Genomic DNA, 144,179 nt, shown 5'->3' on the forward strand with positions numbered 1-144,179 from the left:
CAGAAATATTAAGCAACCACTAACGTGTGTCAAAATCGCTTATAAATAGTAGTCCAACGTCACAAAAACATGGCTTGATTAGTATTTACAAGATTAGAATTAATTAGAAAAAGTATAAAGGTATAAAAGGCTGCTGGGAAGATCAATTCGCTGAAGAAAGGAAATTATTGTATGGAGCACGACATCAATGTCATATCAAATAAGTTAAGTAGTAGTAGTATAATCTAAGGATCATCTTGCTGCTATCATAACTGTTAATGAAAATGCTGACAAACCACTCACGATGATTCCATAAATTGATCATCGCCGGACTTAAGATAGAGAGTTTGCTTGGATCATCTGTTAATTATCGTTTTTCAAGTAAGGAACATCAATCTATGTATGCTTAGTTTCTGACAGTTTTTAAAAGCAAGGCATTTAAACGGATAACTGATTTAATGGTCATAAAAGAATGCTCGGAGACGGAGAAAACTTGTCGATGGAATTCAATGAAGATTTAATGAATATTACAAGCGAAATTTGTTATTTGGGTAGACATCGAACTACACCAAACTTTATTATAAATGGATATTTGTTTCCAAGCTTAGCATGTGTTACTGTGGTAATAAATTGCACAATACTGGTGGTATTTTGGAGAGCTAAATTTTTTACTCCGCATCATGCTTTACTAGCTGCATTAGCAATTGTGGACATGCTGACAGTATTTATACCATCCCCGTTATTTATGTACGTTTTTGGATGCGGATTCTATATGATATTTCCGTCGTGTAAACTATGTCAGGCATATGACATTACTACAATGGAAATACCTATTATTTTACACAGTATATCAATGTGGCTTACTCTAGGGCTAGCGATTCAACGCCATGTTTGTGTTTCGAATCCATTTAAAGCAAAGTACATCTGTACAATGAAAAACACAATTATTTACATGATTCTAATGAGTTGCTGCTTCTTTGCTTTTCTGTTGCCATTCACTTTTAGATTAAAATACGAAGAGGTCTTAGTGAATTTGGATATGGACGGATTTTTGGCACATCCAGCATGCCGGAAGTCGCCCCAAAACTGGCTGAATGACAATAAAAATTTATTTTACGGTATGTACGGTTTATTACGAGTTTTGGTGATTAAACTTTTACCGTGTGTCATCTTACTGATTTTGGAAATTAAGCTTATCCGAAACTTAAAAATGGCTTCACTTGTAAGAATTCATACAAATAAGGTCCACCAAAGAAAAGATGTTCCGATGCGCCTTTCAGCACAAACTGCTTGGATAGTTGGGATATTTTTAGTTACGGAAATACCAGTGACAGTCGGCGTTATCCATGAGGTAATAGCTTGGTGGTTTAAAGTTAAGTTTATGAAAGATGATGTTAAATTTCTTTTAAGTGATATTTTAAATTTCATATTGCTATTTGGATGCATGGCAAATTTTGTAATTTATATTTTTCTCAGTGAGAAATTTAGAAGATATATTATAAAATTAGTAACTTTCCAGTCGAGCCGAAAAAGACAATACAGACAATACAAACACTGTGCGAGTTTAAGAAATTTACCGTCAACCAGGACAGAATTAGAAGAATTGTCTGTTTTAAAATAAATATTTTCCATCAGAAATCTTGGTTATTATTTGAAGAATGTCTTATATAACTAAAAATTATTGAGATACTGAAAAACAAATATGAATAAACCATTTCAGAGATATTGCAATTTTCAAGATGAGATGTTCTAATGTATTGTTGTATCGACTGCAACTATATTACTTTCATTGTTTCTAGCAGCATAGAATGTACAACTAAAACATATCTTGACTTCTTTCCAGTATTGACTACATGAATGAATTTCTTCCATGTGTTTACATGAAATACTAATGACACAGAAAAGTAATTAAACAACGATACGAATAATAATCCTAGAATGTAAGCTTCTGGACTAGCATTTGCGGATAATACTAACTTCAAATGTACATTTCCTCGCTCAAAGGCTTGTGGAATTTTATTGCCTGTTGTTTTCGTTAATATTCTTCATAAGCGTGATGATGTCCATAATGTTTCAAGTATTTTCTTCCAAAATTTTATAATTGGAGCGTACCTGATATATGTATTTCAAAATGCTACTTTTTCATACATTTAAATATGTTCAAAAGTTGGACACATGGTAATATTCATACAAAAATAATTATGATAGGTGAGACGAATTTTTCTTTTTTATTGATTAGGTTCATCGTGAAAATTTGACAAAAATGCTGTGTTTACACCAAACGGAAAATTTAATGGTCTCAAAACACCTAGATACAAAAAGTTAAATGTATTTTGTGATTCAGAAAAAAATAATTCTTTTTCAGTTATTGTAAATTTGTAAAGTTGGTGCGGATATTTTGTAAAATTTCAGGATTTCAATGAACGTTATATTTTCATTACTAAAAAGCTTTTATAGGAGGGTTGTAAATTGGACAAAACGTTCACTAAATTTTATCACAAATATAAATATTTATTGTGGAAGTATGATACAACGTGCATGAAATTAATAATACAAGTGTTATTACACGTCCTGATTTTTACTTTAATATTGCTTAAAATGCTGTTTAATAAATTTTACTTCAAATCTGTCTCATATGCATAATAGACTTGTTGGTAAAGAATTGTTAAATCACTTGTCTCTTATTCTTTAAGGATATATATCAATAAATCGCTTCATTATATACTGAAAGGTTTCTTTTGTGTTTCGGTATTATTTGCATTGACATTGTACAAGCTGATATAGTCCTTTACTGTGTGTGATGGTACTATATGACATCTTGTATGAAATACATCAGCCGAAAATTAGTGTAGGATGGCAAGATTTCTGTACTCTGAGCTTGCCTTCGGTAACTGCGGGCTTTTTTAAAAATATGGTATAATTTGTTATTCATTTTGTGTTTGTGTTATCAATGATCATTCAGTTTTATTTTAGAGATTAGTGATTTTACTGTATTGTTTTTTATAATATGAGATCGAGACAAAAAAAGAGACAAGGTTGACTAAAAACAAGTTTAATCCCGCCACAATTTCATGTGCATGTTCCACGCAGGAACCTCGTCAGTAAATGTTGAATGTCATATCTTAATGTTTTGTTATTTTGGAGATTTAACTCTTATAGAATCGGGATGATTGTGAGATTCATATTGTAAGGACACCTGTTTGTTGTTGAAGACTGTACTTTGTCCTCTTGATTTCGCTCGGTTGTGTTTTTCCATTGGGTTACTGTCTTATTGACATTTACTCCATATTTCCTTTTAATCGTATTAATGTTAGAAAGGCATTTTTAACTTTTTAAATTTGTATTTGCGAGTTTAAGGTGTTTGACATTCGAATCATTCATAACCACAAGCCAAACCCTAAAGTAAGATAACAAAAGATGTTCCTAATCCGGACCGTTCAGATTCCCCTTTCCAAAAGGGTCAATATAATTGCTATTGCTTTTTTGGTGCCTATCGTTATTTAGTCATTCAATAAAATCTTTTCTGATACTACCTGGCCAATCGGAACTATCCATATAGTATCTAGTTAAAGATATTGGAGTAAAAATCGTCATTGAAGGGAATTAATGGCCGATATCGTCCGCCGACTTCTTTAAGAAATTTTCCCCTTTAATTAATAACGATGTTTACCCGCTTTTGTGTCTTTCCCTAGGAGTATAGTAGACAACCAGAAACCTTAAACGGGAAAATGATCAGCATAATAAGATCTACAAATAGCTCAAATGACCGAAATCGTAAAACAAATTTTTGTAGGAGTTGTGCCCTTTAATGACGATTTTTAACCCAATAATCTTAAAAGATATAATAGATAGACAAAATCTTTTAACAGCAATAATGATCTATACAAGATCTGCAAATATTGGTATTGCCCTACAATGACGAATTTTATACTTTTCCCGTTTATAAAGTAGGTTCACGAATCGGGTTAAAATTGACCTTAAGATTTTAGTTTTCTTTTTAATTCGGCCAAAATACTATAAATTTCATTGGTTTTGATATAATTGGCAATACAAAATCCTTTCAATTATGCATTAGTTTGTAACGATCAGGTTTGGTCCAATTTTACACCTTTTTCTAAAAATTCTTTATATCAAATTTTAATCACAATATTATCCAGATTTTTTGTGTCTAGGTATTCAATATACACCTTAGCACATTTTGGTCAAGAACATTTTTGATCGTATGTCTCAGCCAATTTGTTCCTTGCTTTTATTTCCGAAAGTGCTTACAATGGTTGTGTTTTGACAACTTCTACAAACTGTGCTTACTTTGGAACCGATAATGTACTCTTGTAAAGTTATTTGTTTTTTTCTTAGCATTAGGCATTCGAAACATTCATTTAAAAACCAAATTGTGACCTTTTTAATATTTCATGATTGATGTGAAATTCAAGGCCATATTTTGGCAACCTGATCCTAAAGTAGATAGAAAGAAACTGAAAACAGCAAATATGATCACGAGACAAGATCTTTAAAATAAGATTGTATCGATATTATGTAAAAAGTGACATGTTCTTTGAAGCCTCTAGTATATTAATAGTGAAACAGAGCGTTCCAAAACGGGGAATCGGATTTAGCTCCACTTCGACCAGACGTGGATATGTATTTATACATCCTGCACACACAAACGGATATCCCTGTCGGCAAAAGTCTTATGACTAAACGAGTGAGGCTAGAGAGAGGGATCAATAGTAACATTGAACGGTACCGGTACATCTTTAGTGCTCCATAGGCACATTTTGCTAATGTATGTCTCTTCAGTGATGCTCAAGGCCTAACTTCCGATGAAGAGTTGTCTCATTGGCAATCATACCACTTCTTATTTAATATTAAACAACGAGTGGTAATGCATTATATTTCAGAAATACAGACCTGTGATGAAATATCCATTGAATAAAAGAAAACATATCCTCAACTGTAGTTTTAAGGTATGTGACACAAAGTGAAACTTGTTGTTATGTGACAAAAAGTTAGAACTTGTAGTTATGTGACACAAAGTGAGAACTTGTAGTTATGTGACACAAAGTGAGAACTTGTAGTTATGTGACACAAAGTGAGAACTTGTAGTTATGTGCCACAAAGTGAGAACTTGTAGTTATTTGACACAAAGTGAGAACTTGTAGTTATGTGACACAAAATGAGAACTTGTAGTTATGTGACACAAGTGTGAACTTGTAGTTATGTGACACAAAGTGAGAACATGTTGTTATGTGACATAAAGTGAGAACTTGTAGCTATGTGACACAAGATGTATTATCATCAAATACAACATATATATTAAGACTGAACACAACTGCGGCCACTTCCATTTAAGACAAAAACCGTCTAGAAATTAGCGCAAATGTAAAATTATGAAGACTTCAGAAATTTTGCATGCATTAATGATGCTAGTACCTGATGCATGTACATTGTATCGTCATAAACGGTCCATATTTATATAACAGAAGTATTTTACTTTCCAATAAATAGCTAAAAGTTTACATTTTTCACAAAATTTTAAAATGCTATATTTTAGGGGTCAAAAGGACAGGGCCTACTCCTTTGTTTTTGTACTCATATGAAGCTGAAATCATACAGAACCTTCCCAAAGACAAACAAAAAATGCATCTTGTAAAGTTCTTTAATTTCACTTTCAGATATATTGATTCTGTTCTTTCACTCAATTACCCACATTTCAATGAGTGTTTACATCTCATATATCCCAGTGAACTTGTGATTAAGCATTACCGAAAGTAGAAGGTCTGCTTACTATCTTAATCTTTACTTAGATATTGACACAGATGGACGACTCCAAACTAGAGTCTATGACAAAAGTGACGATTTCAATTTTCCAATTGTCAACTTCCCATTTCTCAGCAATAACATTCCCCTTATTCCATAGTTTGACGTTTACATCGTTACGCTTGGGCATGTTCACACTATACGTTCTTCATTAACAGGGGTTTGCTTCTTACACAAAAACTGATCCAACAAAGTTATAAGGAAGAACGATTTAATTGACATTTCACAAATTTTGCGTTCACCATCACAAATTAGTTGACCGATACGATGTGTCGGTGTCTCAACTGAGTCAACTCACTAGTGTGATCTGTAATTTTGCCGATTGTGTCCTATTTTAGATTATGACATATTGACTGAGTGTGATTTCGAAAAGCGGGTGATGAATGCATAGCAGGAGACGCTTACCCTGAGGAAGCACCCAGTCTCGTACCTTTCGGAGTTCAGGCGTTTATCTCAGTTTCTGTTTTTTACGTTGAATTGTCTCGTTCTAATGAGATTTAAACATCGGTAAATTACTGTTTCCTTAATTTATTTATTTTCCTCTGATTAAACGAAATTGGTCAACATGAAATGTAAATGAAAATCTTAAGATTTTACTATGACTATCTTTATTTCATGATGATCTCTAATTAGAATTAACGATATTTGTTTGAAAAACAAGTGTCTATTTTTTAAATGAACACAATTATAAAAATGAGAAAAAAGAAACCAAGGTAAAACATTTAACTGCATGAACGAAATATATATCGACTTCTTAAAATACTTTTACATGTATAAATTAATTGTCCGTGTTATTGAAATAGCTGATAAAAAAGGAAAAGCACGAACATAATTGAAGTTAATGTCATCTTTTCTAGCTGTATGTTTAAAGTAAATGGCATGTTAAAGTCTCATTTAAGTGCCCCACATGGGAAGATAACATGCAGCGTGTTATTAACTGATCAATACAGTTTGTCAACGATGAATAATATTTGTTTTCTTCACAACCGAATAATATAGATTCTTCGAATAATGATATTTGATTCTTATAACAAGCGAAGAATTTACAATATGAATAAACATGTGGGGTAAACGTCAATAGGACAACAAAACAACAACACAAACTCCAAGACGTCTAAAGGTCAAGCTACAGTCTTCAACAATATGTCGTGCTCTTAATCGCATTGAGAATTGAAAAAAATTAACGGAGACTATCACCGATCAAATTCCCTAGAATGATAAACGTCATACTGACACGTGACAAAAGACAACCAATACCCAGGTTCCTGACTCGTCCAGGCTTATGAACATGTTGTTGGGCTAAACCTTTTTCAGATGTTTGTTTGAATGACCATGCTTGAGGGAATAATGGATGCGGGGTTCCTTCATTTCTGTTTTCTTTAATTTTTTAGGTAATTATTCTCTATTCATTATATTTTAGCACCTCATTATTCTCTATTCTTTATATTTTACCACCCCATTATTCTATATTCTTTATATTTTAGCACCCCATTATTCTCTATTTTTTTTATTTGCCATATTTTTCTCTATTCTGTACTTTTTTGCCTCTTTTACCTATCATTCTCTATTCTGTAAACCTCATCCACATCCTCATACTTGTAGCCATTTTACTGTACATGATTGCTTGAACTCAGATTTCAATCAAGATCTTCTCTACTTTATGAACAATGAATATACCGCATAAACTATACCTGATGAATACAACAAAACAATTCTTCTGTCAGTTGTGTTTAAAACATTGTCTTACTTCTTTCTTATTACTTAATAAGTCCCAACAAGATGATTTGTTAATCTCAGCGGAAGAATTTAACTTTTCTCTACGAAATTAATATACATAATGGCGAAAACTTAACCTCTATAGAGTTATATTTACATTGTGAGAGAAAAAAAAACAAAGAAAATAAATACATTATAAAAACAACATTATTAATATGTTGTTTTACTATGATGAATTTAAATTCCAAAACCATAGAAAAAAGTACCCACATTGCAGGTATATGCCGTTTCCAGATTGTTTTATATTACCATGACTCTGGGATAAAATTCTTGGGGAAAAACAGATACATCAATACTTAACCAAGAACAGCCAAAATCTGTAAGGTCTAACCCGAGTTTGAGTGTTACAACCCTCATTTATAAATGTTTTAAAATTAAACAGATGAGAATTTATCAAAATATACGTAATGAATTATAATTGCCAAAGCTGAAACTCACTTTTTTGATTCGAGCGTCACTGATAAGTCTTCTGTAGACAAAACACGCGTCTGGCGTACAAAACTTGAACCTTGGTATCTATGATGAGTTTATTTACAACCTCTGGGTCGATGCCACTTTCACTGCTGGTGGAGGTTTCCTTTCCGAGGATATCACCAGCCCAGTAGTCAGCACTTTTGTGTTGACATGAATTCTAATTGATAGGGTTATAACTTTAACTTGACTATTTACAAAACTTAGAACTTTTATTTATAATCTAAACGGAGTTTGTATCATTCTAACTGCTCTCTAGCTATTAGAGGCTTACATCATACATGTCTATCTTGTATAATATGAAGAATTATTCGTTTACTAAATTCCATAGATTGCAAAGAAGATTTAAAACAAACAAAATATGCTCACAGTTCTGTATAACGGAAACTTTAAAGTATATAGACTTTAAAGTTTAATCAAAATAAATGTTTCACAGAAAGGAGGATAAATCTTCTTCAAAATCAATATCTAAAAAATCTTTTGAACAAACAGACGTACGGAAGAACACTATCATTACACTTCAAAAGTTTCACTGAAGAACTGCTGGGATTAAGAAACCTTTAAAAAAATTGTGATATTTCACCTGTTATGTTAATACTTACTAAAACATTAAAGTTGTCAGGATGCACGATACTAATGCATACACATACTGATAATGATTGCATGAAAATAATGATGCTATAACTGTACACGTCAATAGTTATCAAAGGTACCATGCTTATAATATAATACGCCAGACGCGCGTTTCGTCTATACAAGACTCATCAGTGACGCTCAGATCAAAATAGTTATAAAGCCAAACAAGTACAAAGTACTAACTTAAAAGATTGATCTAGCTTTCCCTATTCTTGCATGGAGTAGTATTTTAACAATGTATCTATTATTTGTAATTTTAGTTTGACAGTTTAGTACTTGCAAATGCTATTTTAAGCAGTTTATAGGCATGATTTGACTAAAATATTCATTTATATTACTCCTATACCGTGCAAAACTATAATAAATAGTTAAATTCGATAAACATCCCCGTTGTAGTAGAATTATATCCATTGCGAAGGAGGTTGCTAAAATCAATTATGTTTTTAAGTATAACAAAACTTGCCTCACAGATTTCATTGTTATATCAGAATTTGTTTGAAAAAAAATTTGTTACAGATTTCATGGTTTACAATTGTTTTGTTACCCTTACATTGCACTTTGTCGCACTTACCTCTTTAACTCGAATGCTCTAACAATTAAGACTTATCACCGGGTTTGTACTTACATGAGCAACACGATGGATGCCACATGTGGAGCAGGAATTGCTTATTTTTCCGGAGCACCTGAGATGACCCACGGTTTTTGATGGGTTCGATCGCTCATTCTTTATTTTTCAATGTTATTTTTTTGCAAACTGTAGTTTGTCGTGTTTCGTTTTTTTTGCCATGGCATTGTCAGGTTGTTTTCGACTTATGACTTTGAATATTCCTTTGGTATCTTTCGCCTCTCTTTCACCATTTATGGACTACGTTTATAATGTCAGTGGCAGTCTTAAATTTGAATTATTGCACCTTATTAATAAATGATGAAGATATTATCTGGTTAAAATTATTATGACACATTAGAGGAAGACGAAAATAAGAATTATCTCACTTTAAGGTATAAATAATATGATGTTCTGAATTGCCATATGAATCCCAAGGGATAAGAACTGTCCTTTAATAAACTACGTTTCTATAACATCGGTAAGTTTCTCACATTTTATGCTTGATATGAAAAATTTTGGAAGGTAGATGAAAGTTTATAAAAATATATAATCATAGACTGGTACGCCTGGTCTTTATCTGTTTTATAAGAACTTATAAACGAACAGGAAATCAGCAAACAAAATCTTTCCTTCCCATTACATTACATAAAGATTTGGTGGTATTGTGCTAAACTGATGTACGGGAGGTCATGAGTTCGATCTCCAGCAGGGTCAAACCTTAATAATTGAAAATTGGTATCTGTTGCTTCTCGGCTAAGCATTTACGGATATGATCAAAGAGGCTCAAATTATGTGTTCGGTTAGGTTGACATGTCTTCCAGTAGATTGTTAACTTGTGAACTAGCACACTTAAAATCTGCGGCAGCGTGTAAAGAGTCATACTTATATCACATTAACATGCTTTGTCCTGATATGCATGTCATTTTTGCAACCGAACATCAAAACCAATCCATCCATCTTTCCATTAATCATCATGGAAAACATAACTTGTTTTCCAGGAAAATTCAGAGGTGGTTCTATTAAATCTTCATATAGTTGTTATTTTATTTAATATCAGATCCAAAAGACATTTACTGGGAATGCTTACGCACAATGTATGCCGGCACTATTTCTGTGATTTCGAAAAAAACTTGACTACTGTAAACAGAACATTTGCATCTTGTCTAGTTAAACTAATGACGTAATGTCAAAGAAAAGAACTAGACTACAAACAAATTGGGAATTTATTATATAAGAAGATAGCTAGAGGACTGATGAACAAATGACCCGAAATTATACAGATTTCCTTAGGATGTTCATGAGCAAGCTTTACAATTTATTTTAGTTACAAGTCATAGGAAAAGTCGACTTGATATTTCAACAGACAGTCGGTATTTCAATGGGTAATAATTGTGCACCACTACTGGCAAATTTGTTTTTGAAATCATATAAAGCTGAAATCATACAGAACTTTCCCACAGACACAATGCAAGCATCTTGTAAAGTTCTTTAATCACTCTCAGATATATTGATGCTCTTTTTTCACTCAATAACACACATTCATTTCAATGAGTGCTTAAATCTCATATATCCCAGTGAACTTGTGATTAAGAATACTAACAAAAGTAGAAGGTATGCTTAATATCGTAATCTTTACCTCGATATTGACACAGGTGGACGACTTCAAACTAGAATCTATGACAAACGTGATGATTTCAGTTTTCCAATTGTCAACTTCCCATTTCTCAGCAATAACATACCCCTTATTCCATCATATGACGCTTACATATCTCAGTAAATACATTACGCTTGGGCATGTTCACACTATACATACTTCTTTAACAGGAGTTTGCTTCTTACACAAATACTGTTCCAACAAAGTTATAAGGAAGAACGATTTAATCGACATTTAACAAATTTTACGGTCACCATCACAAATTAGTTGACCAATACGATGTGTCGGTGTCTCAACTGAGTCAACTCACTAGTGTGATCTGTAATTTTGCCGATTGTGTCCTTTTTTAGATTGTGACATATTGACTCAGTGGGATTTCGCAAAGCGGGTGATGAATGCATAGCAGGAGACGCTTACCCTGAAGAAGCACCCGGTCTCGTACCTTTCGGAGTTCAGGCGTTTATCTCAGTTTCTGTTTGAACATCGGTAAATTACTGTTTCCTTAATTTATTTGTTTTCCTCTGATTAAACGAAATTGGTCAACATGAAATGTAAATGAAAATCTGATGACTATCTATATTTCATGATGATCTCTAACTAGTATTAACGATATTTGTTTGAAACACAAGTCTATTTTTTAAATGAACACAATTATAAAAATGAGAAAAAAGAAACCAAGGTAAAATATATAACAACTGCAAATATATCTTGACTTCTTAAAATACTTTTACATGTATAAATTAATTATCTGTGTAATTGAAATAGCTGGAAAAAAAAGGAAAAGCACGAACATATTTGAAGGAAATGTCTTCTTTTCTAGCTGTATGTTTAAAGTAAAAGGCATGTTAAAGTCTCATTTAAGTGCCCCACATGGGAAGATAACATGCAGCGTGTTATTAACTGATCAATACAGTTTGTCAACGATGAATAATATTTGTTTTCTTCACAACCGATTCTTCGAATAGAGATTGAAAGAGAAGAATTTAGAATATGAATAAAGAAAAAACGTCAATAGGACAACAAAACAACAACACAAACACCAAGAAGTCTAAATGTCAAGCTAAAATCTTCAACAATAGACAGATGTCTAAACAATATGTCGTGCTCTTAATGGCAATACCGCCTCATTGGTTTCGTGGTAAGGTGTCATGATTCCCAGAGGTCGTGGGTTCGAATCCCGGCCGGGTCAATCCAAAGACTTTAAAATTGGTATTTGCTGCTTCTCCGCTGAGCACGCGGCATTAATGAGTAAAAGCAAAGACTGGTCGGCTCGGAGTCAGAATAATGTGTCCGGGTAATGTGATATGTCTTCCTGCGGACTGTTTCCTTTAAACTAGCACGTTAAAAATCCGGCTCAGCGATCTAGTACAAAACATGGTTAGCAGTCATCACGTGACAAAAGACAACCAATACCCAGGTTCCTGAATCGTCCAGGCTTATGACAATGTTGTGGGGTTAAACCTTCTTCAGATGTTTGTATGAATGAATATACTTGTAGCCATTTTACTGTACATGATTGCTTTAACTCAGATTTCAATCATCAGGGTAATTTTCTCTACTTTATGAACAATGAATATATCGCATTAGGTATACCTGATGAATACAACAAAACAATTCTTCTGTCGGGTGTGTTAAACACATTGTCTTACTCCTTTCTTATCACTTAATAAGTCCCAACAAGATGATTTGTTAATCCCAGCGGAAGAACTTAACCTTTCTCTTCGAAATTAATATACATAATGTTGAAAATTTAACCTCTATAGAGTTATAACATTGTGGGAGAAAAAAAACAAAAAATAAATTTTGCGATTATAAAAACAACATTATTTATATGTTGTTTTTACTACGACGTATATAACTTCCCAAGCCATAGAAAAAAGTTACCACATTGCCGGTATATGCCGTTTCCAGATTATTTTTATTACCATAACTCTGGGATAAAAAACTTGGGGAAAACAGATACATCAATACTTAACCAAGAGCAGCCAAAATGTGTAAGGTCTAACCCGCATTGGAGTGTTACAACCCTAATTGATAAAAGTTTAAAATTCAACAGCTGAGAATATAAGTAATGAAATATAATTGCCAAAGCCGAAACTTATATTTTGTAGACAAAACACGTATCTGGCGTACAACACTATGATGAGTTTATTTAAACCACTGGATCGATGCCACGCGCACTGCAGGCGGAGGTTTCCTCCCCAAGTAATCACCAGCCCAGTAGTCAGCACTTCTGTGTTGACATGAATTTTCAATGAAAGGGTCATAATTATGAATTGACTGTTTACAAAAATTAGAATTTTTCGAAACACTAAGGATTTTGTACTACAGGAAGAGATTACCTTAGCTGCATTTGGCAAAATCTTCCGGAATTTAGGGTCCTCAATGCTCTTCAACTTCGTACTTTATTTTAGGCAAAACGCGCGTCTGACATACAAAATTTGAATCCTGGTATTTATGGTGGGTTTATTTACTAGTCTTTTGTAGACGAAATGTGCGGCTGGCGTACACATTTTTCTACGTTCTGATGAGGGTTTTTTACTACTTTTTGCATGGATGATATCTTTTTGGACCAACATACAATCAGCCATTGTATCAAAACAAAGGCAATTAATCAAATAAATCGATTTTGTTGCCTTGTATGCGTATTGCTAACCTTTTCTGTCAGCACGCTCATAGCAAAATAATTGGAAGAACAAAAGATATACATACACAGAGGAGCTATATAAAGGCAACAGTAGTATACCGCTATTCGAAATCCATAAATCGATTGAGAAAAAAACAAATTCGGGTTACAAACTAAAACTGAGGGAAACACATCAAGTATAAGAGGAGAACAACGACACAACAGAAACTCAACACTAAAATGCAACACACACAGAAACGAACTACAATAAAGCAATGGCCATTTTCCTGACTTGGTACAGGACAGTTTAAGAAAAAATGGTGGGTTAAACCCTGGTTTTAAAGCTAGCTAAACCTCTCACTTGTATGACAGTCGCATCAAATTCTTGCATGGATATACCATTTGGAGATCAATTCATATAATGGTTTGATCCACCAGTGCATATAGATAGATGTGAAAATTTGAAAAACAACGGATGAAAAGGGAACACAAAAATTAAACACTCACAACTTTTAAAAAAAATTTGTATCCTGATATGACCGTGCCCTAAATATGTAAACGAATGCTAAGTGGCTGTTTGCAAAAGAAAACAAATCTTTAGTATACAAATATATTTTATCAAAAAAGAACTGAAGTGGTGGTTTTTCTTTAATCACTGATTTCTTGACTGAAACTGCATGTTTAGTTTGGGTATCCAATGGTATGTAGAAAACACCGTATCGATGTTATTACATATTTGCTTCTCATCAATATCATAAAATAATGATAATATTATATACAAGAAAATTCAGCAATATTATTCATTCGAAGCGTTTTTCTGGATTTACCTTCTCCACCAACGTTCAAAGACACATTTTTGAAAGCCAAGGATGCGTTGGTACAGAGACACGTTATGAGCTATGTGATCCAAAATAAAAAGACCTAACATAATAACCAGATACAGTAGCAGTTGGTGAATAGTTTGGAACACATGAATTGCTATGGTTCTCCTTTAAAACCCTGTTAAACTTCAAGGCAAACTTTGCCTGAATGATCATTACGTCATTATAGGTTTTTATGTTTCATATGGTTTTATTGGAATAACTCAGTCAAAATTTTCTTTATAATAAAAACGGAGTTTGTATTGTTCGAACTGCTCTCTAGCTATTAGAGGCTTACATGTCTTTCTTATATAATATGAAGAATTATTCGTTTACTAAATTCCATAGAGTGTAAAGAAGATTTAAAACAAATAAAATATGCTCACGATTCTGTATAACGGAAACCTCAAAGTATATAGACTTTAAAGTTTAATCAAAATGAATGCTTCACAGAAAGGAATAGGATAAATCTTCTACACAATCAATATCTACTAAATCATTTGAATAAACAGACGTAAGGAAGATTACTATCATTACACTTCAAAAGTTCCACTGAAGAACTGCTGGGATTGTTAAGAAACCTTTAAAAAAATGTGATATTTCACCTGTTATGTTAGTACTAACTATTAGCCTTTAAGTTGTAATATTTCACCTGTTATGTTAATACCTACTAGTAGTGATTTACAATAACTGTCAGACTTGGAGTCCGAGTACAAGTACGACTACAAATCATACAGGTAAGCTATAGGGGTGATCTCAAAAATAATGTGTTCGCTAATTAATTAGGTCTCTCCTCTTTTCTGTTTTGTGGATAGACCTATTGTATTTGTTCTGATTATTATCATTATTTTTTTCTTCCGCCAAACTTTGTTCTTGCGATAAATTTTTGTTTCGCAATATGTCGCTTAGATATTTCTTATGTTGTATGTTGTTTGACCAAAATGTTAGTCGCGACATGATATATAACTGGAACGTTTTTGTCGAACTGGCACGTGTCATTGTCTTAGGGGTTCCATGCAACTGAAACGATAAAAATGAACAAAATTAACTAATTATAGCCTCATACTTTGCAGCTATCATGAGGTATACATGCATCTTATCTTAATTAATCAACCAAGGTCCACCATCCTCCACACAGCCCCCCCTTTTTTGGAGGAATCTCATTTCGCCTTGAAGTTCAGTCCTGTACATTTTACTGTAAAAATGCAATCCTTCTTATGTGCGAACTTCTTAAATAGAAATTCATCCCTTCAAAAATCTGCCCCAAATCATGTATTTTCTGAAATTAATCGATAAACTTTTGGTTAAAATAATATAACAACAGCATTATTTTTGCCGTTAGGCGCGGTCCGCTTGATTGGGAAATTAAATTCAATGACGTAGAAATCACTCCCAAGTTCGAAAATATTAGTGAAATCCTACAATCAAATTTCTTAACAAGGTTTAAAATACAAATTTGAATATGAACCATTGAACGAGTCTCCAATGAAAATGTTATTGGCTAATTGAAATGCTATAAAGTCATTGGAACTCGTTGGAGGCTTCAACGTCATGGTCGAAGTTTGTGGTAGTCATTTTGTTGTCAATGGAAGAAAACAACTTTTCAATTGATACTATAATGATTAAATCACAATGTTTACCATATTTTTATCATTTTGAGATCGCCCCCGTCATTTACACTGTCTTACTCTGAATCGTTTTCGGACTCGGGTCGGAGTCAGACACTTATTGTAAATCTCTAGTAACCTTTAGGTTGTAATATTGCACCTGTTATGTTAATACTTACTATAAACCTTTTTATAAAAGTTGTCGGGATGTACGATACTAATACATGCACATACTGATAATGATTGCCTGAAAATAATGTTGCTGTAACTGTACACGTCAATACTAACTTAAAAGATAGATTAAGCTTTTCCCTATTCTTGCATGGAATGATATTTTAACAATATATCTATTATTTGCAGTTTTAGTTTGACAGTTTAGTACTTGCAAGTGCTATTTTAAGCAGTTTATAGGCTAGTCATAATTTTGACTAAAATATTCACTTAGATTACTCCTAGACCGTGCGAGATTATAATAAATAGTTAAAAGTCGTTAAACACCCCCGTAGTAATAGTATTTAGTTCTATTGCGAAGGAGTTTGCTCAAATCAATTATTGGTTTCAGTTTAATAGAATTTGCCTCACAGATTTCATTGTAATTCGAATTTGTTTAAAAAATCTATTTTCTAAAATGTAGTTCGTCTCACAGATTTCATGGTTTACAGTATTGTTTATATTAGAATTTGTTTAGAAAATCAATTTTGTAATATGTAGTTTTTCTAACAGATTTCATGGTTTACAGTTGAATTGTTTTGTTACCCTTCCATAATCTATTGCACTTTGTCGCACTTAACCCTTTTTCTCGAATGTGACCCACCAATTTAGACTTATCACCAGGTTTTTACTTACATGAGCAACACGATGTGTGCTACATGTAGAGCAGAATATGCTTACACATTCGGAGCACCTGAGATGAACGCCAGTTTTTGATAGGGTTCGTATTGCTCATTCTTTAGTTTTCTATGTTGTTTTTTTGTATACTGTTGTTTGTTGTTGGTCTTTTTTTTCTGTTTTTTTTTCCCATGGCTTTGAATATCCCTTTGGTATCTTCCGCCTCTCTTTTACCATTGCTGGACTAAGTGTATGATGTCAGTGGTTGTTTTTTCTGTGCATGAATACATTTAGTAACGATTTTATGAAGTGTTTATTACTTCGAAGTAGTTTTCAATTCTATGATGATGAAATCAACACATGTAAGTCCTCATTGTCAAAGGAAATTTAAATTTGAATTATTGCACCTTAATAATGTTTTTCGTTCGTTATTTTGTACATAAATCAGGCTGATAGTTTTCTCGTTTAAATTGTTTTACATTTGTCAATTCGGGGCCTTTTATAGCTGACTATACGGTAATGGTTTTGCTCATTGTTGAAGGCCGTACGATGACCTATAATTGTTAATTTCTGTGCCATCTGGTCTCTTGTGTAGAGTTGTCTCATTGGCAATCATACCACATTTTTTTATTTTTATATAAACACCAATCCATCCATCTATCCATCAATCATCGTGGAAAACATAACTTGTTTTGCAGGAAAATTCAGAGGTGGTTCTATTAAATCTTCATATAGTTGTTCTTTTATTTCATATCAGGTCCAAAAGACATTTACTGGGAATCCTTGTGCATAATGTATGCAGGAGCTATTTCTGTAATTTCGAAACAAAACATGACTACTGTAAAAAGAACATTTGCATCATGCCTAGTAAAACTAATGCCACAATGTCAAGGAAAAGAACAGGACTAAAACAAATAAGGAATTTATCATACTAGGAGATAGCTAGAGGACTGATGAACGGATGACCCAAAATTATATAGATTTCCTTAGGATATTCATGAGCCAGCTACTTTAGTAACAAGTCATAGGAAAAGTAGATTTGTATCACGTCATTAAAAAAATACTTTTATTGGTTCCTTGGAAAATAAACGGTATACTGTCAACAGGGAAACCAGACGGTTAATTTCATTCGTTACTTTTAAAGTCAAAACAATAGCTTTAATAGTAATTGCAATCTAGTTTAATATATCAGGGTAATAGTTAAACTAAAATATACCAGACTATTCTGACATTTAAATAACAATTATGTTTGCGTTTTTTTTCTTCACTGTATAATTACATTTTAAAATAATTTGAAAAATCTGTGGATCGACTGTGAAGTATTTGGAAGTTGAAAAAAAGCACAACATATTAATGTATTTGTACAGCTTGGGCTTCAATTGTTTGGGTTTGAGCATTCACGATGACGGTAAATCCAGTGAAGTGATTTGGACCCACTGAATTTAAAGAGTGTTATTGATGTTTTCGTATTCGATATATCAGCAACTTTCCTAAATAGTCTAAAAATTTAAATATAAAAGTTTACTAAAATTTTAAAGTTGTGAGTTCTCAAATGCAAGACAACATTAAATACTCTTTGTTTTGACTTCAAATTGAAAAATAAGCTGGTGACGGAGCACTTGTTACAATGTTAAAATGGGAATACATTATATAAAGGAATAAACCTGATGTACCAGTAACGTGAAAGTTGGAATGGCACATACAAGATTATCGATCAAATTAGGATTGAAGTGTCGACTCCAGTAGGGGCAATATTTTCCAAACACTCAAATCATCCCTTGAGAGAAAAGTTGTCTTCAGACATAAATGTCATCCTTTTAGAATAAATTTGTTTACATTCCTTTAATATCCGTAACAGTAGGATATTGTACATTGATTTCCCTATCCTGAGGGAGATATGAAGATTTGAAGTCTTCTCCCTAAGGCAAGGGAAATAAATGCTTTATTATACTAATTGTACTTCTTTGATTTCCTGAAAACAGAAATTCAAGAAAATGCAATTTTTCATTTCCCCTTTATTTTATGATTACATTGCATACAATCGTATCTTCTTAATTGAGTATTGATTATGTGACATGCTTTTTGTGTTTTAGGTATACGACTAAATGAACTCATCATAGATACCAGTATTTAAAATTTTGTACTCCAGAACTGTGTGTCGTCTACAAAAGACTCATCAGTGACGCTCGAATCAAATAAGCTAAAATAACATTAACCATATATTAACAATGATTTAGGTGTGCATCAAGCGTTGAAACTTACATAAATTATATAAACGCTTATTTCAGGGATATATTGTGTACCAATATCGGTTTAAATATCATAGATCTAAAAATACTTGAAAAAACGATACAAACTGTCGGAACACCATTAAACTGTTGTATATTAGCATTTCTTTCGATGCTAGTTATATCTAGCCAAATTAATAAATATTAGGTAGAGGAAATTGACACCATCAGTTCTATGTACAGATTGTCAGGTTTTATGCATACTGCGTACTGCTCTCTAGCAATTAGAGTATATATATTTCTATCTTATTTAATATGAAGAATGATTCGTTTACTAAATTCCATAGATTGCAAAGAAGATTTAAAACAAATAAAACATGCTCACGATTCTGTATAACGGAAACTTCAAAGTATATAGACTTTAAAGTTTAATCAAAATGAATGTTTTACAGAAAGGAGTAGGGTAAATCTTCTTCACAATCAATATCTACTAAATCGTTTGAACAAACAGACGTAAGGAAGAACACTATCATTACACTTCAAAAGTTTCACTGAAGAACTGCTGAGATTGTTAAGAAACCTTTATAAATTGTAATATTTCACCTGTTATGTTAATACTTACTATTAACCTTTAAGTTGTCGGGATGAACGATACTAATGCATACACATACTGATAATGATTGGATGAAAATAATGATGCTATAACTGTACACGCCAATACTAACTTAAAAGATTGATTCAGCTTTCCCCTTTTCTTGCATGGAGTAATATATTAACAATATATCTTTTATTTGCAATTTTAGTTTGACAGTTTAGTACTTGCAAGTGCTATTTTAAGCAGTTTATAGGATAGTCATGATTTTGACTAACATATTCACTTAGATTACTCCTAGACCGTGCGAGACTATAATAAATAGTTAAAAGTCGTTAAACACCCCCGTAGTAATAGTATTTAGTTCTTTTGCGAAGGGGTTTGCTAAAATCAATTATGTTTTTAAGTATAACAGAACTTGCCTCACAGATTTCATTGTTTATATTGGAATTTGTTTGAAAATCAATTTTGTAATATGTAATATGTCACAGATTTCATGGTTTACAGTTGAATTGTTTTGTTACCCTTCCATTGCACTTTGCCGCACTTACCTCTTCATTTGGAATGGCCTATCAATTAAGTGTTATCACCGGTTTTGTACTTACATGAGCAACACGATGGATGCCACATATGGAACAGTATCTGCTTGTCCTTCCGGAGCACCTGAGATGACCCCCGTTTTTTTGATGGGTTTCATATTGCTCATTCTTTAGTTTGTATATTGTGTTTTGTTTACTGTTGTTTGTCGTTGGTCGTTTTTTGTTTTTTTGCCATGGCATTGTCAGGTCGTTTTCGACTTATGACTTTGAATATTCCTTTGGTATCTTTCGCCTCTCTTTTACCATTGGTTGAATACGTGTATGATGTCAGTGGTTGTCTTTCTGTGCCTGAATAGTAATGATTTTATGAAGTGTTTATTACATCGAAGTAATTTTCAATTCTATGAAAATGAAATCTACACACGTAAGTCCTCGTTGTCAAGGAAAACTTAAATTTGAATTAATGCACCTTAATAATAAATAATGAAGATATTATCTGGTTAAAATTATTATGACACATTAGAGGAAGACTGAAATAGGAATTATATCACTTTAAGGTATAAATAATATGATATTTGAATTGCCATATGAATCCCAAAGGCTAGATTCTGTCCTTAAATGAACTACGTTTCTTGAACATCGGAAAGTTTCTCACATTTTATGAAAGTTTGAAAGATAGATATAAAGATATAATCATAGTCTGAAACGCCTGGTCTTTATTTGTTTGATTTGAACTTATATAAGAACAGGAAATCAGCAAACAAATTCTTTTCCCATTACATTACATAAAGACTTGGTGGTATTGTGATAAACTGGTGTACAGGAGGTCATGAGTTCGATATCCAGCAAGGTCAAAGCAAATAATTTAAAATTGGTATTTGTTGCTTCTCGGCTAACCATTTACGGATATGATCAAAGAGGCTCGAATTGTGTGTTCGGTTAGGTTGACATGTCTTCCAGCGGACTGTTACCTTGTGAACTAGCACACTTAAAATCTGCCTCAGCGTGTTTGTATAGTACAAATCAGAGTCATATTTATATCACATTAACATGTTTTGTTCTGATATGCATGTCAGTTTTGCAACTGAACATTAACACCAATCCATTCATCCATATATTCATTCATCATCGTGGAAAATATAACGTGTTTTGCAAGAAAATTCAGAGAGTGGGGGGGGGGTGGGGGGGGGGGGGGGGGGGGGTTCTATTAAATCTTCATATAGTTGTTCTTTTATTTCATATCAGGTCCAAAAGACATTTACTTGGAATCTTTGCGCACAATGTATGCCGGAACTATTTCTGTAATTTCGAAACAAAACATGACTACTGTAAACAGAACATTTGCATCATGCCTAGTAAAACTAATGCCACAATGTCAAAAAAAAAAACCAGGACTACAAACAAATTAGGAATTTTATTATATAAGAAGACAGCTAAAGGACTGATGAACAGATGACCCGAAATTATATAGATTTCCTTAGGATGTTCATGAGCAAGCTTTACCATATACTTTAGTTACAAGTCATAGGAAAATTCGATTTGTATCGCGTAATTCAAGAAAACACTTTTATTGGTTCCTTGGAAAATAAACGGTATACTCACAACAAGGAAAGCAGACGGTTAATTTCATTCGTTACTTTTAAAGTCAACGGTAATTACAGCCTAGTTTAATATATTAGGGTAATACTTTAAACCAAACTATAGTAGAGTCTGGCATTAAAACAACAATGATGTTTACCGTTTTTCTACACTGTATGATTACATTTTAGTCAATTTGAAAAATCTGTGGATCGACTGTGAAGTATTTGGAAGTTGAAAAAAAGTACAACATATTAATGTATTTGTACAGCTGGGTCTTCAATTGTTTGGATTTCAGCATATACGATGAAGGAAATTCCGAAAAAAATGATTTAGACGCACCAAATTTAAAGAGTTGTATACACGTTTTCTTATTCGATATACCAGCAACTTTACTCAATTGTCATGATTCATATTAAAGTTGTGAGTTCTCAAATGCGAGGCAACATTTCTGTTAAATACTCTTTGTTTTGACTTCACATATAAGTATTTAACACTTTTCAATTTAAACTATCTTCTGTAAAAACCCAAAAATATCAGTTTCATTCAGTAAGATATAATGATTGTTATTGAAAAATTAGCTGGTGACGGAGCACTTGTTACAGTGTTCAAATGGGAGTACATTATATAAAGGAATAAACCTGATGTACCAGTAACGTGAAGGTTGGAATGGCACATACAAGATTATCGATCAAATTAGGATTGAAGTGTCGACTCCAGTAGGGGAAATATTTTCCAAACACTTAAATCATCCCTTGAGAGAAAGTTGTCTTCAGACATAAAAATCATCCCTTTAGAATAAATTTGTTTACTTTCCTTTAATATCCGTTACAGTAGATATCCCTGAGGGAGATATGAAGATTTGAAGTCTTCTCCCTGAGGCAAGGGAAATTAATGCTTTATTATACTATTTTTTTGATTTCCTGAAAACAGAATATTCATGAAAATGCGATGAATCATTTCCTTTTTATTTTATAACTACATTGCATAAAATCGCACCTTCTTAATTAGGTATTGATTATGTGACATGCTTTTTGTGTTTTAGGTATACGACACAATAAACTCATCATAGATACCAGGATTCAAATTTTGTACGCCAGAACCACGTTTTGTCTTCAAAAGATTCACCAGTGACGCTCGAATCAAATAAGCCAAAATAACATTAACCAAATATTAACAATGATTTAGCTGTGCATCAAGCGTTGCAACTTACATAAATTATATAACCGCTCATTTCAGGGATGTTTTGTTCTATGTAAATTGGGATAGTCTCAACAAAAAACCAAATTTGTATAGATACATTCAAGAGGTAAATATGACGGTTGTCTACCAATATCGGTTTAAATATCTCAGATCTATAAATCCTTGAAAAAAACATACAAACTGTCTGGGCTGCATTAATCCGTTCTATATAAGCATGTCATGCTATGCTAGTTATATCGAGCCAGATTAATAAATGTTAGGAAATGGAAATCAACAGCATAGGTTATAAGTACAGATTGTCAGGTTTTCTGCATACTGCAATTATATGGTCGTAAAATGTCATGTGCTAGCAACATTACGAAGATTTGTGGGTGGTGAAAGCTACATCAAACGTTTCTCATTGCAGTTGATATTTTACAATGTCTTTGTAAATATAATCCGATCATGAAAAGAATAGACGCTTGACGTCATTAATCCGTGATATGGAATTTTGTGTAGACAGCAAATCGAAACTGACAAAGGTAATACCGTCAACATCACATTGATTATAGTATATAAATCATAAATCTGGTTAAAAAGGAAGAAGATATCATTAAGACAATCAAAAGCCGTAAGTTGAATAAAGACAGACAACGACATTACAAATAAGTAAAAAATAACAACAACGAAAAACCAGACAAATACACACACACACATACAACATAAAACCGGTTGTGAAATCGTAGAAGTAGTTCCTGTTCAACCGTCACATAGTATTTTGAAATAATTAACAATGGCAAACACAAATCATTTCGTGATGATGACCATACAAATTTTGTAGTAAATTATTTGGGTAATTTTGGTATGAAATGAAAGATGAAGGACCTGAAATCACTGTTGAACACTTGTTAAATGTTTATTTTAGATAATAAACAAGTTGTAAGAATTTGAAATAGAAGTTCTCAGAAGTAAATGTTCTTGTACTTCCGGATTGACTTGAACCAGTGCATTCTCTATGTTATTTAAAGTATGATTAAATTTACAGCACAAGCAAAGCTTAGGCAAAGCAAAGGTATTGTTTAGACATGAAATCACTTTCACTTTATTTAAACTTAATAGAAAATGGCATTGAATGCGGGAAGTTGCTGACTTTAAATACAAAATCAATGGAGCCATCGTGAATAAGTGGTTTTAAAACTAAGGCAGATTTTCTACCTATGTAGTATCCATATTGTCAAATTCATTGGAAAATTTAAGCGGAGTTTCTTAAAGAATAAAGAAATAATAACTCAAGCGACGCAATAATTGAATTTAAAAATGTTATCGAAATGTTATTGATACTGTAAAATATCAGCTGCGAGTCTAAGTATGAAGCTTTTTCTCGAGTAAGCGAATCTAACGCGCTCACAAGGCTTCGTATTCTGTTGAACACTTGATTAATTGATTGATTGGTGGTTCTAGTCTATTGGGAAATGGAATCGAACGCACCTGTCACGTACCACCTCAGTGCTGACAGGCTGGTGAAACTGCAGATGAACTACTAATGACCGAGGCCCCTCTTTGAGTAGTTGATATGATATACTATCCATATGATGAAAGTCTGATTATCGATTTATCGGATTGTATTTGTGTATGTTTAGTGTCATTTATTCCAAATTTGTCGTGAATTGAGACTCCTTGTTCAGAAATAGGGAGACAAATATATCTGGTTCGGGATTGTACATTTTAGCTAAAGCTTGGAATAATGCCATGTAAAACAAACCAGGTTGACTTCTTCATTTAAAGATAAGACCTACAGGAAAATACAATAACAATGAAGGAAATCATGATGAAATTTTGCTCATATACCTGCTACCACTGCAAGGTAGAGCAAGATATGTTGACCTCTACGTACAATTTGGACCAAAATGCATATGAAAATAAAACAAATAGCTAATAAGAGCCATTGAAAAATGTTCTCATTATATTCTAAAATATGAAACAACCAAACTTTCACAAAACATATATGTATGGAATGAAACACAAATGTAGAGCAAACCATGTTGACATCTACACAAATATACTTAAATATACAAAAAATGTAGAGCAAGCCATGTTGGCCTCTACCAGCGAGTCTGAAAACTACATAAAAAACAAATATAAGCTACCCACGAAAGAGCACTGAATGTTGTTTATTTTTCACACACAAATTATATCAAGTCTTATGTAATGTCGAAAGGCAATAGACTTCAATCTACCTATGTTTTGAATCATATTTTTCATGTCGGGGCCTTTTATAGCCGACTATACGGTATTGGTGTTTCTCACTGTCGAAGGCAGTACGGTTGCCTATAATTGCTTACATCCATTTCATTTGAACTTTTGGGGGATAGTTGTCTCATTGGCAATCATTCCACATCTCCTTATTTTTATATTGTAGCAACTGGAATATGCATAGACTGTATCCAGCTCCCATGACCAGATTGGGCAAATGCAGTTTTGCAGTATGTTTGAAATCTCACTAGTTGGCATCACAAAATGTATTTTACTAGCTGAATGCCAGAATTGGATAACTTTGCAAACAATGTCATTTGAGAATGGACTGATTTGAAGATTGTTATTTGAAGAACAATCAGCCTGTTGTGGTTGTGTCCTTGTACTCCTTCGTTTCTCTGCCAAAGGCCTGTTCAGCTAAGAAAAAAATGTTTTTATTTCCAATCAATGTGTATGTGCCAGCCACCACAACTTTGTAATCCACCAGTAATATTATCAGACATCACGTATATCTAGCCCTTTATCACACATTCTAACCTAGAAAAAAGGTCGATGATCTCCTGGGTTATTAAGAAATAAGAATCCGGAACAAAGAAAAAACAATAATTACGTTTACAATAATATGCGTATAAAAACCTAAATGATATGTTATTGTTGATTTAGAGCCTCGAATCAATGACTCACTGTAAAACATCAGTGACTTTTTTTATTTTATTAATCACAGTTCAGTTCAAATAAATTTTACAGCTCAGTATGTATCAATTAAAGCTATCAAACTTATTAAAAGTTGAACAACTGGAAGTATTTTTGCACAAAACGTTAAGTGGGTTGTATATTCCCTTTGAAATAAGGAATTATTGTGTTTCTTCTTTAAACCATTTTTCTCCTGTGTAATATGTATTTAAAGTGTATGATACCTATGGTGGTTTTCTTTTCTGTAATGGCTTCAGGTTTCTCGAGTAAAATATTTTTTTTTTATTATGCTTTAATTTAAATCTCAAATAATCTCTTTTGGAACATGCAATGAACATTTCATGTTCGTACTGCTCAATCTTAAGTACAATATTTTAAAGGCTGTTGTTTGTCTTTTCGTAGATGCTCCTTTTGACCTTTGATTTTGTCCTATGATTTTTTTTGTATCTTCTGTCTCGTTTCTAAACGTCATTATTCATCTCCAGTTATATGGAAGAGCTATCAATTCTGAGTTGCGAGTTGAAAATAATTTTAATTGTATTCATTTTCACTTTCAAAATAACTCGAATCTCCGTTATTCAAAATACATTCTCATTTTCTTTTTAATATTCCGCTGAAAATCTTATATTCATTTGTAAATATCCAGCAAATTATATGTTGAACGCACATATTCCATCGAACTTGAGATACAGAATCAACAAATAGTAAAGTCTGTCTCATATCTTGACTTACTTCTAGAAATTGACAATGATGGTTGGTTGAAAATTAAACTTTACGACAAAAGAGATAATTTCAGCTTCCCAATTGTGAACTTTGCATTTCTATGAAGCAACATTCTTGCAGCGCCTGCATACGGAGTATATATCTCCCAGTTGATACGATATTCCAGGGCTTGTATTTTCTATCATGATTTCCTCGATAGAGTGTTGCTGCTCACAAGGAAGCCATTAAACCAAGAGTTCCAAGTGGTGAAGTTGAAATCGTCCCTTCGTAAATTTTACGGACGCCATCACGAGCTGGTTAACCGTTATGGAATATCCGTTTCACAGATGACAACGGATATGTTCCAATTGTCGTTACTACAATCCCGTCCCCTTTTCCCCGAATGTGACCTACCGAATTAGACTTATCACCGGGTTTTGACTAACATGAGCAACACGACGGGTGCCACATGTGGAGCAGGATCTGCTTACCCTTCCGGAGCACCTGAGATCACCCCCAGTTTTTGGTGGAGTTCGTGTTGCTCAGTCTTCGGTTTTCTAATGTTGTGTTTTGTATACTGTTGTTATTCTGTTTTTCTCTTTCTTTTTTAGCCATGGTATTGTCAGTTTATTTTCGACTTTTGAACGAGTTTGAACGTCCATTTGGTATCCTTCGCCTCTCTTTTATAAGCCACTGATTAAATCATATTAAAATGCATGCTTTTCGAAATATGACATTGTTGCAGGAAAATGCGGTCATTGCACTTATATCGCAATCAAAATCATTTCAAATACTAGGTTAATAATTTTGTACGCTTTCGGGATGATATAAACTAATATTTTGTGCAATAACCCTTTTATTGAGCGACAAAAAAAAATTAAAAATGACAAGAACGTAATATTTACACGCCGATACCTCGCCATTCGCTAGGAATATTACAAATATTACTTACATGAGGAACATGACGGGTGCCACATGTGGAGCAGGATCTGCTTACCCTACCGGTTTTTGGTAGGGTTCCCCACTCATTACGAAGAAAGCAGAAAGTTATTGAACCAGGGTTATGTAAAAGAACGTCTCGTCCATTTTCTTAAAAAGTTCATCAGGAGATACCAAGACCTTGTTGATAAATATTCCGTATCAACTTCACAAAATAATACATGATGGTGTTGAAGTATAGATTCTAGGTACTGACGTTGTTTATTATCTTAATTACGTGTTATCGTGTTTTTGTATTTGTCTTTGTATATTATTAACCTTTACTGTTTAGTCCTTTTTAGTAATATCCTTTTGGCGTGGCTCGGTACTAATACATCCCACCGTTGTGTTATTGTGCTGTGGTCATTTTTTGTATTCTTGTCTTTCAGTTTTGCTTATGTGCTTGGTCTATAAATTGTCTTTAAGCTATTTTGTTTTTCTTTGTTTACATAGTTAAAATTGAGAATGGAAATAGGGAATGTGTCAAAGAGACAACAACCCGACCATAGAACAGACAACAGCAGAAGGTCACCAACAGGTCTTCAATGTAGTGAGAAATTCCCGCACCCGGAGGCGTCCTTCAGCTGGCCCCTAAACAAATATATATACTAGTTCAGTGATTACTACTTTTTGATAAATATTCCTAAAGTAATGAACTAGAGAAGTTCTCGCTCGGACACACACTCCATAATCTAGTATATTATAAGAGCATAAACCTGTTGTTTGTTTTTATAGTGATTAAGATTGTAACACAATGTTGAGTGCTGTACACCACAATTTTTGACAATTTTACCTATTATGTCTGTTTGTTTTGTTAACACATTGTTGTGAATATAATGGAATTGTATGCGACTGTCATACAAGTTAGAGGTTCAGCTAGCTATAAAACCAGGTTTAATCCACCATTTTGTACATAAGGACATGCCTTTACCAAGTCAGGAATATGACAGTTGTTTTCCATTCGTTTGATGTGTTTGAGCTTTTGATTTTGCTATTTGTTAAGGGACTTTCCGTTTTGAATTTTCCTTGGAGTTCTGAATTTTTATTATTTTACTTTTTTTGGGTTATCTTTTGTCTCTCATTTTGATATGTAGCCTTTTGATTAAGTTCTACAGGTACGACACAGTACATGTCGTTGTGTAATAATATTTCATATGTGCATGTACGGAAAACGATAATACTGAAACTATATTTTATCCTCAAAGGGTTTATGTTATCTTCAGAGGATTACAATATGCAATTACTGTGATCTAAAGAACTCAGTTTAATTTATAGTTGTAGCTTCCGTTCTTCTTGTTAAGTTATTCGTTTCTATTCCAATATCAACTACTCTGACTGTAACTCTGACTATATGCAATATGTATTCTCTCTTTTATTCTATTTTTAAATCTAAATAAAAATATAACATTTCGATGTACTATTTGATAATGGTTTTAACGATAAAATGACGAAAACATGTTAAAGTCTTTTTTGCTTTGCAATTATCATATTGAATTTCTAGTAGAATGTGGCATTCAAATATGATTAATCAACTAGTCTTTATTGAAAATGGGGAATTTAATTGGGGAAGTGGTGTTTTTTCGTTATTTGCCTCAAACTTAATCACTTCTACAACCCTTTCCATTTTTATATTAAAATTCTTGACTAAAGTCGATTGATTATCCATTTCGAACTGTTAAGAACTGAAACTGATGCAAACCACATAAAAGCAGACAAAATTGTATGCATTTAATATAAAACTGAGAAAGCTTTTTATAGAAGATAATTTAATAGAGACAATCATAGTTAACTGACATTCTTAACCGATATTTTACAACCAGTCACATTTGTAAATTAATTCTTAGATTTGCTTATGATCAAACATTCGATTTGAGAACCTTGCATTTTAGAAGAATCAAGTTTACAAGACTATCAACTTAAGTAACTTGCCTTGAAATGGACACGAATTGTGATTTTTCGTTGTACATAGAAATAATGCCAGAATCTTTTGTAACGGCCTTTATCTTTATCCTCGACTATTTATTGAATATTTATTCCAGCGGCCGCTGCATTTTCTAATATAATTTATAGTATTTACACTTGATCAACACTTTTTGTAGGATATTTTGAACTTGTGATTAATGTCTTTTGGTTATTTTTGTAGTTTGGTTTCTGTTTCATTGACAAATACCGCAGATCTCATTTTATTCACAATTGTCTTTTTTTCATAGTATGATATACGTCGTCCTTAGAAAAAGACATTAAAAGTTCCTGAAAAATTGTAACTTTGGACGTTTTAGCTGGAAATATCCTTTAGGGTCATTACAGAAGAAAAAAATACCTTCACTATATGCTGTAAATGTAAACACAGTCACCTTCTTATGGTGTTTATATATCTCAACTTGTACGATTCGCTCGTGTATGTAACAACGTATTAGATTTTAGCGAGAGAAATTTATATATTACTGAAAAATTATTACACCAGGGTTTTCGATATCATAAACTAGTCAAAACATTTACTTAATTTTATCATCGGTATAAGGATATCTTTCGTAAATATAACTCAACATGCAGACATCTTATACGTTCGGGTATTTCACATCCAATCTTTTATGGTAATATTCTTTACAAAGCACAAAAATGCCAGTATTCACCTCAAAAGCTAACAAAACCTTTAAACAGACTTATTAAGAAGGGATATAGTTACGATACTGTTGTCAGGTCATTAAAGATTGCATATTTTGGCTTTAATATTGATTCACTTATAGGTTCTTTGCATCGGAATTAAACATATTTATTCTAAAACCAGTTGTTGGCATGACACGGGTTGTATTCTTCTCATATATTTCATGACGGTATAATACTAAACCCCTAACAGGAGGGATTGTGCCTGATATTCATATGATGAAGACATAATCTTTCAATCAGTTTAATAGAGGTCTGGAGCTGGCATGTCAGTAACTGCTAGTAGTCTGATGTTATTTATGTATTATTGTCATTTTGTTTATTTTATTTTGTTTACTATTCTGACATCGGACTCGGACTTCTCTTAAACTGAGTTTTACTGTGCGTACTGTTGTACGTTTGTTTTTTCTACATTGGCTAGAGGTATAGGGGGAGGGTTGAGATCTCAAAAAAACATGTTTAACCCCGCCGCATTTTTGCGCCTATCCCAAGTCAGGAGCCTCTGGCCTTTGTTAGTCTTGTATCATTTTTAATTTTAGTTTCTTGTGTATAATTTGGAGTTTAGTATGACGTCCATTATCACTGAACTAGTATACATATTTGTTTAGGGGCCAGCTGAAGGACGCCTCCGGGTGCGGGAGTTTCTCGCTGCATTGAAGACCCATTGGTGGCCTTCGGCTGTTGTCTGCTCTATGGTCGGGTTGTTGTCTCTTTGACACATTCCCCATTTCCATTCTCAATTTTACAGATACATCCGTCTTTAAATAGCTAGCGTCTCATTTCCCCCGATTAGTTCGAATAGGATACGTTTGACACAACCAAGCCTGTTTCACGTCGATGTTACACCTCAATATCAATTAAATACAATACCTGTGTTCATATCTATTGCAGGCATGTACCCATTTTTTTTAGCTTGAGCAAGATCCTTTAAATTGATCAGAATATTCATGAAATGTGTCTTTATCTCTGAATGTCAAAACTATGTTAAAGCAATCAGTAGGTGTTCTACAGAGGCAACTTTATGGCCACAGATAAATGAAGGCAACAGTAGTATACCGCTGTTCAATAATCATAATTCGATTAAGCCAAAACAAATCCGGGTAACAAACTAAAACCGAGGGAAACACAACAACTGTAAGAGGAAAACAACAGAACAACAAAAACACTGAACTACAACAAAAGCAAACGCCAACATACATAGCAACGGACTGTATGATAACAACTGCCATATTCCTGACTTCAATAAACAACACTAATTGATTGAGACAGTTCTTTAGAGTTCATTCATATGCTATGAAAATATTTATAACTAGGGTCACGGTCAAAGTTCTTGTAATGTCTATGGATGGATAGAATATCATCTTATTTTCTTTAAACTTGGATGGACTTGGATTGGAATTATCCAATCACAGTGCAGTTTTTTCTATGGTTTTTGATGGAAAACTTTGATAGTGACAACAGATGACTTGGACTAAGTTTTGATCAAGTTAACTTTATTGGTGACGATACACTAGTTATAATAAAATAGCCTTGTAACAATCGAACATGTGTCTATCGATCGGCAGTTAATTACAATTAAACAGAATACAACTGTGCGAAAAATGTCATTTTTTTATTTAGCCAATAGTGAATTTCCCTTTTCAAAGTAGTAATGCGCTTACACCTCCAGTATACAGTGTTTTCATTGCGGTTATTTTTTCTATTTTAATAAATTATGCTCATTAAAGTGACTTACTAAACAGACAGAGATTGCTTTCCCAAATCAACCCAATCAGATTTACAGTCAAACTAGGCTATATAGCTAATATCTTTCTTAAATAGGTTTTATTGTCAACATGAGTTAACTTATCAAAACAACTTGAGACTCTAAGCGTATTGATAGATAACGCACAAATGGTTTATGAAATTATTGATATTTTGAATGTATGACAACATACAAATGTACCGTACGAAGGGCTGGATATCTTAACTTTTTTTGGACGTATGCTATCATTCCCAGTTTTACCAACAATTTAGTGAACATTGTGTTGCTGTTTACACGTGCGGATGTACTCAAAATCACTTATGGGTTGCCTTTCATCTTTTTTTGTGTGTCTTTTTTCATTTTTTTTGCAGTTATGATGTTTAATTTCCCTTTCAACAAACAAAAATGCATTTCTGTTTTATTCTACAGAAGTTTTATGATTTATCACCAGAGAAAGTATCTTTATTAGCAAAAAGAAAAAAAAATGTATTGCTAGAAAGCATTTTAAAACTTTATTAACAAACTATTCAAAAGATTGTAGATTATGTTGAACGAGATTTATAAACATACACTACAAGTAACTTGTAGAACTAAATTGATATAAGCGGTATCTGTTCTTTTATTTCAAATTACAATATTACATATTGTAACATGACGAATCCCCTCTACGATAGTACCGTGTCGTTGTTTTAACTATATGAATTGCCTTGATTAAATCTTGTATAATTTTACATCTTAGCACTTTTCATATAAATGTCCTTGACTATTTCTAACTCAGTAATAGCTTTAAAGTTTCTATTCGTCTGCTGTTTTCAATGGTATCAGATGAAATCCGGCATCACATCACTTGGTCTACATTTATTGAGAGGTTTGATTAATTCTCCATCTCCAAAAGCTTTACATTATATTACAAACACGTTGTTCTTTAGGAAAAACGTTGTTTATACAGTGACAAATCTGACCCATCGCTGATAAATTGAATATAAATTGTTCTGTCATTCTGTCAAGATCATCTAACAAATGACATATTTCAACCATGAATTTTCCATAGACTACATGGATTTTGATGAATATATGAACGCATTTTAATCTGAATTGTCCGATATAGAGCGTTGGATGAAGGAAATGAACAATCTTTATGTGTGTATATAAGTGTTCATACTGTAATGAACTTTAGGTTATGGAAGCTGTCGATTTAAATGATTTAAATTCAGTTTTGTGATTATACTTATGCAAAGCATTTACGTTTCCTCTAAAGCTTTGCATTGAATTTCTAGACGTTTCATGACACAGCACTGTGCTTACAATACAAAATGCATTATTTATTTGTGCGTATGGAAAACTTTATAAGACATATATTTTGATACATATACCCACAGAAATTATGAATCCGTCGAAAAAAATCTGTCTTTGTGACAAGCAAAGGTTACAAAAATGTTTTGATACCTATTCAATATTTTGTTCTTTATTTCGAATATTAAGCATTGAAACTTGAAACAATTAATCTGTTACTCACTTATATTCTTACAAAAGGTGTACTAGTATTTAATTGGTGAATATTAAAAACTCTTGATCATACTGCACCCAGTTACAAATAGTATAAGCAATAAAGTGACTTAAACAATTCCTGAGATGAAACTGTGATTACTGAAACCGGCCTCATCAACTAAACAAATGAAAATTTACAAAACTTCCACCATATTGAATACATGAAGGGTTAGAAGTAGCAATGCCTATATTATCCCGTATCAGAACTATATTTTGAGGTCATACTCTGTATAAATAAAAACAAACCTAGTTATTTGTTACCACAGTAATTGTGATATTCCGTAGCAATACGCATAGCCCCTATGAATTACTTTTAGTAATGAAAAGTTTGGTGTGACACTGCCCATAGTTTTCAATATAAATAAGAAGATGTGGTATGAGTGCCAATGAGACAACTCTCAATCCAAGTCACAATGTATAAAAAGTTAACAATTATAGGTCAAAGTACGGCCATCAACACGGAGCCTTGGCTCACACAGAACAGAAAGCTATAAAGGGCTCCAAAATGACTAGTGTAAAACAATTCAAACAGGAAAACCAACGGTCTAATCTATATAAAAAAAAAAACGAGAAACGAGAAACACTTATGAATCACTCCAAAAAACGACAACCACTGAATAAAAGGCTCCTCACTTAGGACAGGTGCATAAAAATGCAGCGGGTTTAGACGTTTCAACTCCATCAAAAAGTCATTTACTAAACAAAAACAAGTAAACATACACTGAACGAATAAGTTTCATCTATGACACAATATAAATACAATACTAATGAAAAAGACAATTCTAACCTAGGACAAAATGGCGTTAAATAAAACAACGTACACAGGTAAATTTAAGTTTAAGTATAATAATTTTGTTGTAAGGAGTACGGAAGTAAACATTTTTTACAAAATTAATAAATTTGTTGTTCACAGTACGAGTACAGAAGTAAAAATGTATCGTCATACTAAATACTTATCAAAGGTGGTACATATTAAAAATAGTGAGACGAGATATAACACAAAATAAGTAAACATTGAATTACAGAAATGCATTACGAATTGTGTCAACAGTAAAATTAACACGAAAGTACGATTTGAGAGTACTCGCAGTTACTGAAAGCTAGTTAAAAGCAGAAAAACAATTAATAATAAAAAATCATGCATCAGACACTAAAATCAATTAAAACACATCCCAGAGATTTAGTGTTTTAACGCCATGGACAGTCAAAGAAGACATGACTTGTGCAATGCCAAAATAAAAGTATCGACAGGCAGTAGGATCGTTTATTTGCTTTTGAATAATATGTTTGTTTATCGTGTTTCTTTTTCCTCTGATCTTATATTGTCCCCAGTATTTCGTTTTCTTAAGTTTTCTTCCCGGTAACTTCGGGAACTAACAGTCCATGAAATAGATTTGAAGTATTGTGTTATGTAACCGAATAAAGACAGGATGAAATGCAAGATTTCCTAGACCGTTAAAATGATACAACGAAGATATAATTGTTTTACAGACCAGGAAGTATTATAATGGATTGAAGAGTCTGATTATGTAATGTGTTTCTTTATTGACATTATGCGCCCTTTCCTTACAAGCTAATCAGAGAACAACAGCAAAACGACATAAATATAGCCATTAGACATGACGAAGCTGAATGATATTTTCGAGGAGACAATGTTCTTAAAGCATTTCATGAAACGCAAAATTTACTTATGTTTCATATTGATATAATCCGCTGATTGGAAGTATTATGTTATCCAATACCACCGCAAAATGCCCGGTTACGTTACATTTCAGAAACATTGTTTGAATGAAACCATATTTCATTTCTATGATAGACTGTTTTACAAATATACGTGTAATGTATATAATTAAATACAAATGTTTAACTGTCCAAGTTATCTATTTCATTTACTGTTTAAGAAAAAAAAAAGGAACCTAATGAATGAAAACTAGACTTGACCACTGTGACATTAAACACACCAAGAATCAAGAATATTCTCTGATTAGCTTGTAAGGAAAGGGCGCATAATGTACAAATAATCACTTTTACGAAACTAACAATTGATACTGTCCTAGGCCTTTAGTCTCTGGTTAATAGTTGTCTCATTGGCAATCATACCATATCTCCTTACTTCTTAAAAATTAATACTGTACATGATTTATTTGTTTGGAAATGGACATACGTAACTTTTAACACGTTGAAACCATTTTGAACGAATAAGTTTACCGGAACAATTGATGTATATCGCTACATTCTTAAATGCAGTTTAAAGAAGATTGGCAACTGAACCAATGAATGTATCGCTGCTGGTGAACTATAAGTTCCTTCGGACACCATCCGTCCAGTGGTCAGCGCTTAGTTACTAGCATGATATCTAATTTTACATTGTGTATGTATATTTCAAATCTATAAATTAATATATGATGCTCCCTCAGGAGTGTTGGTGTTTTTGCTCTACAGCGTTTTATATTTTTGGCTTTCAAATTTGTTTGTGTTGTGCGCTTAACAATCACATGACATTTTTATTTTACTCTCAACCTTAGTATTCACAAATATAAACTGTTTACTGTTTATTGAGCGATGATAAGGACGTCCCCTCATAACTACCAAATTGGACCTCTAGTATTTGCTGTAGTTCAGTATGACATTAACATGTTCCATTTGTTTTTGAATTTCAGATAAATGTTCGAAACTTTCCTTTCCAAGTAAATGGTCAATTCTAAACATTAAAAGGCTCAACAAATAACATTAATGCATTAATCTTCAGTATTGCCATGGAACCTCAATCTTACATCGATTCCCAGTAGTTCTTTATGATGCCATAAAGTAAAATTATCAAACTAGTTGTTAAAATAGTGATATGATAACTGTTTATTCTTTGATTAAGTATTGACTTTGTAATAAATAGAATAAATTTGATAATAAATTGTCAGTTTATATGACGTTGCATAATGTCAGTCATCACGGGAAACACATAAACAAACTGACATTAACACCGAAGGAATTTTATTAAAAGTTCCCCGGTTTGATTCTAAATCATTTATCAGTACACATGCTACGAAGCCAATACGTTAGTTTTAATTTCCTATTTCTTCTGTGCTATTCATTTTCCATTTACAATATTTAGTATGATATAAAAATAAGAAGATGTGGTATAATTGCCAATGAGACAACTCTCCACAAGAGACCAAATGACATAGAAATTAACAACTATAGGTCACCGTACGGCGTTCAACAATGAGCAAAACCCATACCGCAAAGTCAGCTATAAAAGGCCTCGAAATGACAAATGTAAAACAATTCAAACGAGAAAACTAACGGCCTAATGTATGCACCCAAACGACAACCACTGAGTTACAGGCTCCTGACTTGGGACAGGCACATACATAATGATGCACATATTCTTTATGAAATAATGTTACCTATTGTTGTTTTGTTAAACTTTGTATGTCATAGGCTATAATTAGGTCATTGTGAAAAGACATATTTACTATATATTCAGATGCCAAAATTTCGAAATACCATTACCACTATTATTGACGATCAGTCAAAAGCAAATGCCGATATCTATTTTTTTTTAATCATATTTTGATTCATCGTATTTTTTTTCCATTTACTGATTTCTAATTCATGGTGTTACATTATCAGAATGATAAGGGTCCGCCTCAATAAATTGTTTTTATCTGTCACATTGTGTTTGATTCGAGTGCCCATATTTGTTAGATTGCAGCTGTAATCAGACTTGCATTTTGCGCTGGATACTTTTAATGTCTTTCCAATGTAGTCGTTTCGATTCTTTACGAAACAATCTTGAAATTGATATACGTCAGTAGAGGATATTATTTGATATTTGAAGCTGATGCAGGACATTCACACTTGAACTTAAAAAAACACTACTCACAAAATTTTAATTATAGCTGTGAAGATGGCAATTTAACTATTTTCCGTGTTGAAATAACCGTTAATGTTTGAATTGTGTCATTTTTTTAATATCTAACATGTACTCAGCCTCAAAAGGCAACTTTATAATTGAACGACGATGTAGTATATGGATTAGGATATGCCTAGTCTTCTAGAGTTTATCCCTCTCTACTTTTATGGAAGTATTGTATGTTGTTGTTGTTTGCTGTTTATAGATGGGCATCTTTTTATATTTATATCTAAATGTTAATCTTCAATCTATTTGGGTCTCAGCGATCATTTATTGTCCTATGTTTGAAAATATTTTGGATTTTCTTATAAAAAAGTGATGCCAAAATTAACAAATCTAATATGTTTTAAATTCTCCCTCGCCCTGCTTGTCTGAATTTAAAGTATTTCTACTCTAAATTCAATTGGCTATAAACAAGAAAAACACAGAAATAGGATTAGTTGCTCGCAGTAACATATTATTTTCTCTAGCGATACAGTTTTCATTTTAGATAATTGTACAGTTTTTTACCATTCAAAACATATAAATACATGTAATTAAAGTGGCAGCAACTGTCAAAACTTTTATCTTGCCTTATGCACCTAACAGCAAACTTTATAAATAATAAGTACTGTTGCATAACTAGTTATACTAGTTCCCATCTATATATAGGTCCTACAAATAGCAAACAGGAAAACCCCAATTTTAAACGATATGAAATATATGTATCATTAGATTTGCCTATATAGTTATAGAGCTTGATTAGTGCCGATTGCTTTATATACAGCCGTTTTTATCAGAACAAGAACAAACAAACAAAAAAACAAAAAATATATGGTTTCTATATAATTTTGACTGTAATAAGGGAGATAATTTGCTACTTCCTGTTTATAAAATGTCCCGGTCTTATATGATAGCTTTATGCACACAGATTAAAAAAATATATGATTTCTATATACTTTTGCTTGAAATAAGGTAGATAAATTGCCACTTCCGGTTTAAAAAATTTCACATCCGGTACCATCTGACAGGTTACTATATACTGATTCAAAAAATATATGGTTCAAGGTACTTTTAAATCAAACCAGTGCAGGAAATGACTACTTCCAATTTACAAAAGCTCATTTCAAGGTCATATATCTCCCAACTTATACAAAAAATAAAAACAACAAATTATAAATTTCATGCGTCCGAAGCAATTTTCTGGATTTACCTTCATCAGGAACGCTCAAAGCAGAATATTTTGAAAGGATGTATAAGGACCGAAAACGTTGAAGAGCTATAGACCAAAAACGACCAAAAAAAATAGCCAAATCCATCTAAGGCCAACTTTGCCTGATGGAGTTGAAACCTTAGTTTTTTCTAATTTCAAAATTTATAAACGGGCAATTTTAGTTTTGAAACTGAAGTACTGACTACCATGATACTCTCATGGGACTGATAGACCCCACAGCTTTATCATGTATAAATATGAATTTATAACAAAGGTCAAAATATAGAACATTAAATTTTCCATTGACCTTGAACTAAATTTCAAGGTCATAAACCTCAAATCCAAAGACATTAGGTCTCTCCTATATATTGTTAATGAGTAATATCACCATACAGCTAATTTTAAATATTAAAGGGGAGAAAACTCCTATTTAATGTCAACGTACCCTTTCAACCAAAGTATATGTATTGCGACATATCGTAACTAACAATTTTGTAAAAATATTTTGTCGTTATCATTTACGATTTCTGATGAGAAGGTATAATAAGCAAAAATCAAAATTCAAAACATGACCTTGACCTTTAACCTTGACCTTTGACCTTGACATTTGACCTTTGACCTTGACCTCATTTTCTTTTTGGTGGACCCTGGACCTCAAATGAAAAGACCCGAGGTCACTATCACTTATGGTTTACCAGTTACCAATACATATCATTTATTTTTATAATAAGGGGAAATAACTCTCATATGGAGTCTCCGGATTGCTTCTGTCAAATTTTTTTTTGACAAACTGAGGATATAACGGGAAATTTGGAAAAATAAATTTGTTGGTTTCTTTTACGGCTACGAAGGAGTAGCAATAGCAAGGAAAACAGTGTTTGGGGAGATCACTCTTACAAGGAATAGTGTTCGGTTAAACGGTGTCAGTTTTAAAAGCGTATAAACTGTTCGATATCATATATCAAATATGTAAGCGACATCTTGCGAAACAAAATCTTCTCGCAAAAATTAAAAGTGGCGGAAGAAAAAAAATTAATAAAAATAATAATCAGAACAAAACCACCACGGAAAAGAGGAAAGACGTAATAAATAACGTAGGCTTTTAAAAGTGCTCTTTAATGTGCTACAACCACGTCAATTTTCCAGAAAGGGCAAACAGATTAATCTTCCCAATCTTGATAGTTTGCATAACTGTTTTGGGTTTTGCTAATGAGAAAAATATAAATGCAGCACCAAAATTAAGAAAATGTAAAAAAATAATGTATTCGCAAAAAGTTCGGTATATAAATGCAATATTACATGTATGTTATACTTAAGACCGTAACAAACATTTCAAACTATTATTGGTTAAAATTGATCAATGCAAACAAGCAAATCAAACGATTGGTTATATTTGCCGACATAAAGAAGTGATACGTTAGTCATGTTTGTTATTTACAACCGTTTTTAATAGAAGAATTGGTCAAGCTAGAAACGTCTATAATGAGCAGGAATATCTATATTTGTATTCAGGTCATTTCGACTGAGTTTCTAATCTTCAGACCTCGTGGTAAACATATTTTTGATATAGAAATAAAATGCAGGCGACGAAAATGGAAAAACAATTGTTTCTTGTTATATAGTCTTATCTGCCAAATGTAAAGGGCTTGCCTCCAGGACATAATTTAGTATGAATAAAAGGAGATGTGACGGCTACCATGAATACAACAAGTGCGGTCTACAACTATGATCAGATGATGAATATAACAAGCAAACTAAAATCACACGAGACTTGACGAGTTGTAATGGATTAAACAGACTTGAAGTTATGAAACCAACAACAAATCTTTAGATGGACCAATAACAACATTAGCGAGCGACAGATAACTAAACATGTCTAGATGTCAACATCAATTATTCAACAGTAAACAGGTATCTGTACAATATGTCAAGGTCTAAATGGTCTCAAGTCTTATGAAGTTGTGAATGTATTAGACAGATACTTCTGTCTGCCTAAACATACACTGATCCAACATTTTCAAAATTGAACAGAAGAAAGTATTGTGTATTTTGATTTTGACGAGAGACCAAAGTTTTTGTTGAAGACACCCAATTTACATTAGCTTTGCAACATTATGATTTTTAACATATTGAATTCTTTATAAAGTAATATCATAGTTTAGGTATCTATAGATATCCCCGACTGCATGTTGAAATATGAGATCATATACTAGAAACCACAGAAGTATTAACATAACTTAAGGTAACTGTTGATTACCCTGACTGTTAACCAATTGGATCATATAAATTTTGAAAATTATACCATAGCCTGAGATAGATGTAGGTAGCATCGACTGTCGAAAAATGAGATCACATAAGCGTTAAAAGTAGTATGATAGCTTGGGATAGCTGTAAAAAGCACCGACTGTTGACATGAAACAACTGTAGTTGTACTTTAGCTCATCAGTTATGTATAAGATATAAATGAAATTGAAATAGATCCATATTAGACTCGTTAAATGCCATAAATGTATTAGATTTCCATTATCAATATGGTTTTTCATCCATATATGCCCTTTTATTGGTTTTATAAAGTTTCTATATGAGACGTTTTTATTTGTTTTCTTCACACAGAAACGATAATTTTGTTATTGATCATATTTCACTATCATTTCTATATTTATATTTTAGTCCGATATAAGAAATATAAACTTCTGTTATCTAAAACCATAATACCATCAGACGGAACTAAGCTATTCACACATTTTAAAGCATTAGTTATTAATATTTGTTTTGATTTTTTATTCACTTAACCTCTTACACATTATTTTTTGTTTATCCACTACAACCTGCCTATAATTTGTTTTTAGATGGTCGAAGTGGCAAGCACACCAATATGAGGTTTTAGTGTATAGGGCCTTGTATTAAAAATAATAAATTAAATTTTACAAATTAAAAAAAAAGATACGATACTGGTTAGTAAAAGTAAATAATTCTCCGGTGATGTCAATAAAAATTACTAGCAGAAAAAGCTATATGCCAAAGCCACGACACAATAGTCTGCAATAAGTGAGGACAAAACTTATTACTTTGCATATTTAAAATTTGTTTTCGAAGAATGATTGTTGCTGATTGAAATATAAAATCCTTTATTTTGTCCTATCGACTCTCGTTAAAAAATAGAATAAAAAATTCTCATGTACGTTTCTAAAATAAACTTCATTTTTAAGGTTTAACGTCAGAAAAAACTATATGTTTGCGTGTTGGAGTTTAAAAAAAAAAAGAGTGTAAACATACAGAAAAAATTAAACAGAATAAACAAACAAATACATGAATGAATGTATATTGAAGTATACAAATCAATTGCACGAGTTATATACTGTTTTACATTATCAAGACTGAAACCGATGTACCAGATCTGACCGGAAGAGCTGCAGCCTTAATTTTAGGACAGGCACGTTATATGAAGGACAGAAAGTTGTTATTAAACAGAATCGTGTGAATTATGCTATTACTGAAACACTACCTACTGGGAGGAGGGATAGACAGCTGTATAATTGGATATTAATTATATAAACTTAAATCCGATTTCACAGTGCACTTAATTTGTTTTCAGAAAAAAAACCTCTACAAGAATTACTTTAGACCTGAATTTCAGACATAATTTGGTAGCACCAGAGCCATGCATTAAACAATGTATAATGCAACTTTCCTGGTTATATCACAATTATAGATTTTGGAATGGCGGTACTAACCCCTTGGTATGAATTAAATCTATATACGTACAATACTTGTCGATTTTTATTGCATGTATTTGATAGTTTTAGCCGTTGTACATTTTCTATTTCCTACCAAATTTTTGTTTGCACCGAAATCCCTTCAAATGATGATAAAAATAATTTGTCTCTTCATTTGTTCATCCCTGTTCTTGGAAAACAATTTTGTAGAATTGATTATATTTACATTTAGGGTATGTTCAGTCGCTTTTTTTTTACCAAGAAAACTGAAATTCCTAAACAAATAATCTGATATAATTATAAAACGACGTCAGATAAATATATTTGTAACTATCAATGATATTTTCTTTCATTTAATAGTAAATCCAAACACAGAAATGATATAATAAGTTGTGTGTTCCTTTCTTTATCTGTGTTAGAACCCATATTTAATCCTATCTTCTGTGTTGGAATACATGTTTTACTCTGTCATCTCAATTGGAACACATATTTAACTCGGACACACTTCCGTAATATATAATAGTACATTTTATAAAAGAAACATGGTGTAAATTAATTAAGAGGTTCAGGCAGTACGTGTAGTCACTTATTTTATTCATCTTTATAGTACTACACTAAGTTTATTTGTCCCTTCTCATGATAAATACACCAAAGAGTGCCACAATATTTTTACGCTGACACAATAAGCAATAAATATCTATAATATCTTATTGAATACAACAATGTAGGTTCGAATAATCAAAACACATAGCGAGTAGTGTACATCTTAATTGCTATTCTTTCAATTAAGCCAAAGAAAATGAAATCACCGAATGAACCAAAAAAATAACTGAAAGTGCACGTATATTTCAATACACGGAATCAATCAGCAGCAATTCTTTGATTTGAAGATGAAACGTCATTGTGCTGTTTTATTCTTATTGACAGAAGTTGGTTTTCTATTAAAAGAAGACAAATAACAATAAAAGCAAAGATATTTAAGTGCATATGACTCAAACTGATTACCAAAGGAAATGGTCATACACGAACAGAACCTTAGTCATGCGATGCAGATATTCTGGTAATCTTAAAAAAATAAGGAAACTTTAACAAAAAAGATATTACCTCAAGTCTAAATAGCTATGAATAAATATATATAAGCGCAGTGTGTTAAATGAATATTAGCGTTTTTCAAGAGCAGCCCGGGTTCTTTTTTCCAATCGAACTTCCAAATCGTTGATAAAGACATCTTCGTAGCTATTTATACTATGTAAATGTGAAGGGGTTTAAGAAATCACACAATTAAACATAAAACCTCATTAATCATAATAACAGAAAACATTACGAAGGCAGCAAAAAAAAAAAGATTATTTTGGACATTTTGGTATAATGCATTTAGATATCGAAAAGATACATGTATCACTTGTTTGCATTAAAGATATGCATATCACTTAGCGTCCATCTTGGGGGATACTTAGTCTTGTTTTTCGAATGTGCCATTTTTTTCCAGAGGCAGTTCAAATTTTCCGCCCTACATCCTTGTCAATCACCAACTTCATCAGCATTCTGTAGAAAGTGCAGTTTTTTTTATGATTTTGTCGGTTTTAGTTCATATCTCATTGGAGACTCTAGTTTTCCTTTGTTTTAGAACTGCTATCCCTATGGACAACACGAGCACCCCGTTGTTATGAAGGTTTTGCTTTACTATTTTTTAGTTTTCTGTGTAGTGCATATTTTGTGGACTTTATTTGCTTATTATAATTTTTACTTTTTAGGCATGGTATTATCTGTTGTTTTTTTTTAAGTAACTGGTTTTTGATTGTCCTCTGGTCATTTTCTCACCATTTTTCAAATTTTTAACAATATGTATAGAATCCGGCCTTTTGAGTCTTTAGAAATTTTAATCAAATAAGCGTGCTATTCTAGTCTATTTTTATAAAAAATTACCTCATAGTTGTACATGAAAATCCGGGAATTGTGAAACTAAAATCAAATGATATGAAGATAACACCATGGAACTTGTCAAATCTATAACATGATCTATGTGCTAAGCAATTTTAGGACGGGAAATGACATCACAGGTTAGGAAAACACGTTATTTAAACGCACAATATTTATTAATTAGACGTAAATAATCAACCTAGTTGATGATGATGCGTCTGATGACAGTTTGTCGGTATGAGAATGAATTAAATGACTCCGTGATTGCTAATAACACGAGACTAATTTCTGAATGTATTACTCTTAAGTTGTGATTTTGTCCTTTAAATAATTTTGTGTCGATAGTGGTATTTGATAGTCCTTCAGAAATTTTTTCTAACGTATTGAGGTCGAAACGATGAAGAGCTTGATACACGATATGGAGACTTGTTTCTGGTTGAAGACCATACGTTGCCCGTTAATTTCGTTCAAGATTTTTCTCAGTCTTATCTAAAAAAGATCTGTGAATTCGCTTTGCATCTAGCAGACGAGTTAGCGAGTCAAGAAAGATCTGAATTTTTATTCGATTTAGTTTTTCCTGTGTTAAGGGTTGATATATCATGTATATGGCATAATCTCTTTTCATTCATCTCTTTAAATTCATTAAAATCATCAATGATTCAGATTCCATATTGACCGCTGAAAATTTAGCCAATGAATTTCATTAACTACTTTCAATAGACGCAGACCTTTTAAACAACTTTTAACTACAACTATAGTCTCTCAATTAATCTCCTGAATTGATAATAACCTATATTTACAAGTACCCTTATATCTATTTTTGTATTATTATCAGACTTTTACGTAATTTTTTTAAGAAAATACAGGACATTTACATTAATGACTAGACATTTTTTTAATAATACATCTAAAAAAAATTTGTTAAATAAAGCTAGCTTATTGTTGCTATTTGAAATATTCGAGTCACAGTTACAATAATAGACATATACAACCAAAAATGCCTTGCTATGTAATCTGTTATCTTAACAATGTCTCCCAAAATATAACTCTCGATTCTTTTTCAGGACATCATTTCCATGGTGACAATGATATGGTTACAACTAGACAGTCAGTTGTTTGCATTGTGGCAAGAAGAAACGTTTTAAATAACGTTGCACTGTGTATTAATTTTTAAATTTTAAATATTATAATTGACCGTATAAATTTTATTTCGTTTTTGTATTACACAGGGCCGTAAAAAACTTTAATCTAAACCAGCGATGCAACAATGAACAAATCTATGTTGTATCATTGGTTTTTACTAACAGGTTTAGAGTTTGATTATTGGTAAAAGAAAAATTACAAAAATACCGAACTCCAAGGAAAATTCAAAATGGAAAGTCCCTTATCAAAAGGCAAAATCAAAAGCTTAAACACATCAAACGAATGAAAAACAATTTTATTTGTTGTAAAACAGACGTTTCTATTTAGGACGGGAATCAATTATAAAATAGATAATTTACGTGGTATTTGAAAATTGTGTGAACGAGAGGAAAGTCGGTAAAACTAGACTGCAACTAGGAGACGATGGTATATTGGATGGAGTCAAATTTTACCTCATAACTGTCAAACTACGGACTCTGTACATGTAATGAATATATTCAAAAGGGCTCTTTAACGACCTAAAGCATTTCCATTTCTTAAAAAGGATCATCATATTAATCGTCCGTATCGTGATAGTTTGCATATTTTGGGTTTTGCTAATGAGAAAAATAACAATGTATCACGCAAATTTGAAAAGGATAGCTGCTGTAATCTTTACAAAATATATTGTGAATAATGTATTCGCAATGGGTTAGGTATACAAATGCTAAATTACATGTACGTATTATTTATAAAAATAACAAAAATATCGAATTATTCAATGTTAAAACGGAACACTGTCAACAAGCAAATGAAACGATGTGTCATATTTTCCCGTCACATAGAAGTGATATGTTAGTTCTGTGTCAGCAATATTGCTGCTGTTTGTTATTTACAACCGTTTTAATAAAAGAATTAGTCCATCTGAACATGTCAATAAAGATCAGAATATCCATCTATATTCAGGTCATTTCGACATAGTTTCTAACCGTCTTGCTTTGTGGTAAATATCTGATATAGAAATAAATGCACACGACGAAAATGGAAAACCATTGAATCTTGCGATACATGATATACGGAAGGAGAAGAGAAACTCATTCGTCAAATGTAAAGGATGTCACCAGGACATGGTTTTGTATGAATGAATAGACATGTAACTATAACCATTAATACGATCTATAAATCTGATCAGGTGGTAAATGTAAAAAGGCATGCTTAAACAGGTCAGATACACTACCTTATATGGATATGCATAAATGTGCATACTAATGATCTCGGCAATATACATGTCTCTTTACCTATCACGCCAAATTTACCTTGGTTATTGACCAATCAACTGAATGTGTCGCATTGCTACTACAAATTATTTGTTCTATGCTCAGATTTACGAATAAATGTTTCTGTCCTAATAAAACAGTGTTTGAAATACCCGAAACATATAGCCACTGATGTTATGAATGAAAAATGAAACTGAATGATATCATGTATTTGTTTACTATAGTCATGGCTTAGTTCCTGTCTGATATTGTTCAGAAAATCTATGAAAACATGATTTTTTTTAACGTATATCAGTTTCATTGATTTTTTATTCTAATTCAAAATTTTTCATTTGTTCTGTTGCTAAGCCTTCAATATTTTTGTCAAGTTGTAGTTTTTTTGTTTTCGTCTTTACAAAGATCATTTTCCTCTGTTTTAGACAAAGGGATTTTAGAAACTTTTAACGAACTATGATATTTGCCGATCTTGATAAAAGCAACTAAGAGTTTCTGCATATTACAGTTCTTTGATAGAAACAATTTGCAAATTTGCCAATTTCCAAAGAGAATTAACATAACTTCAATAGTTCTGAATGATTTTTAAATTAATCAACAAATAAAAAAATATACGGCACTGCAAATTCTTTTCTTATATATTATGCCACTTATGCAAGATGTCTGGAATAAGAGGTTCGATTGTCCAAAATTTAAAGAAAAACCCTCAATGCCCTCAGCGATTATCAGAAAATTTGTCTCTATACCTATGTAAATAGTTGATGAGAATATAATTTCATTCATTCATCCTCATTTTTTGTCTTACTATTGTTGGATTTACAGTCAGAACTGTAGTGGTTCTGACCAATTGAATAGTATACAGAAGGAGAAGAGAAACTAATTCGTCAAATGTAAAGGATGCCACCAGAAAACGATTGTGTATGAATGAAAGGAGATGTGACGGTTACCATTAATACGACAAGTGTGGTCTACAACTCTGTAGATAAATTAAACTGAGATTTATGAAACAACAAACAAATCTATAGATTAACTAATAATAAAAAAATTGGGAGCTACAGATAACCAAACACGTCTAGATATCAATATCCATTATTCAACAAATGGTACCGAGTCTTATGAAGTTGTAAATGTATTAAACAGAGACAACTGTCTGTCTCAAAATACACTTACAAAATTTTAAAAAGTGCACAAAATAAAGCATTGTGTCTTTTGATTTCAACGAGAAAGTGTTTATTTAAGACACTCTATAAACATTAGCTTCTGAACATTATAACAAAGGAGAAAGTTTTAACATATCTATAGATAGCCCAGGCTGTTGGAAAAAGACATCATATAACCGTTAGAAGTATAATAATAACTTGAGGTAGATGTAGGTAGCACTAACTGTTGAAAATTAGATAATATAACCTTTAGAAGTATTTTTATAACTTGAGGTAGCTGTAGGTAGCACTGACTGTTGAAAATGAGATCATAATACCAAATATAAGTAGTATCATAACTTGAGGTAGCTGTAGATAGTACTGTCAGTTAAATGAGATCATATAACCTTAAGAAATAGTGGTATAACTTCAGGTAGCTATGGTAGCACCGACTGCTACCCAATTGGATAATATCCCTTGTAGAAATAATATTATAACTTGAGGAAGCTGTAGGTAGTACCGACTGTTACTGAATTAGATCATGTAACCTTTAGAAATAGAATCATAGCTTGAGATCGCCGTAAGGTGGCACCGACTGTTACCAAATTTGATCATATAACCTTTAGAAGTAATATCATAGCTTGAGATAGCTGTAAAATCACCGATTGTTGACATGACTATTGTACTCTAGCTCATCAGTTATGTATAAGTTGTGAATGAAATTGAAATAGATCCATATTAGACATGTTAAATGCCATAAATATATTAGTTTTCCATTATGAAAATCGCTTTTCATCCATATCTGGCCTTTTACAGATGTTTCTAAATGAGATTTTATTTGTTTTCTACACACAGAAACGATCAATCTGTAATTGATCATAATTTACTATCATTTCTATATTTACATTTTAGTCCAATATAAGAAATATAAACTTCTGCTATTTAAAACCATAATATCATCAGACGAAACTAAGCTTTTTACACATTTTAAAGCATTAGTTATTAATATATCAGAAATATAAACTTTTGTTATTTACATTCAAACTATCACCAGAAAAGACTAGGTTTTTCTCATATTTTAAAGCATTAGTTATTAATACTTTTTATTTATTTGACGAGGTAAAAAAAGATACGATATTGGTTAGCAAAAGTTATTAACGTTCCAGTAATGCCAAAAAAAAAAAAAAAAAATAAGAGCAGAAAAAATCTATATGCCAAAGCCGCGACGCAATAGATTTCAATATTTAAAGTGAGGACAAAACAAATTGCATTGCACATTTAGAATGTGTTCCTGATGGAACTATAAAATACTTAATCTTGTCCCGTCGACCCCCGAAAAAAAAATAAAAAAGATAGAAAAATAGAAAAAGCCACTCATGTAATTTTCTCAAAAAAATTAATTATAAAGTCAAACGTCTGAAAAAAAAACTGTATGTCTGCGTCTTGGAGTTTAAAAACAAAAAAGTGTAAACATACAGAAAAAAAGAAAAAAAAAAACCAACAAACAAATATATGAATGAATGTATATGAATATATAAATAAGATTTAATTGCACGAGTTATGTACTGATTTATTAAAAACTGAAGCAGATGTATTAGATCTGACCGGAAGAGCTGCAACCCTAATTTCAGGACAGTAACGTTATATGAAGGACAGAAAAGTTGTTATCAAACATAATCGTGTGAATTATGCCAGTACTGAAACACAGCCTACTGGGAGGATATGATATTCAGCTGTATACCGACTAATTGGATAATAATTATATCAACTTAATTCCGATTTTACAGTGATTTTATTTGTTTTCGGGATAAACATCTACAAGAGTTACCTTAGGTCTTTAGTTCAGACATACTTTGGGAGCATCAGAGCCATGCAGCACAGAATGTCTTATGCAACATTCTGGGGTTATATCACAGTTACAGATATTTTTGTAATAGCTATAAAAGGCCCCCTTGGTAAGAATAAAATCTATATACGTACAATACTGATCGATTTTTATTTTATGTATTTGATAGTTTTAGCAGTTGTACTTTTTCTATTTTCTACCAAATATTTGTTTGCACCTAAATTCCATCAGACGATAAAAACAAATTCTCCCTTTGCTTGCTCATCCCTTTTTTGGAAAACACTTTTCTAGAATTGAATATATTCACATTTTGGAAAGGTTAAGTTTTTTCCCAAGAAAACTGAAATTCTTAAACAAATAATCTGATATAATAATAAATCGATGTCAGATAAATATATTTGTTCCGAGCAGTGCTATTTTCGTTCGTTTCATAGTTAATCCAAAAACAGAAATGATATAATAAATTGTTTGTGCATTTTTCCTCCGTTGAAAACCATTTTTAATCTATCGTCTGCATGTGTTAGAATACATGTTTAACTCTGTCATCTGAGTTGGAACACATATTTAACTCTGTCATCTGAGTCGGAACACATATCTAACTCTGTCACACTTCCTTAACATATAATGGTACGTTGTAATAGAAATATATTGTAAATAAACGAGAGGTTCAGGCAGTACATATAGTTATTTACTTTATTCATATTTATAGTACTACACTGAATTTATTTGACCCTTCTCAAAATAAATACTCTAAAGAGTGCCACAGTATTTTTACGCTGACACATAAAGCAATAAATATTTATTATATCTCATTGAATACAACAATATGGATTCTAATAATCAAAACACACAGCGAATAGTGTACATCTTAATTACCATTCTATCAATTGAGAACAAAGAAAATGAAATCACCGCACTGAACAAAAACAATTACTGAAAGGACACGAAGTATGTATAATCGCTTGGTCTGTATATTTCAATATACGGAATTAATTATCAGTCACTGTTTAATTTGAAGATGTGTTGTCATTTTACTCTTGACAGAGAAGGTTTTCTGTTGAAAGAAGAATAATATCAATAAAAGCAAAGATATGCATATGACTCAAACTGATTACCAAATGAAGTGGTCATAAACGAACAGAATCCTAGTCATGCGGAACAGATAGTCTGTTTATATATCTCAACTTGTACGATTCACTCGTGTATGTAACAACGTATTTGATTTTAGCGAGAGAAATTTATGTATTACTGAAAAATTATTACACCAGGGTTTTCGATATCATAAACTAGTCAAACATTTACTAAATTTTATCATCGGTATAAGGACATCATTTGTAAATATAACTCAACATGCAGATATCTTATACGTTCGGGTATTTCACATCCAATCTTTTATGGTAATATTCTTTACAAAGCACAAAAATGTCAGTATTAACCTCAAAAGCTAACAAACCTTTAAACAGACTTATATAGAAGGGATATAGTTACGATACTGTTGTCAGGTCATTAAAGATTGCATATTTTGGCTTTAAAATTAATTCACTTATAGGGTCTTTGCATCGGAATTAAACACATTTATTCTAAAACCAGTTGTTGGCATGACACGGGTTATGTTCTTTTCATATATTTTATGACGGTATAATACTAAACCCCTAACAGGAGGGATTGTGCCTGATATTCATATGATGAAGACATAATCTTTTAATCAGTTTAATTGAGGTCTGGAGCTGGCATGTCAGTAACTGCTAGTAGTCTGTTGTTATTTATGTATTATTGTCATTTTGTTTATTTTCTTTTGTTTCCTATTCTGACATCGGACTCGGACTTCTCTTATACTGAGTTTTACTGCACGTACTGTTGTGCGATTGTTTTTTCTACATTGGCTAGAGGTATAGGGGGGAGGGTTGAGATCTCAAAAAACATGTTTAACCCCGCCGCATTTTTGCGCCTGTCCCAAGTCAGGAGCCTCTGGCCTTTGTTAGTCTTGTATCATTTTTAATTTTAGTTTCCTGTGTATAATTTGGAGTTTAGTATGACGTCCATTATCACTGAACTAGTATACATATTTGTTTAGGGGCCAGATGAAAGACGCCTTCGGATGCGGGAGTTTCTCGCTGCATTGAAGACCCATTGGTGGCCTTCGGCTGTTGTCTGCTCTATGGTCGGGTTGTTGTCTCTTTGACACATTTCCAATTTCCATTCTCAATTTCCCCTTCTGCAATTGATATAAGTGATATGCATTTCCAACTGGTAAAGCATAAGTAATAGAGACCTAGGGTCTTTTGATTTGAGGTCCTTGGTCCAAAAAATAGAAAATTAGGTCAAAGTCAAAGGTCAAGGTCATAAACTAAAATTTGATTTTGGCTTATTTTCACTTTTTTAAAAAAATTGTATTAGAAATAGACAAATTATTTGTACTAAATTGTTAGTTGCGACATGTCGTAACACATACATTTTCGTTGAAAGGGTACGCTAACATTAAATAGGGTTTTCTCCCCCCCCTTATATTTAAAAAAGCGTGTATGGTGATATAACTCATTAACCATATATAATTAAGACGTAGGGTCTTTTGATTTGAGGTCCTTGGTTGACGACCTTGAAATTGAGCTTAAGGTCATTGGTAAATTTGACATTCTAGATTTTGACCTTTGCTTTTATCTCATAAGTATACATGATAAAGTCATGGGACTTTTTGCATTATCATTTGAGGTTGGAAAGCCAACCGGTAGTGACTTTGTGTAAACCGGAAGTAGCTATTTTTATATATATTTAATGTAAAAGGACATAGAACCATATATTTTTGGAATCAGTGTCCAGTGAACTTTCAAATTATACCGGAAATATCATTTTTCAAACCGGAAGTCTCAAATTATCTTCCTTATTTAATTTTTTTTTGTATAGAAACAATATATTTTTGGAATAAGCGTACAATAAGCCATCATTTGACGCTTGAAATGACATTTTAAACCGAATTCTAATATTTTTATTTCAAAATAGATCTTTACTGGTGGAAAGACCTTCAATTGTTCTCTAAACAATTGGTTTATGATTATTATTTTTTTCGTCTTCCGCCACTTTCTTTCTGACGGTACTTTTTTATTTCGCAAGATGTCGCTTAGATTTTTTGCATATAATATCGAACAGTTATTGCGACTTTGAAAATGACCCTGTTTAACCGAACACTTTTTATTGTAAGAGTTATCTCCCCAACACTATTTTTCTTGTGTACGCATCTCCTTCGCAACCGTAAAAGATTATGACAAATTTATGTCACCAAATTTGTTCGTTATATCCTCAGGATCTTAAGAATAATTTTGACCGAAGCGGTCCGGAAACTCCATATGAGAGTTATTTCCCCTTCTGTATCTAAAATAAGTAAAATGTAATTGTAATTGGTAAACCATAAGTGATAGGGACCTAGGGTCTTTTGATTTGAGGTCCTTGGTCCAAAAAAAAGAAAATAAGGTCAAGGTCAAAGGTTAAGGTCATTTTTAAATTTGGGATTTTGGCTTATTTTCACCTCTTTTTTTTCCGTTAAAATTTAGCACATTTCATCAACATTCACTAGAGCGTGCACCTTCGCATGCTTTTTTCGGTTTTAGTTCAAATATCCTGTTGTCTCTATCTTATAACGTCTATATCTTATAACGATATAAGATATAGACAACATAGTTTTACTTAGTTGTTAGTTGCGACATGTCGTAACACATACATATCGGTTTAAAGGGTATGCTTAAATCAAATTAGAGTTTTCTCCCCTCTTTTATTTAAAAATATGAATATGGTGATATAACTCATGAACCAAATATAATTAAGACCTAGGGTCTTTTGATTTGAGGTCTATGGTTGATGACCTTGAAATTGAGCTCAAGGTCATAGGTTAAATTGACGTTCTAGATTTTGACCTTTGCTTTTACCTCATATGTATACATGATAAATCCATGGCACTCTTTGCATTAGGTTTCAAGCCATTTAACTTTAGAAAAGCCAATCGGAAGTGACCTTGTGTAAACCGGAAGTAGCTTTTTTTGTACTTAATTAATGTAAAAGTTTATAGAACCAGATATTTTTGGTATCAGTGTCAATTAAACGTTTGAATAATACCGGAAGTAACATTTTTCAAACCGGAAGTAACAAATTATCTCCCTTATTTAAAAATATTGCATAGAAACAATATTTTTTGGGAACCAGTGTACAATAAGCTATCACTAGACGCTGGAAATGACATTTTAAACCGAATTTTACTATTTCATATTAAAATACATGTTTGTTTGTGGAAAGACCTTCAATTGTTCTCTGAACAATTGGTTTTTAATTCTTTTAGCATTTGTCAGTCGTACTACAATGCACAGTATGTCAAAAAAAATTTTTAATATGAAGCACTATATAAACTTCCCTGCTCTGGATATTTTCGATAAATTCTGGGGTTTTTTCACAAGACATCCTTGAAATTTTACAAGCAAAATAAGAAAGACATCAGCCTATTTATAGTATTTTAAAATAATAGCAATTCAAAAACAATATAGGTGTATTACTTATTTTATTTTTTTTTTCTAAGAGAAAATTATACACAATCATAGGTATTTATAACTAAGGTGAAGAAAACGTTCTTCGGTAGCATTTTGGATTTTTATTAAATTTTGGGTACTATGTAATTAGAAATGGTATGCTGCATTAAAATATCGAAAACGATACATATAACACTTTTCTTTGCGCTCATTATGGACATATGTTGTCATTTTTTTCCGTTAAAATTAGCACATTTCATCAACATTCACTAGAGCGTGCACCTTCGCATGCTTATTTCGGTTTTAGTTCAAATATCCTGACTTTTTTTTAGTTTTTCTTAGTTTTGAAGTTCGTCGCAGCTTTCATATTTGGAACTCATAAGCACATCGTCTGTTTTAGTGTGGAGCTTGTTGCTCATTTTTCAGTTTTCTGTCTAGCATTGTTTTGTGTTGACTGTTCATTTTTGTAATTCTTCTTTTGAGCCATGGCATTGTCTGTTTGTCTTCGACTTACCGGTTTTTTTTATTGCTCCCTGATTACTTCTCCATAAATATTCGATTTCGACCATTTGAGACTTTATGTATTTGTCATCCCGTGCTATTCTAGTTTTATCAAAATGTTAACTCATTACTGTAAAATGAAAAGCTGGAAATTGTGAAACTAAAGTTATATCAAATAAAATAAGAATAACACCATTGGAATTTTCAAATGTAAAACATGATTCGTATGTTAAACAATTCTAGCGCGGCAAATGACATCACAGGTTAGGAAAACATAAAATTCGTTATTTAAACGCACGCTTATTTCTAATTAGACGTACATGATCAAGGCTGTTGACGATTGTGCGTCTGATGACAGTTCTTTTTGGTATATAATGAATTGAATGACATCATGATTGTTAATAACATGATACTAAATGTTTTATAGGAATTTTTAAATTTATTACTCTTCAGTGGTGTTCTTGTCCTTAAAACTAATATTGTGTCGATATCGGTATTTCGTCGTATTTGGCATTCCTTCTGAAATTATTTCCTAACTTATCTAGGTCGAAATGATAATAAGCTTGACATCGGATATGGAGACTTGTTTATGGTTGAAGACCGTATGTTTCCTGGTAATGTTGTTCTTGGTTTTTTCAATAAATCTAAATGAGATCTGTGATTTCGTTATGCTTATAACAGACAAGTAAGTGGGTCAAACTAATCCTGAATTTAAATGATATTTGGTTTTTTTTTGTGTTAAGGGTTGCTGTATCGTTGATTTATTGTCTAACCCCTTTTATTCTTCTCTCTTAATTCATTAAAACCATCAGTGATTCAAATTGCATATTGACCGTTGAAAATGTAGACGGCGAAATGCATTACACTAGTTTCAAAAGACGACTTTCACTATAGTCCCTCGATTAATCTTTTAAATTGAATGTGACCTATATCTCAGAGTAACGTTATATTTCTTTTTGCATTATTATCAGACATTTTCGAGAATTTATGACATTGGCATAACAGTCTAGGAGATTTTAAAATAAGACACCACATAAAAAATAAAATAAAAACAATTGCTTATTGCTGCTATCTAAAACATTCGAAAATCACAATTACAATGATACACCAATACAACCCACTTGCATTTGTAATTTTTCAATCGCATAATACATTGTCCCCGGAATGATAAACTATAGGTCAATCGAACTCTAAATTTGTTTTCAGGACACCATATCCATAGTGACAATTGCATCATATAACTTTTAAAGTTATATCATAGCTTAAAGTAGCCGTAGGTAGCATCGGCTATTAAAAAAATGACATAATATATCCGTAAGAAGTACTATCATAGCTCGAGGTATCTGTATGTGGCACCGACTGTTACCAAATTGGATCAAATAACTGTTTATGGTTCTCAATTCTCAATTTTATTATAGTTATATCATTACCTGGGAAGGTGTAGGTAGCACACACATTTAACCAATTGGATCATATAACCGTTAGAAGTATTATCATAGTTTGAAGGTAGCTGTAAATAGCACCAACTGTTACCCAATTGGATCATTCATGTCTTACTTTTAAAAGTTATATAATAGAGTGTAGCTATAGTTAGCACCGCCTGTTGTAAATAAGATCGTATGACCTTTAGAAGTAGTATCATTGCTTGAGATAGCTGTTAAAGTCACAGATTGTTGACGTGAAACAACTATTGTAAGCTTATCAGTTATGTATATGTTTTGAGTCAAATTGAAATAGATCCATAATAGACCTGTTTAATGCCATAAATATATTTCATTTCCATTATCAATATCGCTTTCCATTGTCTGCCCTTTTATTGAAGTTTTTAAATGGGACGTTTTCATTGGTTTTACACACACAGAAACGATCTTTCAGTAAATTATCATCTTTCACTTTCATTCCTAATGTCATATTTTAGTCTAATATCAGAAATATATATTTCTGAATTTGACAGCCATAATTTCACCAAAGAAAAAATAAAAAGTTAACTTCCCGGTAATACTAATAAAATTTAAGAGCAGAAAAACAATCCATATACCAAAGCCGCGGCGCAATAGACTCCAATTACAAAAGTGCGGACTGCAAATTTAAAATAGTTAACATAGAAGTGTGTTGCCGCTAGTAGAAGTGTAAATCCTATATCTGGCCCTGCCGTCCCTTAAAAATATAAAGGAAAAAAAAACTCATGCATGTCTTTCCATTATAGTTCATCTTAATTTCAAACGCTAGAAAAACAAAAAATTTGCATATTTGAGCATTAAAACAAAAAAGGGATTAAACATAGAGAAAAAAACATATAAATGAATGAATGAATGAAAAACAATTGCACCTGCTATATACTGGTTAACATCAGAGACATATATTCGGACGACTTATATTCAATTTGTCAGTTAATCGGTCAAGTAAACACATCAATAACCTTGAGAAAAAATGTGTTTAATCCAGTAATATTTGTCTCTGTTTACTGTTTACATCATTTTAAACCGAAGAAGATGTATCAGATTTGACTGGAAGAGCTGCAACCTTAATTTGAGGACAGTAAAATTATATAATGGACAACAAATTGTTATCAAACTGAATCATGAAAATTATGCCAGGACTGAAGCACTGACTACTTATAGTATATGATAGACAGTTGTATTCCGAATAAGTAATTATTAAACATACAAATTTGATTCCGAATTCACAATGCACTAGAAGTTCCGGAATAAAATCTACAAGCCTTAGGTTTGGGAGGCTATACTCACACATAATTCGGGAGCTTCAGAGTCAAAGCAACAAAAAATGTCTAATACAATGATGCCGGGGTTATATTGCAATTACTAGATATTTCATGAAATACAGTACCGACTCATTTGTATGATTAAAATATATATATACTTAAAATACTTACAGTCGATCGATTTTTATGTTATGCATTTGATAATTTTAGCCGTTGTGCGTTTTCTATTTCCTACCAAATATTTGTTTGCACCCAAATTCCTTCAGATAGAAACAACTGGTCTCTCCATTTGCTCATTCCTGTTTTGGAAAGATATTTTGTAAAATTTAATATATTTATGGAACAGATTTCACAAAAGGTTCAGTTCAACCAAGGGTGTCTTCAAATACTCTCTAAGACAGTGTGTCTTATAGACAGGAAAAACTCCAAGGTAAATTCAAAAAGGGGGAAGTCCATCAAAACTGACAAAATCAAACGTTATCAATCAATCAACAAAACAAGTGAAAAATTACTGTCATATACCTGACTTGGTACAGGCATTTTAATAATAAATGATGGGTCAAACCTGATTTAATAGCAAGGTTAACCTCCCACTTGTATGACAGTTGTTTATAGTTCCGTTATATTGACAAAATAGATATATTTAGTTTCTTTTTCAATAAGATAATTGAAAATTTAGTCCAAATAATCTGATTTAATCACAAAATGTCGTCAGATGAATAGATTTGTCCCGAGCAGTGATATTTTCTTTTATTTATAGTTGATTCAAAAACAGAATGGATATTGTTTATGCATTTTTCCTTTATTGGAACACGTGTTTGATTCTGTCATCTGTGTTTCAACACATTTAACCCAGTCGCACTTCCCTAACATATAATGGTACGTTGTAATTGAAACATGTTGTAAATTAATTGAGAGGTTTAGGCAGTACATATAGTTATTTACTTTATTCATCTTAATAGTACTACACTGAATTTATTTGTCCCTTCTCATAAAAAATACGTCAAAGAGTGCCACAATATTTTTACACTTACACATTAAACAATAAATATTTATTATATCTTATTGAAAACAACAATATAGGTTCTAATAATTAAAACAGACAACGAATAGTGTACATCTTAATTTTCTATTCTATCAATTGAGACAAAGAAAATGAAATCTGCGCACTGAATCAAAAACAATAACTGAGAGTACACGAAGTATGTATAATCGCTTGGTCTGTATATTTAATACATCGAATCAATCAGCAGCATTTTTTTAATTTGACAATGGATCGTCATTTCGCTGGTTTATTCTTGTTGACAGAAGTTGGGTTTTCTATTAGAAAAAGAATAATATCAATAAATGCAAGGATATCATATATGACTCAAACTGATTACCAGTGGAAGTGGTCATAAACGATCATAAACTGCCATTATTTTGAAACTATTATAGAAAGAGAGAAACTTTTAATAGCAAAATTATCTAAAAGGCAAAGATCCACAAATAATTCAATATGGTTAAAAACGTTGGTCAACTTTTAATAGGAGCAATTGCCATTAAATGACAATTTTACCAGTTTTGAATTTTTTACTATTATTTTGTAAACTATAATAAATAGATAGAATTTTTAAAAAGCACAAAATGATCAGAAGGAAAATATTTGCATATAGGTTATAATAGACAGTTGTCTTCTTATAGGAGTTATTGCCCTTATAAGACCATTCTTATCCTTTTCTTGTAATTGGGCAAAATCTATAGAAGAGATCGAAAAACTTTAAACAGAAAAAAAAGCAGCAATACAGGATCAACAAAAAAGAACTGAAGTCCTGAAGTATATTCTAGTTTATCTTGATTAGCTTCTTTGTCTAAATATTACGATAAATCCGGGTATTTTACAATCTCGTCTTAATTTGTTTTTCTAAAATACGTTATATACAGTTTTAGCTCATATCACTTGGGAGACTTTAGTTTGCTAGTTTGCAGATACCAGTTGGTATCGGCTTTCAATTTTGGAACTGCTTTCCCTTTGGACCACATGAGCACACACCCTGTTTCTGAGGGATTCATGTTGCTCATTCCTCAGTATTGTGTAGTGGCCTTAATTGTCTTCATAATGTTTCTTTTTAGAAATGGTATTATCTGCATTTTCTTCGAAAACAGGTTTCTGATTGTCCCTTGGTTATGTTTGTTTCCCTTTTTTATATTATAAACCATAAGTATAGAAATCTCTCAAAGGTTTGCATTATAATGCAAATATAGGAACACACATTTATTAAAAATAAGTTGTTTTGCGCAGAAACGCTGCCGCAGTATTTGGTATTCCCTCAAAATTTATTTCTTACTAACTCATCCAGGTAGAAACGATTTAGACCGTGAAATACAGTATGGAGACTTGCTTATGGTTGAAGACCGTATTTCGCCTGTCAATATCATTCTTGGTTTTTCTCAATCTAATATAAAGAAGATCTGTGATTTCTCTATGCTTAAAACAGACGAGTAAGCGGGTCAAAATAGATCCGAATTTTAATTATATTTGGTTTTCCTGTGTTAAATGTTGCTGTATAGTTGATATATGGCATAATCTCTTTTTATTCATCTCTTTAAATTCATTAAAACAATCAATGATTCGGATTCCATATTCAATGTTTAAAATGTAAAACAGTGAATTATATTAAACTAGTTTTTTTAATCGACGCAGACATCTTAAACAACTGTTAGCCACCATTATAGTATCTCGATTAAACTTCCAAATTGATAGTGACTTACATTTCCAAATACCCTTTTATTTATTCTTGTATTATTATCAGAAATTTGCGAGAATTTATAACAAAATACAAGACATTTGTATTAAATGGTTATTATTAATAAGATACCTCATAAACAATAAATTTAAAACAACTTTGAAATGTTCGAGTATAAATTACAATTATAGACCTATACAATCCAAATGCATTTTAATATCACAGAACAATATCCCTCAAAAGATAAATCGTAGATGAATCGCGCTCTCGAATTTTTTCAGCACATCATATCCATGTTGAAAAGGGTATCCTGACAAAAAGACAGGCGAAAGATACAAAATGGACATTCAAACTCATAAGTCGAAAATAAACTGACAATGCCATGGCAAAAAAGAAAAAGACTAAAAGACAAACCACAGTACACAAAACACAAAACAAAAACTACACACAACATAGATAACTAAAGGCTGAGCAACACGAACCCCACCAAAAAACCAATGGTGATTTCAGGACAATGTGACAGTTGTCATTGTAGCAATCAAGTTGCACTTTGGGATAGTTTTTATATTCTTAATATTACAATTGACCTTACACATTTTGATTTTGATTGTTTGTATCACACACGGCTTCGACAAACTTCATTCTTGTGTACTCATAAATCATAAACGCTGTGGGCTGGCAGAAATACAGCAATATACTAAATGTAATAGTATACTAATGTAAAAGTCTTTGATTTTACCTCGCCGTGGATCGAACTAACGACCCTCATGCACTAATGAAAAACTAACATCTTGACTTAATTCGTAAATACTCTTCGCACAATTTAATTAAAATTAGATCTCTCATTTGCTGTTGTTGACTGTTTTATCGCGCGCCATATCAGCAAACAAGATCATTTTTAGATTAGATTGTAAAATACAGGAAAGGACATGAAAATCGCTGTGTGTTATTTTGCCCCGTTCTAACATAAATACGTTGTTTTAATACTTCTCCAACGCAATGGGCATCACTAATGGAAAATAAACCGATAACCATCCTGGAAAAATAAAAATAAGGAGATGAGTCAAGATTGTCAACGAGAAAACTATCCATAAATATCAAATGACAAAGTTCTGAAAATTTTCAGTTTACCATACCATTGATGATGATTGTACTGTTAAAGTTTGAAAAAAAATGAGTTGTCGTGATGTTTATCTGTGTACGTCATCTGTTATGCCTAGGTCCTTGTGAAAAGATGCATGAATTTCCAAATATTAACTTTTACCACTTCATTCAAAAGCTAATGACGACATATATTTTTAACATATATTTTGATTCACGTTTCTTCTTCTTCCATTAATTGATGATCTTACAACATCAGAACGAGATAATGTTCAGCCTTAATAAATTGTTTTTATCTGTCACATTGTATTTGATTTGAGTGTTCATGTTTGTAAGATTTTAGCTGTTATCAGATTTTCATTTTGCGCCGAATGTTTTTTATGACCTTTCAATGTAGTCGCTACGATTCTTTTCGAAACAATCCTGAGATTGATCTAGGTAAGTAGAGGATATAATTTGATACTTGAAGCTGATGCATGACACTCACAATGAAACTTTAAAATACACCATTCACAAGATTTTTTGAACTTATATTTGTAAAGATTGCAATTTAAACTATTATTTGTGCTGAAATATCCGTGATTGTTTAATTTTAATGGTGTGTCTAGGTAAATTTAAAGGTTAAATGTGTCGTTTTTTAATAAATCAGTGTAAGTGCACTCCACTTCAAAAATAAATCGACGATAGGATTGAACAACGGTGTAGCATTTGGTTCAGGATATGCATACTCTTCTGGTATAAATTATATCACTCTCTGCTTTGATGGAAGTATTGTATGCCCAAATTTTGATTTTAAGTTTTGTCTGTTGTTTACAATAGGGCATTTCGTTATATTTGATTTGAATCTTCATTCTATTTTGGTTGTGGCTGTCATTTATTGTCCAATGTTTTAAGATATTTTGAATTTCCTTGTAATACAACGATGCCAAAATAATGAAATCTATGTTGTTTGATTGGTGTTGACCTATAGTCATATATAGAGTTTGTTTGTAGTTATTTACTTTATATGCAGCTGTTGTTTTAGGCGGGAACCAATTATACAATAGATACATTACATTGGCTTTGAAAAGTTTGTGATCCAGAGGAAAGTCGGTAACAGTTAGACTGCAACTAGGAGACGATGGTATATTGGACGGAGTTAAATTTCCATACAAGGTTTGGGTTTTGTTAATAGCAATGGAGCTTGCAAATAAAAAAAATGTTGTTTTAATTATTACAAAGAATATTGCGAATGATATATTCGAAACTATTACACAAATGTTATGCTGCATGTTGAAATTTTTATAAACATTACAAACTATTCTGAGTTAAAATGGAACGCTGCCTATACGCAATATAAAACGACTTGTCATATTATTCCGTCGTTAAGAAGTTATATGTTAGTCCTGTGTCCGGGATGTTAATCCTGTTTGTTATTTACAACCGTATTCATTCAAAAAATTGGTCCATCACGAGTTGGTTGACCGTTAGATCTATGTTAGACGTGTTAAATGCCATACATATATTAAATTTCCATTATCAATATCGCTTTTCATCCACATCTGCCCTTTTATCGAAATTTCTAAATGAGACATTTTTATTTGTCAGTACTACACTGAGTTTATTTGTCCCTTCTCGTAATGAATACACCAAAGAATGTCACAACATTTTTACTCTGACACATTAAGTAATAAATATTTATTCTATCCTATTGAACTTAGCAATATACTAGGTTCGAATTACCAAAACATACTTCTTCATTACTTTTCTATCAATAAATCCAAAGAAATGAAAATGACCACACTGAACTCCAAAACATTACTGAAAGTGCACGAGGTGTGTACAATCCCATGGTATGTATATTTCAATGCACAGAACCAATCAGCAGCAATTCTTTAATTTGAAGATGAAACGTCATTTTACTTTTTCATTCCTGTTAACAGAACTTTTTTTATATTGAAAAAAGAACAATATCAATAAAAGCAAAGATATCTAAGTGCATATGACTCAAACTGATAACCAAAGAAATTGGTCAGAAACGAACAGAATCCTAGTCATATGATGTAGATAGACTTATAATATGAAAACATAAGGAAACTAAACGTATTCCAAGTCTAAAAAGGCTATGAATAAATATTTTGACCAAAGCATTACTTTTCATTAGGCTATGTTTAACAATGTGATAATCATTTAGCCAGAAGGGGGATTAAGAATTATGGGCAGAACAAAGACTGTGTAATGACCAATGGAAATTTCATCACCAATAGTTTAATTGTAACACAGATGTTAGCGAATTTTTCGTTTGAGGTTGGGATGTTTAAAACAGTTTTATCCATTCATTTTATTTTGAAATTCCCATACGATAGGCTTGACAGAATCTTTTTTAAAGCGATGTTTTCCAGGAGAAGTCTGGTTTTGTTTACTATTCGATTTTGGAAATCGTTGAGACAGGCATATTTGAAGCTAAATAGACTTCGTGTAAATGTGAAGGAGTGTAAGACAAATTATTCATTTGAACTTTGAATCACATAGTTCAACCTATAAACTCAAATATCATCACAACAGAAAAGATTACGTACAGTAATTCAATTTTTTTATTATATGAAATGCTATAAGAATGTCCCTGTTCTGGGTATTTTCGATAAATCTTGTTCTTTTCACAATTCATCCTTGAGGTGTAAAAAGCAAATACAAGAAAGTTATCAACCTATCTATAACTTTAAAAAAATAACTAAGAACTCAAGATGATCAATTAATTAAAGTTGTATTATTCATTCATTTGTTTTTCTAAAGAAAATGTGATAACAGTTTTTATTTCAAGTCTCTTGGGAGGCTTTAGTTTTCTTTAGTTTTGTAAGTTTGCAGATACAAGTTGATATCAGCTTTCAGTTTATGAACTGCTTTTCCTTTAGACCACATAAGCACACACCCTGTTTTTTGGAATTCTTCAGTTGTGTAGTGTTTTGTGGCCTTAATTGTCTTTACGTAATTTTTCTTTATAGACATGGTATTGTCAGTATTTTCTTCAACTTCAAGGTTTTTGATTGTCCCGATGTCGTCTTCTCCCATTTTTCAATTATTGACCATAAGTAATGGAATCCGGCCATATGAGACTTAATACATTTTCATCCAATAAACGTGCTATTTCAGTCTTTATCAAAACATTAACTCATAACAGTAAAATGAAAAACCGGAAATTACGAAACTAAAGCTATATCACATGATTTAAAGATAACACCATGCAAATTTTCAAATCTAAAACACCATTCATGTGTTCAAAACTTTTAGTGCGGCAAATAACATCACAGGTTATGGAAACCTAAAATTCGTTATTTAAACTCAAACTTTTTTCTAATTTGTCGTCAAGGATCAATCCTGTATCTATGTAGGGTTGACGATCATGCATCTAATGACTGATTTTTTTGTACTAGAATGAATTAAACGACATCGTGATTGTTAATATTAACGAGACTAAATTGTTTATACGAATTGCAAAATTTATTACTCTTCAGTACTGATTTTGTCTTTTAAATGATTTTGTGTCGATAGAGGTATTTGGTAGTCCTGATGAAATTATTTCCTAACTTATCTTGGTCGAAACGATTGAAACCTTGACATACGGTATCGACACTTGTTTATGGTTAAAGATCGTATGTTGTCTGTCAATGTCGTTCTTGGTTTTTCTTTATATTTTCCAAATGTGATATGTGATTTCGCTATGCCTATAACAGACAAGTAAGCGAATAAAGATAGATCTGCGTTTTAATCATATTTGGTTTTCTTAAGTTAAGGGTTGCTGCATCTTTGATATACGACATAAACTCGTTTTATTCATCTATCTAAATTGGTTGATAACGTTTGATTTTGTCAGTTTTTATAGACTTCCCCCCGTTTATGAATTTACCTCGGTATATTTGTTTTACTGTATAATTGAAACTATCAATGATTCAGATTCAATATTGACCATTGTTAAAATGAAGACAGTGGGTTGCATTACACAGTTTCAATATACGCAAACCTCTTAAACAACAATCAAATACCACTTTAGTCTCTCGATTGACCTTCCAACTTGATATTGATATTAGTCTTTATTAATTTAGGTAATTTTATCAGACTTTAACGAGGGTTTAGACAAAAATATAGGACATTTTTGACTCAGACTTTATAAAACGTCACCAGCGTCTGAGCAGAAAGTTGATGAACCAGGGTTATGTCAAAGAATGTCTCGTCCTGTTTTATCGGAAGATATCAAGACCCTGTTGATAAATATTCTGTTTAAATTTTACAAATAATACATGATGGTCTTGAAGTATAGATTCTAGGTACTGACGTTGTTTATCTTTTTAATAACGTGTTATAGTGTTCTTTTTATTTGTCTTTGTATATTTCTAACCATTACTGTTTAGTCCTTTTTTTGGTAATATCCTTTTGGCGGGGCTTAGTATTTTTACTTCCCGCCATTGTGTTATTGTGCTATGCTAATTTGTTTGTATTCTTGTCTTTCATTTTTGCTCATGTGCTTTGTCTATATGCCATTTTGTTTTCCTTTGTTGACTTAGTTGTTTGTTTTTATAGTGATTAAGATATAACACGATGTTGACTACTCCCCCATTTTTGACATTTTTACCTATATAGATATAAGAAGATATAGTAAAATCACAAAAATACTGAACTCTGAGGAAAATTCAAAATGGAAAGTCCCCAATCAAATGGCAAAATAAAAAAAAAAAACAAAACAAACACATCAAACGAATGGATAACAACTGTCATATTCCTGACTTGGTACAGGCATTTTTTGTACCCATATTTTGTACCCATATTTTGACTATTTTATTTATTATGTCTGTTTTGTTCACGCATCGTTGTAAACATAACGGAATTTGATGAGACTGTCGTACAAGTGAGAGGTTTGGCGCTATAAAACCAGGTTCAATCCACCATTTTCTACATTTGAAAATGCCTGTACCAAGTCAGGAATATGACAGTTGTTGTCCATTCGTTTGATGTGTTTTGTCATTTGATTTTGCCATGTGATAAGGGACTTTCCGATTGAATTTTCCTCGGAGTTCAGTATTTTTGTTATTTTACTTTTTTCTTATGTAGAAAATGGTGGATTGAACCTGGTTTTATAGCTAGCTAAACCTCTCACTTGTATGACAGTCGCATCAAATTCCATTATATTGACAACGATGCGTGAACAAAACAAACAGACACAATAGGTAAAAATGTCAAAAATAGGTTACAGCAGTCAACATTGTGTTATCATCTTAATCACTATAAAAACAAACAAATGTAACGAAGAAGCACAAAAGGGCATACATCAAATTTAACATCCTCATTTTGCTTATATTATACGATTTTATTTATCTATGTAAAATCCACCCATAAAGGATGGAAGGTTTTAAGTACTGGCGTAAAATCGCACGTTTGAAATTCGCACAGGTAGACATAAAATAATTTTGTCGTTCAAAGTATGACAGGATACATAAATACAGAGTCACGTAAAATGGATATAACAAAAAACAGACTTAACAGTAAAATTAATATTAATAAATAAAATAAAATAATTGTGTGGTACAAAGTATGACGATATACATAAGTACAGGGTCACGTCAAATGTAAATCACAAAAAACAGACTCAACAGTAAAAGTAATATTAATAAATAAAATAATTTTGTCGTTCAAAGTATGACGGGATACATAAGCACAGAGTGACGTCAAATGGATATCTCAAAAAACAGACTTAACAGTAAAAGTAATATTAATAAAGATAAATATAAAAGAATACTATAACACGTTATTAAGATGATAAACAACGTCAGTACGCAAATCTATATTTCAAGACCATCGTGTATTATATGTCTGTTTTGCTTGTTCACACATTGTTGTCAATATAATGGAATTCTATGCGATTGTCTTACAAGTGAGACATGAGCAACACGACGAGTGCCACATGTGGAGCAGGATCTGCTTACCCTTCCGAAGCACCTGAGGTCACCCCCAGTTTTTGTTGGGGTTTGTGTTGCTCAGTCTTTGGTTTACTATGCTGTGTTTTGTGTTAGCTAGGGTTGTCAGATTATTTTCGACTTGTGAGTTTGAATGTCCATTTGGTATCATTTGTCTCTCTTTTAGCTAGCCGTAAAACCAGATTTAATCCACCATTTTCTTCATAAGGAAATTTCTGTACGAAGTCAGAAATATGACAGTTGTATTCCAATATTTTGATGTATTTGAGCTTTTGATTTTGCCATTTGAGGGACTTTCCGTTTTGAAGTTTATTATTTTTGTTACTTTATTTTTTGCATTAAATTCTCGGAGATGTTTTAATAAATCATCATTAAAAAAAACCCCAAAACTTGCTTATTGTTGCTTTTTGAAGTATTCGAAAGTCACAATCACAATAATAATCACATACAACCCGAATGTATAGCTATGATATCTTTAATCTAATACAATGTCTCACAAAAGATAGAAAGGTAAATAGTACTCTCGAATCTTTTTTCATGACATCATATCCATGTAAACAAACATATGGTGACAATATGACAATCAGTAGTTGGCATTGCAACCGAGATTGAAATATCGTTGCGCTTTGTGATAATTTTTTGAATTCTTAATATTATGATTGGGAGTATAAATTCTGATTTTGTTACACAGGGCTTTGAAAAAATCTTAATATAGTGCACCTATAAATCATAAACGCTGTTGGTTGGCAGAGAAATAACAAAATATACAAATCTAAAAGTCTTTTGTTTGACCAAGTGGAGGATCGAACTAACGACTTCATGCACTAATGAAAATCTTTTATCTTGACAAAATTGGTAAATAGTCTTAAAAATGTACAATCTAATTAAAATAAGATCTCTCACTTGCTCTTGTTTACTGATATGTCGCGCGCCATTTCAGTAAACAAGAGCAAGTGAGAGATCTCATTTTATTAATACTGTAAAGTGCAGGAAAGGACATGAAAACCGAGTGTGTTAATTTGTCCCGTTCAGACACACATACGTTGTTGTAATACTACTCCTACGCAATGGACATCACTAATAAACCAGGAAGTGATAACCCGCCTAGAACAATAAAAATAAGGAGATGTTGTAAGATTGCCAACGAGAAAACTATCAACAAAGACAAAATGACAAAGTTCTGTTCATTTTCAGTTTAGAACCATTTTTTGATAGTGATCGTGCTGTTCAATCTTTAAGTTGTGGTTTGCGGAATGCTGTTTGTCTTTCAGTTCTTTTTATTTGGTCATTATGGTTATCCTTTTTGAGTTATGATTTAATCCCTTTCTTGATTTCTTCTTACTCTTTCACAAATCAAATTATTAAGCAAATATGCACCTGAAGTTTTAATCACTTTTTCCATAATAAAAATAACATGATGCCCGATAAAAATCGATGTTCCTGCTTGTGGAAATAGTTGCTACATTTTAGTTTCTCCCCAATCTACTTAAATTGATGTCCGAACGGGGACACAACGTCCCGTGACCACAGAAAATCCTTGAAAGACTGTCAGGCGTCCGAACAATCTCGGTCTAAAAATCAAGATACTCGATCTTATCGGTCTTTCATCGGCTTGTATCTCTTTTCTCAGCTCTATATAAAATTGCATCACAGGTTTGTGACTTCATTTATGTTGACCCTGCCACATCGTATCTCTTCCCTTTGCCAATTTTGAATACATAACTTACCTTGTTTATTTTTTATGTCATGGTGACCTAAAAATAGTAAAGATTTTAACATATTTACCTTCAAAAATAAATTTCGTTACAATTAAAAGTATGTAAAAAAAACAATGATAAAATGATATATAGCTCTTATCATCCAATGAAGTTTATTCGTCGGCATTTGACGTTGCAATTTAGAATTGAAATATTTGACATCACAAAGCACCTTGTGTTTGCTTTCTGGTATAAGTCATACGATTTGTTACTAGAAAACTTCGGCAATATGATATAAAGTTCTGATGCATTACTTTTATTACGGAATGCGTATCAAAATCAAGCCATATAAAGGTAAGCTAAGATATATGCAAATGTATAATCCCTTCGATATTGTATGACTTTCTGTTTAAAAGGTGAAAGCGGAATTGAATCAAAACAATTATATATGTAGCTTTTTTTTAAATTTAGAAAATACCCAATATTTTGCAGTGGAGCAGAATTTGTAAGCAGGTCATGCTCCACTAGGGACATCAATAAAAAATTTAAGAATTATATACTATAGATGTTTTATAACTAAAACGTAGATGTTACTAAACTAAATCCGGATAAGTTATCAGACCTTTGCATGAGAGAGAAATATTCCTTAATTTAGAATGATATTTAAAATTTTATAACAGGAAATTTCAATGAAGCAATATCCTTATTTTCATTCCAGTACGGAGTACTGGGCTGGTAATACCTTATGAATGTCTCTTCAGTGTTACTTTAGGTCGAAATATTTGAAAATATAAACCTAATACAAACTTTGACGAGCTCATCGAACCAAAAAGGACCGAAAGTATAGCCAAATCCGGATAAGTTATCACAACTTTGCATAAGAGAGATATATTCCTTAATGTAAACTGGACCATAGATGATAAACTATTGTTGTGTTGAAATGAAAGTGGTGTTTTAATTATTCTATTCAATTTCCGTTTATTACAAAAAAGTATAACAAAAATAGACAACATAGACTATATGTATACATCTTGCTTCATTCGTGGTCCATATATCCTGATTTATGTCAAGTTGCTTTATCATTTCAATCTATTAAGTATAAATAATATATAGTATGTTATCAAATATTTGCTTGCAAATGTATCAAATCATTGGAGTATCCATTTACGGAACATCGTCTATTAATGAATGTTCGTTTAAATAGGCTGTTACATGCACATTTTTCGAAATTATGTAATTGTGAAAAATGACATTTTTGCGCCACAATATAGGTTGATTAAGTTGATTTAGATACAATGTATAATGACGCTTTAGCAAGTCTTCACTCAGAAATGATTTCAAAATATACATTGCAAACCCTGCGATACCATGAAAAGCGGAAATGGAAAATAATGATTAAAGTTGTGCAAAGGATATTTAGGACAAAAGAATTTATTTCCGTTATGTTTGAAGATTGCTTCAAAAGCATTTGCAGTTGAAAACAATTTTCCTGGTTTTATCAAACGGAAATCTTTTAACATAGCAGAGAGAATATATCAGTTAATATAAGTAACCAGTAACCAAAAACTTTAAAAATTAAAAAAAGTAGGTCATTGTTAATTTGACAAGGACACTCTATGACTCACGAAAATATTATGCTTTAACTCAAACTTAATAGATCTTAAAATATTAGAGTAAAACTCTTGAAAGATAGTCATTTCAGTAGACAAATGAAATTGTGAACTTGAGTGCTATATGTTGCTCGAGAAAAGTAAAAGGTACAGTTCGCGGATGATATGGTCTTTAAATTCACCGAAAATAAAAATCATCATGCATAAAACAAATCTTGAACATGAAAAAAAAGGCTTTCAGAAAATTGAAAAATATAAGCTGACTTGTTGACAGAAATTAACTATGCCCTTAATAAATGGCGCCTTATGTAACTTTTGATATTTGTCAGCTTTTAGCAAAAACAGTTTTTTTTTCTCGGAAAAAAATATTTTTTAGAAGTCGTGATCTATAAGCTCCCTTCAAAACGGATTATATAAAGTTATCATCAGCTTAAAACTAAATGCCATCCTATCAAAAAATTCCATAAGTACATTTCAAATTGGAACGTTTGAAACGAGAAAAACAAGTAGATAAGGATCAGCATGGTGATGGGCAAAAAAGAAAAATTAAGAATAGAGAAAAATGCCCCCTAAAGAATATTGAGGGGCTGAAATATAAAGAATAGGATAAATGACCTAAGAACTACCAATGCACACCCTGATAAAAAATTTTGATAATAATCTATCAAAACTGTTTTTTCCGAAAAATACAACATGTATTATTATGTATTATTATGAGTTTTTTTTAAAGTATCACTGAGGTTAATTATACTGATTTATAAATACTAACAGTGTTCTTTCAATCATTATACGTCTAAGTGGTTTACCAATGGAAACACCATCTGCAAGATAGACGTAAATAAATTAAGAAAATATAAGAAATAAAGACTGGTATATTACTGTTGTTACTTTACTCTGTATACGTCATATCATACAATTTAGCTAAATATTTAAAAATAAAATCAAGGAAGGCAAGTTTTGATAAGTATAACAATCAGACAAGGTAAGCGTTTAAGACATATCTGCTTTTTCTTAATTAAATTTCGCTGTGTAGTAGAGGGCAAAGTCCCTTGTCCAATAAATAATGCAAAAGTTGTACAATTTACTTGGCAATATAATGTCATGTGTTGTCACAGCAGTAATTTGCATAGAAACGATAAAACGGCGTAATAAAGTTACACCCTCAACAACAACAAACACAGTTTCATAGCACTCTAATGAAGGCAAGAAAGTTCATGGGTGGAAGTATATTCTACAGACTATTGAAAGTCAGTATTAAGTCAGAAGCTTGAAATAGTAGACGCTAAATTTCATCAACAATGTTTTAACAACTTGATATAGTGCCACATTTCCTTATTTTTTATACTAGTACTTCATTTACGAACAATTTAATGTGATAACTGTCTGAAATAGAAGCATTTCAATTATTTCACAATGATGTCTCTCAAGTCTTTAAGCGTTCAAGCATGACAATTATAAATTAATTTTATGCATTTTTGCTATTAAAGAAAAGAAATAATGGAACTAAAGATATCAACACGTTTTGGGAAATTTATTTTCTTATAACTAAAACACTCTTTAACCGAATAATCATGACAAATTGTAATTTGCAAAATATCGACTAAGTATCAAGTAAAGAGTTCTTGCTAAATGAAATTATGAAATTGTCCAATGAAAAATCTGTCAATAAACATGTCTATTTGTAATTGAAAAAAAATGCGTCTTTCTTCCTGCTTTGCATCCTTGATCCCCCAACAGGGACAACAACAAAGCTTTATTTGACAAAAAAATTATATTTACCCCAACTTCAATAAGGAGATAGAGAAATATAAGACTTGAACGTCTTACTCATATAACAAATTATATTTACCCCAACTTCAATAAGGAGATAGAGAAATATAAGACTTGAACGTCTTACTCATATAACAAATTATATTTACCCCAACTTCAATAAGGAGATAGAGAAATATAAGACTTGAACGTCTTACTCATATAACAAATTAATACAATGTTAATACCACTTCAAAGGCCACATTGGAATGATTTTATCCAACCTCTAGAAATGTTTGGGATATTTGAATGAATCAGTATTCAGACCGGCTAAGGAAATGAATTTTTTACGTTTTGTCTAAGAACGAACGCATCTGTTAAAGTTACTGCCAGTGGCATGTTTCGTAATGAGTTCGATAAGAAAGATATCAATTGTATATTCAAAACTCACAACGGGACAACTCCATGGCAAAATACGAAAGACAACGAAAAGACAAACAAGTTTACAAAACACAACAAAGAAACTAAAAGAAACTAAAGACTAAGCAAGACGACCACCCCCCCCCCCCCCCCCAAGAAAAAAAAATCCGGGCGTGATCTCAGGTGCTCCGAAAGGGTAAGAAGATCCTGCTCCCCTAGTATAAAGTACAAATTCGGTGATAAGTCTCATTCGATGATGTCACAATTGTGAAAAAGAGGACGGGATTACAGTTACGACAATTGGAACATATTCATTGTCACCTGTGACACAGATATTACATAACGGTCAACCAACTCGTGACGACGTCCGTAAAACTTTCGACTTCACCTTTAACACTTGTAACACATGATTAGACACCAGACTGTAGTTTTTTAGATAAGTGACACAGTATTCCCAAATGATAGATTAGAAGGGACAATAGTTTATCGATGTTCAAATATTGCTGATGGAAATGATTTCATTCTGTTTTTATATAAATAGATGTAAACATGGGAGTTGCATGAAATTCTTACACGACAACCACTGAGACTGTTTGCCAAAAAATTCTTAGAAAACTATCAAATATCAATGTCAATACATTAATGCACATATAAAAACGTATCAATTGGATGGGTCCGACATGAAAAAATGAATTTGCATAATGAAAAAATATTTCCAGAATCCCCCCAAAAGACAGGATCCATCAATTATATTATATTGAAAGTTTGTCTATAATACAGGTATATTAAGGTAACCAGAACGTTCATCGGCAATCTCATGGATTTTTATGAAAAAAATTTCATCCAACTAGAGAACAATAAACTGCATATGAATATCGATAAAGATGATATATGCAACTGCAATACTTTCCGAGAAATAGCAATTTAAATATCCGAAAACTTGAATCACATCGAATAGATTCCGCACACGTGAATATCGCACAGAAGATCAGCAATTGTGTCTTTATATTACCATTTCTCGAAATCGTGTCCTACGAATTCTCTTAAAAATGGTGTGTTATTGCTACTGAAATTTAGGTTTGATTTTTATGAAATCATTAGGGGTCACCGAATTCATTTTTTAAAGTTTATATAGTTGAATCTTTTTCACAGTATGAAAACAGTTCTGAGAGGGTAAAAGTAAGCGTGACGTCGTGACTGCGTTGCATCGAAACCTTATTTCGACGTTTTCTGTAATTAGATAAACTTTCTTTTTTAATAAGTTTGGGGTATTCAAATAGTTTTTGCCTCGAGCAACACTGGAGAGACATTTATTGTCAAAATACGCATCTTGCGCAGGCAATTCAGCACCGTAAATGTTATTGAATGATTTATGAAACAGAAGTAAGACATTTAAGTCAAACTATTCAGTACTAATTACGAAATGTACGTGCATCATGTATATTTGTATTCTCTATACAGAATGTACAATTTGCATTACCTCCGAAAGTATAGAAGCTACTTATATTTTTTGTTCCTTGCATGCAGTTGCACATGTTGTAGTGGCATTCAAAATTTCGAAAACAAATCCTTGAGGTCGTCAAATTACTTTCTTGTTACTTTAAAGTCATTTATATAAACAGTGAAACTTCTTTAAATCGGTCCCTCTGAATACCGGTTCTCCCCTCATACCGGCCAGATCAAGAAGTCCTGGCCGATTTGTATTCAATTAAATGGTCATGTAACCTTATAAAACCGGCCACCCCTTTTAACCGGATACTGAACTATCCTAAGCAAATACACTCAATGTGACTAAGTATAGTTAGTATTGGGTGAAGATGGATAAAAACTTAGTCAAAAATGAATGTATGCTTACTACATTCTGTTGTTTTTTGTTTTTGTTTTTGTGTGTGTGTGTCGAAGTATTGATTGATTGTTGGTTGCTTAACGTCCAGTGGCAAATATTTCATGCATATTCAGGACGATCAAGTTTACCAAGTAACGTAATCATACAAAAACAAAACACACCAAGGAAATGTATAATACCAAATACAAAAGCATACCAAATAACGTGTATAGTATAAAAGCAAAGCGTGTACAAGCAAAGTCTTTAATCGCGATGTCTGCAAATTTGCATAACATGTACACCAGGAACATTTCGACATGGCCCAGATAAGTCGACAAAGTGGGCAGCTCCTGCTAAGCTATGTAACTTGCCGGTACACTGTATATGCATGTACTAAATTCGGAAAAATCCTGAATGCATTGTGAATATGCACAAAATGTTGGTATTCTGGATGACTGTTCCTCCCTATGTGGTTTTTAAAAAATAAATGCATTTCAATTCTAAGAAACGTAATTGCCAATACAAATCAGAAATAAGAAAATGTGGTATGATTGCCAATGAGACCACCCTCCATCCAAGATCAAATGTCGTTGATGTGAGCAATTTTAAGTTACGGTACAGCTTCCAACACTGAGCCTTGGCTCACTCTGCACAATAAGCTATAAAGCACACCAAAACACCTGTATCTGTATGTGTATGTTGAAGAAAACCTAGTCTGGCTTTTGTTCATCCAGTGTAAAACAATTCAGACAGGAAACTAACGGCCAGATTCATATACAAAAACAATTAACAAAAATATAAATAAATTACAGCAACAAGCGACAATCACTGAATTAGAGGCTCCCGACATTAAACATATTTGCTGAATCCAAATCATCTATATTCCAATGTAACCATACAAATACCCGTGTAACATTATCTTACAACAAGGCTTAGTTAGAATATCTGAAACGCCTTGCCTGCCGGGAACTGCGACCAGAGAACTATCCTAAGCAAATACACTCAATGTGACTAAGTATAGTTAGTATTGGGTGAAGATGGATAAAAACTTCCCACTAAACATCATGTTTGCTCTCTATCTCCCATTGAATGTCTATGACTATACGATTATAAGTTCAAATCCACCCAATACTCAACCCACAACTTATAATCATTAAAAGGAAACAACCATTAACAAAACACCAATTTATTCATGAAATACAGTAGACATCTACATGTAGATGCATAAACAAAAATGCATATGAAATATTAACATTCATGTAATAAAGATTCATATCAAAGATACATTGTAGATTTCAGTATGATATTCAGTCCCCAACACATAGTTTTCTTATTGTATCACAAAAAATAAACTAACATGTACATACTATAATCTAAGGGAGATAAATAAAATCATCAAAGTATCACACCCTAGAATGAAATATTTTATTATCAAACTTTTCCATTATACTTTTATAATAAAGATGTTTGCTGCAGAGCTTCAAGATAACCATAATAACCGAGATGCTCCGGAAAAGTAAAATATACCGGGAAAATCATGTACTATAAAAGTTCTTCAAGATGATCCAACATAAAAATAAAAAGATTATAAACATATTGAAAAAATCATATTAATGTTGCAAAATATTAACCCTTGAAATAAACATAAAAGAAAGTAGAAATTTAGTACATGAACAAAGGACCTTGAAAATATTAAGGAAACAATCACCAGCAAACATCTGTAAAAACAAACTTCTCTCAGTATATAGATAGAAAATCTTATTAGATTCTAAATGTTAAAATTTATCAAATTCTTGATGTTAAAATTTTTGAAGTTATCTCCCAAGGATTACAAAAATCGTAACACTACACATTTAAACCAAAAAACATGGTGTCTAACTCAAAAATCTTTTGTTGTACTTAGAGACTCAAATACAGATTCAACAGGATTATTATTTTGGACAATATTCCTCATCAAAGAGCCAACTGATCCTCTACCAACCATCTTTGAAATTGTGCTATATCTCTTGAAAGAGCTATTTGATGACCAACCTATATGGTCCATAGCGTCATGCGTGTTTATCCCTGATAGTGCCATTGTTATTGCACATGCCCCACGAATCCCATGGGGGGTTTCACCCTCATACAAACAAAGCTTTGTAAGATATTTTTTCAACCTATCATTCATTGTACTTGATGAAACAGGCATATCTAACACCATAGTTCTATTTAAATTCAAAGTACGAAAAAGATAACCAGTTTCAATCGTCACCCTAAGATTTTTGGCTCCCTAAATATACCTCTCCGAAGCAAAAACAGGACATATAACCTTATCCTCCATTCTAAAGACTGAAAACTCGTTAACCTTACCATTTCCCAATGTTTTCCCAACAGTATGGGAAAATATAATACCAGAACTACCCTGAAACCTTTTAACTTCCTGAATAAGGACAAGTCCAAGGTCATTAGCACGATCACCTGAAAAATACTGCAATTTAAAGAATGCCTGGTCTCTTAAAACAACATACTTCTCAGCTAAAGATAAACTTGGATTTTGCAATCTAGCATCCAAATATTCACATACCGATTTCAACTTCCCAAGAAATAATGGCTTTGCCTGTTTTTGCTGCACATGAGATTTTGCTTGTTCTAACTGAATGGCTTTCAAATAGTTTTTCACCTCCAAACTACAAGCAGGATTTCCACCTGATGTGGCATCATACCATTTATCCCCCCTTCCACTTAATTCAAAGATTGATTTCAATTGTCCTAAATATGACTTAACTGTGCCAGCAGCTAATCTACAAGGGCAGTTACAAGTGAAAGTACCAAACTTCCCCAAATTTTTACAATTCAAATCATGAATCTGGGTTTTCCCTTTTCCATCCTTGAGAACAAAATTTCGTGTAACATCCCTAGGAGTGGCTGTCAGAACGCATTTTCCCAAAGATTTTAGAAACAGTTCAAATTGTTTTTCTAAAGCAGACTTTTTTCTCATGTATTCTGAACTGGAAATCATAAGATTTAAGTAATCTAAACGCTTTTCTACAATATAGTCGTCTCCATTATCTAGTCCAGTCTGTTGTCCTAGATTGTCTCGACCACAAGATTGACAAAAATTAAAACCATAGTCGTTCACATGATTACATACACTGCAGCGTTCAGGTGGCAGCCACATTCTAGGGATGTTTGCCTAAAAGAACAAAAATACAGCTCTTAAAAACTAAGCCTTAACACAAGTAAATCCCAAATTAAACCCTTTTTGTCAGAAGCATATCCCTTTACAGTTGGGTACAGAAGAGCCTTAGAATCCCCTTTCCTTGCTAAAGTATCCCACCTTTCAACATGTAACCAAATGATTGGAAACCAAGTTGGTTTCGGCAGAATTGAAGGCACTATCATGGTACATCTTGAAACCTTACACTGTTGTAGATGTCTAAATACCGCAAATATAAGATGAAATGGCGGAAATACATATGGGTTCATCTCTTTTGATATATCCTGTGAAAAAAATATTTACCCCAGAAGAACTCTTACAGGGAAATGGCGTGAAGTGTTTAAGAGGCTGACCATTAGAATCAAGCATAACATTTGAATCAAGAGCCATTAAATCTATGGAGTGGGGACCAAACTTGTCCTCAACAAACCTCCAATATTCATCTGACAATTTTGCATCAGCTTTAGACATCCTTTTAGATTCTTTATCTGCAGGATTATCAGCAGAAGCAATAAAATGCACAAGAAGACTTATGTTAAATTCATGTGTGAAATAAAAAATGTCCTTCAATACGGCATTCAGACTAGGATCCCGACCACCTTGATTCTCCCACGCCTTAACTACTGCCATATTGTCACAGAATGCATCGACTCGATGATCCATTAACTGAGATTGAACAGACTTCAATGTATTAAGTAAAGCAAAAGCCTCTTTAACATGTATAGCTTCCTCAGAATTCTGGCCCTGAATCCAGAAATCACCAAACTCTTTAGTCTTTCCTTGGTGAACCAAAAAAGATCCCCATTTATAAGGAGTTGCATCTGACGCCAAAACAACCTGAAGATGTTTCTCATCGCGCCAGGGGGCACAACCCGTCCAATTGTCGAGAAAACGCCACATGGAAATCTCCGCCCTTAATTCTTTATAAATCTTTATCGGCCGGCTGTTTTTAAGTGCGATTCCAACTGCCCTATTTACTTCCCTAGAATACAGTCTTGATCCTGGGATTGCAAGTACAAATGATATACACTTCCCAGCAAACCTTTGTAAAGTTTTAAGGGCTACTTCATCATTTGCCAAAATTTTTTCCCTTAGTTCAGAAAAAGATATCTTTTTCTCTTTGGGCAAAATGAAAGCCATTTTCCTGGAATCACACAACATTCCTAAAAATTTTAAACACTTTGTAGGTGTTAAAACACATTTGGTCAAATTAAGGAAATAACCAAGTCTCACTAAAACTTGACAGACTATGTATAAACCTTTAAGGGCCAAATAATAAGGGTCAGCCTTATCAGTACTGTCCCCTTTCCACTCTGGTACCAATCTATCATCAATGTATAGCAACCCAGGAACACCTAAAGATCTACAATAGCTCATAGCTACCAGGCCAGTAGTATGGTATATAAAGGCACTAGCTTTAAACCCAAATGGAATACTATTATAAACCATAAACCAACCACCAAACTGTAAACCAAAATACATCTTACTGTGAGGATGTAGTAAAATGTGATCATCGCCAGACTTGTCATCTAAAGAAGATAAATAAGAATTCTCAGAAATAACTCTAGGCACATCCTTTAAAGTATCAAGAGTGAACGGATGATCTTTAATCCACAGATTTAAAAACCGCTCATCATGACACATTCTTGGCTTGGAAGGCTCTATAGTGATGGGCATCACAAGATAAGGGGGTTGGCACTGCCCAACCTTTCCTACCACAGAAATGGACCCATTAGCTATTCTACTCATTAAAGTTTCAGTTATAAATTCTACAAAATTCTTAAAATTTGAAGCATTTGGGAAATAAGAAGTTGGTGGTATATTGGAGTTATAACTTTTCCCCTTGAAATTCCCAGCAAAATGTCTAAACATACTGTGAATGTCTACCCCATCTTTAATCCAACCTAATTGCTCAGATGGGGTATCAATTTCTTCCCATGCTGCTAAATTATTACTTAAACTACCAGCTAAAAAGTTATTTGGATCTCTAAAAACCAGCTGATCAAAATCAAAACTTTCTCCTCTTGCCACTTCTTCTGCAGATGTAATGTGTGAGGAAGGCTGGGTTATCTCTCCGATAGCATTAACCCACGAAAATTCCGAAAAACCCCGACCCAGAGCTTTTTCAGGGTCAAAACCAGCAGATAATTCCCATTCTGGAATATCAGGATCAAACCTCAACTTTTTGTTTTCTTTTAGAAAAGACACCTCCTAGAAAAATAGAAAATTTAAAAAACTATCAGAGAGACAGATACCCAGCCTCCCACCCACGTGAAATAAAAAATTCCACTAAGAGATTAGCACTCTTTAGGAGGAAAGTCAGGCAATAAAAATGTACATTATCATTTCTAAAATAATTATAAGTAACCTAAATTAGAAATACTGAAACGGCATAGTTATTTCCTACTTGTCATAACTTAAAATACTTGTAAGAAAATAATCGATAGTTTTCTCCCCTGAATACCCACAAAATTCTACACATCAGTACATGTATATACACACAAGTCTTCAAGAAAATCAGGTATATAAAAAATTGTTGTTTCACTTCTATGTGACAACCTCAAGTATGTTTAAAAAACCATAATAAAGTAAACAAAACAAAGTCTACACATGCTAAATCAACAAATGAACAGTTAATACTTTTTCCAGATTGTTCAGTCACTCTTTTTTTTATCTTTGGACAGTTAGATACAAAATGTCCCGGCTCTTTGCAATAAAAACAAGCGCCTACACTTTTCTGTCTCCTACCCCTGCCACCACGAAAAAATTGCTGCCTAGGAGAAAAATCCTGAGAAGCACCTATAGGTGGCATAGGAAATGCCGGCGGGCATGGCATCTGCATGCCAAAATTTCCATAAGGATGCAGAATTCCAAAACCAGGATAGCTTGCCACCGGATATGGATTTACCGGGTTATCATTCTGCACCTTGCCCCTTGTATTTTCCTTTACTTTATCACCACTTTCATACTTTCTAGATTTTGCCCAATCAGCAACCAAAGAAGCTATTCTTTTATCCTCCTGCGACCCAAAAAGTTTTAAAACTAAACTGCAAAACTCTTCATTGTCTTCATATTTCTTACAGGTTGAGAAAGCCTTAGAAAACATAGCTGCTTCTTTGTGATTTGTCGTATGTGCAATATCCACTAAAGTCTCAATTGCGGCCAAAAGAACATGTGGCTCAGTTAATTTTGGACGACAGGCTAAAGTTCTTATATTTGCCAAAGCCTCGTCCACTTGCATATCTAATCTCTTTGTCTTAAGAGCATCTACTTCCTGCTTTAAACTACTCAAAGTTACCTGTAGATTCTGAGTATCTTTACTTCTACTGGATATATCAACATTAGCCCCAGACATGCCAGAAGCACCAGAACTCTGTGTCACTAAAATAAAAATATAACATACAAGTACACGAAGGTTAAAGTACCTCAAATGTGGACTTTTTTACACATAAAAAAGCAAAACACCAAAGGAGACAAATTCAAAATACCAATATTATAGCTTGATCCGATATCCAAAAATCGCAGTACAACAATTACATGTTCTTGTAATAAAAAGTACATTTGGGATAAAATATATTCAAGTCAAAAAGTTTACTCTTCAATTAAGACCTGCACATAGAAAAATACTAGAATATATACATGATATATGCAAAACTGTCAATTGCAAAATAAATAATATCATTTAACACTGATCCTTAAAAACTGAAATATTTAAAAAACTTGACGGGTACATCCTCAATTTACAAAAAAACATGCACGTTCAAAAACTAAAGTAATGTTTAAAAATAAAATAAAAGGTTAAATGACCAAACTGGAAGAAAAACTGTGGTATTTACATGAACACCACCTGACAAATGAAAGTACCTGTAGTTCTGGGTGCTTGTTGATTATCAGCTCCCACCTGCAAATCGTTTTGCAATGCCTGGCCCTTCGGCATACCAACCAAGTTTGCCTGAAGGATGGTGAGGTGCACCAACTGTCTAACTGATTTCAAATTTTCATCAATTCCCACAATGGCAAATATATCCTTCACCGACTCCCCCGCCAATCTCTCAAACTCTGTGCGTAGCTGCACCAGGCTATACTCCTCCAATGGGTGCCCCTTCTTGAGTCTACACAGCTCCCCAGAATTAGCATCAGGGTCCCAGGCCTTCAATTTGGCAATAACTGGTAGCAAACTCCCCCCAACATGGAATGTTTGTGCTTTAACACCTGCACTGACGTCTGTGGTGGATCAGCCATAATTAAATGCTAAAATAGAAAATTACCGAACATAAATAAATCAGCATTAAAATATAATTTCCAAAGAAAATACACCTGTTTTTAAAAAACTAAACGAACCTACAGTAGAACTATAAAAACAAAGTATTATGTGTGGAGTGAAATAGCCTCTCAACTAAAATATATGAGGTGTTATAACTTACAATTTTCCCAATCATCGACAAATATTGTAGGCAGACCATGCTGCCGACAAAATAACACACTACACACGTGTAACACTGTACACACATACGTCTAATCACAATACGCCCAAATACCATACGGGCTGCAACCTCAACGGTCGTTAAAAAATTGCTAATATTTCCCACTGTTAGAAATTAAAAATTAAAACAAGCAAACAAGCCTTTTTTTTAAAATATATATCTTTCAAAATGTCCGTCTACCTTCTCCAAAGATAAAACCACATGAATTTCAAATCTCACATTGTGCAGCAACGCACTAATTTTACCGCCAAAAAAGGTCAACTCGAATAAGTTACCAAATAACCTGAATTCAGTAAATAATAACCTTTTAATATTCTAGTCCGTTCACAAAATAGTAAAAGATACCATATTTAACATTTAAAGTCGCACGTGGCAGACCAACTATAAATTAAAAGCAACAAAAACACACCGTTCAAACGGCAAACTCCACTAAAAGGTTAAAACAAATTAAATTAACATTATCCCAAACAGTTTCCGGCTATACCTCCTAACTGTTGTACCAAAATAGAAAATTAAATTACCAACCTAAACTTAGAGTTGCCACTGCAACACTACAAAGTGGAAAACACTGGCTTCTATGAGAGAAAATAGAACACGTCCAGCTAGGCCGGTAACTGCGACCAGAATGAGGGTTCTCGTCACATCTCGTGAGATTTACTTAAGATACCGGCCGGTATTTTTGTATTTGGTTAATCAAAATCAATAAAATTTAACCTCATAAAACCGGCCTTGTCATCTGAAATCACCGATCCGTACATATAATTGTTTTGCAATAAAAGAAGATAATCCGGTCAATCAGGTCACCTGCATGCCGACTGACTACTGTTCAACTGTCAAATTATCTCATTACTTAAGCTAATTATGTGATGACAAGTAAAGATAATTTCACATGCTATTGCTAAATTACAATTCAATCATGATACACAATTTTCAATATTTACTAGAGCATTTTGATTAACTATTAAAGAAATACCATTAAGGTATGGTATATTTAATTTATTATTCCTGCAAAATAAAAAAATAAAATAAGATAAAATAGAAGTTGTAGATGTATTTTATGATACATATAATATACAAAAATAAAATTCACAGAGGAAAACATATATTTTGATTAAAATAAAATACATTTTCATATATACTCAAACACACATATTGAAGGGAACTTTTGATGAATTCAATTTTCAACAAACCGGCCACCCCCACAAACCGGTCGTTTTACGTGGTCCGACGGGCGGCCGGTTTGGAGAAGTTTCACTATAAATAAACTTGGACAAATCAAGAAAAAGAGGTTCTTTCAAAAACGTAAAAGATGCGTTTCCGTTTTCTAATGCAAGTTAAATTAAAAAACTGATTTCTCAAGTTAATTTTCTAAGTCCATGACCATAATTCTGCACAAAATCATCAGACCGGAACAAAATTAAATCTTGATCTGTAACTTGTCATGATAAAACTATGAACCAATTTTCAAATCGAATTAGTACTAGATAACTACATTAAAACACATTACATTTACAATTCGTTAAAAATTCCGACATTTTGCGACGATCCGTGTTGCTACACAGTGAAAAAAATAAAATTACCAATCAGTTAAAAATGTTTTTTCAAATAGGTAGGTATGTTGACTTGGAAAGCAGCATTGCTTTTAGTTCAAATAAGCTGTATAATATATTTTCAAAATACCTAATCAGGGATCTTCCCTGAAAATATAATGGAAATGACGCAACGTCTACATTCTCGTCTGAAAGGTAACATTAGTGTAATTTATAATCACTTTGTGATTCCATTTTAACAGCTATATTCTGTTAAGACTTTTAGAGCACATGCAATCAAATATGAAATAAGGATACCAAGGGATGGCAATGAGATAGTCCAACGACACAAATAACCAGAAATAGATATCTCGTCGAACAATAGTATAAAATATTTGTCTTCTCTACTTTTTTCACAAGTGGTCCTGCTTCCAAAATCAAAAAAATTATGATTAGTTTGTAATTTTAGGAAGGGACAAATCATACAAAGCAAGATGGTTGCAGTTACTTATGTGTTACTTTTGTTGAACGTGTTTTTCTACTGACCGTTGTCATTCCGTGGTGTATCAACTGATACTAATCGACGGGATACTGAATTTATATGTAACAGAATCCTTACGTGTCTTCTAAAAAAGACATGAACATTGATAAGAAGCGAGCATCACAATGCGCTATACAGATGATATCCTCTTATAGAATGATTTAAGCACTGAAACATTTGTGACCTTGTTATTCGCATCTCTCCCTTTGAACTTGAAATAAAAGATACAACAGATACAATTGAATCTTCTTTAACATTTTGACTTGCACATGCAATTGAAAATGACGGTCAGGAAACTACTTAAAGTTACGACAACATTTATATTTGTAATTCTTCCGATTGGTAATTTCCAGTTTTTAAATAGCACATAGTTGAAACGACATTCCAAGGCCTGTGTTACATATCATCAGGATTTTCTTGATAAACGATTGCTTGTTATAAGGAAGTTATTGGCTCTTGATGTTAAGTTGATATCATCGTTACAGTTTACAACCCCACCATGATGTGGTTCACCGCATTGTCAAAAATATTTTCCATTTATTGTTACCATAATGAGATATCAACGAATTCGAATAAGCACCGGTGTTTATCTTGACACAGGCAACACATCGGTTGCCCTTAATGAATAAAGAACTGTTCATAACCCGGATTTGGAAGGGTTTGTGTTAATGAACCTGAAATTTTATATGTAGTGTTTCATGACTGTTGTAAGTCTTTTGTTTTGTTTTTGTAAGTGCTGTTTAGGAAAAGGGGACGGGAGTATGACTTCCAAAAGCGGAACTACTACTTTTCTAAAACACGAGGAGCAAAATAGGTATGGAACAGAATCTTTATGATTAATGTCATCAAAAGAAGGAAAATATCTTAAAATCTTGATTTTATTATTACATGAAAAAGGCGGGCCTAGACAACAATGACAATAAGGATAAGATGTGCATATCTATATTAAAAAAAATCTAGTCTTAAGCAATAAGTATGTTTCATGTCTAATATCAAGTAAAATCAATTACGAAATTATCCAAAAAAACGGACAGCTAATCAGATGGGTTTATTTGAAAGGAAGTATCTTTTTATTATACTTTTCTTTTATTACTTCAATTTTATAATAACTTAAGGATTAAGCAAAATTAAACAGATCCGGAGTTAAGTCACGCTCAGTTTTCAGCATACTGATCAACAAAAGTTCCCCGTCATTTAGAAACTGATATCCTTTAAATATATATCATATTTCTTTAAAGTCACTTTTTAACTCAAATAATTATAGCTATTTCAATCTATTTATGACTCTAACATATTCCTTCCATTTTCAACCTGTGTACGGGTGAACCTATTTTTAAGACAATAAGTTTTGCTAGTTTCTTTGAAATTTTTTGACGTACAAGTGTGGTTAAGGGCTGAAAATATTACTCAAAATACCAGCATTGTGCCTCAATCTTCTTATTTCTGTTTAATGTCAATTCGCCTCATGTTGTATATTTTCTTTGAAAACTGTCTTTTAAAAAAATATTTGTACAGACTATTTTAGAGTATACTGAATTCAGAAAGCAGGCATGTAATGAATCGAATATCAATACAAAGTTCTTGCTGGAGACCACTGGTAGTAAAAGATGATGATTCATTCCCAGTCCCTGTTCTAATTATTTTTGTTGGTGTTGTTCTGTTGAAAGGTATTTAATTTTATCAATAACAAAGGTGTTATCAATGTAAGATGCATTATATAGTTTTCACAAACAAAAACAAATACTTTTCAAAAATTGGCACTTGTTCTTAAAAAAATAGATTTGTAATATGAGAATAATGTACATATTGCATGTCTAGTATAAAATGGAGATATAAGTAAATGTAAAACAATTGTATTCTAAAACAATCTTAAATAGTACAGTAGTCAAAATGGGGTAAGTTGCTTTAAAAGTTAATTACTTATACTAATCTAGTTAGGTGATGGTCCTTGTTAAATTTGCCAAAAAAAATGAATTTATAGTCGAATTAAGAAGGTAATTTTAAACCAGAAAATAAATGAATATATAGTGATTTGATGAAATGCATTCCTCTGGTACCTGAACATTAGCATTCGGTATAGATCAATGGCGAGACGCATGTATTCTCTTTCAAGTCCAATGTATCTTAAGTTTATCTTAATTGCAATGAATTATTTTTTCTTACCAGAAAAAAACCTATTTAAAGCTGGTCTTCACTATATCAACATCTCAACTGATCTGATCCCTCCCACCATATAAATAATTTTATGTCCTCTGTGCTCTTATCAAACTGCTTTGTCATCCTTTGTGCATCTTTTTTGTGTTACAGAGACCGTTCAAATGTTTTTATTCGAACGCCACTGATAAGTCTTTAGACGAACCGCGTCTGCCGTCGACATTATAAATAAAGGCAACAGTAGTATACCGGTGTTCAAAAGTCATAAATCGATTGAGAGAAAACAAATCCGGGTTATAAACTTAAACCAAAGGAAACACATCAACCACAAGATGAAAACAAATGAACAACAGGAGCACTGAAGTGCAACAAAAACAACGCCAACATACATAGAAACGAACAGTCTGGTATTGTGAATTACCTTTCCAACCACTGGGTCAATGCAATTGCTATTCGCATTTTCTTCCAAATAGAATCACAAACCCAGAAGTCAACACACGTTTGCTGACATTTAATATAATTGACACATCATTTACTTAAAATATACTTATGTTTTTCTACCCCAAAGCATTGATGCCCTACCCAGATCTGAATTTCTGTAGACAGAACAGTAAAATTTAAAACATCTCTCCTAAAAAATGAAAATAACACTTTATAAATTTGATGCGTCCGAATCTCTTTTCTGGATTTACCTTCATCGAAAAGGCTAAAATTCCCCCCAAAAAAGATTAAAGCACAGATGTATAAGTACTTGAACACGTGAGGATCTATCTGACCAAAAGGGAAATAAAAAGAAATTGCCAAATCAATTCAAGGTCAAATTTGTCCTCAGCTGATATTTGAAATTACCAGCATTTTGTAACATTTGTCACTATTTTATTTCTAGTTTACCAAACGTTCTTGCATTTTCTATTACAATGTATGTGTTGGGGAGCATGCATCCAGTATTTGGACATACACCATGTAGTACTTGTACATGCACACCTGTGGAGGAAGTTAATTGTAGATGTGACTGCAGCCGCCGATGTAGTATGTACTGTTCTTTGAACTTCATTAATTAAGGAGAATTTAATTTATAGAAAGAAGATAAATGTACTGTTAAATTGTCGATCCTTCATTTATAATTTAAAGCTCTCTTTGATGAATAAGTCTAGTGTATGTTACAGTTATTTGCAAATACCTTTACTGCTATTTAAACTTTAAAAAAACTTGTTTAGGGGAAGGAAAGGGAGGGTGGTCGTTGTTGATTTCAAGCGTGCAATTAAAAACCACAAGTCGAAAAAGAACCCTAATAATACCATGACCAAAACGGAAAGCGACAAGAAAAAAAAAACAGTACTGATTCACTTCACAAACACTAAAGATTGAGCAACACAAGACTCATCAAAAACCGGAAGTGTAAGACAATACATGTTATTTTCATGTTCATGGAAGTAAAACGACATCTTTTTATGATACACGTGTTTTTTTTTTTTTTCAATTTAGCGATATTCATTATTTTGATATTTTGAATTTCTAGATACACAAGAAATTGGATTTCTGGTGAGATTGAATAGCAATTTAATGAACAGACCGAAAGGATCCGATGTCATATATGATGCCGTTATTACAAATGATGGTAATGGCTATAATCCTTCAACAGGAATATTTACAGCACCAGTTCAAGGACTTTACTCTTTCTCTTGGACAACTACTACCCAAGCTAACAAATGCTTCTTCACGTACCTGGCTGTGAATGGAAATATGATTGCAAGAAACCATGCAGGAAAAGATAATGTCAACCTATCAGCAAGTCAGACTGTTGTTGCTCATTTGAAGACACATGATAAAGTAAATATTAAGGTCCAAGATAATTATTTCGCTGATCTTATGTATGGTGAAGGATGGTCAACCTTTTCAGGTTTTAGGATATGAGTTTTTTTTTATTTGCTATTTATTTATGATCGCAAAATAAAATTAAAGCATACATGTATATGTATCTGACTGATATTATCATTTTTTCAAACTGCCAAACAAGCTGTAAGTTACCATATTAGGTTGCATATATTATAATGGGGATATATATGTCACTGTTTTAGTTAAAGTGATTTATGTGTATACAGTTTCACTTTGAATGTTTTGTCATGTTAGATTGAGTTGTGTCTAAAATTGACTAAACAGAGGTGGACACCCTAGTCGAGAATTAAAAAAAAAATTTTGCTGAAGCCTGGAATAGGACACGTGCACGAGTTATTGAAAACATGTTTTTTCAACTGTAAATTAAATGTGTTTTTAAACGCTTGTACAATCAATCATTTGAGATATATCAAAAGTGGTATCACTACAAACCAGTAAAAGTCTGAAATGGCCTATATCTGTACTCGACTGTACTGATTTTTACTCGACCAGTCTGAATTGGTCTGAAATTTACTTGATAATACTCGACTGTAGTCTGAACCATACTTAACAGTCTGAACTTGTACTCGACCCTTACTCGACCAGTACTTAACCATTTTATACGCGTCTGAACCATGCTCGACCTAGTCTGAACCATGCTCGACCTAGTCTGAACCATACTCGACCTAGTCTGAACCATACTCGACCTAGTCTGAACCATACTCGACCAAGTCTCAACCAACCTAGACCAATTTTTTGTATCTATCTATTGTATTTCATCAATTTAGGAACTGTTTTTAACAACAGCTATTTCCCCTGGCTAGAAATTTGAACAACAATTTGAAATTAAAAATGTATTCAATATAGCATTGAAACCAAAATTTCACAATAAACATAATATAACTTCATCACCATATTCATCAACACTTATATACATACATATATATCACCTTTAAAATAAAAATAAAACAAGCTGATAAAATAATCTCAAAACTGAATTGTGACTAATATTTTCAATGTTATTCAAAATTTTTTGAATGTTTCAGATATATTTTATGGTTACTGGACAATTTTCATTTATATAGATTTATGGTGTCAGTTGAGTTTAGTTAAAAATGCAGTGAACATTTTTTTTATTAAAATTTATATAAAATAGCATATAAAGCAACTTAATAAATTTAAAAAATGACACCTTTGATTTGTTAAACCAAGAATTTAATATAATCATGATAATAGAACTTCCATAGTAATCCTGTGATAAACTTTTAAAAAAGGAAATGTGTTCCAAAGTTACAGTAAAAATTTATTTCAATTAAATTTAAATAATTTTTGTCAAAATTAAAGACATGGCATACAAGAAGCACTTTAATAAGGTTTAATTACCTCAGTACATGTGTGTTTTACGGGTAAAATGAAAGCCCTATTTTTCTTAAACTCGTGTATTACTCTAGTGAATTCAAAAGGCCTTGTGATTTAAGTTTTACAGGATGTTGCAATTTTGAATGAATGTTATTTAGAATTTAATACTCTCTGACCAGGTGTGATCTTTTTCATGAGTTTGCCCCAAGCAGGAGGTATTACTTCATACTTCACTACTAATCAGAAGTACAATTTTATTAATTTCTTTAATTTTTATCCCTTTTTGATATATATTGTATATAATATATCCCAAATTATGATAATAGATATATTTCTAAAATAAGGTTAATCAATTTCAGTGATTTTGTTGGCTGTTGTTACCTCATTAAAAAGATAATTATATAACTATTGTACATTTTTTGTATGTAACAATGAAACCTATGTAGTTTTTATTTAGGAATTTAGGAAAATTAATTTAAAAAAAAACACATGCCAAACAAGAAGCACCTTAATAAGGTTTAATTACCCTCAGTATAGGTGTGGTTTTTAGGTAAAAGAAAATCTTTTTCTAACAAAACTCTAAAACTTTAAAATTAATATAATTAAATTATTATATAAGATAATTTGATTTAACTATCTCTATTCGATAAATCTGAGAATCATGTAAGAATGTAAAAATCTGTTTTTATAATATATCTTTATTTTATTGTGGCTGTTATCATGTCAGTTAAAAAGAAATTTATTTTAACAGTTAAAATTTAGAAAAAGTAGAGGTTATTTGGTCAAGTATGGTTCAGACTGGTCGAGTATTGTTCAGACCTTTGGTCGAGTATGGTTTAGACTGAAAAAATAGGTCGAGTACAGGTCGAGAATGGTTTAAGACTGTTTCAGACTGGTCGAGTAATAGTTCAGACTATTTTCAATGGCAAAGATAAGGGTCAAGTACAAATCAGTACAGTCGAGTATGGTTAAGACTGGGGTCGAGTAATGTCGAGTAAAATTCAGAACAATTCAGACTTGTCGAGTAAAAATCAGTACAGTCGAGTACAGATATAGGCCATTTCAGACTTTTACTGGTTTGTAGTGTATAGCTGGTGAAGAATTAAATTGTGCATCAAATTATCCTAAAATTCCAATTTCATCAAAACCAGTCAAAGCTTTTTTCAAATCGGTTTGTTGTTGCTAATTCCGATTTTTATTAAATTTAATATAATCAAAAGGCACCGAATTCGGTTTCGCTATAGTTATCATTCAAAGAGCAGTAATTAATGTAAAAATACACCTTAAAATTCCCAATAAAGGCAATGTTGTAACGTTCAAGATCAAGTCCTTGAAAACATTGCAAACAAGGAGGTTATAGCTTAAAGGTTCTTATGAGAAAATAACTTATAATCATAAATGATTGCTGTGGCAACAAATTTCTTACGTATTATACTCAATTTATATTAATTGTTCGACTGGTTGTAAATATGAGCTAAACAAGTAAGCACATGTACTCCGTATATGGACAAATCTGTGTATTACTTAAGAATATTCATTACATATCAACGTTTTATCTATGCTCCGCTCTATAAATCGGTTATCCCAAAATATGAAAATAAGGAGATGTGGAGATGATTACCAATATCAAAACTTATCCATGTTATACCAAACTTCAAAAATGTGAACAGAACGACCTTCAACAATGAGCAAAAACCATACAGTATAGTAAGCTAGTAAAGACGCCAGGATGATAAATATTAATAATTTCAAAAGAAGAAACCAACGGCCTGGCCTGAATTATCCAACAATAATAGACGAACACCAATTGTAGCAGACAGGAACTGTTGACAACCACTGTACACCAGGCTCCATAACACGGGGCAGGCACCAAAGAACGCAGTTGGTTCAACTATGTCTGCGATCGCACAACTAGGGTGTAACAAAAAATAAAAACTGTATAAATCAGATGGAAAGGGCTTTCCTCATCAGATCAGTACAAGGCACAAAACAAATTACAAAAAGACAAAAGACCCCTAAAATTTATTTAGACATATTTCATTATGCTCCTTGAAATCATTTGGGAGTTAAAATAATCGCTTTGTCCATCCGCCTTCCATCCATCCGTGTGTCGGAAAGAAAAAAATTCCGACTGATAATCTCCACATCCCTTTTTTGATTGCGATGAAATATTTCAAAAAGGAAATATAGGGGGGGGGGGGGGGGTAAGCCTATTGCGTGTGAGGTCAATAAGTCAAACTCAAGGTCACAGTTACAAAACAAAATGGTTTCAGGATGGTAGTTGTGCGTCCCTTTCTCGATTGGAATGAAATTCATAGAAAGAAGATATAGAAAAAGGATAAGAAGCCTACTATTATTTGAAAAGGTGAAAGGTCAAGGTCAATTTGAATAAAAAATGTTTTTTTTTTGTTGAAAAAAATGGTTTCAGGATGGTAGGTTCAGATTTTCTTGCTTGATTGAAATGAAATCTGTGCAAATTGAAGGGGCAGAAGGCTATCGATTTTGGAACAAAGGGGTTGAATACTTAAAATAGATTATAAACTTTGTTTCAGGATGGAATTCCACTATGAATAGTAACACATTTTTAGAAATCAAAATAGGCAACAGTAGTGCATGTTTGTTTGTCCCTGAAATATACTATCATTTTGAACCATTGAATTAAAAATGTTTTCTCTCAAAACTGTGTAGTTCGGGGAGCTTCGGTTGGTAATGCCAGCGTTTCACTTGTTGTAAATGTATTGATGATTCAGGTCTAAAGGCTTAAAAACTTCGTCGTTAAAAAGCTATAAGTTTTGGAAAAATAATAATAATAATGATAATAATTGTTTTATTTAAAGAGGGTAAACACAGTAAGTTAAAACAAACTAATTTTCCGAGAGGCCCTCACATAGAAATTACAATACAATAAAAAAAGACATTTACACAATTATATAGTTCATTGTATCTTTATAAAAGATAAACTAGTTATATAGGTACATGTTATAAAAAATATTATATACAAATCAATATAATACATTATAAAAAAAGGGATCTAATCAGGACTGTGTTAAGTACTTCTTGATACTTAGTTAAAAAGTTTGACTTTACGCATTTTGTATGGTTGTCAATTCCATAGCACTGATCCAGAATGCACAATAGATTTCATAAACAACTCAGGTTTTGGCTCTTAACTATCAGATTACCTTGAGTAACATTTCTCAAAGAGTAAGGGTTATCATCTGATATCAGTTTAAACTTTTGAACTAGGTACATTCGTGCTTCCATACGCACACATTTATATAGAAGTAAATATTTGTAGTATTTAATTCTATTTTATACCGTCATCCACCAAACTTCTTTAAATAAGGGAGCTAAAGGGGATCTTGCAACCCTCTTCTGAAGTTTTAATATTTTTGTTATCTCTTCGTTTTTACATTCTCCCTAAATGATATATCAGTGGTCTATTAAGGGCAGAATATAATGCTTAGGACTATACGGATCACTCTAACAATTGAATGTTTTGATTGAACCTAAATTTTGAATCGAGATTTGTTAAAGGGCATAAGCTACGAATGAATTAGACAAAAAGTATCATATGGTATTTTTTGTTTAAACATTTATAAACGTGGAATATAGAAATATTATTTTGTTATTAGCAGTCAGGTTTTTCAGTTTCCGTCAAAATAAGCTGAATACATCGCTGATGTATTATTAGCTTGCCAGTAAATGATTAAACGTGTTTGAATCCGTATTCACGCAACCTTTAATTTGACCTTAGTGGAGATGGGTTGTGCATGTCTTCAGCATGAGTTCAATTATGGACATCTTTATTTTGTGTCAACATCGTAGCTAATGCCTATTTTATAAGTATACTTATTATACTAAACAAACCTTTTCCTTGCTCAACCGTTATCACAAGAAGATTTTCATTTCTATGTGCTTGACTCACTGCCACGACTACTGAATGCGCTTGTCCCAAGTTAGGAATCTCGTCGGTGTTTTTCTTTGTTATACCATGAGTTTTGTCCTTGTTGATGTTAGATTTTATGTTGTTTAATGTCAACCTATCTAAACATGTTGATTACGTGTCTGCTGTTAAAAAGCATATGATAACCAATATTAGCTTTCTTAGTTAAATGTATTGAAGGTTACATGTAGTGCCTTATTGACGTTTGCAACCAATATCTGTTAATTCATAAAAATTTACAAATAAACAAACTAACGAACAAAAATTGAAAGGTTACCTTAGCCAAAAGTTCGTTGAACCTTAACTGCAAAATAAAAAGTTATACAAACACCTTTAAATTTTATTAACTACATGTACAGTTTTACACACCAATTTCTTTCGTTTTGTAGTTCCGTTGGTTGATATATAGTCGAGCGTTTGATTTTGTCAATTTTATGGGAGGTTTGGCTTGCCATAAAACCAGGTTTAACCCACCATTTTTTCTTAAAATGTCCTATACCAAGTCAGGAATATGGCAGTTGTTATCAAATAGTCGTTTCTATGAATGTTGGCACTTGTTTTTGTTGCAGTTTAGTGTTTCTGTTGTTCCGTTGTTTTCCTAATATAGTTGATGTGTTTCCCTCGGTTTTAGTTTGTAACCCGGATTTGTTTTCTATTTACGCAATTAATATTCACGAGGATTTCACAGTAAGTCCGTTTGAAATAGACTGACAAACTTGACTACCAAGCATATTTACGTCACTTGCTGTCCGATAAAGTACATAAGTTTTCAATGGCGACTCAAAGTGGTAGTTAGTGAATACCTCATTTAGAAATGTTAAGCGTTTTCGAAAAAAAATCTTTTTTTAATTTCATGAGAACTTATAATGTAATGCTGAAGTTTGTTGAGGTTAGTCTTGTCGTACTGTCGGTAATCTGAGGTCAATCTGACAAAAGCATAGGTCTTACAGGCTAAAAAAACACCTTTAAACTGGACAAGTAATTAGAATGTGGATTCTTATACGTGCAAAATTGAACAGGTAACTGAGTATTATCTAAGTATGGTGGCAATTGTATTTTTGAACAATGAATTTACTTGAAAATTGATAAAATCTAGTTCTTGATTTGCATATTAAAGTTCCAAAAATGACATTTGTGATGTTCTGGTCTGTTTTTAAGGGAGAAAAGTGATGAGAAACGTTCTGATGATTTCAATCCTTTCAGTGTACGATGCATTTTTTAAAAGATCACATCAGTGAAATCATAGACACTATTTAAAAAAGTGAGATCTAACGAAATCGGAAAAGTGAGTTCACACGAAACTGGACTAAGAAATCCGACCTCAACTATTAAGAAAATCGACAATAAAACAAACACAAAGAACTACCAGTAGAATCAATTTAATGTAGGAAATCTTGGTATAAAAACCATAGATTGGACTTGAGGTGAAACTTTAATTTTCGATATGTTGTTTGGTTGCTATCTCATTGATGTTCTCATATGAAGCAGGAGACATACAACGCCTGTTTAAAGACCAGGAGAAGAACTTCTTCTTCAAAATACTTTAATTTCGCTTTCCGATATAACGATGACATCAAACCAACAAAAAAGTTACAACAGATTCAAGATGATTTTTTCCCCTGAAATTGACACAATTGGGCGACTCCAAACTAGGAAAGTGACAATCGTTTTCATTTCAGTTTTCTATTGTCAGATCCCCAATCTTTTGTAGTTGAAAAACCAATTTCCCGAATCTATGTTGTTAATTACAAATCTAAGTTCATACAAAATTCCACAGCATATTCTCTTCATTTATAAGTCGATTTAACAAATAAATGTTAAAGGGGCATTAGCTGTCTAATTCATGTTCACCGATTTGACTCAAATTCTCATAAGTAGATTAATAACACACTAAAACGTATATCCAAATTACAAAAAGTCTTAAATAAATAATTAACAATACATGAACTCGATGATATGTCGTGTGTATTTTTGTCTAGACTTCATCTAATGACCCCCGAAGACTGCCAACGGTCATTTAACCCGATATAAACATAGATATAATTATAAAAAGATCGCGACAACGTGCAATTGGATTTTTCTAGGTCTGTTTGATTTCAGATTGTAGGTTAAAAAGTTTGTTTATGATAGGTTTTACCTGTATAAGAATGATTTATTTGCGGATCGAATCAGTCAACCAACTGGTTTATCTTTGTTTCACTTTCAATGTTGACATTCTTTTCCTTTTAATAGCTGAATACATGCATAACCCAACTCCAGCGAAGGAGTTAAATTGAAGGTCACATGAATACGGATTCAATAAGGTCGAATTATTTACTTGCAAGTGAATAATTCATCGCCAATGTTTCATAGCTTACTTTGAGAAAACTAAACCAAACTGGCTATTAGCAGCGAATTGTTATTTCACTATTTCACTTACATTAATGATTGAACAAAAAAAAAATCATATTTTATTGTTTATTATGTCTCGTAGCTAATTCTCCTTTACCTATAATAATTTGACAAGTTTCATATAATTCTGACGCTTTTGGGTTCATGTAATTCTCACCACATTTTTGTGACTGTACCAAGTGAGGCTTTCTCGACGATGTTTTGTTCGTTGCTTTTCCTTTTCCTGCATCTGTTTTTCGGAAGAGGTGTTTGTTGGCGAGGTTTGTTACACTGTCCAATATTTTTGATTATTCCTTTTATTCTTTTTTTGTAAAATAAATTTCTGTATTTCAAGCAGATTATAAAACCCTCTCACTTTCTACAGGTGCAAACTTTATATGTTCTTCTTATTATGTATATTACGATTTATAGAAAACTTATTGTTAAAAAGGAGGAAATATATTTTCGGTATTAGTAAAACAGATGAAAAAAATTTAATTTTGCATTTAAGAAATTATTTTCCAAGTGCAATACTTTCAGACATATGCATATCATTGCTCACTACTTAACGTTTCATTTTCATTTGCAAAGTAATGTTAATTTCACTTAAACTATGCAGAACAAAATGAGGAACCGTATGCAATTACTTTACATGTAGTTTAAACGCTTCAAGTAAATATTTACCAACAAATATACTACATAGAGAGGAAAAGGATGTTTGATAGGTTGTTTTTGCTTGCAAAATGTCCAACAACAAAAAGCTCATCTGTATATGTACATTTTGTACTATGTTAAAAACAATGGAGAAAAGATAGAACTCTGATTACATTTTGGCTGGAATTGAAAATAGGGAGAGCCGAGTAGAGTTTATAAAACCTTTAAATTGTAACAGTTGGCTACTCAACAACAAATAGGAACTATAACTTCAGAAGCGCTGCGTTCAAAAACATGACCAATGTAAATAAATTTTGCGAAGTTTTTATTGGTAAAACATACATATAAAGAAATCTTCGAAGGAACAGCCACAAAGTTTAAAAGAAATGAACACTAAAACTTCCAAAAACACACAGCAATGAAAACTGAGAGACATAATGGCGGTCTATGTATTGACCATACAGATTTTTGTTAAGAGATGTTGGACAGTAAATGAAAACTATAATTAATATTTAGCCACGTCATGTAAAGAACAGAGAACAAAACATATTTAGACACTATATTTATTGGTTAAATAAAGTGGAAATACTGATAGTGTTTTTATTCAGACCAATTAAGAATTAATTCATGGCAGCCGTAATTTTGTTTTCATTTAACCATGGGTTGGACATTCATATTCAATTATATTATCCCGTGCGCTACCTGAAAACTCCCGGTGTTTAATTTGACGTCGGAAACATACATATGACGTCACCTTGTTAAGTTGCCAAAGACGATAACATCATTTCGCAGAATTTTAGTTTTAAGAAATTTTATACTGAAATGATAACAGAAAAGCGCTTCGGACGCATGAAAATATTAAACGTGTTGTTTTCAATTTTTTACATCACTGGGTCGATACCTGTGCTGGTGGACTATCAGTCCCCGAGGGTATCATCAACTCAGTAGCCAGTACTTTGGTACTGACATGATTTATAACAAATTGTTCTAAAATTGCCCGTTTATAAATTTTGAAATTATAAAGAAACTAAGGTTTCAACTCCCTCAGGCAAAGTTGACCTTAGATGGATTTGGCTATTTGTTTTAGGTATTTTTGTCATATAGCTCTTTAACTGTTTCAGTACTTATACATCCCTCGGATTTCAAATGTTTGGCTTTGAGCGTTCCTGATGAAGGTAAATCCAGAAAAGCGCTTCGGACGCATGAAATTATTAAACGTGTTGTTTTCATTTTTTTACATCACTGGGTCGATACCTCTGCTGGTGGACTATCAGTCCCCGAGGGTATCATCAGCTCAGTAGTCAGTACTTCGGTACTGACATGATTTATAACAAACTTTTCTAAAATTTCCCGTTTATAAATTTTGAAATTATAAAGAAACTAAGGTTTCAACTCCCTCAGGCAAAGTTGACCTTAGATCGATTTGGCTATTTGTTTTAGGTATTTTTGTCATATAGCTCTTCAACTGTTTCGGTACTTATACATCCCTCGGATTTCAAATGTTTGGCTTTGAACGTTCCTGATGAAGGTAAATCCAGAAAATTATTAAACGTGTTGTTTTCAATTCTTTGCGCCTGTTAAAACGCTTGAACCTGCAGCATTTGTTTGCACCTGTCCTAAGTCAGGAACCTAATGTTCAGATGTTGTCGTTTGTTGATGTGGTTCATAAGTGTTTCTCGTTTCTAGTTTCTTATATAGATCAGACCATTGGTTTTCCTATTTGAATGGTTTCACACTAGTCATTTTTGGGGCCCTTTATAGCTTGCTGCTTGGTGTGAGCCAAGGCTCCATGTTGAAGGCCGTACTTTGACCTATAATGGTTTACTTTTACAAATTGTGACTTGGATGGAAAGTTGTTTCATTGGCACTCATACCACATCTTCTTATATCTATAATTTGTTTATTTTGCATTAGAATAGAGATAACCGTAATGTATTTGAAGCTTGGCCTACGTAAAACGTTTTTTTTTTGTTTACTTGGTTGCAGGCCTGGGGTAATGGTAATTTGTAATTGTAATGCATTGTAATATTACATATTTTTGATGTAATGCAAAGTAATTTGTAATGCACATTTTCTGCATTACAATTACATGTAATGTAATGATTACTTTAGTTAAAAGTCAATGTAATGCCTCCATTACTGTACATTACTTTTCATTACAAATTGGTAAAATACATAAAATTGAAGAATATAGTAAAATAAAAATAAAATATTAAAAAAACAAAAGAAAGTATTGAATAAAATTATTGTCACAGTTAAGTACTGTATTAAATCATTATAGATAGTTTGCCCTTAAAACTTCTTTACGGATCCATTATAAAATCCCCTAAGCCAACTAGTCTTGATCTTGGTTTCTGATATTTGTAGAAAATGATATTTAGAATATTTTGGTGTTTGGTGGTCCATGAAAAATCTTCTAAAAAAATATTAAACAAAACTACATAGATGAATGAAAAAAATATGAAGATAAAATTTTCATAATTCTGTACACACCTTACATTATTTCAATGAAAGATTGAATATGTCAATCAACATTTTTACACCAAACTGTGGTTTGGGTCCTGTCTGTGTTGTTATTTCACCTAATTAATATCAAAATGTTTTTATTGCAATCAAATCTTCTCAACTTATGTTTGTCCTCACAGAGCCCTTAGGCATTTAACAAGATAATCCTTTAATGACACATTTATTATATCCCTTTGAAATACCTTTATGTTGTCTTAATGATTAAGTGATCAATGTTAGAAACAAAATTATATGATAACTTATTTAATTAACCAGTATTTGAAGTCTATGTCACTAACACTGTATATATATGTACATATACCCTGGTAATATTTATCAATTTCTTATAAAAATCTGTTTGAAATGTTTTTAGAAAATAAAAGGATATGGAGTAAATGTACATGAAACAAAATCGCACACAATACATAGAAAAAATATAAAAATTATTCCTGTTCTTCATTTTGACAGTTGATGTAGGGTCTTCAATAATGAACGAATCATTCATACCCTACATCAAGACGGCCCCTAGCGTCGGCTTAAGCGGTACTATTGATAAAATAAACCACAGTTCACCCTCTTGCTCCATACCTACCTCGGGGTGCCAGATTTTGTATTGAAAAAGTAATGTGTAATGTAATGCATTACACAGGCAAAGTAATTGTAATGTAATGTGAGAAAAAAAGTAATTGTAATTGTAATTGTAATGGAAGAATCACAAAGTAATTGTAATGTAATGCATTACATTGCAATTTAATGGCCCCAGGCCTGCTTGGTTGTATGAATAAGGTGGGCGTATCGCGGAACAGTAAGTTTTGTGTATCAATGCGTCTGCGCTTAAAGTAGAAATACATCCACTTCATTTGAACTTTGGTGGATAGTTGTCTCATTGGCAATCATACCAAATCTTCTAATTTTTATACTGTGATTATACTGGTTGACAATATATAGGTCGCCATATTATAGGTATTATTAACCATACCTTCATGCAGGAATTGGTATACTTTGAACGGACACCTGACTAGTGTTGATCACCATTAGATACCTAGTAATATTAATTTACAATTACCTTAATATTTGTTTTTTGTTTATATTATATCTAAAAGACCAGTTTATCTTACAAATGGAAAAACTAAGCGAAGTTGCTTTACAGTTGATGGTTTTATGCTTTTAATTTTGGGTTATGAATAAACTGGGCTCAATTTACTTTATATAACCGATCGGGCTAATTCACTTGGACGGAAATGAGTTTTCATTTACGTATTTATCATTAATGACACCTCTAAGTGCATTTTTCGAACAAACATAGCATATTTCCCGACTAGGAAATCATACTGCGGACTTCAATCTTGGGTAAACGGCCGTTAAAATCAATTACTTCATATAACATGGTGTTTAATGTTGTCCTCGAGTACCATACTGGTTGCTATATGCTTTCAAACAATTAAAATTAAAATATACTTTTATTGTGGACATTTGATACATCATCCTTTTATTCAATGGAAATCACACGAGATACTTGTACTGTGGACATTTGATACATCATCCTTTTATCCAATTAAAATCACACGAGATACTTGTATTGTGAACATTTGAAACATCATCCTTTTATTCAATGGAAATCACACGAGATACTTGTACTGTGGACATTTGATACATCATCCTTTTATCCAATTGAAATAACACGAGATACTTGTACTGTGGACATTTGATACATCATCCTTTTATCCAATTGAAATCACACGAGATACTTTTATTGTGAACATTTGATTCATCATCCTTTTATTCAATTGAAATCACACGAGATACTTGTATTGTGGACATTTATTACATCATCCGTTTAAAATTGAGTTTATTCATCTTACAGTTTTAGAAGAATATAAATATGTGTTTTCAAAAGGTTTTATGGAACCGGTGCAGTATCATCGACTCAACTTTGGTCATTTTATTTGTTTGAAATGAAGACGTTTATAGCAGATTTCAATTAGAGGATTATAGGATTGAATGTGGCCTTAACGTATCAATATCGTTATACGACAAAAAGGGAGTTAAAAAGAATAGCCGTTTCAAACAAAGGTCAACTTTGTCTGAAATTGATATTAAAATAACAAGCATTTATTAACACCTGTCATTTTTTTATTTATAGTTTGTCAAACGTTCTTGTATTATCCATTATACTGTATGTGTTGGGGAGCATGCATCTAGTAATTTGACATAAACCATGTAGTAGGACATCCGGTCTAATGAAAAGCATCCAATATCAGCTATGACTGGTGGAAGAACGCAATGGTAGATGTGATTGCAGCCACCCATATAGTCTATACTGTTCCTTTAACTTCATTAAGGAGAATTTGATATGGAGAAAAAAGACGTGAATTATGATAGATTCCTGCTCATTAACAGTCAAAGCTATCTTTTACAAATATGTTGTAGTCCCCTGCAGATAAAGCCCCAAATAACATCGTTTTTGTGTGTAAAACACATTACATTAACTGCTTGATAAATGAATTGGGTATTGACAATTCACTTGGAAACTCAACTTATACCCCACGACACTTACCAAGGAGGAAATCCTGGATAATCATTGGTCTGTTCTATGTTCCTTTGGAATTTCAACCAAAGATGAAGAACTGGATCTTCCATCACTGTATTGGATACCTAAACTACATAAGTGTCCTCACAAATAACGTTATATTGCTGGGTCTTCAAAATGCTCCACGAAACCTCTTTCTAAATTATTAACATCAATTTTATCAGCAATCAAATCCGGGCTTCAAGTTATTGTGAAACTACCTATTTTAGAGGTGGCGTGAGTCAGATGTGGATACTGAAAAATTACTCAGAAATTTTAGAGTACATACAATCTAAGACTCTTTCATCTTGCAATAATATTAAAACATTTGTCTTTTCTACACATTACACAAGTATTCCCCATTCCAAACAAAAAGACAAATTGAAAGAGTTGGTCCTGCTTTGCTTCATAAAAAAGAATGGCCAACGTAGATACAAGTATCTTGTCTAAGGGAGGGATAAATCGTACTTTGTAAAAAATCACTCTGATTCAAACAAAAAATACTCTGAAACTGACATTATCAAGATGCTTGATATCTTGATTGACAACATATTTATTACGTTTGGAGGACGTGTTTGTCAACAAACAATCGGTATTCCCATGGGAACCGACGGTACTCCTCTTCTTGCCGACTTCTTCCTTTATTCACATGAGGCTGACTTCATACAGGAACTTCTTAGGATGAAAGAAAAAAAAGTAGCAGTATCCTTTAACTTTACTTTCCGCTATAAAGATGTTGTTCTCTCACTAAATAATTCAAAATTTGGTGATTATGTTGAACACATCTATCCCATCGAACTTGAGATAAAGGATACAACAGATACAGTCAAGTCTGCATTATATCTTGCCTTACATCTAGAAATTGACAATGAGGGTCGTTTGATAACAAAACTTTACGACAAAAGAGATTATTTCAGCTTTCCAATTGTGAACTTTTCATTTTTTGTAGCAATATTCCAGCAGCGCCTGCATACGGAGTATATATCTCCCAGTTGATACGATATTCCAGGGCTTGTATTTCCTATCATGATTTCCTTGATAGAAGGTTGCTGCTAACAAGGAAGCTATGAAACCAAGAGTTCCAAGTGGTGAAGTTGAAATCATCCCTTCGTAAATTTTACGGACGCCCTCACGAGTTGGTTGATCGTTATGGAATATCCGTTTCACAGATTACAGCGGATATGTTCCAATTGTCGTAATTACAATTCCGTCCCCTTTCCCCCGAATGTGACCTACCGAATTAGACTTATTACCGGATTTGTACTCACATGAGCAACACGGCGGATGCCACATGTGGAGAAGGATCTGCTTACCCTTCCGGAGCACCTGAGATCAACCCCCCCCCCCCCCCCCGTTTTTGGTGGGGTTCGTGTTGCTCAGTCTTTACTTTTCTATGTCGGTTTTGTGTACTGTTGTTTGTCTGTTGGTCCTTTTCTTTTTTTAGCCATGGCGTTGTCAGTATATTTTCTACTTATGAGTTTGAATGTCCATCTTTGGTATTTTTCTCCTCTCTTTGATGAATAAGTTTATTGTATGTTATGTTAATATAAATAACTTCAGTGTTATTTAGACTAAAAACACTTGTTAAAAGGGGTGATATCAAAAGCGCAAACAAAATACCATAACTCATAAATCATAAATCATAAACAAATAATACCATGACCAAAACGAAAAGCGACGAAAAAAGATAAAAAAATTCTAGTTTATTATACAAAGATTAAGCAATACAAACCTTATAGAAAATGGGTATTGTCTCATTGGCAATCAATCAACAACTCATTTTATTTATAATGTCTTGATGTTTAGAAGTGTATGATAATCAGTATATTATAAGTCATAAAATAATAACTTTTTACAAATATGTACAATAGTTGTTTTGCGGAAAAGTAAAACTGATAGTTTACAAAATATATGGAAATGTAATACGTCCATTGTTTAAATTACACAGTTTAAAAGAGAAAAAAATTTGTTTAAATTATCTTCATGAGTATACTTATTTAAGTAAACAAACTCTTTTTTTTAACCGGAATCAGAAGAAGATTTTCATTTCTATTGTTATTGACTCACTGCCTAGCCTATTGAATGTGCTTGTCCCAAGACAGGAATCTCGTTGATTGTCTTCTTAGTTATAACATATGTTTTAGAAAATTCAGTGTTGATGGTAGATATTTGGTTCTTTATTTCCAACCACGGCACGATTCAGATCTTGCTTTGGTATTGATACGTGTCTTTTGTTGAAAAACATATGATAAACACTAATGACTCACTGGTTTAATATAAATCAGAGTTGACGTCTCATTATCGTTTGTAACCAATATCTGTTAATTCATAAAAATTAACAAATAAACAAACTAACAAACAAAGATTGCGAGGTCAACTTAGACAAAAATAATGATTTATACAAACGCCTATTATTTATTTTTACACACCATTTTCTTCGAAAAATTCCTATACCAAGTCAAGAATATTGCATTTGTTTTCCGTTTCCGTTTTGTCGTTCCGTTGGTTGGCATAGTCGAGCGTTTGATTTTGTCAGATTTTATGGACTTCTCAATATTTGAATTTACCTTGGAGTTCGGTGTTTTTGTTTATATATTTTTTTAACCATATTGATGAGATGACACATTGGTTATAGCAATTTATTATGATATAGTGGTCACGTTAAGGGGTAACAGTTATAGACATATTAAAAGCCGGCATTTATTACTGTATGAAACATACGCTCAAACCAAATATTTGGTCAGCCAATAATTAATTCGATTGCTTATTTATCTTGTCACCTGGGCAACTTTGTTAACCATAATTCTAAGATTGGATTGCAGTGACCACTTGAATTGTCAGAATTTTGTCACAAATACTTACGCATATAATATCCACGTGGATTCCGCAGTAACTCCGTTTGAAATAATCACGACCATCATAGTTGCGTTATTTATTTTCCGAAATATGTTTTCCATGGCGACTCAAATTGTAGTTGTTGAACACGTTTAGTTTTTAAATAAATATTGTTCTTAATTTCTTAAATATCATAAAATACTTGAGTTTGTTGATGTGACCAGCACATCACAATCGTCATTTTAATATGTTAATAGAGGAATCAATTTTATCAATTTACCATGTAAATCCAATGATATTTAAAAAAAATCTTCCGCAAAACTAAGATAATACTTAATTCTACCTTTTCCTTTTTTCTAGGGTTTGCAAACTGAAAATGTAGAATTGAGTATTATCTTAGTATGGCGGCGAATTTTTTTTCAAATATCATTGGATTTACTTGGTAAATTGATAAAATTGTTTCCTCGATTAATATGTTAAAATGACGATTGTGATGTGCTGGTCTATCTTTAAGAGATGGTAATCATATGATAACAACACGTTCTGGTAATTCCAATTCCTTCAGTAAAACAAACCAAAAAAAAGATACAGTTTTACAATATGATTTAAGTGTAAACTATGTTTGGGGGTGAGTTTAAAAAAAATTATGCATCCCTGTTGTTTTTCAAGACAGTTAAAAAAATTAAGGTAATAGAAGAATGATGATGGTTTCGATATTAATAATTTGCATTGGTATATTAAGCTAAAATTTCACACACGAATGTCACATGATACTGAATAAAGATTTTAAATATCAGTCAAAAACGATAAATTGAGTCAAATAATCGCTACTCGCTAAAACTTACATTTACAGCGAACGTAGTGTTGAGAGATGGAGGGTTAATTCTTTTCGATTTTAGTAGAAAAAAACATCCTACTAATAAGATATTAAGAAACAATTATCCAGGTGCTTATACTTGCAGACAAATGGACAGAATTGGTCACTAATTAACCTTTCTTTTTCTTTTTCAAATTAAGATTAATTACACATAAACTATGCAGAGAGAAACCAAAGAATTGTATGCAAGGTTCTATTCGTAATTTAAATGATTAAGTACTAATTGACCAGCAAACACACTACATAGGGAGTAAACTAGCATAAAATTAGTTGTTGTCGCTTGTGTAATGTCCAATAGAAAAAAGTAGTCATGTTATTTCAAAAGTAACAATTTGCAACATATACGGTACATGTATCATTGTCTCCATATTTCCGTCTTATCTGTGGGACATGAAGACGTATATATTTTTTCTTTATTCGAGCGTTAGTGCAGAGTCTTTTGTAAACGAAACCCGCGTCTGGCGTACAAAATTATAAGCCTTGTATCTTTGTTGATTTTTTTTCACAACAACTACGTCAGTACCACTGCTGGTGGAGGTTTCTTACCTATGGTATCACAATCCCAGTAGGCAGCACTTCTGTGTTGACAAAACATATCATTGATAAACAGTGAAAAATATCTGCAGTGGCAATAAAATTAAAGCATCTGTGTTTCGGATTCAAGTTAATGTAGGAGAAAGGAATTGTAAAAGCATACAAAATATACAATGCAAAATTAGACATTAAAGGTCCCTTTGGTAGTTATTATATGTATCAGGATAGATTTTGAATGAAGCCTGCTTAAGTGCAATCTCTAAATGACCTGGTCATACATTTATTGTTCCGATTATTTATTTAAATTATTTTTTATCTTTTTTTCTAATAATTCAAATATTGTATGTTTATTCTTAATTTATTGAGCGTCATTGCAACAAAAAAAGTTTAAGCATTTATAAACCGTTTTCATGACGACACGCACATTGAATTCCTTTCAGTTTGTGAGTTCGTCGGTCGAGTTTAAACATAAATAAATTCCATCTATTTCGTACTTATTGCCGTAAGGGGGTTTGTGTGGCAGTACAAATGTGTCACATACCCTTCTAGTATCTCATTAGATGTCAGCGATCATATTGTTTGATACGCAACAAACATGTATGTCTCTTTTTTAGGTAAAGCAAAAACTGAAATAGAACATAAAATATATGGAAACAAATGTGTCTATTTCGGAATTTTTTATTCATCATAATGGATTTTTTTTTATTTACTACTTGATGAACTTGTATTAGTTTTTTTTTCTGGGGGTAGGGATGTAATCTTTTTATCTTTTCTTCTTTTTGTCTTTTGCATGAAATAGACAAAATGAAAATATGAATTAAAAGTACTCACTTATGAATTAATTTAAATCAAATATCATTGTCTTTCGTGTATAATGAAATACATTTAAGTTATCCGACCAATGCAATAGTTTCATTATGTTTAATGCTTTATTGAATAAGAATATTGATTTTGACAATGTTTTGATAAGTTTCTTATATTGTACAGTAATTCAAAAGTTTTAAAATATTAATTGATGAATCAATTTACGGTAAAATCTCCATTTCTTTGAAGCTTGTAATGTAAGCCACTGAACTCGAAATTATCACAGTCACTACTGGTATAGAAAATAGAAATCAATGAAAATGACTGAAATAAGACGGAAAAACAATAAACTTGCAATGACACATTAAAATTGGATGAAACCTTAATATTGCGGAAAGGCAGCATATACCAACTTTTATATATAAAGATACCAGTAAATGATACCACTTTTATTGCACCAGAGTTTATTATCTTGCATATTTTAAAAGAAAAGAAAAATATGATTTCAAAACTTTTCCTGAAACCTATGCAGTATGCAACAATGTGTGTCATTTTATTTGCTTGACCTGATGAAGTTTATATAAGGTCTTCATCGTAGGATTCTGGTGTTAGATGTTGTTGTAACATATCAATAGCGTTCAACAGTACTGGTGCTATAAATCTGCAATGAACATTTGGTAATAAAATTAAAGCATATGTGTTTCGTAATCAGATGAGTGTTATAGAAAGGAATTGTACATGTCAAACAAATTCTCATCATTAACTCATTATTAAAGGATTGTATCATTACTTTACACACTTTTTACTAACCCCATATGTTACTCTTGCAAATTTTGACATTATAGGTCTCATTCGCTATCATAATATGTTTCAGGACAAATGACTAAGGAAGCCTGCTTTACTGTTATCTCTAAATGGCAATGTATTGTTTACAGATCATGTATTTCATTGTTTTAAATATTTATTTTAGTTATTTTAATCTTTTTTTCTAATAATTCAAATATTGTGTATCAATTCTTATTACCTGCGTCGCCGAATGCGGAGGCAGTATAAAAATAAGGAGATGAGGTATGATTGCCAAATGAGACAACTATCCACCAAAGTTCAAATAAAGTGGATGAAAGCAATTATAGGCAACCGTACGGCCTTCTACAATGAGAAAAACCTATACCGTATAGTCGTCTATAAAAAAATTTACCCTTTATTGTCGAAACGGGGCCCATAAAGCAGTATGTATTTGCCTCATACACATCATGAAATTTATAAGATGTCAGCACTTACAGTCCTTGGATGGTGTAAACTTCCCACTAACACCATACACCATTACACCATTCACCATACACCATTACACCATACACCCTGTGCCATAACACCATACACATTACACCTTTGCACCATACACCTTGCACATTACACCATAATGCAATTTAATTTCAAAGAAAGCGTGCGACTACAAAATTATTTATTTATTTTAAAAAACGATTTTGATTACAATATTGTAAATTAATGTATAAAATTAAAAATCAGTTCTTATCAATATTTTGCATAGTTTTAAATGTCGTACACCATTCATTCACATCATTCCCGATCGCACGTTACACCATTACACCATTCCCTTTACATCATACACCATAGCACCATACACCTTCTACCATTGCACCATATGCCATACACCATTACACCATACACGTTCTTTTGGGAAGTTTACACCATCCAAGGGCTGTAAATTGGTTTTATACACAAACATTTATCAAATCGTACTTTTTGATCTGACCTTGTAGCTATATCCCAAAAAAATGATAAGTCTGCAAAGTAATTTAAACATGTGGTGTCAGTCAAGTTTTTTGTTGCTTTCGTTTATCTGTTCTTTATTCAGCTCGCTTACTATTGTCATGGTGAGGGGTTAATATTTTATTTGATCTTGATTTAATAATATTTATAATAACTGTTCTAAACTAATACTTAAACATATTAGTTAATTCAATAAACAAAGGGTACAATGGTTTTCTATAACATTTGAAGATAATGAGAATTAATTTGTAAACATGATTGTTTTTAAGCAACATTTTATAGATAAATAATTTACAATGTGCCTTCTCGAAAAATAGTGGTATTTAACACCTAGCTTTTTGTGATGATTTTATCCACAAAGTAAACAAATATAAGTATGTCTTTTAAATCTTTTTTTCTTCTCTTTTTACGATAATTAATACTTTGAAATACATCTGCATGTTTCATTTTGTTTCTTTTCCCATATAGTGAAAGGATTTGAATGAGTAATAGACATTGCACAAGATGGAGATTGTTTCACTGCCTTTTTCGACAGCCAGTCGGCATTTCTTTGGAATCAACTGTGTCTTTCTGCTTGCCGACTTTGTCCTTTGATCATATAAGGGCAGACTTCATATACGAGCTTCTCAAGAAAAATTAAAAGAAGCGTGCATTAACCTTTAACTTCACTTTCCGCTGTGCAGATAATTCCCTATCATTAGTAATTCAAAGATTTGTGATGTTTACTGTATCGTTCCCAATAAACTTTTGCTTTGAATAACCAACAACTATCAGACTATACTGCGGAATTTTTTCAAGGGAAATTACTTTAAGAAAATCTAATTTAAACAGCAATAAGTGTCGTTTTCCATATTAAATAGTTAAATTTCACGTTGAAAACAAATATTTACGTCGAAAAGATGATTTTTCGTTTCCAATTGATTACTTTCCTTTTTTAGATCGGGATGTTCCTTTGACCTCTGATCACCTTAGCTGAATTCGGCAAAACCTTTTTGAATTTTTTGGTTCAGAATGCTTTTCAACTTCGTACTTGATTTGGCCATCTAACTTTTTTATTTGAGCGTCACTGGTAAGTCTTTTGTAGACGAAACGTATGTCTGGCGTACAGAACCATAAGCCTGGTATATTTGATAATTTTCTTTTCTTAGGATGTTTTTATTTTTCCGACTAGATCGGCATGCCCTCGTATGTTTTGAATGAACGTAATCTATGTATAACTGGTAAATTATTAAGTCATGGATTTCGTAACTTCAAATTTCTGTAAACTCTATAGTTGCAACGATTTTGAGATTTGAAGTTCGGCTGTTCCTGTTCATTTCTTTACACGAGACATCATTCTTAATGTGCCTGTCCCAAATCAAACGTCTGTATTTTAGCGGTTGTCGCTGGTTCTTATCTGTTGTATTAGTTTTTCGTTAATTGTTTTGTTATAAATCAGGCCGTTAGGTTTCTCATTAGGGATTGTTCTCATTTTGTCATTCGGGGCTTTTTATAGCTGACTATAGTGATCTATAGTGTTTTACATCCACGTCAAAGGGTGGGGTAATCGTAATCGATTGTAATTGATTACAGTTCCAATGTAATCGACAGTAGTCTGTAATAGTCAACATTTTAAATTACATCGCTAGTATACTGAATTTAGATTGATCGGCCAAATTGGTATTTACATTATCTGAAATAGATAAAAGATAAATGAAAAAGCTTGACAAAAAAATAAGCTTTTACTAATTTAATTCTATCCTTTTCAAATCATTTTCATTCCAGTCAAAAACAATTCTTTGGTTCATTCAAATAAATTCAAGACTTGGTTAAGCTCCATTACACTACACCGACCGCCACCGTTAACCCCCTCCCGTTAAACATGTTCAAACTGTCGGTGAGATGCACTCAAAATTAATAATCATAATTAAAATTAAAGTTAAATACAAAAAACCTTACACGGAGACCAAATTAATCTAATACAAAATAAGTTTACTAAGTCACTTATGTTTATAAACTCATCATAGATACCAGGATTAAAATTTTGTACGCCAGACGCACGTTTCGTCAACAAAAGTCTCATCAGTGACACTTGTATCAAAAAAGTTGAAAAGACCAAATAAAGTACGAATTTGAAGTGCATTGAGGAACCAAATTTCCGAAAGGTTTTGTTAAAGACAGCTAAGGTAATCTATTCCTTGGGTAGAATATCCCTAGTCTTTCGAAAAATTCTAATTTTTGTACAAAACAGTTAATCAATAATTATGACCAAATCAATGATAGTTCATGTCAACAGAACAGTGCTGACTACTGGGCTGGTGATACCCTCGGGGATGAAACTTTTTATTTTTGGCTATGGCGTTGTCAGTTTGTTTTCGATCTATGAGTTTGACTGTCCCTCTGGTATCTTTCTTCCCTCTTTTATATGCATGATTTTTTAAATGTGTTAAAGAAGAAAGTTGGTAAATTGATAATCTAATTGGTAGCTTCCAACTTTGCGTTTTAAAGATCGTTATGAAATCATTGGGGCGAACGATCGCGGAAAGATAAAATGAAAAGTGAACAAGAATGCAGGTGATATTCAGATTCATTGCCACAACAATCATGTATGTCTCTTTTTAAGTCAAGTAAAAACTCAAATAAAATATATGATATATATAAACAAATTTGTCAATTTCAGAATTTTGTATGCATTCTAAAAGTATTTTCGTATTTATTTCTCTACTTGATTAATTTGCATTTGTTATTTCTTTTGGGAAAGGTGTGTATTCCCTTTATCTATTTTTTTCTTCGTGTCTTTTAATAGTGGTTTTACTAAAAATTCATTCGTTAGATATTGCTTGATATAGACAAAATCAAATAAGTTATCCGACCATTAAAACAGTATTCATTGTGTTTTATGTTTTTTTAAAAACAATATTGATTGTGAGAATGTTTAAATAAGTTATTTCAATTTCTTATATGGTACAGTAATTCATAACTTTAAAATATAAATTGCCAAATCGATTTACTGTAAAATGTCTATTTCGTATAAGCTTGTAATGTTGGCCACTGAACTCAAAATTATCACATTCACTACTGGTATACTACTGGTATAGAAGATAAAAATCAATGAACATGACTGAAATAAGGCAGATGAATAATACACTAAAAAGGTGGATGAATAATAAACTTGCAATGGTACATCAAAATTAGATGTAGTCCTCAACATGTTTGAAATATTTGCCACTCGACGTTTAGCAAACAGCATTTTATCAAAATTCGACGACATATTAATAGTGTGGGACGGCAGCATATACCAATTTTTATTTTTAAAGATAACAGTAAATGATACCACTTTTATTGAACAAGATACCAATTAATGTGTCTTCAGTATTCCTGGAGGTCAAAATTTTTGAAAATCTAAAACTTATACTCACTTAAATTCTTCGGTTTGATTTTGGCATTCAAATGCACAAGATAAACGTAATAAAAAAAAAACAACAATTAATCAAATTCAAGCATGCGCAATACCAGGGACTATATTTGACTTGCAAGTTAAATGAAATGAACTAATTATGACGTTTAAGGGCAGGTGAGCTGATAAGAATAGGGTCAAACTTTGGATAAGCAGTTCTTGCTTTATAATTGTTCCTGTCGAGATACTCATAACAGTTTAAGATATTTGGAGACAATTGTTTAATGGAAAATAAAAAAACATATTGTGGTTTATAATTGGTTTAATTAATATCGATAATTTAGTAAAAATAAGTTATTAATTAATATCGAAGAACATGAAACTGAATTTAGAAAGCATGGAAGTAATAAATCAAATAAATCAAATATCTATATTGATTTCATGCTTAAGACCACTGGTAGTAAAAGATGGTGAGCTAATTCCTAGCTCCTGTTCCACTTCATATTTTTTTTTGTTCTGTGGAAAAGTATTAAATGTGATTAAAAATGCAGGTGTTATGTATTGCATAGTTCTCACAGTAAAAACAGAACACTTTTCCTAATTTGGCACTTGTTCTTAAAAAAATATTTATTTTGTAATAAGAGAATAATGTACATATTGCATGTCTAGTATCAAGTTGGAATAAAGGCAAATGTAAAGCAGTTGTCTTTTAAAACAATCGTAAATAGTAAAGAAGTCAAAATGGTGTAAGTTGTTAAAAAACTTAAATACTTATTTATACTGAGCTAGTTGAGTGTGGTCTTTGTTAAATCTGCAAATAAACTTGAATTTATAGTCCAATGAAGCAGCTAATTTTAAAGCCAGAAAATAACTGTATTTATAATGGTTTGATTCAATTCATTCCTCTGGTACCTAAACATAAGCGTTTGGTATAGATATATGACAAGAAGCATGTATTCTCTATTAAGTTCAGTGTATATTTAGTGTATCTTAATTGCAACGAATGATTACTACTTACCAGAAAGAAAAAAAAACGATTTTAAGCTTATATCCACTATCTCGCCCCTGAAGAGTCTAGTGTAGACGAAGCGAGTTTTTGCCGTACGAAATAATAAACTTGGTATCGTGAATGAACTTTTACAACTACTGGGTTAATGCCACCGTTAGTGGACTTCTCCAAGGGTATCACAAACCCAGAATTCAGTACACGTGTGCTGACATACATTATATTTAATACATCAGATTACCTTAGATGTATTTAGCAAATCCTTTCGGAATTTTGGCTCCTTAATGCTCTTCAACTCTTTACTTTATTTGGCTTTTTTTTTTATTTGAGCGTCACTGATGAGTCTTTTGTAGACGAAACGCGCGTCTGGCGTACAAAATTTGAAGTCATGAATATGCCACTTGTTTTCCATTTGTTTGATGTGTTTAAGCTTGGAACACTAAGTTAATATAACATCTCTCCTAAAAAATAAAAATAAAACATTAGAAATGTGTGATACGCCCGACGCGATTTTCTGAATTTACCGACATCGAGGAGGCTACAATCCAAAATATTTAAAGCAAAGATGTATGAGTACTTGATCACTTGATGATCTAAACGACCAAAAATGGAACTTAGAATAACCGAATGAATTCAAAGTCAACTTTGTCTGAAATTGATATTTGAAATAATAAGCAATTGGTAATATTTGTCCTTCTTTTATTTCTAGTTTGCTAAACGTTCTTGTATTTTCCATTACAATGTATGTGTTGGGGAGCATGCATCTAGTAGATGGACATACACCATGTAGTAGGACATCCGGTCTAATGAAAAGCATCCAATTTCAGCTGAAACTTGTGGAGGAAGGCAATGGTAGATGTGACTGCAGCCACCTATATAGTATGTACTGGTCCTTCAACTTCCTTAATTAAGGAGCATTTGATATGGAGAAAAAAGACATAAATTATGTTAGAAACTTTCTCATTCATTAACAGTTCAAAGCTATCTTTGATGAATAAGTATTTTGAATGTTAAAGTAATCTGTTAACAACTTCAATGTTATTTAGACTAAAGAAAGGAGCAATATCAAACGGGCAATCAAAAATCATAAGTCGGAGAAAAAAACCCTAATAATACCATGACCAAAACGGAAAGCGAAAGAAAGAAAAAACACAAGTGATGGTTTACTTCATAGAAACTAAAGATTGAGCAACACAAGTCTCATCAAAAACTGGGAGTGTAAGTTAGTACATGTTATTTCTGTGTGCATTGTGGTATAATGACATCTCTTTGTGATACATATTTGTGCGTGTTTTTTCCAATTTACCCATCATAGTAGTTTTGGTTATTTTTATTTTTAGATAGGCAACAAATTGGATTTCTGGTGAGATTGAAAAAACAATAGAGAGAACAGACCGAAAGGATCCGTTGTCATATATGATAACGTTATCACAAATGATGGTAATGGCTATGCTCCTTCAACAGGAATAATCACAGTATCAGCTGAAGGACTCTACTCTTTCTCCTGGACAACTACAACCACAGATAAAAAATACTTCTACACATATTTGGCTGTGAACGGAAATATGATCGCAAGAAACTATGCAAGACCGAATGCTGTCACTGTGTCAGGAAGTCAGCCTGTTGTTGTCCATTTGAAGAACCATGACAAAGTAAACAGCAATGTGCATGATGCTTATGTCGGACAGTTTATCTATGGTGAAGGATGGTCATCCTTTTCAGGTTTTATGATATGAGTTTGTTTATTTTCGCTATGTATTAATCGCAACATAGAATAAAGCATACCTGTGCATGAATCTGACTGATATTGTTTTTTTTTCAAACTGCCCAACAAGCTGTTAATTATCATCGTAAGTTTGTCATGCTTGATTAATTTATGCCTAAAACTGTCTAAAAAGAGCTGGACACCTCAGTCGCGAATTAGAGAAACTTTTCGCTGTAGCCAGGAATTAGACACTCGCATGAGTTTTGCAAAAATGCATATAGCTAAATTGTCTCTTATTCTTTTTTGCTCTATACAACACTTGTACAAATAAAGACAACAGTAGTATACCGCTGTTCAAAAGTCATAAATCGATTGAGAGAAAACAAATCCGGGTTACAAACTAAAACCGAGGGAAACACATCAACTATAAAAGAAAAACAACGAAATAACAGAACACAGAAGTGCAGCAAAAAACAAACAACAATGCAACATTCATAGAAACGAACTATAAGATAACAACTGCCATATTCCTGACTTTGTACAGGACATTTTAAGAAAAAATGGTGGGTTGAACCTGGTTTTGTGGCTAGCCAAACCTCCGCGCTTTATGGCAATGTTAAATATACTGCTAAAATGACAACATTACATGACGGGAACAGAGTACTTATAAATGCAAAAACACCAAAGACAGAGAAATACATAAAAAATAATATAAAAGTACATTTCGACATGTTAACCACAGAATAACAACGAATAACTAAACTAATTTAGGACAGTTCACAAAAACAGCTTAATAGAATAACGAAGAGTGTGTCTGTAACACGAATGGATCAACGCCACAAAAAAGTAACGTCACAGGTAAATTTCTAAAAATTGGATATAAATCAAGATTAGGTTTTTAATTATGTTATTTGATGTATTTTATAACAATTACAAGAATATTAATATAAAATTGTGTTAGTAATAGTGCAACTAACTATGTCGTCCTTTCTTCCAAATCAAACTGTGTAAAACAAATAAATCCTGTGCACATAGTTGCTTTAAACTAAAATCATACAAATGAACTGGGTGATTAATTATCTTTTCTTTTACATACGAATAGAAAATAAAAGACAGAATCACAACTACAAACGATAAGACACAAAACAATTACCGATCAGAATTACAAATAAAACTTCGTAACTAAATACATGAACGCTGGATGAACAAATACCGAGACACGTCTTATAGCAATGTGAATTAACACTCAGTAAAACAGTCATATTCGGCAAAAGGTCACGTTCGGTACTTAAAACACCAGACGACGTAAATGGTAAACCATAATCTAAGACGTGGAAAACATGTCCTTAGTTAGTTTAGACACAGACACATCGTATGGATCAACCAGTTCGTAATGGTGTCCATAAAATTTACGGAGTGTCATTTTTAATCTTTCCTCCTCATAACTTTGTTGGAGCAGTTTCTGCGTAAGGAGCACACTCCTGTATATGAAGTCCGTATAGTGTTAACATGCACGAGCATAACGTTTCAACTGAGATATGTAAACACCATACGAGGGGGCAGAGGGTATGTTACTGCTGAGAAATGGGAAATTGATAATTGGGAAGTTGAAATCGTCCCGTTTGTCATAGATTTTAGTGTGAAGTCGTCTACCTGTGTCAATATTGAGGAAGAGATCAAGGTATGAAGCAGTCCTTCTAGTATCAGAAGTATCCTTAACTTCAAGATCACTAGGATATATGAGATGTAAGTACTGGCTGAAATATGGGTTATTCAGTGATAGGACATCATCAATATATCTGAAAGTAAAATTAAAGAATTTCGCAAGGTGCTTTTTTTTTTTTGTCTTTTAGAAGGTTCTGAATGAATTCTGCTTCATACGAGTACAAAAACAAATCGGCCAGTATGGACACAATTAGTACCAATAGGAATACCGACTGTCTGTTAAAATATCAATCCTCCAAACTCAACAAATATATTGTCGATCAAAAAGTCCAGCATTTTGATATTATCATCTTTAGTATATTTTCTGGTAGAATAAGTGTGGTTCTTCACATAATAAGAATTATTATAACCCAAAACAAGAAATTTGTATCTACGATTCCCATTTTTATAGAAAAAGCTCTGTTTAATGAGATGGTGAAGTCGAGCTTTCAATTAAGCATGGGGAATAGTATTATAAAGCGTAGAAAAATCAAAAGTCTTAATGTTGCTGCAAAATTTCAAACTATCATTTGAGTGCTCGCAAAAAGGATATATAAACAAAAGCAGGCAAAGTTGGTGAAAATGCATAACATTTTTCTAAAAATCTCAATTTCAGTAAAACCGGTCAAAGCGTTTTTAATCGGTTTGTTGTTGCCAGTTAAATTTCGATTTTGATGGAATTTCATATAATTAAAAGGCACCGAATGCGATTTTGCTATATACTCGTGTAGTATTTGATGTAAAAATGCACTCTGTTATTGCAAATATTCGTAATGGTGTAACGATGCAGAACATTCACTCAAACAGATTACAAAAATATTTCAGGAACCTGGTCCGTCTGTCTGTGTGTCCTAAACAAATCCTTTTTAAAATAATAACTTCAATATCCCTTGCTTGATTAGAATGAAACTTATTCAGGTGAAAAAAAAAGGAAGGGAAAGAAGCATATTAATTTTTAGGCCAATACATCAAGGTCAAGGTTACAGTTACTAAAAATAGAAATTTTTGGTCTACAAAGGTTTTCCTTTTTTTATTGGCATGAAACTTCAAAAATTGTAGCGATAGAGATGAGGGAAGAAGCCTTTCGATTTTTATGTCAAAAGGTGAAAGGTCAAGGTCACTGTTACTAAAAATAGATTTATTTGTTGAAATATTATTTCCCAATGGCATCTTCATTTTTTCTTGCTTGATTGAAATGAAAAAGAGAGACAAACGACACCAAAAGGATATCTGAACTCATACATCAAAAAGGAACTGACAATGCCATGGCAATAAACCGAAAAACAATAAAAAAAAAAGGACAATATACAAAATACAACATAAAAAATTAAAGACTGAGAAAAACCAACCCCACCAAAACCGGGATGCTCTCATGTGCTTTGGAAGGGTACGCAGATCCTGTTCCAAATGTGAAACTTACATAGATGGAAGATATAGAGAAGATGAAAAAGCCTGTCGATTGTGTGGCAAACCGGTCGAAGGTCAATGTCACTGTTATCTAAAAATAGATGACACAAGTTGGTTTCGGTATTGTATTCAACTTTGAATTGCAACACACTTATAGAATATAAAAATTAACAATAACAGTTCATGTTTGTTTGTCCCCGAAAACATTATAGTATTTTGAGCCATTGAAATATAAATGTTTTCTCTCAATGTGCAGTTCGGAGAGCATCAATCGGCACTGCAAGCTTTTAACCTGTTGTAAATGTATTGATAGTTCTGGCCTAAAGGCTCGAAAACTTAGCCTTGAAAAGGCGATACGTTTTGGGTGAAAGTATAATGCTTTTGATTTTGAGGAACAGTCTGAAAATTTATTTATTTTATTGAACTTAATACTAAAATTGTTTGTCTCTATAAAATTTGTTGCAGCAAATATCCACATTTAAAAATATCATTGCGTGTAATACACTTTTACTGTATTGTTCTTGGAAAATATAGAAAAAGATAAAAAAATAAACATTTGCTCGTTAATTTTATGGTGTTTTACGTTTCCTTAAATCAGTTTTCCTTTTCCGCAAACTGTGTTGCAGTTTGACAAATGTATAAAACTGAGGATGGAAATGGGGAATGTGTCAAAGAGACAACAACCCGACCAAAGAGCAGAAAACAGCCAAAGGCCACCAAAGGGTCTTCAACACACCGAGAAAATCCCGCACCTGGAGGCGGGTTTCAGCTGGCCTCTTAACAAAAATGTGTACTTGTTCAGTGAAAATGGACGTCACAGTAAACTCCGAAACATATAAATTAACTGAAATTAAAAAAACGTACAAGACTAACAAAGGCCAGAGGCTCCTTACTTGGGACAGGTGCAAAAATGCGGCGGGGTTAAACATGTTTTGTAAGATCTCAACCCTCCCCTAATACCTCTAGCCAATTTAGAATAAAAGAACACACAGCAATACGCACAGTAAAACTCAGTTCAAAAGAAGTCCGAGTCCGATGTCAGAAAAGGTAACAGAAGAAACTAAGCAAAATTACAATGATACATAAATAAACAAAGGACTACTAGCAATTACTGACCTGCCAGCTCCAAACCTCAATTAAACTGATTGAAAGATTATGTCTTCATCATATGAAAATCAAGCACAGTATCTCCCGTTAGGGGTTTAGTATCATACCATCATAAAATATATGAGAAGAACAAAACCCGTATCATGTCAACAACTGGTTTTAGAATAAATGTGTTTATTTCCGATGCAAAAACCCTATGAGTGAATCAATATTAATTCCAAAAAATGCCATCTTTAATGACTTGACAACAGTATCGTAGATATGTCCCTTCTAAATAAGTCTGTTTAAAGGTTTGGTTAGCTTTTGAGATGAATGACGACATGTTTGTGCTTTGTATAGAATATTACCATAAAAGATTGGATGTGAAATACCTGCACGTATAAGCTGTCTGCATGTTGATTCTTATTTACGAATGATGTCCTTGTACCGATGATAAAATTTAGTAAATGTTTTGACTAGTTTTTGATATCGAAAACCCTGGTGTTATAATTTTTCATTAATACAGAGATTTCTTTCGTTAAAATCAAATACTTTGTTACATACACGAGTGAATCAAACAAGTTGATATATATAAACACCATAAGATGATGACAAGGGAACGTCACCATCTAAAAATAGATAATTCACAATAGGAATAAAAAATGATCTCTTTTATCGTAAATTTTGGTATTAAGCTTCCCGTTAAAGATATAGATATCAAGATCCAGGAAAGGGCAGTGTTCATTGTTGGTATTAGCATTATTTAAAGTCAGTTCAGCAGTATAAATCTCTTTAGTGTACATACTGAAGTCGTCATTATTGAGAGCCAATATATCATCCAAATATCTAAAAGTGTTATTAAATTTTTGTATCAGATGTTGTTTCGATGGGTCTTTGCTGATTTTAGTCATAAATTGTAACTCATAACAATACAAAAACAGGTCCGCAATAAGTGGTGCACAGGTAGTCCCCATTGGAATTCCGATAACTTGACTATTTACGGAATCTCCATAGCGAGCAAAATGTTATCTAGTAAAATACAAGTGCATTTATCGTATCAAAGCAGGTCCAATTGACATAGTACTTTTGTTTGTTGTTACTAAAAAATGACCTAAAAGAGTTGGAACATATATATTCGCATTCTGACTTTTTTAAATGCCCATTAAATTAGGTGTGTGATTTTTTTCTTAATGAGATTATGAGGCAAAGTGGTATATAGGGTAGAAAAATCAAAACTTTGAACAGATTCGAAATCACCAATATTAGCATGCAATTTATCAAGTACTTCCAACGAATTTTTTACACTGCAAAAGTAATTAATTCCACAATTTTCAAAGGCATTATTTGAACAATTTATTACCAAGTTTTTGATTGTACCAAGTGTACTAGTAAGTAGAATAGACAGTTTAGTAGTGGAACAATAGCTTGAAGACGAAATAAATCTACATTTTTAAGGTGTTTTGTGCAGCTTCGGAAGCCATTACGTATTTGGAACTTTCATTGTATTTGGTTCTGCTTGTAAAGAGGTAGCTTAAAGTTTATGTTTGTTACAGATGTCATTATTCAAAAATGGAGTAAGTTGGAATGTTGCTGAATTCGTGATTTCCTTTTGCAGAACCTCAATGTAAAATTTGCGTCAAACAATAATGATATTATTGGCAGCCTTATCAGCCGGGACAAAAACAAATTCTATGGCGAGTTCTTTTATCTTATGTTTTATACGAGAAATAGGGCTATTATGGTTGTTGTTAGGAGTAAAATGTTCTTTAAAATGTTTAATACGAATATGATTCTAAGGATTTTTTGTCAGCTTTTTCTAGTTTTATCCATTTCGTGCAGTAAGTACGGAGTGAGTCGTGGATGATGTTACGACACCCATTCCAATTAATAATTGACGTGGGACGATATTTATGTCCTTTACAGAGGAAAGATTTCAACTCTCGGTCATAGACGATGTTAAGGTCTTCTGTTATAACATGGGAACTGGGGCTATAAATGTATTCTGAATTACTGCAATTTCATGACGTAGGTGTATTGTCACTGATATTAACATCTTTACACACTTCGATATAGTTAAACACATATTTCCGGGTAGATTTTCGTGTAAACATAACAAATAAGAGGGAGCTCAGCATTATCAAAATAGCCAGGAATTTGTTCTCTAACGGTATGATCATTAAAAATACCGCCAATATTTACAAAATCAAAACCTTTATTGACATAACTTATTTTAATAAAATGTTTTTATGATCTTTTGGGCGATCAATATTGGGAAACAGTTTAGAATAACAATATGCAATTTTAATTTGGACGATTTCATTCTTAGGACTGCAATATGGAATTGTGTTGCAATCCTCTAGAATTTGATGTCATTTATTAACAGTAAAGAACAGAGCTTGGTTAACAGATAATGTCTGCCGTTGTTTTTTGAAATAGGAATTAGGTGAAAAATATTTGTACTGTTGGTACGAACTTTTCTCTGATTGCGATTTATTCTACGCCCATGACAACGGTTTTTTACGAACAGTTTAAGAAACTATATCCAAAATGTATACAGAATCGGTTCTTGATATATTACCAATTCCCATGATATCATCATTAAGACCGAGAGGATAGACTGACTGTAATTTTTTAATCCAATTTAATTCAATTATTTTCCGTTATGGCTATCTTTTTTCGCAAGTATTTTCAGGAGTAATCTATACCAATCGCTGTATGTTTCCGCACCTTTTTGACTCTTCTGCTTTTCAGGGATAATTGTTGTATTGTACATTCATTTATATTGAACAACTAACGTTAAATTCTATTTGAAGTATTTAGCAGTTTTATTTAGAAATTGAATGCTTTATTTTATTGGGATGTAAAAGCGTTGACCAGAGTACATTTTGTATGAAGCGCCGCCGTCGCGCTTCCTTCTAAAAACGTGCGCAACCATGAAATTAAGAGTTATGTCAAGCTTTTCGTTTGTTTTTCTATGCATTGTTTTAACATTGTCACGGATAGCACCTACAGTCAAAGCTGTATTTTATACGGAAATAAAATATGATATTGGAGGGCCTCACGATTGTTGTTAGCCAATCATAATTACGAAATGTAATGAAACATACATGTAACGTAATTATTATTGATTAAGAAACGCTATTTATTTATGAAATGAATACTCTTTTTATAATTTTATTTGGGTGTAAAAGCGTTGACCAAAGCACATTTTGCGTGAAGCGCGGAAACGCTTCATATAAAAAAATAAGCGCACGATCAACGCCTTTACAACCATATAAGATTATATAAAATAGCATTCAATTCTTATAATTACAATTTAAAGCTACAACCATGAAATTAAGAGTTGTCTAGCGGTTGTTGGCAGCCAATCAAAGTTATTATGAATTCTGGGAATCATTATGGGAAACACGAAATCCCAATCTAAGGTGTTGGTCTGACTTGAAATCCTGCAGTATGTCAACTAAATGCATTAAAATAGGCATAAGTATTTCTGCGCACAATCATATATTCATTCAAAACCATTGTATACTATATTAAATTCACTTAATACACGTATAAGAGATGCAATAGGTACTCTTGTGCTTAAAATCTCCCGTAGATGTTTTGAGAAGTTGGCAGGTATGAGATACACTTAAAACGACAAGACTGTTTCATTTTAACGGTGAAGTGTAGTTGTTTACATTCTAGTTATTTGGCCTTTGATGGGTATTGTACCATTGGCAATCATACAACAACTCATTTTATTTATAATGTCTTGATTTTTAGAAGGTTATGATAATCAGTTTATCATACAGTCATAAAAAAATTATGCAAATCTTTGCTAAACGAAAATGATAAGTCACTGACCAAGTAAATTGCTGAAAAGTAGTTTGCACCTTTTTTGCGGATATGTAAAATAAATTTTTGCGGAAAAGTAAAACTGATCGTACAAAAATATGCGGAAATGTAATACGCCCATATTTTAATGTGATTTAAAAAATATTGATAAGTATACTAATTAAAGTAAACAAACTTTTTACTGAAATCACAAGATATTTTCATTTCTATTGTTCTTGACTCACTGCCTCCACTACTGAATCACTGAGTTGCATCACCACCGGATATAGGTACCCCCGAAGCAAAGAAATAATTTTTTACACAGAGAAGTTCATGTAAATACAGCAGAAAAATTGTACGGCAAATAGCGGCGAATAGTTGTTTACTGTACAGGGATTAGAAAAGGTACTTTTGCTTTCATTAATAGTTAATTTCGAAATAGTGTTAAATACGTCACATGCGTCGTTGAACAGGTACCACCCTATCCGATTCTGACGATTTGAAGAGAGAAAAAGTCATTTGAGGATGAAAATCAGCCCTAAATATTAGCTACATTATTAGGAATCACTATCATACTTTACATGTCAGCAAAATGTAGAATAATGAAAATAAGACGAATTTGACCTTACCTAATTTCACATTTGTTTCCACTGCTTCGGGGTACCTATATCCGGTGGTGATGCTACACAGTGTGAATGTGCCAGTCCCATGTCGGGAATCTCGTCGATGGCTTTTTCGCCTGAGTTTTTTCCTTTAAAAAAACATAAGAGTTAATAGTAGATATTTGGTTGTTTATTCATATCCTATTTAACACGCTTTGGTATTGATACTTTGAATCACTAATGACTTTCTTAGTTTAATATGTTTAAGGTTTGGCGTCTCATTAACATTTGCAACGAATCTGTATTTATCTAAAAAAAATTAACATACTAACAAACTAACAAACAAAGATTGCTAGGTCACCTTTGATATATGTAAGTGGAACATTAAATGCAAATTCAAATAATAATTTACATAAACTCTTGTAAATTTAATTTACTGCGTGCACTTTTTTACACACCATTATCTTGTACCATATAGATAAGATGACAAATTGGTTAAAACAATCCATTATAGCATAGGGGACACGTTCAGGGTTCATATGTATAGAAAGATTAAAATCTGCATTTATCACCGTTTTAAACATAAGCTTCATGCCAAACATTTGGTAAGTTCAGTATCAATAACATCGGGCCCCAGCGCCATAAAACCTATATTTTCTGAGAAAAAATTTTTTCTCATAACGTATTATTACTCAGCTAAGAATGAGAACTTTTTTCTCTGCCATAAAACCATATTCTAAATGGAGAATATTCTCAGCTGAGATTTTTTGTCTCAGCAATGCAAGCGGTAAACGGGTGTTTGAAAACTAGAAAAATGTACCAAACTTCGCGAAAATGCAGGTGAGATTTGATGATTGTTGTCAAAAGTCGTCTGTAAGGTAATTTTTGCTGTCAGTACAGCCAGTACGGCAGAAAAAAATAAAATAGCGGCAATTGGACAACCGATGAGGTGCTTGCAATTCTTAGAGAAGATTCCCTCTTTGGAAAATCGAAAGGTTGTGGCGATGTAAAAATCGCCACAATCAGGCAAAATGCTTGGCAGGAGATTTGCATTATGTTAAATACATATGTTCTCGATATTTTCCCACTTATTGAAAAGTTTTCAAAAATTGCTGGTTGTACAGCTTCCTAGTAACTATATATTAAATATACTCGGAACAGTTTAATGCAAATGTTATCGATATTTCATCTATTCATTGATATCACATAATGTGTAGAATTATCTTGACTTTATACGCTGTTCATAATTTGCATTTCATATATAATTTTTTTCTTATTTCTTCTGTTAATTATAAGAAAACGCTGCAAAAAGAATTGGAAATAGTTGGAGATTAATATGTACATGGCTTAAATATGAAACAAAATTGCTTGAAAAATATTTGCAATTTTTTAAAGTATGTCGATTCAAGTGAATGTGAAATCGAACAATACGTGCTGTAAAGGTCTTGTCTGTAAAATGGTTTTCCAATCATTATAGTTCGGGAATATTGTTATTACAATAATTTTCATTCAGATTAGATTTCCAATTTTTTATAACAGTTAATTTCAATAAAACAATTGCCATATGTGCATGCCAGGACAGAAGTACAAACATAGTATGTCGCGAAATCCTTTTCTTTGAAGATGCTATATTATATCTTCTGAAATTTCCGTTTTTTGGTTTTCAATTTGTAAGAGGTTACCAGATTAGTTTTTTTAAAGTATCAGTAGTTAAATAGACTGCACAGCATGAAAAAAAAACAACAGAAAAATCAAAATAAAAAGTAGCATCAAAACTTTGTTATCGGCATTTTTAAACATTACATATACACTTGAATAATTCATATTACAAAAACTAAATCGGTTACCCTTAAAACTTTTATACCAATGAAAGAAGTCTTAGTGGTAATTTTCGAAAAAAAAATCGCTCGAAAGGTTTTGAGAAAAAGACAATTTAAAGTTAAATTATTCAATATATTTTGTGATATTGACTATTCAAAGTTTTGCTTTATCTCCTAGTGTATAAAGTTACTTATATATTTTTTCCGATATTCATATGCAGTTAAACATGATCTAGATACTTGAAAAATTCAAAAAACGCAAAAATAGCACAGTTATCGTAACTTTTACGATAACTTAAGGCGCCTGTAGTTTACCTTTATCTAAAAATCCAAAATCAAATTGAGGTATCATAAAAGTTTATTTTTATATATTTTGTGAGTATGTATCAAAGTTGGCACCCTATCAAAGTACTGGAAAATCAGTGAAAGAACATTGAATGCACCTAACAAGGACATTGCTTTAATCTTGATTGGTAAAATCCTTGATTTTTTTTACCTCTTTTGCAATAATGTAAACCATAAAAGGAACCTATGATAGATAAAATCGCAAGTAGCATTTTGTAAGCATCGACCATCTATCAAAGAATTATTCTCATTAAAACGCCTGACTTGGACAGAAGTAAAGGTTATTTTTGTCGTTGGGTTGCTGTCACATAAACATATACCCAGCATATCCTTTTATTCACTTTATTCAATTATTCATGAGCATACTAATGTAGGTGAATTCAAACAAACAAAAAAAGAAGTAGGGTCAATTTCCAGTGAAATATACATGATACTGAATAAAGATTTTTAAAAATCAGTCATTAACGATAAATTGGATCAAATCAAATTTGATATTGAGACTTATGGTATTTTTTGTCATTCATGTTAAATGAGATAAGATGTGGATTGGCGGACGCGACAATTAAGTTCGTATTCAAATCTGCCGACTTTGAGAGCCATGGCAATAGATTATTGTTGATCTGAGTTAGAAAATCCATGGTTAACCTTGCTATATAATGCCAGGTATTGTCCTACTGAAACATCTCCTTCTGTCGGTCCTTTATATTGATCATATGTTACTGCAAAATATCGTCTTTTTAACATTGAGCCGTTATTTGTTATGGACACGCACTAGGTTTGCAAGATATTGCTTCCATCATCCTGACGCTTCTAGTCATATCTGTCAACTTCTTGCATGGAGGCTGGGGCGAAACACTCATTTCGATATATTAATACGTGTGTTTGTCCATCAAATTTTCTGAGATGAAAGTCCAGACCCTCAAAAAACGACTACAACAAACACGTGGATATATTTGTACTTGGGTAAAAATGGTCCTAACATAAGATAGTCTTGACCGGATTTCCGCGTTGACGAAACTTATTTCAGACGGTCTGGGCGGAAATTCTCCCTTAACCTGTGATACTAGCTGCAGGGATTGTCACAGTGACTGTTTACTTCCTTCACATTTCAAGCAGAATGTCAATAACTCTCTACTGACTAAATCTAAATATGTTTGTCTAATTCCGTATGTCTCGATTTACAGCATAAGCAGTGTTGAGAGGAGGGTTAATTCGTTTCATTAATAGTAGAAAAAATATCCTACTAATATGCTTTTAGGAAATAAGTACCAAGGTGCTTATATTTTCCAACAAATGTACATAATTGATTATTAATTAAGGTTTCATTTTCTTTTTCAAATTAGGGTTAATTATACGTAAAACTTGCAGAGCAACCCCAAGAATTGAATGCAATGCTTTACTCGTATTTCAACGATAAAGTAATAATTGACCAACAAACACTATACATATGGAGTAAAAAGGCTTGGAAATTGGTTATCGCTTTTGTAATGTCCAGTAGTAAAAATGAGTCATGTAATTTCAATAGGTTCAATTTGGAACATAAACGGTATCATTGTCTCCATGTCGCCGTTTTATCTGCGTGACATGATAAAGTTTAAAGAAGGTATCCATCGTAGGATTATAATGTTGGATGTGGTCTTACCATATCAATAGCGTTCAACAGTGATATAAATTTGCAGTGAATATTTGGCAATAAAATTAAAGCATCTGTGTTTTGGAAACAATTTAGTGTAAGATAAAGGAATTGTAAATGACCATTACCTCATTTTAAAAGTGGTTGTGTCATTATTGTACACAACTGTTTTACTAGCCCAATATTTCTAACTAGTAAAATTGGACATTATTAGTCCCGTTGGTAGTCATTATTTGTATCAGGACAAATGTTAAATGAAGCCTGATTTACTATAATCTCTAAATGACAATGTTTTGTATACTAGCTATATCAAGCATTTCATTGTTCCAATTATTTATTTTCTATCAAATTTTGTAATTATTCAAATATTGTATGTTATTTCTTTTTATTGGTAATCGTCATGACAAAAAAAGTAAGTTTTATTTGATTGATGAGCGTCATCGCAACAAAAGATTTAAACCTGTATAAACTGGTTTCATGTCAAGCGCATCGATTTCCTTTCAGTTTGTGAGTGCGTCGTCGGGTTAAGACATTAAAAAAAAACCTTCCGAATTCCCTCTTTATTTTAGTAAGGGGGTTTATGAGGCAGTAGACAGGGTCGTTTTAAGCAAGATGGGGTAGATATAGTCATTTTGAAAAAAACCAATACATCATATCATCTACAAATAATTTACAATGTTCCTCCGAAATAAAATCCCGGTATTTTAACTCTAGCTTTTTGTGATGATTATATCCTTGAATAAACAATTTAAAAATTTTTTTTTTAAATTTCTTTTTTTATGATTATCACATTTTGAAACAAACCTGCATGTTTCATTTTGTTTCCTTTTCCATATAATTTAAAGAATTTTATCCATAAATTTGCATAGATTTTCTCACTGTCTTTTTCGACAGGATCAGCATTCATATGGAAACCAACTGTGTCCTTCTCCTTGCCGACTTTGTCCTTTGCTCTTATGAGGCAAACTTTATACACAGGAGTTTCTCAAGAAAAATGAAAAGAAGTTCTTAATTGCGACGACGAGGTGGATTTTTAACGACCTTGACTATCCACGAGGGTCTTGCACGGTCGGTTTGTAATTGCAATGACTTTTAATTTAAGGTCAAGTTGAAGTAAATGGGCTATGTCACAGATTTTTTTAAAATTTTGCATACACCCTTGGCTCGTTGAACTTTAACTCAAAATCGAAAAAATAATGCCTTTATTTCTTTTGTTTTCTGAAATATTACTGATCGAATTCTTTCAAAATAGGTGAACATTTGTATAGAAAGCACATTAAATGGGCGAACACGTTCTTAAATTTGTTTTAAAATCATTAAATTTCCAATTTTTGATACATAGATTTTTCTTTAAAAAATTGGAAATTTGGTGATTTTAAGACACATTTATGAATGTTTTTTTTTTTCCGATTTTATAGACTTCCTATGTACAAATGTTCACCTATTTTGAAAGAATTCGATCAGTAATATTTAAGAAAATAAAAGTGATAAGGGTATTATTCAATTTTGAGATATAATTCAACGAGCCAAAGTTGTATGCAAAATTTGACCAAAATCTGTGACATAGCCCATTTACTGTTCCTTGACCTTAACTTTCTACTATGCAGATTATGCCCTTTCACTGAATAGTTTAAAGTTTGTTGAATTATGTTTACTGAATCTATCCCTATGGACTTTTGCTTTGAAAAATCAAGAATTTTTCTTTCTACACTGCGGAAATTTACACAAGTGAAAGTACTTGTAATAATTCTTATATAAACTGCAATAATTCAAAGACAAATAAGTTTCACACGGAAAACTCTATGAAACAATTACGTCAAAAGAGATGATTAATCGTTTCCAATTGATTTCTTTCCTTTTTGAATGGTGATGTTCCTTTGGTCTCTTCTTTCTATTTCCCGACCAGGTCGAAATACCCGTGTCTCTAGTGACGTTTTAGATTTGAACGAACGTAATCTATGTATAACTGTTAAATACCTAAGTCACGGATTTCCTTGCAACAAATTAAATATTGTAAACTCCCACTAAATTCTTCCATAGATTTTGTTTGGAAGTTCTGTTGTAACTATAGACTTCTTATTAAAGCGGGGTATTATTCTTTTTGTACAATATCAGGAGCCTGTAGTTCAGCGGTTGTCGCTGGTTCATGTCTGTCATGTTTGTTTTTCGTTAATTGTTTTGTTATAAATCATCTCGTTTGAGATTGTTTCTCATTTTGTCATTTTGGCTTTTTAAAGCTGACTATACGATATGGTTTTTCTCATTGTTGAAGGCCGTAAGGTGGTCTATAGTGTTTTACATCTACGGCAAAGGAGGAGGTAATCGTATTGGTTACAGTTTCCAAAGTAATCGACAGTAATCTGAAATAGTCAATATTTACGATTACATCACTATTAACCTGAATTTAGATTGATCGGCCAAATTGATATTAACCCCATTTGAAATAGATTAAAGATAAATAAAAAGCTTGACAAAATATAAGCTGCTATTAATTTAATTCAATCCTCTTCAAATCATGTTTATTCCAGTCAAATAAATACCTCTTTGCGGTCATTCAAATTAATTTAAAACTTCGGTAAGCCCAATTAAACTACACAGACAGCCGCCGTTTAAAAAACCACGCCCCCTCCACCCCCCCTTCCCCCATATAACATGTTCAAACTGTCGGTAAAACTCATTTAACTGTCCGCATCGTAGTATAGGAACATATCTTATGCAGATTAATCAACTGTCACTCATTATCGATTTGTACTTTAAATTATAACATACCCCAACAAAATTAATAATCATAATCGAAATTAAATACAATTTTTTTTATACGGAGACCAATTAATCTAATATAAAATAAGTAAATTAAGTCACTTATATTTATATACATGATTTGTAAAATGTGTTTAAAAAGTAATTTGCTAAATTGATAATCTAATATTTTTTAGCAGTTAACTATTCATTTTAAAGAACATTGTGGTATGCTTGTGGCGAACGGTAGCGAAAAGATAAATGGAAGTGAATGAGCATGCAGGTGCTATTTAGATTCATTGCTACAACAGTCATGTTTGTGTCTTTGTAAGTCAAGCAAAAACTCAAATAGAACATATGATATATGGAAACTAAATTGTCAATTTCGGGTTTTTTTACTTATTCAAAAAGATTTTTTTTCATTTCTATTCTCGTTTAATTTGCATTAGTTTTTTTTCTGGTGGTAGGGATGTATTGCCTTTATCTACTTTATGTCTTTTTGTCTTTTGTTAGTATTTTACTAGAAATTGATTCTCAAGTTATAGCATGAAATAGACAAAATGAAGAAATGAATTAAAAGTACTCACTTATGCAATAATTTAAATCAAAGCTTATTATCTTTCAAGTATAATAAAATACATTTTAGTTATCCGACCATTAAATAGTATTTATAATGTTTTATTCTTCTTTAAAGAAGTATATTGATTTTGACAACATTTTAATCAGTCATTTAAATTTCTTTTATTTTAAAGTAATTCATAACTTTTAAAATATAAATTGACAAATCAACTTACTGTAAAATATCTATTTCGTTTAAGCTTGTAATGTTGGCCACTGAACTCAAAAGTATCACAGTCACTACTGGTAAAGAAAATAGAAATCAATGAAATGAATGAAATAAGGCGGACAAATAATAAAATGATACATCAAAATGACTGTAGCCTTAATAGTATAGTGCAGAAAAGAAGCATATACCAACTTTTATCTTTAAACAGCTGTAAATGGTACCACTTTTATTACATTTACTTTTATTGACATGGTTAGAAAATACAAATAATAACACCATTACAATATTCTTGTCATGGTTAGAAAATACATAAAATAACACCATTACAAACTCAATCCCAATCTACCTGTGATAATATAAACTTCACAAAAAGTAGTCACGTTTTGTGGCGTTGATACATTCGTGTGACGCACAGTTTATAATTCGTTTGTGGTGTCCTGATGTACTGTCGTAATTTCATGGGAGGTATCCGTTGTTATTCTGTGGTTTACATGTTGTAATGTACTATTATATAATTTATTTATGTATTTTTCTGTCCTGCGTGTTCTTGCGTTTATTTGTACTGTATTAATGTCACGCAATGTTGTCATTTTAGCGGTATTTTTAACATTGCCATATAAGCGGGAGGTTTGGCTAGCCATAAAACCAGGTTCAACCCACCATTTTTTTCTTAAAATGTACTGTACCAAGTCAGGAATATGGCAGTTGTTATAAGATAGTCCGCTTCTATGTATGTTAGCGTTTGTTTTTGTTACAGTTCAGTGTTTCTGTTGTTCCCCTCTTGTACATGATGCGTTTCCCTCGGTTTTGGTTTGTGAACCGGATTTGTTTTCGCTTAATCGATTTATGACTGTTGAACAACGTTATACTACTGTTGTCTTTATTTATTACACCAGATACCAATTAATGTGTCTTCAATATTCCTGGAGGTCAAAATATTTGAAAATCCAAAACTTATACCAACTTAAATTGTTCGATTTGAAATCGGCTATCATATGCACAACCTAGACGTAATTTAGAAAACAACAATTAATCAAATTAAAGGATGAGCGATACCATGCACTAAACCGGACGTGCAAGTTAAATGAAATGAACTAAATCCTCAATTATTCTTACTTAAAAAAAAGGTTTTTAGAGGCAGGTGAGCTGAAAAGAACAGGGGAAAACTCCGGATAAGCAGTTCTTGTTTTAGACTTGTGTCCATCTAGATACTCATAACAGGTTTAGACATTCGGTGACAATGATTTAATGGGAAATCAAGGACAAATTGTGGAAACCACTGATTTAACTTATCTGTTGTCATCTGCGACAAAGACTTCTGTCAGCCAACCAAAGTCATGATGACGTCTGAAGAAAAAAAAAGACATTAGGTTAATTGTCTGCTGTGTAAGTAGCAAACCTTTATCAATAAACCCTTGTTAGGAAACATAGGCCCTGAAATATTGTATCATTTGATATTGATTTCAAAAATTGGAGTTGTTGGGAAGGTGCTACATAAAGGTGTTAAATTCACCATTAGCAAATTAAAATCATCTTTTCTGCGGTAAAGTTTAGTTTTCAATAGACACGCAGTTTATGGAAAAAAACTTGCTGTATCTGTGATATCTTTTTGTTTTTTTGTTTTGGGATAGATGTGCTTAACAGAATCACCAAAATTAAGCTAGTTCAGTAAAAATGCATCATCTTTAAAAGACTTTGTATATATTAACTGCAAGTCTAAGGAACGAACTACTTTGTTGACGCCCCGGTCTCACTTCGCCATGGAATTTTTGCAATTTCCTCGGTTTAAATATATCTTCGTTTGTTTTTGCACAACAAATTTTGTGATTTGCACATAAGTAAATTACTATTTTCTCTCATTATACAGAAGATTATTAAACTAGACTGTTTTAAATATATCATTTTTTTTTTAATAATATCGGTAATTTACTAAAAATACGATAATTCATTTATATCGAAGGACATGATATTAATTTTAGAAAGCAAGTATGTAATGGATCAGATATCTGTACTGAATTCTTGCTTGATAATACTGGTTGTAAAAGATGATGAGATAATTCCCAGTCTCTGTTCCCACTTAATATTTTATTTAGTTTTGTAGGAAAAGTATCCACTGAAATTAATAATAAAAGTGATATTTCTTTAAGATGCATTGCATAGTTTTCACAAACAAAACAAATACTTTTAAATCTTTGCACTTGTTTGTAAAAAAAAATATTGATATTGTAATAAGAGAATAATGTACATATTGCATGTCTAGTATCAAATTGAGGTATAAGTTAATGTAAAACAGCTGTATTCCAAAACAATCCTAAATAGTGCAGTAGCCAAAATGGGTTAAGTACTTTTTAAACTTGTAAACTAGTTAGGTGTGGTCCTTGTTAAATCTGCAAATTAATTTTGAATTTATATTCCAGTGAATGAAATAACTTTAAAGCCAGAATAAACAATGATTTGATTTAATTCATTCCTCAGGTACCCGAACATTTGCATTCGGTATATATCTATTGCGAGAAGCAGGTGTTATCTAAATTACAACGGATTATTACTACTTACCAGAAAAAAGAAAAAATAGTTTTAAGCTGATCTCCACTTTGTCTACATCTTAACTGATTTGGCATTCAAATTGTTTCGATTCGAATGCCACTGACAAGTCTTCTATAGAAAAAACTGCATCTGTCGTACGAAATTTTAATATAAAAATAAGTAAATGTGATATGATTTCTCATAACACAACTCTGCACCAGAGAACAAACGACGTAGAAACTATAGGTCACCGTACGGTCTTCAACAACAAGGAAAAAACATGTGCGTCAGAGGCCTTTTCTGGAACTATCTTCATCGAAAAAGCTCAAACCCAAGTTGATATTTTAAATTAAATTGAAAGCTACGATAAGCCTGATTTCGTGAATGAACTTTTACCACCACTGGGTAAATGCCACCGATAGTTGAAGTTTCCTCCAAAGGGAATCACAAACCGAGAAGTCAGCACACATGTGCTGACATATAATATAATTGATACATCATGAAACACATAAATTTACTGCTAATAAACACTTTAAAAATCTTTAGAATTGTTTATGTTTTTCTACCCCATGTATTGATGACCCTAGCCAGATCTGTGAATTTCAACATAGAGCACTCAGTTAAGACAACATCTCTCCGAAAAAATGAGAAAAAAAAATTTTATTTAATGAAGACATCTGAAGCGCTTTTCTGGATTTACCTTCATCGAAAAATCTCAAACCCAAATTTAAATTTAGATTGAACGTAATTATGTATAAGTATTTGAACTTGTACGGAACAGACCTGGGGTAATTAAAAATGTATTTGTTATTAGCTGTAATAAATTACAAATTTCAAAATAATTCAATGTAATGTGTAATTGAACATATTTCCAATTACATGTAATTGAAAGTAATTAATTACATTGCCTTTTTGTCATGTGATTATGAATTACGTTTCAATAATTTCAATTACATATGAATAATTGCAAGGAAATTTTTACCATTTTTGGCTTCTCTTATGAAATAACACATCATGCACTTGTAAATGAATTTTTTCCTACATTTAGTATGCACTTGGCACTTTGATTTTTTTTAATACTTTATTAACATTTATTATGTTGAAAAAAAAAATCCTAAATGCTTCATTAATCATTATAGCATATTATATAATCTTTATTTGAATATGATTTGTTAATAAATGTTTTAACAGGTATTCATAAAAAAATCTTACAATTAAAAACAATACCAATTTATTGACATGATTAACACACAATTTATACATGTGTTGTTCTAACAATTAACAATTATTTTAGCCTCAGGATATTTCCTTTCACTTAAATATTTTTTATGTACATGAAAAATGTCCTATAATTAAAATGCCAAAGGCAATTTTTATTTTAAACCATCATATTTATATGTTAAAAATGTGTTCAGATGGATATTATTTAGATAAAACACTTTATACAAAACTTTAAATATAGCAGTCAAAACATAGAATAAGAGTCCTTTTCTGACTTGCCAAAAGGCATGTCTGGAAATTTAAAAGCTAAGTACTATCATTGTTCTTCATTAATAAATGGAAGCTTGAAAGTTACTTTAAATTTTGTGACAAATAAGAAATTTTTTAAATCTGAATTAACATTTTTAGTAGAAACTTGAAATGTTAACCAAATTGTTTTAAGATTAAAAAAATACATTAATTTGTATCTTTATATACATCTTTACAAAATTTACCATAAAATTTAGAAATGCAATCAAATATCAGCATTGAAAATCTGATAATGATGAAATGTAAAAATGACCTTTGAAATTTGAAAACTCAAAACAAAGCTTCTATAAAACGTTTGCTATTAAATAGGTCATGTACAGTTTCATTCAAGCGTGTTGTTATTTCTATGATTTTATTCTATATGACATAACTCTAGCATGCCTTTGGATAAAAGTAATTGAAATGTAATTAATTACATTTGCAATGTAATTGTAATGTAATGTAATTAATTACATTTGAGGGATCAATGTAATTGCTATGTAATTAATTAAATTTAAAAATCAATATAACTGAAATGTAATTAATTTCTTTGGCATGTAATTGACCCCAGGTTTGGTACGGAACTATATGACAAAAAGGGAACTAGAAAGAATAGCCGTTGTAAACCCAGCTCAACTTTGTCTGAAATTTATATTAAAATAACAAGCATTTAGTAACATCTGCCATTCTTTTATTTCTAGTTTGTCAAACGTTCTTGTATTATCCTTCACAATGTATGTGTTGGGTAGCATCCATCTAGTAGTTGGACATACACAATGTAGTAGGACATCCGGTCTAATGAAAAGCATCCAATATCAGCTGAAACTTGTGGAGGAAGGCAATGGAAGATGTGACTGCAGCCACCGATACAGTATGTACTGTTCCTCCACTTCATTAATTAATGAGCATTTGATATGGAGAAAGAAGACGTGAATTATGTTTATTTCTTGCTCATTAATTAACAATTTAAATCTGTCTTTGATGAATAGGTTATTGTATGTTACATTAATAAAAATATCTTCAGTGTTATTTAGACTGAATTAAAACCAGTTGTTAAATGGGGGTGATATCAAACGGGCAATTAAAAAAAACATAATTACTCGAAGAAAAAACACAAATAACACCATGACCAAAACGGAGATCGACGATAAAAAAAAACAGCTGTGGTTTATAACACATAAACTAATGATTGAGCAACACAAACTCCATCAAAACCGGGAGTTAAAGTAAATACACGTTTTTTTTATTTGCATGGATGTAAAATAACATCTTTTTATGATACATATGTGTTGTTACAATTTATCCATTTTGGTAATTTTAAGATTTTGTATTTTTAGATACGCTAAAAATTGGATTTCTGGTGAGACTGAAAGCAAATTTAGATAACCGACCGAAAGGATCCGTTGTCATATATGGTAACGTTATTACAAATGATGGTAATGGCTATAATCCTTCAACAGGAATATTTACAGCATCAGCTGAAGGACTTTACTCTTTCTCCTGGACAACTACTACCAAAGCTAACAAGTACTTCTTCACATATCTGGCTGTGAATGGAAATATGATTGCAAGAAACCATGCAGGACTCGATAATGTCGATCTATCAGCTAGTCAGACTGTTGTTGTTCATTTGAAGAAAAATGACAAAGTTAACATTAAGGTCCAAGATAATTATGTCGGACAATTTATTTATTCTGAAGGGTGGTCAACCTTTTCAGGTTTTATGATATGAGATTCACTATGTTTTAATCGCAACATAGAATAAAAGCATACATATGTGAATGGATCTGTCTGATATTATTATTTTCCCAAACTGCCCAACAAGTTTGTTAATTACCATAGTAAGTTACATGTTAAATTGATTGTGAAGTTGTATTATAGTGATGTTGTTCATGTCATTTTCCTAGTTAAAGCAATTATGGTGCTTACAATTTCAGTATGAATTGTTTGTCATGTTAGATTGAGTTGTGTCTAAAATTATATAAAAAAGCTGGACATCTCAGTCGAAAAGTCAAGAAACTTGTCGTTGTGGCCAGGGATTGGAAATTTGCATAAGTTATTGCAAAAATGCATATTAAGCGCTGTTCCTTTGCTTTTTGTGTTGTTTTTTTTTTTTTGCTGTGCTTTTGTGTCATTGATAGATACATAATATCCTTTTCTATTATATTGTTGAAATGTCACTTTGCTTTTTTTCAACGCTTGTACAAACAATTATTTGGGTGCCCATAATGATGATATTATATCCACGAAAGCACTTAAAGATGGGGACAAATGCATCAAATTATCTTAATATCCCAATTTCACAAAAAACAGTCAAAACTTTTTTTAATCAATTTGTAGTTTCGTGATAAATTCCGATTTTTCTTAAATTCAAAATAATTAAAAGGCACCGAATTCGGTTTTGCTATAGACTCGTATAGTAATTGATGCAAAAATACCCTGCAATTCCAAGTAACGTTGTAACGATGCAGATCATTTGCTTAAAAAGATTACAAACAAGGAGGTACCATATTTATGGGAGGGACTCAAAGAACGCGGTAGGGTCAACCATGTCTGCATTCACACTAACGGGGTGTAACAACTCAAAAAACAAAACTGTAAAAACCAGTTGGAAAGGGTTTGCCTGATCAGATCAGTACTAAACACAAAACAAATTACAATGAGACAAAAGACACAAAGTACTGATCTACAAGTTACAGAAAGCTAGTTCAAAGCAAAATTTCAACTAAAATATTTTATAAACTATGTTTTCCGAGACAACAAAATCAATCAAAACACCTCTAAAATATATTTGAACATCTTTTATTATACTCCTCGAAAACATTTCGGGAGTATATATTAATCGCTATGTCCGTCCATTTTCCTTCCGTCCGTTTGTCCTAAACAGAAAATTTGCAAATGAATTTCCGAACTTCAGTGTCCCTTACCGGACTGGAATATGACTTATTCAGATAGAAAATAAAGGGAGGGGAAGAGAAGAAGCCTATTGATTCTGTGGCCAATAAGTCAAGGTCATTGTCAAAATTATAATTTGTTTTTTGGAAAAATGGTTTCCGGATGGTAACCTGAGTTTCCCTTTCTTTATTGGAATGAATTTTCGCAGATTTAAGATTTAAACCTATTGATTTTGAGGTAAACGGGTCGAAAGGTCAATGTCACTGTTATTGAAAAAAGATTAAAAAAGAAGCTTAGCTATAAGAATAGAATCTAGAAAAATGGCTTCCGGATGGTATCTTCAGTTTCTGTTGCATGATTGGAATGAAACTTATACAGATGCAAGATATAGAGAAGGGAAAGACGCCTATCGATTTTGGAGTAAACAGGTCGAAGGTCAATGTCACTGTTACTAAAAATTGATGAAACAAGTTATGAACTGTAACACGTTTATACAAGTTAGAATTAGCAATATTAGTGCATAGATATAAGAAGATGTGGTATGAGTGCCAATGAGACAACTCTCCATCCAAGTCAAAATTTATAACAGTAAACCATTATAGGTCAAAGTACGGTCTTCAACGGCAATGCATGTTTTTCCCCCAAGCATAGTAGTATTTTGCACCCTCGAAGTAAAAATGTTTTCTCGTAATAAAGGGGCAATTTGGAGAGCATCAGTTGACAGTGCTTGCTTTTAACATTTTGTAAATGTAAAATAGTTCCGTTTTCAAAGACTCGAAAACATACTAGTTGTGAAAAGCGATACGTTTTGGATAAATGTATAATGCTTCGGACTATCCAGCACACACTGAAAAATTGTTTTATATACTCAATAGATTTGCTAATAAAGCAAATAGTAGTATTAGTAAATATAAAAAAAAATCAGTGTGTTTATTAAACTTTTACCGCATTTTTCTTGGAAAATATAGAATGAAAGTAGACAAGAAGAATTATATCAGCATTACCATTCGCAAAATCTATACTGCGTTTACATCTTTCCCGCAATTGTTTTATTATTATTTTATAGCAATTGCTTTATGTTTCCGCAGATTGTTGCTTTTTCTTGAAAAATTAAGTTCATTTCCATTTAAAATATTAGCAGTTTAATTATTGATTAAGAAACACTATTTGAACAATACATATAAAAGATTATGAAATTCTGGGAACCATATTGGGAAACATGAAATCCCGATGAGAGGTATTGGTCTTACTTGAATTACTCCCATTATCTGAACTAAATACCTTAAAACAGGCATTACAATGTGTGTAGTTAACATTTAATCGCACATATACTCATTCACAACCATAGTATATTAGATTTAATACACTTTATACACGTTCAAAAGATGCAAAAGGTTCTCTTGTGCTTAAAACCCCCACATAGGTTTTGAGAAGTTGATGAAAATATTAAAATAAAGAGATGTGGTATGACTGCCAATTAGACAGCCTTCCACCAGAGTTCAAATGAAGTAGATGAAAGCAATTATAGACCACCGTACTGCCTTCAGCAACGAGAAAACCCCATACCGGCACTAGTATCTGTGATATCACTTTGCTCTCGGTTTTACCATTGACAAAATCCAAATCCTGCGTAATTAAATACCATACTTCCAAACCTATGTTTTTAAAAACAAATAACAGTTGATACAAAATTCCACAGCATATTCTGTTTATTCATTAGTCGATTTCACAAATAGTGGTTACTTATAAATTAGTTAGTTTCATGTTATTCTGGCGTCTTACGTTCATGTAATTCTCATAACATTTTTGTGCCTGTACCAAGCCAGGCTTTCTTTACAATGTGTAGTTCGTTGTTTTTCCCCACTTTTTCTACATCTATTTTTCAGAGGAAGTTGGAATTGATGGTCGTGAGGTTTGTTGCATTGTCCAATATTTTTGGTAATTCCTTTTACACCCAGGTATTGCCGTACTCGTATTTGGCACAACTTCTTCGACATTTTCGGTGTTTAAAGCTCAACAGCTACGTATTTTTTTGTTTTAATTTAATTTTATTTTATCCCTTTTATGTAAAATCAGCTTCCTTATTTCCAGCAGAACATAAAACCCTTTCACTCTCTATTGGCGTAAAACTTGATATGTTCTTCTAATTTTGTATATTTCGATTAACAGTAAACGTAGTGTTAAAAGAAGGCGGGAACTAAATATTGTAATAGGGAAAAAAATACAATGCATTTAATTACGCTTTTTAGAAATCATTATCCAGGTGCTTATACTTTAGATAGATGTTTGGTTTTGCTTACTACTTAACGTTCCATTTCCGTTTTCAAAGTAGGGTTAATTAGACTTTGTAGAGCAAAATGAGGAATTGCATGCAATTGCTTTACGCATTATTTAAACGATTCAAGTAAAAATTTACCAACAAAAAATCTATGCAGAGATGACAGAGACTGTTTAATAGATTGTTTTTGCTTGCGAAATGTCCAATACCAAAAACCCATTGGTATTCATGACATAATCAAGTTCAACGAAAGCCGAGTAGGGTCCATAAAACCTTTGAATTTAAAACGGCAACAATTGGCTACTCTTCGACAAGTGGGAACTTCAGAAGCGCAACGTTCCAAAACATGACAAATGGATATGAATTATCCGAAGTTGTTTTGGTAAAACATACAAATAAAGAAATCTTTTAAGGAACAACCGCAAAGTTTCATAGGAAAAGAACACACAAACTTTAAAAAAAAACCACACACAGCAATTGAAACTGAGAGACATAACGGCGGTCTAACGTATGAACAGTGAAGGAAAATTATTCCTAATATTTAGCCACGTCATGTTTAGTTCAAAATATTGAACAGAGGATAAAAACTATTTAGGCACAATTTGTATAGGTTGAATAAAAAGGCAATTCTAATAGTGTTTTTATTCAGAACAATTGTTATTAACCATACCTTGTAGCAGGAAGTGGTATACTTTGCACAGACACCTAACTAGTGTTGCTCACCTCCAGATATCTAGCTTCTTGTTATTTATACCATTGTGTTCATATACAAATACCCCATATTTCTTTTTGTTCATATTATATATATATCTAAAACTGAAATAAAAATAAAAGGTCAGTTTGTCTCACAAACGGTAAAAACTAATCGAAGTTGCTTTACAGTTGATGGTTCAATGCTTTTAATTTTGGGTTATACCTACACTGGACTCAATTTACTTTATACATATAAGGGATCGGGTTAATTCACTTGGACGGAAATGAGTTTTCGTTTACGTATTTATCATTAATTGCACCTCTAGATGCATTTTTCGAACAAACTGTTACGTATTTTCTGCAGTAGGAAATCACACTGCGGACTCGAATCTTGGATGGACGGCCGTTAAAATCAATTAATTCCTATACAATTGAGTTTAATGTTGTCCTCGGTTGCCATGTTGGTTGCTATATATATATTTATATTTATGTACGTGGCGGATGAATTTTATTGCATGATAATTCTATTATTATATCAATAGAATTGTCACCGGTTTAATGAACCTGAGTTTATAAATCAGGCGGACTCAATTTGAAATTGTTGACAAGGGCGTTGACCATTCGCCAGTACACACGTATTTTTTTTAGAAATACTAGTATATTCGAGATCTTCCATAGACATACGTTGACAATGTCAGACATTGAGGATGAAACTTAAGATTTAGCGAGTGAACAGCAAGGTACGTTCACTAGAAATTCGCACGAAATGTCAAATTCTGATTTGTTTTCGCTTCTAAAGGCTTATATTGACAATAGATTGTCGGGCATTGAAACTTCTTTCACAGATACTACGCATACTTTTGAGAAAAAGTTTAAAACGGCCGAAGATTCCTTTAAATTCAATGGTCATCAAGTGCAGTACGAGCTTAACGTTGGTTTGCAGGATTTTATACAGAGGGCGTTGGCTTATTTAGGGAGAAACAAGTCAGATAAAGCGGAGACTATCTTGAATAAGGCACTAAACACACTGAAGAAAAGAACAAGTTCATGAGAATTGCAGATAAGCCGAAGGGAGGATGGAAGACCGAACAAATATATCTATCTGATGATCTAGCTAGCGACTCCGAGGATGAAAAAAGATAAGGACAGTTTACAACCGTGCAGTGAAAAAGTTGAAGTCCGTAAAATCTGTAGACAAGAAGCAGAACGTGCGCAAAAGACAAGATGAAGCTTCCGGTTCAAACTCACAGACTGCTTATAATGCAATCCCAGTATCTGTCAGCATGCCGCCCTTTCGTGGGAGCAGACCTGGTTACGGAACCCAGGTCAAAAGCTCCAGAGAAGGAGACATGTGTTACAGGTGCGGACTCTTTGAACATTGTGCTTCCGAGTGCAAAGAGACACCAAGACCGGATTTGGAGCTCCCAGGGGGAACTTCTTAAAGATTTCAGCGCTCATACGAACACTTTTAAGGTACAAGATGTTTTTTATTATGAAAAGGGTATACAGATATTTTTGTTAAAAATAGGCTGAAAAATTCTGTAAACATCTGGAAAAGTATTAAAGGGGCATTAGCTACGAGATATGAAAAAAAATAAAATATGATTTTATTGTTCAATTCTTAATGAAAGTGAAATAGTGAAATAATAATTCGCTTTTAGCAGCCAATTTGGTTCAATTTTGTCAAAATAAGCTAAGAAACATCGCTGATGAGTTATTCACTGGCAAATGAATAATTCGACCTCATTGAATCCGTAAGCATGTGACTTTCAATATAATCCCTTAGCTAGAGATTGTGTATGCATAAACTAGGCGTGTTCAGCTATTAAAAGGAAAAGAATGTCAATATTGAAAGTGAAACAAGGGTAAACCACTTTGTTGACTGATTCAATCCACAAGGTAAAAGCGATGATTAACATATTTTTTAAACCTATAATATGAAGTCAAACAGACCTAGAAAAATCCAATTATACGTCTTAATCGTATTAATACGTGTTCGCTATCTATTTGTATATATATTTATGTTTATATCGGGTTACAGGACCGTCGACAGTCTTCGGAGGTCACCTCGATGGTTAATTAGATGGCGTCTAGACTAAAATACACACGAAATGCTAATACATATTATCGAGTCCATGCATCGTAAATTGTTTATTTAAGACTTTTTTATAATTCGGATATACGTTTTAGTATGTTATAAATTAAATATGAAAATTTGGGTCAAATCGGTAAACATAAATTTGACAGCTAATGCCCCTTTAAAGCTTCTAGTTTTATTGTTGACGTTATCGAAAATGGTTACAAAATACCTTTGTTGGAAGAACCTGAAAAAATATATTTGAAAAATAATAAAGCGCAATTAAAGAGTTTTTATGTGGCGGTTTAGTAAAACAGGTATCAATTATGCCACATGTTGTTAACCCTTTAACCGTTTCAGTTAACCGTTAAGGTAAACACAGGTTGATTTTAGACCTTAGACATGTAAATAAACAGGTTGTTGTAAACAAAGTCAAATTTGAAGATTGGAAAACTTTATCACAATATGTTACTTTAAAATTGAGAATGGAAATGGGGAATGTGTCATAGATATAACAACCCGACCGAAGAGCAGAAAACAGCCGAAGGCCACCAATGGGTCTCCAATACAGCGAGAAAATCCCGCACCCGGATGCGGGCTTCAGCTGGCCCCTAAAAAAAATGTGTACTAGTTCAGTGAAAAATGACGTCACACTAAACTCCAAAACATATAAATGAACTAAAATTAAAAAACATACAAGACTAAGAAAGGCCAGAGGCTCCACACTTGGGACAGGCGCAAAAATGCGGCGGGGTGAAACATGTTTTGTGAGATCTCTACCCTTCCCCTATACCTCTAGCCAATGTAGAATAAACTTTGAATTGATATGGGTACGTCTTTGATTTGAAGTCAGGATACCACCATTTGAATATTTTTGAGCAACATCAAAAGTATTTAGGGTTTTCGTGGAAAGGAGAAAACGATATTTTACAATTGTATGTATTTACTGTGTTGCCATTTGTTTAAGCTCTAGCGGTTATATCTTTACTAAAGCTGTTAGACAACTGGTCAAGCAAAAAGGTATTTGTCTATTTAGACGAAGGTTTTGGGGTTGAAAACAGCTATGAGCTTTATGAAAAGCACGCTCAAAGAATCAAAACAGACTTGATTGCTTCTTGTTTTGTTCCAAAAAAAGATAAGTGTGTATGGTTACCTTCACAGCGTGTTGAATGGTTAGGTTTTTTGCGGAATTTAATATCTTGCAAATTACAAATTCCTCGGAGAAAAATAGGTAACATATTGAATTTAGTGGCTTTTATACTAAATCTAGTTACAGGGTAAAGGTACGACAGTTGGTCAAAATTTGTGGTAAATTAATTGCTGTAGCACCAGCCGTAGGCAATGTTACTCAGATCATGACATGATGCATTTTTCAGTCATTAATATGAGAGACTATTGCGATCAATTTGTAAACATCGGTAAGCACCCTAATAGTACATGTATCAATGAGCTTATTTTCTGGAGAGATAATTTGCCTTTCTTAAAGGCGGTTGATCTGGTTAAGAACATTTCAAATTTTCATGTTTTCACAGATGCAAGCGATACTGGCGCTGCTGGTTACATACAAAATTCATCTAAAATTTTGCACAAAATGTGGTTAGAAACTGAGAGAGGTAGGAGCTCTACTTGGAGAGAAGTAAAAGCAATTCAGTCATGTGTCAGTG

General features: G+C 32.2%; 2 protein-coding genes and 1 pseudogene across 2 annotated transcripts; 2 read left to right on the forward strand and 1 right to left on the reverse strand.

Moving 5' to 3' along the window:
* The first annotated feature begins 103 nt into the window (after positions 1-103).
* On the forward strand, positions 104-1,600 carry LOC127735229 (sex peptide receptor-like). Its single transcript, XM_052245346.1, has one exon. The coding sequence runs from the start codon at positions 452-454 to the stop codon at positions 1,598-1,600; it is 1,149 nt and encodes a 382-aa protein (XP_052101306.1). The 5' UTR covers positions 104-451.
* A 46,729-nt stretch (positions 1,601-48,329) lies between these two features.
* Positions 48,330-81,990, reverse strand: LOC127733663 (uncharacterized; annotated as a pseudogene).
* Positions 81,991-86,102: 4,112 nt separating this feature from the next.
* On the forward strand, positions 86,103-88,364 carry LOC127735231 (cerebellin-2-like). The gene is made up of 3 exons (XM_052245349.1): positions 86,103-86,133; positions 87,279-87,421; positions 87,912-88,364. The coding sequence occupies exons 1-3, from the start codon at positions 86,129-86,131 to the stop codon at positions 88,304-88,306; spliced, it is 543 nt and encodes a 180-aa protein (XP_052101309.1). The 5' UTR covers positions 86,103-86,128; the 3' UTR covers positions 88,307-88,364.
* The last annotated feature ends 55,815 nt before the right edge of the window (positions 88,365-144,179 follow it).

Source organism: Mytilus californianus, unplaced genomic scaffold (genome assembly GCF_021869535.1).
Source record: "Mytilus californianus isolate M0D057914Y unplaced genomic scaffold, xbMytCali1.0.p SCAF_3, whole genome shotgun sequence".
In the NCBI taxonomy this organism is placed as follows: domain Eukaryota; kingdom Metazoa; phylum Mollusca; class Bivalvia; order Mytilida; family Mytilidae; genus Mytilus; species Mytilus californianus.

Coding starts and splice junctions, on each gene's coding strand:
- LOC127735229 (XM_052245346.1), top strand. CDS start 452: ATGCTCGGAGACGGAGAAAACTTGTCGATGGAATTCAATGAAGATTTA.
- LOC127735231 (XM_052245349.1), top strand. Junction 87,422..87,911: donor TGACTGCAGCCGCCGATGTA/GTATGTACTGTT, acceptor TTGAATTTCTAG/ATACACAAGAAATTGGATTT.